At 48.4% G+C, this 138597-nt stretch overlaps 8 protein-coding genes and 1 non-coding gene across 24 annotated transcripts in view; 3 read left to right on the top strand and 6 right to left on the bottom strand.

The window, feature by feature from the left end:
• Positions 1–19962: 19962 nt before the first annotated feature.
• On the bottom strand, positions 19963–25193 carry LOC113265411 (tubulin gamma-1 chain). 2 transcript variants are annotated; one of them, XM_026512780.4, is made up of 11 exons: positions 24871–25193; positions 24446–24558; positions 24095–24262; positions 22836–22904; positions 22480–22559; positions 21911–22037; positions 21587–21673; positions 21351–21500; positions 20808–20960; positions 20556–20717; positions 19963–20367 (listed from the first exon to the last, which is right to left on the bottom strand). In XM_026512780.4, exons 1-11 carry the CDS (start codon positions 24917–24919, stop codon positions 20170–20172), a joined length of 1356 nt encoding a protein of 451 aa, XP_026368565.1. In that variant the 5' UTR covers positions 24920–25193; the 3' UTR covers positions 19963–20169. The 2 variants fall into 2 exon arrangements, with proteins under 2 accessions (XP_026368565.1, XP_057173891.1); XM_057317908.1 differs by having other exon boundaries at positions 19963–20717; positions 24871–25017.
• On the top strand, positions 25146–47262 carry RETREG3 (reticulophagy regulator family member 3). The gene is made up of 9 exons (XM_026512781.4): positions 25146–25551; positions 38132–38238; positions 39980–40010; positions 40943–41069; positions 41731–41815; positions 42614–42751; positions 43793–43875; positions 44498–44630; positions 45063–47262. Exons 1-9 carry the CDS (start codon positions 25214–25216, stop codon positions 45518–45520), a joined length of 1500 nt encoding a protein of 499 aa, XP_026368566.2. The 5' UTR covers positions 25146–25213; the 3' UTR covers positions 45521–47262.
• PSMC3IP (PSMC3 interacting protein) lies at positions 47263–52869 on the top strand. 2 transcript variants are annotated; one of them, XM_026512791.4, is made up of 8 exons: positions 47263–48603; positions 48696–48796; positions 48988–49077; positions 51059–51170; positions 51641–51786; positions 51882–51935; positions 52054–52113; positions 52197–52869. In XM_026512791.4, the coding sequence occupies exons 1-8, from the start codon at positions 48570–48572 to the stop codon at positions 52251–52253; spliced, it is 654 nt and encodes a 217-aa protein (XP_026368576.1). In that variant the 5' UTR covers positions 47263–48569; the 3' UTR covers positions 52254–52869. The 2 variants fall into 2 exon arrangements, with proteins under 2 accessions (XP_026368576.1, XP_057173892.1); XM_057317909.1 differs by lacking the exons at positions 47263–48603; positions 48696–48796; positions 48988–49077 and adding an exon at positions 49709–50649.
• On the bottom strand, positions 52489–57107 carry MLX (MAX dimerization protein MLX). 5 transcript variants are annotated; one of them, XM_026512786.4, is made up of 8 exons: positions 57002–57107; positions 56456–56492; positions 55887–55976; positions 55506–55612; positions 55145–55244; positions 54851–54950; positions 54293–54483; positions 52489–53554 (listed from the first exon to the last, which is right to left on the bottom strand). In XM_026512786.4, exons 1-8 carry the CDS (start codon positions 57041–57043, stop codon positions 53319–53321), a joined length of 903 nt encoding a protein of 300 aa, XP_026368571.2. In that variant the 5' UTR covers positions 57044–57107; the 3' UTR covers positions 52489–53318. The 5 variants fall into 5 exon arrangements, with proteins under 5 accessions (XP_026368571.2, XP_026368574.1, XP_026368572.1 ...); XM_026512789.4 differs by having other exon boundaries at positions 54282–54483; positions 57002–57106; XM_026512787.4 differs by having other exon boundaries at positions 54282–54483; positions 56840–57058.
• Positions 57108–57783: 676 nt separating this feature from the next.
• On the bottom strand, positions 57784–61965 carry COASY (Coenzyme A synthase). 5 transcript variants are annotated; one of them, XM_044389227.3, is made up of 10 exons: positions 61892–61965; positions 60740–61450; positions 59911–60125; positions 59513–59644; positions 59193–59382; positions 59046–59110; positions 58780–58864; positions 58512–58609; positions 58275–58421; positions 57784–58172 (listed from the first exon to the last, which is right to left on the bottom strand). In XM_044389227.3, the coding sequence occupies exons 2-10, from the start codon at positions 61437–61439 to the stop codon at positions 58122–58124; spliced, it is 1683 nt and encodes a 560-aa protein (XP_044245162.1). In that variant the 5' UTR covers positions 61440–61450; positions 61892–61965; the 3' UTR covers positions 57784–58121. The 5 variants fall into 5 exon arrangements, with proteins under 5 accessions (XP_044245162.1, XP_026368568.1, XP_048080868.1 ...); XM_026512783.4 differs by having other exon boundaries at positions 59046–59131; XM_048224911.2 differs by having other exon boundaries at positions 61845–61912.
• Positions 61966–66441: 4476 nt separating this feature from the next.
• HSD17B1 (hydroxysteroid 17-beta dehydrogenase 1) lies at positions 66442–68311 on the bottom strand. Of its 2 annotated transcripts, XM_026512797.4 has the most exons (6): positions 68215–68311; positions 67940–68107; positions 67643–67822; positions 67427–67520; positions 66784–66961; positions 66442–66694 (listed from the first exon to the last, which is right to left on the bottom strand). In XM_026512797.4, the coding sequence occupies exons 1-6, from the start codon at positions 68309–68311 to the stop codon at positions 66473–66475; spliced, it is 939 nt and encodes a 312-aa protein (XP_026368582.1). In that variant the 3' UTR covers positions 66442–66472. The 2 variants fall into 2 exon arrangements, with proteins under 2 accessions (XP_026368582.1, XP_026368581.1); XM_026512796.4 differs by having other exon boundaries at positions 67643–68107.
• Positions 68312–68414: 103 nt separating this feature from the next.
• NAGLU (N-acetyl-alpha-glucosaminidase) lies at positions 68415–75712 on the bottom strand. Its single transcript, XM_026512793.4, has 6 exons — positions 75273–75712; positions 73627–73774; positions 72710–72856; positions 72440–72525; positions 71216–71472; positions 68415–70291 (listed from the first exon to the last, which is right to left on the bottom strand). The coding sequence occupies exons 1-6, from the start codon at positions 75695–75697 to the stop codon at positions 69081–69083; spliced, it is 2274 nt and encodes a 757-aa protein (XP_026368578.2). The 5' UTR covers positions 75698–75712; the 3' UTR covers positions 68415–69080.
• A 7205-nt stretch (positions 75713–82917) lies between these two features.
• The window catches only part of ATP6V0A1 (ATPase H+ transporting V0 subunit a1), a 59340-nt gene continuing 3660 nt past the window's right edge, over positions 82918–138597 (bottom strand). For 2 of the 5 annotated variants that reach the window (XM_026512800.4, XM_044389230.3), the window contains exons 3-21: positions 125181–125259; positions 123164–123261; positions 122499–122627; positions 116672–116775; positions 116212–116338; positions 114303–114385; positions 113402–113495; positions 110027–110239; positions 108721–108871; positions 107682–107821; positions 107204–107361; positions 106291–106381; positions 102825–102943; positions 101928–102144; positions 101441–101548; positions 96550–96657; positions 90590–90707; positions 90108–90279; positions 82918–84466 (exon numbers count right to left, since the gene is read on the bottom strand). In XM_026512800.4, the coding sequence (XP_026368585.1) occupies positions 84373–84466; positions 90108–90279; positions 90590–90707; positions 96550–96657; positions 101441–101548; positions 101928–102144; positions 102825–102943; positions 106291–106381; positions 107204–107361; positions 107682–107821; positions 108721–108871; positions 110027–110239; positions 113402–113495; positions 114303–114385; positions 116212–116338; positions 116672–116775; positions 122499–122627; positions 123164–123261; positions 125181–125259 (2403 nt within the window). In that variant the 3' untranslated portion in view covers positions 82918–84372. Of the gene's footprint in view, positions 84467–90107; positions 90280–90589; positions 90708–96549; positions 96658–100514; positions 100590–101440; positions 101549–101927; positions 102145–102824; positions 102944–106290; positions 106382–107203; positions 107362–107681; positions 107822–108720; positions 108872–110026; positions 110240–113401; positions 113496–114302; positions 114386–116211; positions 116339–116671; positions 116776–122498; positions 122628–123163; positions 123262–125180; positions 125260–138597 lie in introns of all 5 variants that reach the window. The other 3 variants (XM_026512801.4, XM_048224872.2, XM_044389231.3) reach the window with 2 other exon arrangements.
• On the top strand, positions 130439–130542 carry LOC113265701 (U6 spliceosomal RNA). Its single transcript, XR_003320109.1, has one exon. It is a non-coding gene; the product is annotated as a U6 spliceosomal RNA (small nuclear RNA).

The raw sequence follows: 138597 nt of genomic DNA on the forward strand, positions 1-138597 counted from the left end.
GAGGGCAGAAAGGCAGCTAGAGCTGGGGCTGGGATTTTACCAGGAGGACGGCGTGAAGATCAGGGGAATATAGGAGGGATGGACCAGTTTGTCCAGAAGCTGCGTGGAAAAGGATGTGCAGCTAGGAAGGGGCTGCTTGCTTGGAGTAAAATCCATATATCAGGGGCGCCTGGGAAGCGCAGTCGTTAAGCGTCTGCCTTCGGCTCAGGGCGTGATCCCGGCGTTCTGGGATCGAGTCCCACATTGGGCTCCTCTGCTGGGAGCCTGCTTCTTCCTCTCCCACTCCCCTGCTGTGTTCCCTCTCTCGCTGGCTGTCTCTCTGTCACATAAATAAATAAAATCTTAAAAAAAAAATCCATATATCAACATTAGGAAGAAGAATGGGACAAAGGGAACAGGAATGTGGAGGTGCCAGAAGTGGTGGGGCAAGAGGGAGCCAGTCAAGTTTAAGGTTAAGTAGTTCACAGGATGGCAAGTGCTGAGGTCTGTCCATTGTGTGGGTGACTGGAGAGAAGTAGTTAGAAAGGGCATTAGAGGTGAGGAGGTCAAGTCCAGTCACGACCATCCATACGGATCTAAAAGTCATCTAGGAGGAAGGTGAAGCTTGGAGTGGAAGGTCTGGAGGACGTGAAGGAGTGATTTGAAAATAGGTAGATCATTGGAGTAAGTGGTAGAAGAATCTGATGGTGGTGGATAACGTGGGCCTCACAGGAGGAGGAGGGCCTCTCAGCAAGGCAAAATAGTAATTGTCTAAAAGTAGCAATAAGGAGATAATGGAATATCTACCCACCATGAGGTGGAGAACGGGGATCCGTGTTCCTGCTGTGTAGCCAGGACTTCAAAAACGAACTAGCTTTTATGAAAGAGGCCAGAGACAATCAGATAGTTGTGGACCAGACCTGATCTAGGACAGTGGCTTCCAATCCCACAAGATAGTCCCCTCCCATGCCCCACCCCAACCCGGAGGCATCTGCAGCCCCTCAGAGGCCTATTTGGTTTCATCACAGCGGTGGGGGTGGGGGATTCTGGCATTTGGTGCCTAGAGCTCAGACATGCGTTGTGTCCTGCAGTGTGCGGGAGAGCCCCACAGCGATGAACCGTCCTGCCCAAAATGCCCACAGTGCATCCCTTACACCTTATGGATGAGGAGGCTAGGATTCAGAGAGCCGAGATGTGTGCTTAGCTAGGGTTGGGAGCTTCTCTAGTCTTGATATTCTTTTAAGATCTGTGTGTATGTCCGAGGTCACTGTGGTAATTAATGTTGGTTGGCAAATCCAGCCGCCTCTCCCTAGTCACCTCTCAATGATGGGTCTACGGTTGCCCCAGTTCTGGCCTGTGGAAGGTAAACAGAAGTTGTGGAGTAAGACTCCTGTGGCAACTTTTTCAGAAAGGCAAGTGCAGCTGGAGGCCCCTGCCTCTTTTGCTCTGCTCCTAGTTATCTGCCTGGAACGTGGTCCGGCCGCCATCTTGTACCCAGGAGCACCAAGGCCACACATGAGTGATGCTGGGACACAAAGGTAGACAGGCCAGGTGTTCTAGGTGGCTTCCTAACAGATGCCCCAACCCTGGACTTACGAAGGGAGAAAAACAAACTATATTATTTGTGTAGCCTACTGCTAATGAAATGTTCTGTTAATTGCCGCTGAGCATACTTCTGCCTGATGGAGTCGTAGGGCCAGTGAGCAACAGCTGAGGCTAAACCCCCGTTTTCTCTCTCCCAATCTAATAGCCTTTCCTTGACAGCGGTGGTTCTCAAAGTGTGGCTTCCAGACAATCAGCCTCAGCATTGCCTGGGAACTCCTTAGAAATGCAGAATTTCTAAACTTCTAAATCAGAGACCCAACAATCTGGTTTAACAAGCCCTGCCTGCCAGTGATTCTCACGCACCCATTTGCAGAGCCACTGATCTCTAGCTGTGCTCTTCCTTGGTATCGCCGGGAGACTCGTGAAAACGCACCATCCCAGATCCCACCCCAGATGCACTGAACCTGACTCTGTATTTTCAGGAGATCCCTGGGTTATCTGTATGCACATGAAAGCCTAAGGAGCATTCCTTTGCAATATGCTTAATTGAGCCTTTTCATTTCCTTATTGAAGCCAGAGCATTGAAAAGCAACGTGACTGAGCCGGCTGAGTTCAGGCACCCAGGATCCAGCCAATACACTTCGCATGGGAAAGCCTAAACATTTTATTTATTTATTTATTTTAAAGATTTTGTTTATTTATTTGACAGAGAGAGACAGCCAGCGAGAGAGAAACACAAGCAGGGGGAGTGGGAGAGGAAGAAGCAGGCTCTCAGCAGAGGAGCCTGATGTGGGGATCGATCCCAGAACGCCGGGATCATGCCCTGAGCCGAAGGCAGACGCAAGTATCCTGTGATTACACCCTATGCGCTTCACAATTGACTTTAAACAGAAAACGTATCCCAAGTATAAATTTGAGAACATTCTTTTAGGAATTTCTCTCTCTTTGAAGATTTTATTTATTCATTTGAGACCTAGAGATACAGAGAGAGAGAGAGAGAGAGAGAGACCATGATTAGGTTAGAGGCAGAGAGAGAGGGAGAAGCCGACTCCTTGCTGAGCAGGAAATCTGACATGGGGCTCTGATCCCAGGACCCTGAGATCATGACGTGAGTGGAAGGCAGACGCTTCACCATCTGAGCCACCCCAACTTTTAGGAATCTCTTGAACGCTAAGGTAAATTTGTGGATGACACCAGTGCCTCTGTGAAAGAAATCACACAAGTCTTTTTTCGAATAATTGTCTTAATATTTTTGTGCCCATTGGAAAAAGGATGGGGCAAACTTAAAATGCTAGATTGTATGACTTTTCTGCATCCTTCTTTATAGGACTCACTGGAAATGATGTATTTCATGATGGCATTTTTCAGATTCTATGACTGTCCTTAGTTCACGGCCACGTTACCCCCATTGCCACAGCCGCCTCACCGTCGGTCATAGCTACAGTGTCGGTCATAAAATGTCTGACCCTTCGGCCCTCATTCCAGTCTACCTCAGAAACACAGTTTGCTAGGAATGCCTGCCTTAAAACGTATTCAACTTTTCAAAAAATGTTGATATTCCTTAAACTTATTTTCGGGAAAAGTTGCTTTTAGAAAGATAGGAGTGTTTCTGTCATTTCCATGATATGTTCTATTTCTTTGTGTAGAAAGAGAGGTTTTGTCTGTTCGCCATGTTGCGACCATACAACACGATATTGGTTTACGGGGGGCGGGGTGGGGGGACGGTGACAGCATGCCAGACAGGACGGGTGCGGAGATCACTTATTAATTAGGCCTTCCCAGCCTTGCCCCCACAGTATTCACACAGGAAATGATGGCGTCCGGCAGCACCCCAAGGAGAGGGAAGCCAGAGGCAGCTGGCTGCCCCAGGAGCTGCCTGAAGGCCTCTGTCCCTGACCAGCACACCTCTAGCTCGTTCAAGGTACCCAGTTTATTTCAACATTTCATTTCCAGACTGAAGAAATTGAGGCTCGTGGGTATTTTGTTTTGTTTTCAGAAACTCTATTTGCATGACCTACAAGTAATAGTATTATTGTGCGTGGTCTGTTTCCCTTTCTTTTATTGTGAAAGTTGTAATTACTTTTCTCCTTACAGTAAAGATGATTTCTGTTTAACTCATGATGCCTTTGTCTTGGTGCTTCTGTCGGATTTCCTTTTGAAGATCCTATTGTTCCAGCCATTTGTGCTTCTATGCCTTCACAGGTTTTTCCTTTTCTGATGAAATTTTAAAATATTTCCAATATGGTAAGATACAATATTTCCTATGACTGCTTTAACGTGTTGTTGTATTTTATAAGTCGATCTCTTCAAGCATTTGGGATTGAGTTATTGTTCCTTTATTTTCTAGAGCTTCCATTGTTTTTATATGTATGTTGAAATTTTTGGTCCATTTTGTCTCTACTAATGTTTATTATGCTATCAATACGTCCCTCCATCTATGCCAGGCTGGGGTATTTGGCTAATTAAAACTATTTAGGCACAGTATAACATATAGAGCTGTCGAACTACTCACTGTGTCGTAGACTTGAAACTAATGTAACACTGTGTGTGTCAACTATATTCAAATAAAAATTTTTTAAAATAAGACCATTTAGGAGGTTATTAAAAATTGACTTTTGCAAGGGGCAAAGGAAGAAGCAGACTCCCCGCTGAGCAGGGAGCCTGGCAAGGGGACTCGATCCCAGGACCCTGAGATCATGACCTGAGCCGAAATCAAGAGTCGGAATGCTTAACCAACTGAGCCACCCAAGAGCCCCTAAAAATCAATTTTCGACGTGGTTCTAGTTTGCTGGTTTCTAAGTTGGTTTGTTAAAGTAACATGACAAAGTTCTAAGAATAGTTACTTAGCAGTCTAATCGCAATTTGGAGGGTCCAGCCCTAAGTACACCTTTTAGTATTTTTTTTTTTTTTGGTTTTAAGGTTTATACACCCAATGTGCATAATCTCTACACCCAATGGGGGCTTGAACTCACAACGCTAAAATCAAGAGGTGAATGCTCTACTGACTGAGCCAGCCAGGTGCCTCTCACCTTTTAGCACTTCTTATGAATGTTTATTTTTATTTTTATTTTTTATTATATTCAGTTAGCCAACATATAGTACATCATTAGTTTTTGATGTAGTGTTCAACGATTCATTATTTACGTAGAACACAAGGTGCTCATCTCCACACGTGTCCTCCTTAATACCCATCACCCAGTTACCCCATCCCCACCCCCCTCCCTTCTGTAACCCTCAGTTTGTTTAACGGACTTCTTTTTTTTTTTTTTTAAGATTTTATTTATTTATTTGCCAGAGAGAGAGAGCCAGCGAGAGAGGGAACACAAGCAGGGGGAGTGGGAGAGAAAGAAGCAGGCTCCCAGCGGAGCAGCCTGATGTGGGGCTCAATCCCAGAATGCCGGGATCACGCCCTGAGCCAAAGGCAGATGCTTAACCATTAAGCCACCCAGGTGCCCGTTTCCCGGACTTCTTATGAATAGTTTTTGTTTGCTTGTTTCAGAGCTCCGGTTTTCTTAGTCCTGGCTTGCCTGCCCCTCTAGCTCCTCACCTCTCCAGTTTTAAGACTGGCTGTTGACCCGAGGGCCTGCAGGTCTCGGTTGATCCCTTTGTGCAAGTTCTCAGGGCAGTTCTGTGACTGTTCTGAGCATTCCCGAGTGAAAAGTCCCCTCCCTGACTTGCTTCATGGCCACCTATAAATTAGGGATAGAAGGAAGTCAGCGAGTGTGTTTTCTGGACTGATCAAGACCAAACAGGCTGAGGCAGTGCTCCCCGGTTGAATCACCCTGTCATCAAATAAGGAGCTGATGAACCAAGGAGCCCTGGAAACAACCCATGTCCACTTCCCTCTGCCATGCTCCTCCACCACTCAGAAACCACACGTGGCCTAAAGTGGTTTTCTGTTAATCACAGGCTGAAACAAAGTCATTCTCAAACTGTTCTCACGTGTCAGAATCAAAGTAATTTAAATCTTAGCTTTCCTAATCTGAGTTGACATCTGTGTGACATGTTTCCTCCTCCCTGGTGTATTTTAGAAGCGTCTGAGGGTACAGAGAAAAAGAACTTAGACTCTGGTAGCCTTTGTTTGGTTAATGCAGAGATGCCCTTTTCCTTTTTTTTAAAAGATTTTATTTTTAAGAGATCTCTACACACTATGTGGGGACTCCACCAGGTGAGTCCCCTAGATACCCCAAGGTACCTTTTTTTTTTAAGGAAGAGATCAAACTGTCTTTATTTACAGAAGATATAAGGCATGATGGTACATAGAAAATCCTAAGGAATATACAAAAAGCTACTAGAACTAATAAGTGAGTTTAGAAAGGTTACAAGATACACACAAGTCAATTGCAATTTTTTTTTAAGATTTTATTTATTTATTTGAGAGAGAAAGAGACAGGGAGAAAGGAAACACAAGCAGGGCGGTGGGAGAGGGAGAAGCAGGCTTCCTGCTAAGCAGGGAGCCCAATGCGGGGCTCGATCTCAGGACCCTGGGATCATGACCTGAGCCGAAGGCAGATGCTTAACCGACTGAACCACCCAGATGTCCCCCAAAAAACTTTTAGTTATTTTTTAATGTGGTAAAATATACATAACATAGAATTTACCATTCTAATCATTTTTAAGTGAACAGTTTGGTGAAGTAGATTCACATTGACGTACAACCATCAAGATGGCGTCTCAACACATACGATTTTTGGTCAATAGATATATATTATATATATGATGCATAGAGGAATTGAAAATGGAATGGGGAAGCTGTGTGTTTTACCTGCATTTCTACTTCAAGATAGAACAAAACGTAAGAACTGAATTTTACGTATAACTAACTTACCAGGCAGTTTGGATATGGCAGTATCAGATTCCCACTATCTTGGCAGGACAGGAAAAAACTAATAAATATTTTAATGGGAGAGGACACACTTTATTCTATGTAAAATAATAACCTCTACCTGGTTCAAACATTACAACATGAAAACATATTTATTGTAGTAAATATAGAAGATACAGGTAAGCAGAAAAAGAATAACCTAGAGGGATGGATATTATTTATATTGACCTTTTAGGAATTCATAACACTGTTCCCTTCAGTATTTGAGGGCTTAAATAATGTTAGCTGGTGCATGAGTTCATTATAAGCCACAATTCGCAGACTTTGTTCTACAGCTACTTGGGCTGACTATTGAGTTTCCAGCAAGAAGAGACCAAGAGGTTTTATTTCTGGCTTTGTTCGAAAGAAAACCTGTGAAGGGTTCATTCTATGTGTGTCTGGGTTTGGGTTTTCCCTTCCCAAATGACGTGTTTGTTTCGTCACCCGGTGAAGCGTATGTATGGCTCAGGTATACCTGATGTCTTTGCTGACCTTTGAATTGGAAGGGACTTGACTTGACCAAGTGTCGTTTACACTCCTAGGTGATCATTAGAATTGGATCGTGCCAAAGTCTGATAAAGAGAATCTGGCTCCTATTCGCTCTGAAAGAGAGGTGTTAGTGCCAAGTGGTAAAGTGCCAATGGCGAACTCCTTATCTGCACTAGTGGAGGGCTGGGGTTGCTCACATAGCCCTGGCGCGGGATATCCAAATGGCTTCTGTGTCCTTTTGGAATGCAGCACGGTCTTAGAATAACAGACTCTTTGATTAAGAAGTCCAGCTCCCTTATTTTTACAAACCCCCATGCCACTAATCAGACACAGGTGCTCCTGTCCCAGTTTTCCGCTCATACCTTGTCCGGCCTCCGTCATTGCCCTGATCATGCAACAATGAGGAGTCCTTTACATCAACACACAGACAATACAGGGAGACATTCTTCAGCACTTAGCACAGTGCCTGGAACTTACTAGCTTCTCAATAAATATTTGTGGAGGGAATGAATGATGAAACCAAGGCCCTGGGACAGGAAGTGACCTGCCTAAGATCACAAGTCTAGTTAGTAATGTTCTGAGAAGTAGGTTGTGATAACACTTTAATTACATTGCATTACTTGAAAGCACAGAGTGAAAGGCCGGAATTGGACTGGATCTTGGAATAAAACTCTGGAGTGACTGGTTATTCACAGAAGTGGAAATTCATGGGATAGTCCATAGCATCAAGAGTTGACTCTGGGGTCCATCTCAAGAGGTGTTTTTGGTACCTGAGAGTGTTGCTTTTCTTGCTAACACTCTCTCAGTTAGAGTAAGGGTACATGTTTGTGGTGAGGAAGAAGCCACCTTGGTTGTCTTTCCCATGTTTGGGAGAAAGGCTAGAATGGGGCAAGCCCCCAATCTATGGAAGGGCAGGGAGACCTCTTCCTATCCCTGGAGTCCACAGACCCTTGTTTATATTCACAGTCAGTCCTTGTTAGAAATATGTAATCATTTTTGGCAGAGGTTGGGGAAGGCTGGTGGCAACTGTGTGTGTGTGTGTGTGTGTGTGTGTGTGTGTGTGTGATGCACATTTAGTTTTGAGCCAAGATCAAGGCTGTTTGGTGGTGGTTGTTGTTATTTTTGAAGCAGAGAGGGTTGGAGTATCAGACGAGATATCGGATGAGAATGCTTGGCCTTTGAGGAGGTCACAGTGACCCCGAAAATGTAATCTGGCCAGTGGCTGGGTGGCAGTCACCATTAAATTCGGCGGAGTCCAGCCTGAAGGTGTGCTCTGGGAGATCAGCTACAGGGAGCCCTCAGGATGCTGACTCTGGCTCTTCTGAGTGATGGCTGGAGTGCATGTGTGCGTGTGCGTGCATGTGTGTGGGTGTGAGAGAGAGAGAGATGAAGGGAGAAGAAGGAAGTGTAGAGAGGGTGTAGCCCAGCAGACCCAGTAGAAGTCCTTTTCATCCACTATTCCTAGGTGACAAGGTGAGCGTCAGAGTGACCCCGCTTGCCTGGATGGCCATAGGGGAACGTGTGTAAGGCCTGGGCTGATCAGAGGGGAGTGTATTGGGGTGGGCAAGGGAGAGGCCTGTGTCAGTCTCAGACAGGAGCTGCTGCCTCAGCTAGGTGGACAGCTGAGGACAGCACCCGGACCTCACAGATGAGGCTGACCAACTAGTGTTCCCACATACTTTGCAGGCCTTTATGCCTTTGGGAAACAAGTAGGGCAGAATTAAGTTGAAGCTTTCACCCTTCTGACTACCTCTCTTTAGAAATGTCATCATTTCTTGCCATTGGGAATTGTTAGCATTGGCTTGGGGTCTGAAGGCTGGGCTTTATGAGTCAAGAATTCTGTGAAATTGTTTTCAAATCCATGTGTCTGTTTTTTCTGGGGAGGTTCATAGCAGATTCCCAAAGAGATCCATGAGTCAGCAAAGGTTAAGAACCATCGCACGCATTTATAGGGCCCTTGTCCGCACGGGAGGGATAGAAATGAATGGAGTACGACAGTGCAGTAATAATCAGTTTGGTGGCTCAGGGCCTGTGGATTAACTGCTCTTGTATCGCCCGACAACAGTAGTTATCCGGAGGCATATCCACACACATGGGTTAGAGATGGTGGTCAGAAACCTGCTGAATGAGCAGGGGACACCTGCAATACCTACAGAGAAATGAATGCTATGTGTCCAAAGGAACACCGCTGGTTGGAATGGACCAGTCACCGTGGGGAGATCCCGGAACACAACTGGACACCAGAGCAGATGGATTTTATCGTGCTGTTAGGACTGATTCGGTTTACAGTCCATAAGAGGGCCAGGTCGCAAGGATTTCCAGGGGCTACATGAGGCTTCGGTTAAGGTTGTTCCCTGGCTCTGGGTGGGGGGCCCCCTTCACTGTATTGTTTATGGTTATGTTCTAGAAGCAGAGGTAGTAGTCTGGCCTTCACAGGCCTCTAACATTATTATGTTCGTCTCCACTCATCCTTTTCATGAACCTCAGGGAACCTGGTATTTTTTCATACTATCCCTCTAAGCCAGTGCTCTCTGCGACTCATTTCCATCCTTAAGGTCTGGGCCTTCAGGATACTCAGAATAGTGCCTTTTCCAGAACCAGAATCTAACTGGGCGAGGGAAGGTTTTGGGGAGCAGTTCCCTCTAGGTTCAGGAATCCTAAGCAAGGATGGCCCGTTGCGGGAGCGGGAGTCCTCAGAGAGAAGTGCAAGTTAGGGAAAGGAAGAGGGATTGTTCTCAAGCCTTGAGCAAGATCTGGGGGTGTCTGGCCCAGTGTTTTCCTCGTTGGCCCAGCTATAGTTTGGGGGTCCCCTGAGGCTCTCTCTCACTCTTACCACCTCCTCCTGGCCATCTTTTGACAGTGGCTGTGCTCCTGGACCAAGACAAGCTGCCACAGGGTAGATTTAGAGGAACACATCCAGTTGGCAACTTAGCCTTACCCCGTGGATGACCTTCCAGCTGTGTGGGTTCTGACCGCTCCCCTGTCCCAGCTCACTCTGCAGGTCTGGCCTTGACACTGGCCTGCCTTCCGCTGAGTCTGTGTGCCCGTGCCGCTGTCTACAGATCCAGTTCATGATTCAGGACGATTACTGGATATTATAGGAAGTAAGATACTCGTTGTCACTAGTTTGTTTCCATTCAGGTGCTAATGGGATATTGTGTAATGTGTCTGTTGGGAATATTTCCAAAGGATCAAATATCAGAAATTCAGCAACATCACACCGTTTGGTTCCTTGACACCATAGCTACTCTGTGTAAGAATCTTGGGATATCTTTTCCTATGTCATGCATGAAAGGAATTGAAAAAATTCATTTCTAAAGGTGCAGAAATGACCTCTCTTCCCCCATCCCCCACCTTTCCCTTCTCTTTGGAAACTGCCTAGGGTTAAAGTCACAATATTCCTGATTTATAGGCCAATGTGGCGAACACATGAATTTACCCTGGGGTACACTATGATCTGATTGTGGGTGAGTCTTTTATTTATTTTATTTATTTTTTAAGATTTTGTTATTAAGTAATCTCTACACCCGACCTGGGTCTTGAACTTACCGTCCCAAGATCAAGAGTCACATGCTCTACAGACTGAGCCAGCCGGCTGTCCCACGTGCGGTGGGTCTTTTAATGTCTTCTTGTTAAAGGAGAGTCAGGGAAGAGAGGCGATGACCTTGACATCATTCTCTCATTTGTCCGACAAATGTTTGTTGCACAGCTCCGATGTCCTAGGACCTGTGGTAGTTATCAGGGATACAGAGATCAGAGACACTGTCCCAGCCCACAAGAAATGCGTTGGCCTTTGGGGAAGACAGGGAGGTGAACCATTAGTTGGAATATAGGGGGGTAATTACTAGGAGAGCAGGAACAGAGTGCAGGTATCCCTGAGGAATTTCATTGCATCTTCCAGGGGAAAAGCAGTAGCCCCTCACTGTTTTACTATTGTTTTCAGCCATTGTTACATTTTATCAGGAAAAAAAAAAAGATTTTCCACATAGATAAGTGAATTTCCCAGAAAACCAGGCTTATCTCTCTAGGTCCCATAACTTAAAACGTTTAAAAGTTATTTAGGGGGAGCCTGGCTGGCTTGGTTAGTAGGGCATGTGACTTTTGATATTTCAGGGTTGTGAGTTCGAGTCCCACATCAGGTGTAGAGATTACTTAAAAATAAAATCTTTAAAAAAATTTAAAAATTATTTTTGGTAGGAATATTTGTAAAATGTATTCTTTACTCCTCTCTTTTCTTCAGTGGAATATACTGAATGAAATTCAATCTTTTCTTGTTGGCTCGAGGCATGGGCATGAAGCAAAGGAGGGAGCCTTCGCTTCTGGCTAAGCTGCCCGCAGACTCCTTTGGAGGTGTTTTCACCCTTAAGCCAGATCGTCCCTTCCTTATGGCTTTTTGTCATTTTTCTGTCTCTTTTCTCCTTGTTGGGGTGATAGCCTGGGTCCTAACGTCTTTTACTTTAAAGTCTCTAGTACCCCTAGGAGCACCTGGGTGGCTCAGTTGGTTAAGCATCTGCCTTTGGCTCAGGTCATGATCTTGGGGTCCTGGGATCGAGCCCTGCATCGAGCCCTGCATTGGGCTCCCTACTTGGCAGGGCGTCTGCTTCTCCCTCTCCCTCTTCCCCTCCCTCCTGCTTAAGCTCTCTTTCTCTCTCTCTGAAATAAATAAAATCTTAAAAAAAAAAAAAGAACTCTTAAAAAAAAAGTCCCTAGTACCCCTCTCCTTTCTCCTTGCAAATTTGTGTTAGTCTAAGAATTCATACATCTAAATAGGTTAGAATTTTGTTTGAAATAAGAGTGAGTAGGGCACCTGGGTGGATCAGTTGGTTGAGTGTCTGCCTTTGGCTCAGGTTGTGATCCAGCATCCTGGGATCCAGCGCCCAGTCGAGCCCCCAGTTAAGCCCCACATTGGGCTCCCTGCTCAGCAGGGAGTGGCTTGTCCCTCTCCCTCGGCCCCTCCCACCACTCGTGCTCTCGCTCACTCTCTCAAGTAAATAAATACAGATCTTTAAAAATAAAAAAAAAAATGATAAGAGTGAGTAGACTACGAGTCAAGACTCGACAGGCTCCCGTATGGGTGAAGTGCCTAATCTCGAGTACGTGAACCTGGCTATCCAGAAGGCGCTGTTCATCGTTTTCTTTCTGCTTGGTATTTATATTCTTTTGAGGGATGTCTCTGCATTTCCACCATGTATCAGACACTAGAGATATGGCGATGAACAGGTCAGTCCTTGCCCTCAGGGAGAAAAAACAAAACCCAAACCATAAGATAACAAAGTGTGGTGACATTTATGGCAAAGAAAATAGAGGGTGCTGGTGGAACATCTATAGGGAAACCAGAACTCTTCCCTGGAAGTTACACGAAAGTGATCTGGAGGATGAGTAAGGGGCCAGCCGGATGAAGGAAGTGGAGTGAGGAGGAGAGACCCCAGAGGAGGAGACACGTGGAGAGGGCTGGGAAGTCAGAGTGTGAGTGGTTGAAGGACCTGGGGGACGCCCAACGTGGCTGGAGTGAAGGGAGCCAGGTGGAGGTGTGATGCAGAACTGGACAGGGACCAGCTCTTCTGGAGGGAGCATCTTCCAGGTGAGGGAGCACGCGTCCCGGCAGGTGTCTGAGGAACTGCTCTAGTCTCAAGATCAGTTGAAACATTGGATCCCCCAAATTCCCAAGAGATCTGAAGTTTTATTTGCCTAAGCGCTTTGAGGAAACAAAGAAATGCGTTCATTAAAAAAATTGTAAACCTATCCATCTTTGTATTTCCCGTATTTGCAGAAATTTGGTTCTGAGGTGAAAGTTGGTGTCATGTATAACTTGTGGGAATTAGACTTTTCACAAATACTTGTTTTTAAGTAATAACTCTTTTTTAGGAATAAAGAACATGATTATGTATGGAGGATGTTAAGAAAACAGAAGTTCTTTGTTGTTGTTTACCTATAGAAATAGGTTTATGAAGTTCAGGCCATGATGTATAACTGAATGTAGCATCTAATTGCTTATGTAAGAGATTATGCAACTCACTTAGGAGGCCCTAGCTGTTAAGTTAGCTACAGGGGAATCAGAGTTATACACAGACGTGAAATCGCCTTCTGACTGACTGACTTAACCTTACCATTGAACCCAAAGCAATATTTTGTTTCAACCATGTTTAAATTCTTATAAAAGGGCTAGCCTTTATATCTATGGTGGATTGTTGCACCAAGGGCCCCTAGCGAAGTCTGCTTCTCAGTGTTCATGCCCTTGTGTAGCTCCCCCGAGAATTGACTCTGGGCTTGACCATAAAGTGTGCCTTGGCCGACAGGCATGACACAAGCACAGGAGGGTAGGGTTTGCGCCCTGGGGCTTGTCCTCTTAGAACACCATCCTGGACCGCTATGCAAGGAAGCGGGTCTTGTCTGCTGGAGGTTGGGAGGTTATGAGAAGGAGAGCTGAGGCTTCCTACCCAGCACCAGTTGCCAGACACGTGAATGAAGCCAACTTGGACTTTTCACCTGTTCCAGCCATCTGCAGTGGCCCAGTGAGCCAGAAGAGACCCGCAGAAGACTTGCCCAATCAGTGCACACAATCAAGAGAAATAGTAAATCAGTGTTTTATGTCTCTATGTTCTGCAGTGAATTTTATGCAGCAATATATAACAGGAACAATGTCCTTTTACACTATCCCACGTTCACTTTAAAGGCAGGCTGAGGGTGGCTCAGTTGGTTAAGCGTCTGCCTTCAGCTCAGGTCACCATCTCCAGGTCCTGGGATCGAGCCCCATTTCAGGCTCCCAGCTCAGCAGGGAGTCTGCTTCTCCCTCCGCCTCTCCCTCCCCCCTCTGTCTCTCTCTGTCTCAAATGAATAAATAAAATCATTAAAAAATAATTTTTTAAATTTTAGATTTTATTGGAGAGAGAGAGATACAGCAATTGAGACCACGAGTGGGGGGGAGATGGAGAAAGGGCAGGGGAGAGAGAGAAGCAGACTCCCTGCTGAGCAGGAACTCTGCCGCGGGGCTTGATCCCAGGGCCCTGGGATCGTGACCTGATGCAAAGGCAGCCGCTTAACTGAGCCACCCAGGTGCCCCTTAAAAATTGTTTTTTGAGGGTACATATTTTAAAATCTATTATTTGTTGGAACTTAATGCTTGCCAGAATGCCTGAACATTCTAGAGAACACATGGAGTTATATTTGAGAGTATTAGAAAAGGAAATTACGTAACAAAAATACAATGATAAGACTAACAAACTCACGTGAAATTATGCATGTGGTGGACTGCAGACAGAAAGGGGATTGTTGTGGTCGAACGTGGCGGGAGGCCCCGGGTGTGCCCGGTCAGGAATGATCTGGGAGGGCTTTGGGGGAGGGAAGAAAGTGGGGCAGTCTGCTGAGCAGAGCTGGTCTGGGGCAGCTCAGGGCAGGGCAGGGCAGGCCACGGTGCCTGAGAACAAAATGATCAAGAGCGGGCCGCCGGCGTGGGCAGCGGCGTCTAAGAATCCACTTTTAGGAAGGAGCCGCAGGACGTAGGCTAGAGTTCTGATACCAGATTCTGCCAAATATCAGTTTGCAGAGTTAGGGAACAGGAGGGAATAGAGAGCAGGGGGTGGGGGCAGGGGTGTGGTGTTATTTTGGGTGAAAAGTCCAGAAAGGGCAGGCTGGTGGCTGAAGCTTCCCAGCTGGCCTTCAGGGGCTCCCCTTTGCTCGGAGAATAAAGTCCAAACTCTACATGGCATAAAAGGCCCTGCATGACCTGTCTGCTCTTGGACTATCAACCTGACCTTGTCTCCTGCTGCTCCTTCAAATGCGCCTTTTGGGCCTTTGCAGTTTCCAGAACCCACTGTCTTGTTTCTAGGCCTCCCGGTCCCCTCAGGTCCTTTTCCCTTTGCCTACCATGCTTTTCCCTCCGGATGTGAACACATTAACGGCTCCCCTGCATACAAGGCCCCGTTGCTTTCTCTCTGGGAAGCCTTCCGTCAGACCTGGGTTGGGCCATAACCTCTTTGCTCAGTGTTTGGCCTTCCCTCAGCCCCAGGTGGGCTCCGGTGGCCTCGTTTGCCCGTTTGCCCGTGTGAGCTTCCCCGCCCCAGCAGACAGGAAGGGGGCGGTTGAGCCGCAGAAGAGAAGTAAACGCCATCTCACGCTTCCCTGCCAGCAAGGGCCTTAGCACAGGCTAGCCCCCCTTCCGTCGCTTATGTCTCCCCTTGGAAAGCTTCCCTGAGAATTCAAGACCCTGTCAAATGATCGTTCCTCTGTGTGACTCCCACACGGGCCTCCCGAAGCCTTTCATTCTTGCTAACACTCAGTAAATATTTACTGAGCACACACTGTGTGACCCTGCTGATGTGTGCTTATCACCTTAACTGTCACTTTGCTGCGTAGGTGTCTCAGGCTGGGAATTTTTTTTTTTTTTTTTAGGATTTTATTTATTTTTATTAAACAGAGATAGAGACAGGCGCCCCAGTCGGGCTGTGAATTTCTTGACAGTCAGGACGTTCGCTTACACACCTAGGGATCCCCAGTTCCTGGAAAGGGTTCAGGCACACAGTAGGCCTTAATATATTTGGGGCGCCTGGGTGGCTCAGTCGTTAAGCGTCTGCCTTTGGCTCAGAGCGTGATCCCAGAGTCCTGGGATCGAGCCCCACATCAGGCTCCTCCATTGGGAGCCTGCTTCTTCCTCTCCCACTCCCCCTGCTTGTGTTCCCTCTCTCGCTGGCTGTCTCTCTCTCTCTGTTAAATAAATAAATAAAATCTGTTAAAAAAATAAAAATAAAAAAAAAATGAATTCATGGGGCGCCTGGATGGCTCCGTCGGTTGAGTGTGTCCGACTCTTGATCTCAGCTCAGGTCCTGATCTCAGGATCTTCAAGCCCTGCATTGGGCTCCACACTGGGTGTGGAGCCTCAAAAAATAAATATAAATACAAATAAAAAATGAATATACTTTATTATAAACGAAATTGGTTTCCAAGAAATTCCTAAATCCTTAAGGCTGGAAAGCACACTACGGTCACCTCATCCATCTCCTAGGACTTGACTGTTCCAGGCTAGTTGTCGCGCAGAATTTGCTTGACGGGGTTCGGTGAAGGGGGACTCACAGGCCATGTGGCCGCTCATTCCACCTGAAGACAGCAGCAACGGTGCGGATACTCTTCCTGCCACAGAGCTGCAACCTGCCCCTTCGTAGTTCCCTCCACCACCCTCATTCTGCTCCCTGGACGGTCACAGTAGAGGCCCTCCCCTCCCGCAGTTGACAGCCCACCATATATGTGGCAGCTAATGCATCACTTCCTAGGTTTTCTCTTTCCAGGACAGGAGAGACCATTGCCCGGCTGTGTGACCCTGACCTTCAGTGTCCTTGTTTGTAAAAATCCGGGTCAGACAGTACCTGTCTATGCAGTTGTCAAAATTAAATGAGCTCATGTATGTAAAGTGCTTAGAACAGTACTTGGTGTATATTAAATGCTCAATAATGATTTCAATATTATTTTGTATAATATTTTACCTATAGCCCTTAACATTTTACAGCTTATATTTTGAGTCATTTAACTAAGAAAACAGAATGACGGGGGTGCCTGGGTGGCACAGCGGTTAAGCGTCTGCGTTCGGCTCAGGGCGTGATCCCGGCGTTCTGGGATCGAGCCCCACGTCAGGCTCCTCCGCTATGAGCCTGCTTCTTCCTCTCCCACTCCCCCTGCTTGTGTTCCCTCTCTCGCTGGCTGTCTCTATCTCTGTCAAATAAATAAATAAAATCTTAAAAAAAAAAAAAGAAAACAGAATGACAGGGGCACCTCGGTAGGGCATAAGACTCTTGATCTCAGGGTCATGAGTTTAAGCCCCACGTTGGGTGGGCAGTTTATGTAGTTTTTTAAAAAAGCAGAATAATAAAATATATGATCATGTGCAAAAATTATATTAATATATTTAACTTATTTCATTTAAGTTAATTATATTATATATTATATTCCCTACCCCCCAAAAAATCGAAAAACCCCTTAGGTAGGGTTCGTTATGAAGCTTGATGGGCAACTTGGTCTCTATTTTTAATGAATGTTTGCTTAATTAATGAACAAAATGAACAACTGTCTAGGAGACCTTAATCCAGCCCTGATCATTCATAGATAATGCTTCAAGATTTTCTCATCGTTCTTGGTGCTGTTCCTTCATTTGGGTGACCAATGATCCCGGTTTTCTCAGGACTGAGGGAATGTGGGAAATTTAGTTAAAACCAAGTCTGAGGGGTTCTTGAGCCTCTTGGAGCTTTCGGTGCTAAAACCAGGATGAGGGGCGCCTGGGTGGCGCAGTCGTTAAGCGTCTGCCTTCGGCTCAGGGCGTGATCCCCGCGTTGCGGCATCGAGTCCCACATCGGGCTCCTCCGCTGGGAGCCTGCTTCTTCCTCTCCCACTCCCCCTGCTGTGTTCCCTCTCTCGCTGGCTGTCTCTCTGTCACATAAATAAATAAAATCTTAAAAAAAATAAAAAATAAAACCAGGATGAGCTGGTCACCCTATTCATAGTTCATATGGATTTCGGGGTTGGAGGGACGAATTGCCTACCTCTGGAGTCCATGGCCAGGGTCAGTACTCTAGCAATGCCAGAGATACGAGGAGGGCGTTTCCAGCTGGGTCTCACAGGGGTGTCAGACCTTGATTGACAAGAGCCTGCAGCTTTGCAAGAAACTTGATTTTACCAATTCACACAGCTGCGATCAGGCCCTAGGGCATTTCACTAAAACTTTAGAAATGATGGATTAGAAAACCAGAACATCAATTTAAAATGTTCCCGTTACTTTCATAGGGCAGCCCCTTACCTGCTCCGCATACGCAAGAGGAATGGAAAGTGAGCAAATGGTGGAGGTGGGCCTTCCTGGAAGGTATACTGGTGTTGGATTTGAGTTGACTCTCCACGGGAGAGCCCCTTTCTCGGGAGACGGAGCACACGGGTGGCCAGCGGAGACCCCGGATGAGGGTGAGCGGACTGACTCACCACGCCTGTCCGGGTCTGCACTGACCGTGAGCTCCCGACCCACCCTGGTGCTCTTCCCCTGTTCGCCTCATCCGGGTACACTTTCCAAAGGGACAATCCCGAGTTCCAGATTGGCTTATAGCACTCTATTTCTACCATAAAGTGCTTCCTGATACTGGCTCTCTGTCCCTGGGTCACATCACATGGGGGTTCTGGGTATAGTACCCTGAAATGGCTGATTTTCTCTTATTTGTTTAGTTGGAGAGGTGCCTGTCCTGGGCGTGAGCCGTCTCTCTCGGCAGCCACCCTCACCTCTCATCTCCCCGGGACAGTGACTTCAATGGCTTGCAGGCTCTCAGACCACAGTTTTCACCACCAGCACCACCTGCTGCCCTGATTCCCAGAGGCCCTCCTCCCTTTCCACCTGGCCTCCTAGCTGCCCTCTAGTTGACATGCTTGGGGGTTTGCCCCTCGCCAAGAACTGGGAGGCGCTGCGCTGCCCGGGGGTGATGGGTGATCTGGAAATAGCCTTGGGGGGAAGGGCCTGGCTTTGAAGCTGGATCCGAGGTGTGTGTCTGTGCTTGCAGCGCCTGGCCTGGCCCTCGCTCGCAGTGGGGAAAAGGAGGCATCTTTGCAGATCCAGCCTGGGGTACGTGACTGGAGTACTAACCACACACAACTTTTACTCTGGACTACCTGCTGTTTCCTCCCCCTGGGGCTCCACACCCTTTAACTGGGTCTGGCCAAGGAAGGCCCTGGGCTTGTGGCCACATCTGCCGGCGCTCATGACCCCCACTCAGCACCAGTCACTCCAGCAGATACCCCAGGTGATGAAAGGTTGGTCATCAGGGGCAGAGGCGATAAGGGGAGAGGAGCCGGGCAAGGTGCCCAGTGGTGCAGGGGCCAGAGGTGGAGCCGAGAAGGCACCAGGTGCACGCTGGTTTCCCCTGAAGTCACCCTCGGTACCGAGACGACAGGCGGCTGGTTGACATCGACCAGTCTGGCTCTCCTGAGTCAGCCTCCTGCGGGCCCTGGCAAGTGAAGGTGACAAGTTCAAGCTTTGACTGTGGTGGTAACAGGCTAATGGCCTCCCCGCCACCCCTCAGACAGCCCAGGGCCCAGCCTCTGACTGCCTGTTCTCTGCCCGGCCGTCCCTTTTGTTCATAAGGGCCTGGTCTAAATGTTTCTCACTGTTCATATTCAAAGCTTTATTAAAGATAAGTAGGTCCATGAAGGGAAAAAGATGTCCTCAGGTCAACAATGAACCAGGAGGAAAAAATCATAATTTGCCCAAAGTTCCTGGGTACTCTTCCTCATTTATAAAATGGGATTAATAATATCCATCACTTTGTAGCATTGAACAAAATAATGTGAAGTACCTAGGATAGTGGCCACATACATGTTTGCTATTGTCACCCAAACCTCACCTTTAGGGTGCATAAGGGCCTAAGAGGGGCCCTGACAATCCACCATGATCTAGGGACAACCTACTTTGTTTGCCCTTGTGATCCTGAAAATTTAGGTCACTACATATTTACTACTTCCTTGAAATCTTCCCACCGAAGTGGAGAGCACTGGCCCTTTAAACTGGAGATCACCTGTACACAGAATTATGGAGCCTTAGCTATGGACCCACTTTAGGGCCTGCTTATAGTCTAGGCTTTGGATTTGGTCTCCTGAGCTGGTTGTCCTGGACTCCAGCTGCCTGACCAGTGGCTTTCTCGAACTGGCTGACATACCCTGCTTACAAGATTGAAGGCACTTGGACGAACTCGATTGCTTGCCCAGGGCCTGGTGGTGGGGGTGGTGGCTGCAGGCCTGCTGCTGTGATGATTAACAGGACACTCTGATGTGGGAACATGAAACTGGTGGAATGGTCACCTGACTGGGGGGGGGGGCGGGGACCTGGGACCCAGAATGTCAGGAGAGAGTAAGGTAATATCTGTTAGCCTTTTTACCCTGGAAAGACATGTCTCACATGAGTGGACCCAACCCATGTTTTCCAAAATGAGGAAGGAGGAGGAAAAGCTAGGGGAGGCATTTGCTCAGAGTTGAAGAGGCTGGAAGTCGGGGAAGACCCTTTCATTGTGATGGAGAAAGAACAGGCATCCCCCTTCCCCACATCTACAAGCTTTAAGAGACCAGTGACTTAATTTATTATGTCCAGTGCTTTATTAAACATAAATAGTCTCATAAGAGGAGACATAAGCCTACCCCCAGGCCAATACAGAGTACATGTACATGTGTGTATTTATGAGGAAGAGATATGTGAGGTCCCTGACCGGTTCTCTGAGGGGGTGGTCAGTCAGGCAGGGCCTGGGCCAACCGGTAAGGCAGATGAGGTCCCCGTCCTGGGGTCCTCACTGCTCCTGGGCGCCCCAGGAGATGTAGTCTGGCCGCGTGGCTGCGTGGTACTCGTCGATGAGCTGCTGCACAACCTCCCTGGACGTGTCCAGCTCATCGAAGTTCTCCTTGAAGATGTCCTCCTTGCGGAACTGCTCCAGGAAGGCCTCCCGCTTCCGCAGCTTGTCGTACTGGCGACAGGTCCGCTCGAAGAGCTTGGTGTGTGCAGAAAGCAGGGGTCACAAAGAACTCGGAGCAGCAGTATGGCCCAGAGAACAGGGGAACCAAGTGTGCGCATTCCACACATTAGGAGATTCAGAAGCAGGGGCAGCAGGGATGCGGAGAGGTGAGGCCCAACCAGGGAAGGAAGTATGGGAGGACAGGTGCAAACAGTGAGCCTCACCGAGGAGATGCTGGTGTGGTTGGCCATCATGAGCCCACTGACCCTGTGCGCTGAAGGCAGGTAGGGAGACTTCCTCGACAGGGCCACCTGGATGCTGGCAGGGCCCCAGGGGATGAAGTTGGCCAGCTTCCGTTCACGGATCCTCTGCAGACTCTTGTGGACCTGGGGGGAGGGGTGCACCCAACAGTGGTGGTGGTAGCCTCTCCTCTACCCCTGTGGGTTCCGGGGGTGGCACGAAGGGGCCTCACCTACCTGGGTGGGGTCCACCTCCCCCTGGATGATGTTGAGGATGGCGATGTAGCAGTGGTTGGTCTGGCGGTCCCGGCCTGTGGACACCATCACGTTCTTGGGCTGCAGCAGCCGCCTCATGACGTCCAGGACCGTGGTCTTCCTCACGCTGGCCACCTGAGGGGACAGCGGGCCACAGGGCCCAGGCTGGCACTCAGGGCACAGTCTGATGCCTGAGCCCTATCAGACTCTGAACTCGGGCCAGTGTGGTCTCTTGGGGCGGTGTCTCGAGATTCAGGTCTACACTGAGCCTCTGCTGTGGGACCAGGAACCTCGGCCCTCCTCCGCTCAGCAAGGTCCTACCCCTGTGCAGGAGTGTCAGCAGGCCCCCAGAGCCAAGGCCCTGCGGGGAGCCAGAGGCAGAGGAGAGAGGAGACCAGGGCGGCGCGGAGTCGCACAGTCTGTGTCAGTCCCTGAGCACAGAGCCTCTGGGGGCCGCAAAGGGCAGCTCCTGGGGCAGCAGGAGGAGAGAAAGGCTAGGGCAGGGCCTGCTGGGGCTGCTCCTACCGACTGATCTGTGGTGAGCGGGGTGTAGCCCGTCATAAGGAAGTGGAGTCGAGGGGTGGGAATGAGCGAGGCGATGAGGCCGATGAGGTCGTTGTTCATGTAGCCGGGATAGCGCAGGGTGGTGGTGCTGGCTGACATGATGGTGGACACCTGGGGACAGGAGCACCGTGTCATGGGCCTTGGCCCCAGGGAGGGGTGGGGTTTCCAGCCCAGAGAGTCCAGGAGTGGGGGCTCACCAGCTGGTTGATCTGGGAGAAGGACGGGTTCTGGATGTGCAGGCGGTCTGTGGCAATCCGGTTCAGGGCTGTGTTGTCCAGCACCACCTGGGGGGGACAGAAGAAGGTGACAAATTTATGGGGACAAAAAGAACAGGAGCTCTGCCTGACCCTGGGTTCTGAAGCATAATTTCCTTGGTGCTTCATGACCAAAAAGACCCATCCAAAAGGCACTGGCAGAGGACTGAGGAACAGAAGGGCTCAAAATGGACTTTTTAAGTGCAGGAAAATGATGAAAGAAGACAGGGGTGCTGCGAGTGGAGAATGGCAGAACCCAGGACACACCACACAGTCTGCGTTCTGGGTCAGCCTCTTGAGTGTGAGCAGTGAGTTGTAGGGCTGGACCACCACATCGCTCATCTCGTCCTGGTTGGGAAACACTGAGTACGTCTGCACCAGCTTCTTGGGGTACCTGACGGGGTTAAGAGAAGAGGGTCAGGGTAAGAGACTGGAGGCTTGGCAAACATGGGGCTCGTGACAGTCAGAGAGCAGCTGAATCTAGATGGGGAAATTGGGGTGGGACACAGAATCAGTAGAGAAGGGAGATTTGACTTTTGGAAGTCTGCAACCCCAGAGGAGGAATGGCGGAGACACATCTTAGGACCTAGGGTTCTAACTCTAAACCAGTCCTACTCCTTGAACCTTCATCTCTTCATCTAGGGCCTAGATGCTAGGCTCCAGATCCAACCGCCCAGAATGTGATCAGGTTCTTGGCTATTGTAACTTCCCTTTCCTAACTACAGGAGCAAATAGAAGGGCTCTTTCACTGTTCTAGCAAATAAGAAGGCGTATCTGGAAGGCCTCCCAGTTACTTGGGAAACTAAGTCCTCCAGCCCCATGAAACACACACTTACCTGTCATTCAGCCGTTCTAAGAGGTAGGAGCCCAGGCCAGAGCCTGTCCCCCCAGCGATGGAGTGACATAGCACAAAGCCCTGCATGGGGAAGGGGCAGTCAGTGCCTAGGTATTGCATTGCAAACTGGACCCAACGTACAACTTCTTGGACTCCTATTTTCCCGAGCCCCCTCCTCCACTTCCGTCCTCCACACAATACAGCTCAGGAGACTCTGCCTTGTGTCCAGCAAAGCCCAGTGGCTTGTCCAGTGTGCAAAGGGCACATGGGTAGGTTTTATATCTAACAGGTGGCTTCTAAAGGGTGTTGTCAAGCCTTCCCTATGAGAGCTCCCATCAGCATTCCTAAGACACTCACCTCTAGACTGTCACTGCCGTCTGCCTCCCGGTCTATGATGTCGAAAATGTCCTCATGGATCTTCTCTCCCTGTACAGACACAGGGAGTGTCAGAGTGGAACAGGACCATGGGACAAGGACTCTGACCTCAGAACAGCCACCCTGAATTCTCCTTATAGAACATAAAAGGCCTTTTTTGGCGCACAGTGGCCCTGCTTTTTATTTGCACTGAGAGGCAGTAAAGCAGACATTATGAGCAGACACTACATCCACACTACCTGGGGTCATGTATTAGCTCTAGTTTTTTTTTTTTTTTTTTAAAGATTTTTTTTATTTATTTGACAGAGACAGACAGCCAGCGAGAGAGGGAACACAAGCAGGGGGAGTGGGAGAGGAAGAAACAGGCTCCCAGCAGAGGAGCCCGACGTGGGGCTCGATCCCAGAACGCCGGGATCACGCCCCGAGCCGAAGGCAGACGCTCAACGACTGCGCTACCCAGGCGCCCCTAGCTCTAGTTTTATTTAACCAAGTGACTCTGGGCAGATTACTCAGTTTCCTCATCTGTATAATGAAGGTAATAATACAACTCCTCAGTCCCTTATTTAAAATTCTTGAGGTCAGGTATGTTTTGGGATTCAAATATTTCCTGTTCTAGTAAGGTACTATGGTACATATGATGTATGTTAAGTAAAACGCCAGCTGGGTGTCTGATGTATGTTAATCAAACGTATTAATATTTGTGCAATGAAACATATGAGTAACGACAAGTTGGACAGAAACTATAAAATAGCCAGTCTCCACTGAGACTTGTTTTGTTTTTTTAAAGATTTTATTTTTAAATAATCTCTACACCCAACATGGGGCTCGAACTCACAACCCGGAGATCAAGAGTCCCTTCCTCTACTGAATGAGCCAGCCAGGCACCCAAGATTCGGTTTTGCTACTACATAAGTTATAAAGCATCTTCTGGTTTCAGAGCTTTTTGGAATCTGGAAAAGCAGTTAAGAGTCCGTGAACCTATGATACCTGCCTCTACGGCTGTTGGGGACCTTTAAATAAGTTACATGTAACGCACTTAGTACAGCCTGGCACACAGCACTAGCAAGTGCAGTCTTAACCATATTACGTAGTTGACTTAGAGAAAAGAACTCTCCTCAGCCATCTCTCTCTCTGCACTACTCATACATCCTTGATCTGGTTTCTTCTCCCTCTGGCAAGTCATACCACCTGTCCTCACACCAGGAGGGAGTTGTGGGTCCTGCCAGGGAATAGCAAACGACCTGCGAGAATCCACTGGCCCAGTTGTTGCCAGCTCCTCCTCCATGCTCCGACAGGTAGATGTTCTCTGGGTTGTAGAGCTTGGCATAGGGGGAGTTGAGGATGGAGTGGATCACCCGCGGCTCCAGGTCCAGCAGCACCGCCCTGGGGATGTAGTGCTCATCGTCGGCCTGTCAAGGGGAGTCCAGCAGAGGGGCCCAATCAGCTAAGGCCCAGTCCTCCATCCTCCCAACTCTGGCTCCTGCCTGCCCTCCGTCCTCAAGCCAGCCGCCCTGGCTCCTCTGCCCAGCAGGTTTCCCGGTAGCAGGCCCCTGCCCTTCCCTCAGCCCGCCTGGCCAAGTCGCTGGGGGCACCTGGTAGAAAAAGACGTCCTTGCGGTCAGTGCCCTCGGTGGCGAACTCCTCCACGATGCCCTCGGGGCTGATACCATGCTCGGCGCACAGCTGTTTCCAGAACTCGAACCCAACTGGGGGAGGGGGGACGGACGGGGGAGAAAGAGGATATCTGGGTCTGGGCAGATTCCAATTAGGAGCTGTGGGACTAGGTCCGAATATAGGAAGTCAAGCCTCGGGAGTCTCCCATGTCAGAGGAAAGGGCCGTATGCCAGCGACTGGGAGGGGAGGGCCCCTCAAGGCTGGGCAACTGGACACTGGGTCAGGCATGTCCCGCCTTCGGAAAACTACGATTCTGGGAAGGGCAGATGGAGTCCAGGATCACACAGCGAGATCCCACAGAATCTAAGGAACCTGACTAGTGGAGGGGCCGGAGGTTCGCTCACTCTGATTGCCGCACTGGCCCAACTGTAGGGTGATGATTTCCCTCGGCATCGCTCCTCAGGTACCGGCGTTGCAGCCGCTCCCGCCAGCCAAGCCACGGCTCGCTAGCCGCTAGCCACACGACGCAGGCGCCAAACAACCTGCTCCTCCCACGAACTTTCTCCGCTCCAATGAGAACTGAGTTCTGGCGATGGCGGGTCCTTATTCCTTTGGCTTCAGTCAAGCAGACTGCGCGTGCGCAGCTCCGGGTCGGGCTCTGCGCCTGGGCGCGGGGGACGTACTTTGGCGTAGTGTTTCCTCCTCAGGAGAGACGCAAGCTGGGGCCTGCGCGCAGGCGCACTGTGGATGGACGCGGCCTCCCCCGCCGATTCGCGCATCTGCGCAGTTGGTGTTTATTGTGACCGTCGGGCCGCGGCCCCGGATGTTGTGGCTGCCGGGGGGGAGATGGCGGAGGCAGAGGGGGCGGCCGCGGCCCCAGGCCCATCTTCAGGGCCGAGTTTCAGGGGCCGCCGCGCTATGTCAGGCTCCTGGGAGCGAGACCAGCAGGTTGAGGCGGCGCAGCGAGCCCTGGTGGAGGTGCTGGGGCCTTACGAGCCTCTGCTGAGCCGGGTGCAGGCAGCCCTGGTGTGGGAGCGGCCAGCCAGGAGCGCCCTGTGGTGCCTGGGGCTGAACGCGGCTTTCTGGTGAGAGAACTGGACCCTCAGAAACCTCCCCAGGCGCGAATTCGTCAGGTTTTTCTAGGGCTCTACCTCTCGCCTCCCCTGTTCTCTTCGCTGCATTGGCTCCTTCAGTACCTGCCTAATTTTGCCTCACCTCCTTCCACTCCATCCCGCCTGCAGGCTTTGGCACCGCAGTTCTCCCCTAGGCCTTCCAGTTATCGTCCTCGCTTTACCTGCTCCTGCAGCCTCAACCCGTACAGATGGCGGGAGCTTCTGGTAACATCTTGAGCCGCTCGCAGTGAGCGAGGGCGCCTCATTTTGGTTAGCGAAAGCTGTGTCACTTAAGGCCATCAACTTCCCGTGTCTTGTTTGCTCAAATGTAGTTTGAAGACCATCCCCCGAGCTCTGATGTTAGCAGTTGTTACTGGGGTAGATGTGTGAGGCTTGAGATGTGCAAAGGTATCCGTAGGTGGGATAAGAAAACAAGCTTGGGTGATCTGCGGTTAGCACGTGAGGTATCCTTTCTACTGCTCAAGGAAGTTTGGGAAGTCTGAGCGTCGATGAGAGCCTCCAGAGCTGCAACTTGAAAGAAAATTATAAGCTTTTGAAGAACAGTTATGAAATAGTGATAGTGAGATTTCACCCGTTTCAAAGCCGTTTACGATTGCAGCTCCTCCCTGTTCCAAGGAATTAGAGATCCAACCTTAGGCACGGTTTATAGGCAGGGAAATTGAGGATGCCTAAAAGCGTGTGTGTCTTCCTCAGCTGGAAAAATGAGACTATAAATATGCTTTAAGAGGCTGTGTGTCATGCTTTGTGAAAATGGAACTGCTGCTTCTCAGTTGGCATGACCTAAGGTGGACATAGGTCTTCCTACGATCTGCCGAGCATGCTTCGGGATTATTCATAACTAGGAAAGGATTATCCACCAGATTCCAAGGGAACTGAATGAGTATAGAGGGGGTTCTACAGCTGAATGAAATCAACCTTATTCTGAATAAATCTGAAATGGAACAAAATATGTATTTCCAAAGAAAATTTGTTTTTGCTAAAAATACTTTTTCTCCGAAAGTTCTTGGTTTTAAAACCAGTCTTTTGTCTGAAAGATTTTCAGTGAACTGGAGCGAAGCAATTTCACATTCACTGACAGGAAGACACACGGTCAGCTATTACTCTTCCCGGTTTGGAGAAGACTCAGGGTAAAGGTGTCGCAGCAGGCTCTGGCATTAGTCGCTTCCACCGACTTTAGCAAACTTGGGGATAAAGTTTTCCTACAGCGTTCTTCATTCCTTCTTGGTAGTGCTTCTTGGATCCTCAGGTACCTGCTTCCTGTCTTGTTCCTCTCTGTCGGAGACCTTTAACTGTCGCCCCTCAGTCAGGAGCGTTTTCCGAAATGATGCTCTCTTCCTTTCCCTTCCTAACCCCAGACCATCCAGGCAAAACTTCGTTTTTTTACCTACATTGAGATTGTACTTCTAGGGAGAAAACTGGTCCTCCGTAAACCAGTCGGGATCAAAGTGCGATTGGCTGTTATAGAAAAACTTCATCAGGATTTAAATGAATAATGAAACCAAGGGTGCGTTAATAGAAATGAATCAGTAGCATGTATGGTGGTGTTTCTGAGGGGACTTGTCATAATGCCTCTTGCCTGAGACACTTCTGAAGAAGAGTGTGGATTTGAGGTCTGAACATGAGCTGCGCCTACGGAGGCACATCTTTAAATGTTGCACTTAGCTTGAATTTGCTGGCCCTCAACAGGGTGTGCTGAAGTTTCCTAATATGCTATGCTTAGAATCTCACTCAGCTCCCCTTTTCTTACTCTTGGTCTCTGAAAGCCTTGTGATTGGTCTTCATCTCTGGCATTTCCTGGTACTTGCCTACTGTGTGTATCCAGAACGTGGTTACTTGTTACATTCCCAGCCTTCTGAAGGTGAAGAGCTACAGCAAAATGCAGGGCTGGCTCTTGAGACTCTTGCACTGTCTGGAGAGAGGACTCATACCCGGGAAGGCTGCAGAGGGACAGCTAAGGTAGTTTGGTATGGCAGTGCACAGGGTTGTTGTTTGAGGAAATGAGCTTCCTCGGGAGGCAGGTTGAGGTTCAAAATGAAGACTAGACAACATTCTGGTAGCATCGTATTATATGTGTGTTGACATTTCGGTTAGGAATGTCGAAGAGTATCTGTTTAGTTCTCGGACTTTATAAATGTTTAGAAAATGTATGAGGATCATTGGCTCAGGTCAGAGAGAAATTAAATCTGAACAATTTTTTCCTTACTTGTTTTGAATAATAATACATCATTAACTGAGATGTTTTATACATTTTGAGGTATTAGAGGATTGAATAGGAGTACAAAAAAATCACCAGAGTTCAGGTAGGTAGTTCTTAACTTTCAGTGATACGTATTCTCTCAGTCAAGGTTTTTCTGTGCCTGTGAGTATGCCCTCTTACATCTTAATAAACAAAAACAACAACGCAGAAGAGAGACATGTATAGTCTTGCTCTATAGTATTTCAGGGCTTTTGTTCTTTTTTCTTCTTCTTCAGTTTCCAGAGCAATTATAGCTATTATGTCAGAAATCGCCCAGTCTGTATTGCTTCTGGTCACTGATATGTTATTATCTCTAGGATAATAACAGAAATGTCAGCCCTTCCTTTCCAGTAGCTAGTGTTCTCATTAGCCTCAACCCCACCTGGAAATGAGTGCTTTGGGGGAACAATATCTGAGTCAGGGAGAGTGTATCCTCACAGGTTCAGAAAAGAACAGGTTGGAGTTACCTGCTGGTTTAACTCCGACCTAGCAGATCAGGGGAGCACCAAGGAGCCCTGGAGATGTGTGTGCATCCTAAGCCCTCGCCCTTCTGTGAAGAGCAGCACATGATTCAAGGAGGGCTAGATGACTCTGGAGCTCCTTTCCAGTTTTTAACATTCTAGGATTTTAGACAGTCCTTAAATTAGGGATATTGCTTTAGAGCAATCACAAGCTGAATCCCTGTTGAGACCTGCTTTGACAGTCACTTGTCAGAATTAACCATCCTATATTCTAGAGGATATTATGGAATCTATTGTTTCCACGGTTAAAAAAATACAGATGTTCCCTCTTCCCCCAAGACCCCCCAAATAAAAAAATGACTGAGAAGTGATTAAAGGTACAGGAGTTCTGATTTAAAAGGTTGGAATATGAGAGAAAAACAATAGGAACAGGAAATGGAAGGCAGGGCCCATTTAAGTAGAGATATTCTGTGAGAAAAATTTGCACATCCACTTGCAGTTGCAGTGTATTGAGCACGTTTCTAATGCTAGTCTTGCTGCTTTTGGTACCCAGGGAGACTCCCAAGGATGCCTTGGCTTACTTTTTTTTTTTTTTTTTTGCCTCCCTTTTGCCATCAGTTTTTATCTATCCTAATTGTAAGGTTGGGTGCTTTCTGTCCATTAACATAAGGTAGGTGTTTAGCAGCTAGCTGGTTTCGTTTCTGGTTTTGTGTAAGCAACAACGATCACTACATTATGTGGGTTGGGTTAATTTTTTTCATTCTCATTTACCAGTGACTGGCTCATTAACCAGACGGCCACAAGTGCTGCACAATAATGGGCTTTTTGTCCCTATAGGATGGGAGGCTTTGTTCTGAAGTGCCAGCGAGACAGGCTTACTCTGTAATAACAAAGGAACCCAGAAATAGTATCTTCTTTGATTGAAGATAGACATGTGCTCTTTATTTTGCTTATGATTATAGCATAAACTTTATAATAGTAAACTCTAATTTACCTTTACTAGTAAAGAGGATCCATGGTATAGTTAACCTCAAAATTGTGTAGTTTTGGACTTTCTCGTGATTTTTCTGGAAATCGGGTTTTTCAAGGAATATTTTATTTAGATGGATAATTGGATTTTAACCCCTAATTAAGGGGATGGAAAGTTTACAAAAGGACAGGGGGAAAAAGCAGAAAATAATGAATTGATGGATAGATAACATTTCACTCTCATTAGTAGTAAAAATTTTGAATGTAAATGAAATGAGTTACTAATTTCTGCTTATTAGGTCTTTTTATTTTTATTTTTTTTTTAAAGATTTTATTTATTTATTTGACAGAGAGAGACGGTGAGAGAGGGAACACAAGCAAGGGGAATGTGAGAGGGAGAAGCAGGCTCCCCGCGGAGCAGGGAGCCTGATGCGGGGCTCGATCCCAGGATCCTGGGATCATGACCTGAGCTGAAGGTAGACACTTAACAGCTGAGCCACCCAGGCGCCCCGAAAAAAATTTTTTTAAAGATTTATTTATTGTCATGGAGGGAGAGGAAGCACAAGCAGGGGGAGTGGGAAAGGGAGAAGCAGGCTCCCCACTGAGCAGGGAGCCCGAGATCATGACTTGAGCCAAAGGACCCTGAGATCATGACTTGAGCCAAAGGGAGATGCTTAACTGACTGAGCCACCCAGGTGCCCCTATTAGGTTTTTTAAAATGGTAGTATTTAATACTGGGGAAAATATGTAAAAACTGGCATATGGTTGTTAGCAACATAAGCTGCACAATCTTTCTGGAAAGTTAATTAGGCAACATGTATTAAGACACTTAAAAAGTTAGTATCTTGGGGCACCTGAGTGGCTCAGTCAGTTAAGCCACCACTCTTGATTTCGGTTCTGATCATAATCTCAGGGCCATATGATCCAGCCCCATGTTGGGATCCGTGCTGGGTGTGGAGCCTGCTTGGAATTCTCCCTCTCTGCCCCCCCCCTTAAAAAAAAGTATCTTTTCAGGGACTGGGGGGAAATGGAGAATGATTCCTAACGGGTATGGGTTTCCTTTTGGGATAATGAAAATGTTCTAAGATAATGGTGATAGTTGCACAACTCTGTGAATATATTAACAAACACTGAATTAGTTTAAAAGGGTGAGTTTTATGGTATGCATACTGTATCTCAGTAACAAAAAGTCAATGCCTTTTGACCCAGTAATTCCACTTAAAGTCGTTAATCATGAGGACAGAGATACATGCTCAGTGATACATAGTTCAGCTTTTTTATATCAAAAATTAGAGACATATTAGTTCAGTTAGGGAAAGATTTAACAGACTAATTGTATATATGTATGATATAATTTCAGAAGTTTTTCATGTTTTTCTGGTGATATAGGAAAATATACCTATGTATTGTTAAATGAAGAAAGAGGTTTTTAAACCAGATATGGCATATATATCCATGGAGTGTTTATATATGAATTTTTTTTAAATGAAGAGAATAACATCTCCTCACATTTGGGGGCATGTATGTAGATAAGGGGCCATTTTTATTTAAAAAAATTTTTTTTAATTTTTTTTTAAGATTATTTGAGAGAGCAGGGGGAGGGGCAAAGGGAAAGGAAGAGAGAATCTCAGGCAGACTCCATCCTGAGTACAGAGCCCCACTCGCGGGGCTTGATCCCACCACCCTGAGATCATGACCTGAGCTGAAACCAAGAGTTGGTTGCTCAACCAACCGAGCCACCCGCTGCCCCAAAGGGCCATTTTAAAAAATGTTTTCTTAGGGAAAATTTAAAACGTACATAAGTACATAAGTAGACAGAATAATAATATGTACCACCATGTACCCAGCTTTACAATTCTTCAGTTCAGGGCACCTGGGTGGCTCAGTCGTTAAGCATCTGCCTTCGGCTCTGGTTGTGATCCTGGGGTCCTGGGATCGAGCCCCCACATCACATCGGACTCCCTGCTCAGTGGGAAGCCTGCTTGTCCCTCTCCCCCTGCTTGTGTTCCCTCTCTTGCTGTGTCTCTCTCTGTCAAATAAATAAAATCTAAAAAAATAAAAAATAAAATTCTTCAATTCGTGGCCAATTTTGTGTCTTCTGTACCTCAGTTCTTTTTTTACCTCTTCCTTTATTGTTTTGAGGCAAATCCCAGGTGTCTTATGATGTAATCTGTAAGTATTTTAGAATGTGAATCTCTGAAAAGTAAAGACTTCAAAAAAATACCAGTGCCATTATGACATGTAAAAAATTAATGATTCTAGTCAGTGTTCAAATTTCCAATTTTTTCATAAATATTATTTGTGTTTTGGGGCACTTGGCTGGCTCAATTGGTAGAGCATATGACTTTTGATCTCAGGTTGGTGAGTTCAGGCCCCACATTGGGTGTAGAGCTTACTTTAAAAAGAAAGATTTAGATATTATTATTATTATTTTTTTAAATAGTTTGGGGGGCACCTGAGTGGCTCAGTCAAGTTAAGCTCCTGACTCAATTTCAGCTCAGATCAAGATCTCAGAGTCATGGGATGGAGCCCGAGTTGGGCTCTGTGCTGTGTTGAGCCTGCTTGGGATTCTCTCTCTCTCTCCCTCTCTCTCTCTCTTTCTCTGCCCTCCCCCCCCCCCCAAAAAAAAGAAGTGAAATAGAAAACAGAACAGTTTGTTTGGGTTAGGATCCAAATGAAGTCCATATATTGTGACTGATGATTCTGTTTTTTTACATCTCTTTTACTCTGTTGGTTCCCCTTCAGTCTTCTTTCCTCTGTCATTTGTTGGTTGAAGAAACCAGTTTGACATATAAAGTGTTCCACAGACTGGATTTTGCTGATTGCATCTCTGTGCGTATTCCCCTTGTGCTCTGTATTTCCTGTAAGTTGGTAGTGGGATCTAGAGGTTTGATGAGATTCAGGTTCAAGACATTTTTTTTTGGTAAGACTTTCATAGATGGTGTACTAATTTCATTTTTAATTTCTTTTTTTTTTTTTAAGATTTTATTTATTTATTCGACAGAGAGAGAGACAGCCAGCAAGAGAGGGAACACAAGCAGGGGGAGTGGTAGAGGAAGAAGCAGGCTTCCAGCGGAGGAGCCTGATGTGGGGCTCGATCCCGGAACGCCGGGATCACACCCTGAGCCGAAGGCAGACGCTTAACCACTGTGCCACCCAGGCGCCCCTCATTTTTAATTTCATCTGTAATTATCGCTTACATTTTCTAAACTTTCTCCAATAAACGTGGTTGCTTTTACGAACAAGAAAAAAAAATGCATCATTAAGAAAGAATAGATTGGGAGCCCACAGTGGGTAAAAGGAGTAATAGGCTGTGGGCAATCCCCAAATTGAACAATTCATATGTAATTATTCAGAATTGATTGCATTTGCAGTTGTTTTGTTAAGTTGGGGAATTTTCATGCTGAATTTAGTTGCTGAAAAATGTTTCGCATGTTGTCTTATCAAACTCACACACTGTTATATCTGCATGTGAATTTTTTGGCCTGGATGAATAGGCATTGCAGGACTACACCAGTCCAGGAGAGTCCTCCTCATTTTTCATCCATCCTTTACCTGTACCAATCTTAGAAATACTTTATCTTCAGTTATGTCTTGTCTTTTTTTTTTTTTAAGATTTTGTTTATTTGTTTATTTTCGAGAGAGAGAGCATGGGAGGGAGGGAGGGAGGGAGAAGCAGATGCCCCACTGAGCAGGGAGCCCAATGTGGGACTTGATTCGAGGACCCTGGGATCATGACCTGAGCTGAAGGCAGACACTTAACCGTCTGAGCCACCCAGGCGCCCCCAGTTATGTCTTGTGTTTGCGCATAGTTGCAGAGTTTTCTTATAGGTAGGCTTCCAGGTCACGTCTGTAAAATGATAAGCATTGATGTGACTTCTTTTCACATGGTCCATGTCTTACTCTTCTGAACTTTTTTCAAAACACACTAATCTGAGATTGATATTCCTTTTGTTTAGGGTTTTAGCATTGAGGCCTGGAAGGAAAGAAGCACACGCTTACCCATATTTTATGTTTGACGGTCAGACCTCTAAGAGAACGTTGATGCTAATTTTCTGGTTACCTTGGAGGGGTCAACTGCAGTGTATTGAGGTGATCTTTCCATTAATTAACTTTTTACCAAATGGAAGAAGCTATTTTCCCATGAAATGTTATTTTATACCACACAGAAAAACTTCTGAGGTTCCTACATTGGCTTACTCAAGAAAAAAGATAAATCTGTTCCTAAAATTAATTTATGGATGAAGATTAATCTTGTTCAAGAAGATTCAGCCTTCATGACCCAAAAAAATACAGCCTTTGTAAAACTTTTTACTGTATCACCTTTATCTGCAGGGTAAAATCTAATATGCTTGTCATAAAAGGCCCTTCATGATCTGACTTCTGCCTCTGTCCCCAAATTCATCCCCTCCTTGTGTTCCGTGTGTTTCAGTTCTATCAAAACTGCTTGTCGTTCTTTAAATATGTTACACCAGCTGGCTGTTCTCCCTGAGTGTCCTCTCTTCTTCCCCACACCCTTTTGTCCTGTTTTCTTACCATTTTTTTTTTTTAATTTTATTTTTTCAGTTATCTCTGCACCCAGCGTGGGGCCCAAACCCACAACCCGAGATCAAGATTCGCGTGCTCTACTGACTGAGCCAGCCAGGCTCCCCATTCTTACCATTTATCTTTTAAATTCCAGCTTAGATGTCCTCTTCTTTGTTATCACTACCTTGGCATGTTACATTGCAAACACAGATAGACACATAAATACTACTTGAGAGAAAGGTCCATGTCTTACTCTTTTCTGTAACTGGGCTGCTTACCTCAGGCCTCCACATAAAATGGACACTCAGTAAGTATTTGTTGGATTGAGTTGAAGCATAGGTGGGGACTATAACAGGCTACTAAAATATAAAATAGTTCAAGTCTTAGAGAAACAGCATTTTTACTGCCATTATTTTTGGAAAATCAGTCTTTCTTAGGAGAGCTTAATATCCTTTCCCTACCCCAGTTTATATTTGTGTTTGTAATTATGATCTGGGAAGTGGAGATTGCAGACAGTCTGGATTGCCTCCCCAGGGAGCCTTTTCAAGAACTCTGGAGGAAACAGTGGTCGTGCCTCCCCCTCCTGCTGCTGGGACAGAGAAGCAGCAGCACTAGGGATCAGGAAGCTCTAGGGCCCTTATCCTTGGCCTTGTTAAATTTGCTTGTTTGTTAGGATGATGAACTGGCCTTGGAGAAAAGATTAATGACCTGGGGCAGCTCTGGAGGCTTATTTTTGTAAAGCTACTTTCATTCTTTAATCTCAAGTATAATTACAGTGTCCTTTAAGTGGTGGGGTGGAAAATTGGAATAGGGTTATCATTGGTGACTAGATTTTTCAGTTCTTGTTTCTTTCCATCCTTCATTCTTTGTGTAGTTTTAAAAATTACATAACATGGATTCATGTTTATTGAAAACAAGTACAAAAATGTCTAGAAACAAAAATTAAAGTTCTTCTGCCAATCCCTGCATATGTAGATGTATTCATATATACGCACAGATAAGGCTTTTTTTTCTTCATAAGGATCATACTCTAGCATTGTTCTGTTATCTCAGGCCATTAGGTCGTGTGTTGAGAAGAGAAGAGATCATTTGTAACCAAACCTTGGTCATCCTTACTCTTATTTAATCAATTGCTGTGATAATAGCTAATAACACTTCTACGTTGTAAAATTGAATAGAACTGTTAGGCTTGTATTTTTTTCTTGTCTTTTTAGCAAGATGAAGTATGATCTTTTTATAGGCAATTAAGTATGTTGTGTCTAATACCTACAAAACAATCTGCAAGTTTTTTTACTGCTACCATTACATACAGATGAAGAAACAGGTTTTAAAGAGGTTAAGCTAATTTATTCAAGGTCACGTGACTAAGAGTGGGTGTTCAGAGAATCAGGCTCAAGCCAGTCTGACTTTAAAAACGGTGCCTTACTGCCCTGCTGAACCGTCTGTGGTGAGGGTGTTTTCCCCCATCTGTTGCAAATTAGTACTTTTGTAAAATACAATGTAAATGAGTTACTAGAAAAATTAAGTTTAAAAAGGGACAGAAAGGGGCGCCTGGGTGGCACAGCGGTTAAGCGTCTGCCTTCGGCTCAGGGCGTGATCCCGGCGTTGCGGGATCAAGCCCCATATCAGGCTCTTCCGCTATGAGCCTGCTTCTTCCTCTCCCACTCCCCCTGCTTGTGTTCCCTCTCTCTCTGGCTGTCTCTCTCTCTCTCTGTCGAATAAATAAATAAAATCTTTAAAAAATAAAAAATAAAAATAAATAAAAAGGGACAGAAAATACCCAAATGTGTTCTTAGATTCAAAATGGTCAGATTGCTATAAAAAGTTTCTAAATGTTTACCCGAATTTTTATACTGACTTCCTCACAGACTGGTAGAGTCAGCTTGTGGTCCTGCACTGACTACAGATACTGACAAGCACTGCTTTAGAGGCCGTAGGCTGGTGTAGTACACAGACTCATAGAACTAGTTCTTTTAGGGACGCCTGGCTGGCTTGGTTGGTTAAATGTCTGCCTTCAGCTCAGATCATGATTCCAGGGTCTTGGGGTCAAGTCCCAACATGGGGCTCCTTGTTCAGCAGGGAGCCTGCTTTTCCGTCTGCCTGCTGCTCCCCCTGCTTGTGAGCTCACTCTCTCTCTGACAAATAAATAAAATCTTAAAAAAAAAAAAGGACTAGTTTTTTTAATGTGTTTTTTTTTCACTTTCTGTGAGAGATTTTAAATATTAGAATTTATCAACTCATGGTCAATCTTGTTTTTTTTTGTTTTTTTTTTTTTAAGATTTTATTTTTAGGGGCGCCTGGGTGGCTCAGTTGTTTAGAGTGTCCGCCTTCGGCCCAGGGCGTGATCCCAGAGTCCTGGGATCGAGCCCCATATCGGGCTCCTCCACTGAGAGCCTGCTTCTTCCTCTCCCAATCCCCCTGTGTTCCCTCTCTCGCTGACTGTCTCTCTCTCTCTGTCGAATAAATAAAATCTTTAAATTTTAATCTTTTATTTTTATTCGACAGAGAGAGAGAGACAGCCAGCGAGAGAGAGAACACAAGCAGGGGGAGTGGGAGAGGAAGAAGCAGGCTCCCAATGGAGCAGGGAGCCCGATGTGGGGGTTGATGCGGGGCTTGATCCCAAGACCCTGGGATCATGCCCCGAGCGGAAGGCCGATGCTTAATGACTGAGCCACTAGGCGCCCCTGCCTTTTTTTTTTTTTTAAGATTTTATTGATTTATTTGGCAGTGAGAGAGAAAGCAGGAGCAGGGGGAGAAGCAGAGGCAGAGACAGGGGGGTGGGGAGAAGCAGGCTCCCTGCTGAGCAGAGAGCCTATGCAGCGCTCCATCCCAGGACCCTGAGACCATGACTTGAGCCAAAGTCAGATGCTTAACTGACTGAACCATCCAGGTGCCCCTTGTTTCATCTTCTTTCATATCCTTTCCCTTGCCAAACTATGTTATTTTGACATAAATCCCAGATATCTCATCATTTTGTTCATAAATATTTTAGTATGTATCTTTTAAAAATAGGGACTCTTTACCAACATATTTTCTATAACATTATCACACCTAAAAAATAAACAGCAATTCACTAATAGCTTCTGTATGTATTCAGATTTCCCAGATTTTTTGTAAATATCTATTTGTGGTTGATTCCTTCAAATAACTAACTTTTCCTTCATCCTACTATTGTGACATATTACATTCATTGGTTTTTATATGTTGAACTACCCTTGTATTCCTGAAATTAATCCTTTGAATATGTTGCTGAATTCAGTTTGCTAGTGTTTTACTGAGGATTTTTGCATCTATTTTCATAAGGGATGTAGGGCTATTAGTTTTCTTGTAGTGTCTTTGTCTGGCTTTGGTATCAGAGTAATGCTGGCCTCATAAAATCAATCAAAAAATGTTCCCTCTTCAATTTTTTGGAAATGTTTAAGAAATATTGGTGTTGGGGCGCCTGGATGGCTCAGCCGTTAAGCATCTGCCTTTGGTTCAGGTCATGATCCCAGGGTCCTGGGATCGAGCCCCGCATCGGGCTCCCTGCTCTGTGGGGAGCCTGCTTCTCCCTCTCATATTCCCCTTGCTTGTGTTCCCTCTCTCGCTGTCTCTGTCAAATAAATAAGTACAATAAGAAAGAAAGAAAGAAAGGAAGAAAGGAAAGGAAAGGAAAAGAAAGGAAAGGAAAAGAAAGAAAGAAAGAAAGAAAGAAAGAAAGAAAGAAAGAAAGAAAGAAAGAGAAAGAAAGAAAGAAAGAAAGAAAGAAAGAAAGAAAGAAAGAAAGAAAAGAAAGAAAAAGAAAGAAAGAAAAGAGGGAAGGAAGGAAGGAAGGAAGGAAGGAAGGAAGGAAGGAAGGAATATTGGTGTTAATTCTGAAGAACTGGCTTTTAAGATGTAGCTTCAGTGCTAACTCTCTACTGACCTTGACCGAAGCATTTTACTTTTTTGGAGCTGAGTTCCTCCGTCTGTAAAAGGATATCTAATTGAATTATATGCTTTTTAACTCATCTCTATCAGTTTGTTGCCCTACACTAGGGTCTAATTTGGTAGAAGGGTGTTTGCTTTCATCATCATAAGTTGTTATCAGGAATGAATTTCTCCCTGAAATTAATAGAATTGCAGACTTGAAGGTTGAAAGGGCCTTCAGAGGTTATTTGATTCAATCCTCTGCCTTTACAGAAGCACATTATTATCTCTGCCCCGTAGATAAAATTGCCGATACTCAGAAAATTCAAGTGATTTTCCTAAGGTGTATAACTAGGACTTAAGTCTATTTACTAGAGCCTGAGTTATACAGATGGTCCTTTCTGAAATTAGTTTAATTGGATAATCATCTTCTGTTTTTCCTTTCCTGTAGGTTCTTTGCGCTGACATCCCTTCGTCTTGTGTTTCTACTTGCATTCAGCTCAATGATCGTTGTATGTATAGATCAATGGAAGAACAAAATATGGCCTGAGATAAAAGGTGAGTTTGATAGCATTTAGAAGAATCTGAACTGGAAGTGGTCTTTCCTTTAATTTTTACCTTTAGTTTTGGGGGTTTATGAGGGAGTATATAGAACCAGGAATATCTTTTGATGTCTGAATTGTTGCTTTAGGAGACACTTGAAGGGCTGGGGCTCCATCAGTGGTTCCTTAGAGCTTCGTTCCACCCTTCCCATTGTTATTAAGCTCAGGAAATCTGTATCCACCACCTGAGATATTCTTGCCCTCATAATTGGCTGGAGGAATAAGTAGTCCTCACGTTAAAAAAAAATTATCATTGGATACTGCATCTTTCCCAAGGCAGTATCAATTTGCGTCTCAGGGATTTCTTTTAAATTGTGTATTTGCAAAGCACTAACCTAAGCATTGTGACTTATATAAAGTACTCTAAGATACGGTTCCTTTTCTCAAAGATTATACATACATAAACAAAAGGTGACTGTTACAGAACAGGACCAGAGATGTCACTGTGCAGTATGGGATCGGTACGTTTGTCATGTATTTTGGCCCTGGCTCAGGCCTTGAACGAAGCAAGAGATTTGAACAGGTGAAGAGAAAAGTGTGTTTCTGGAGGGACTAGTAGTTCGATTAGTCTGAGAAACCAGAAGCTGCAAAGCATCTCCTGAGAGCAGGGAATTAGACACTTTCACCAGAATGAAGAGGTCATTAATAAAAGGATTGCTAGGAGATAAATCTGAAAATATATTGGGATTAGCTTTTATAAGGCTTTCAAGTTAGGCCTAGAAGTTTAGACTTTATCCTATAAGTAGCGGGTGGTCAGTGAACATTTTTTTATTAGCACTATGTGCTGAAGGGATATTAAAGATTAATTTGGTAGCATTTTACAGGATCCCATGGAAGGAGTAAAAGGGGAGGGAGGGAGACCTGATAGGAAACTATGGCTGTATCTGTGTGGGAAGTAGTCAGAGAGGTATTCCTGGAAACAAACCAGGGCTGACTTGGGAGCTGGGAAGAAGGAAGACACGTGAAGACTGATAAATAGGGGGTCAGAAGAGTAAGGGATAAAAGCCAAGTGTGGGAGTTCAAAGCTAGGAGAGTAGGAGAATGGTGTTCCAGGTAGCAGAGAGAGTAGCATCTGGCAGGGGAGGCAGTTCGGGTGGGGGACGAGAGCAGGGGAAAATTGATGTCTGCTTTTGAGATGTTGATTTTGAAGTGTTGGCAGGATATTTACACCAGCGAATACATTCCCATCCTATTTTGTAAAGACTTTAAGGAATCATGTAGTTCAGTCACCAGTCTTATGGTTGGTGAATGTCAAAAGACTTGACATCATTCATTGTAGTTAGTGGGTCTCTTTTCAAAGAGAAAAGGCAGATGTCTGGGGTTGGAGTGGCTGTAACATGCCTCAGTGACCTGGTGCACATTGGTGTGTGTGAGCAACCAAGACACATTTGAGGGGTGGGATGGATCATTTTTCATGTGCACCTTGGCTCTTGGTTGTAGTAAGTAGAAGGGGCCCTGATGCTCCATTTGGATCCCCTAGCCCCCCCCCCCCCGAGAAATGAGCAGGCATCAGCCATCCTCCCCGTGTCTGCAGTTCCCTAACTCTGTCAGTATAACATGGTGTCTCCTTTTTATTGGCTATTACTATTTTCTTTCCCCCAAACCTATTAAAACTCGAGCTGTCAGACCAACAGCCTAACATTTTTATGTTTAGTTTTCCCTACCGACTAATGCTGGTGTTTGTTTTAATATTGTAGTGCCAAGACCCGACGCGTTAGACAATGAGAGGTATGGAACACTAATTAAATCCCTTTTTGTTGCTCTGATTGATTCTCTTGTTGTAATATTCTGGTTACATGTTGTTAACCCCATGTTACGGATACACAGTATGAGCTGAGAACCTAGTCTGTTCCAGATAACCATCTTAACAAATCCTGAAGTTCAGACAGCAGTATTTTGAGATGGTTGGTGTCCTGTGCTATTCACAAGAGAAGTTTCTGAAGAAGCAGCATTATTGTGCCCCATAACCTGATATGCCAGGGAGTTAGCTGCATTTTTTAGCCCTACTGTAAAAACTTAGAGGCAGCTTATTTCGTTTGTCTCCTGGCTTTTATACTGGGTCATCTAATGTGTTCTGTGACCTCTGGCTTTTTAAAAAGTTCCTGGTCAGAAAACACATTGGTTCCTGGCATCAGCAAGCCAAAGATTCCTCTTGTGTCTTACAGCTCCTGCTCTGTTTCTCAGTTCATTCATCCCATGTGTTTGATCCAAGGCGTTCCCTCTGCTGTGGTTTATTTTGCTTTTGCTGTGTTTATTTTCTCTCTGAGACACATCTACCATCGCCTCCCCTTCAGCAGCAGCAGCATCAGACTGTGCTTTACTTGTATCCCTGAATTGCAGTCACAGGGTATTGCAGTGGTCCGAGTGCAGGGAAGAGGTTTCTGAGCACAAAGTGCCTTGGAGCTGGTGGCAGGTTTATACACGTGGATTGGGCAGCTTGCTCATAGGGTGGAGTTGTCAGAACAAGTGTGCCCTCCTAATCCCTAAATTCAAGTTTCAACCTGGCAAGACAAGAAAAAAGTCCCGCTTCACCTCTAAAGCACCCAGGACTAGCCACTCCCAGCTCCAGTTGAAGCCTAGAAGCATTGGCTGCCTACACAGCAAGATGGGGGGATCCCTCAGCACCCTCCTTTCACAGCTCCCACTTCTCTCTCCTATAGCTGGGGCTTTGTGCACCCTCGGTTGCTCAGCGTGCCCGAGCTCTGCCACCACGTAGCTGAAGTCTGGGTTAGTGGGACCATTTTCATAAGGAATCTTGTGCTTTTCAAAAAGCAAAACCCAGGCAAGGTAAGTCTCTTCCCTTTTCACTTTCATTTCTGGCTTCTCAGTTCAGTTCATGCTAAACTGAAACAGTCCTTTGACTACATAGCCTCATTCAAGAAAGGAAACACTGTGATGATTGTGGAGACAAAGGGAAGTGATAGGAAGGGGCTGCTGACCAGCCACTGGGACCAAGGGAAGAGCCTGAGGACTCCTCCTCTGGGTGCCCACCTCTCAGATTGAGCATCTTCCTGCCCGGCGGGAAGGAGAGCTTGCTCGTGTGCATTCTGGGTCAGGTTAAATATGTGGTAGGTCGTTGAGTTTTTTCATTTTTTTTAGTTTTTTTTTCTTTTTCTTTTATTTTTTTTTACTTAAAAAACCCACCACCAACACTTGCTTTCAGAGAGAATTTTTGGCTAAGCCTATGCAAACCAGTTTCCCAGTGGGAAAGGTGCAGCCCTGTTGGGTTAGCCAGGGAAAAGGAGTGTGAATAGAACGGACGTCCTCCTTTTCATCCCGAACAGAGTCACCACGGGATGCCACCGTGGCTAGACACAGCTGTCATTCTGACCTGCCCACTCACAGGTCATGAAGAATCATTTCAGTCATGGCTCCACCTCATCCCCTGTCCACACCCCAGTCTCCTGCCATGTCACAGAAACTTAATCCTGTTTCCTGAATCCTCTAGTTCTGCTTGCTAAGCTGTGGGATACTGACCTTTTTGGCCGTCTTGGGCCGCTACATCCCCGGGCTCCTGCTGTCCTACTTGATACGTAAGTATGGCACGTATGCCCCCCCACCCCACCCCGCCGAGCTTCCCCTCCTCCTAGGTTTTCTAGCCACACCTAACTCTGGGTCTAGGAAGAGGACTTTTACATTTTGGTTCACCAGGAAATAACCCTTTTATATTTTCATAACTGTTTGGTGTCATGAAAATATCTTTCTTCTTGCCTATAACAGGCTCCCCACACATCCAAGTCCTTTTCTTACCAAGTCAGCTTAGGAAATTGATGACGGTCCACTAACACACATTGTATTACCAACTCTAAAGGACTGTCTGTCCCTATTTAAGAGGAAATTATTTAGAGTCAGTATATTGTGTAACAGCAGAACGTAACTTTTAGGGGTTTCTCTACTAGATTCTGCTTATCCTGGAGCACTTCTTTTTCTCCTGGAACACAATGTTTTAAATTTAGTTACTCCTATTGGCATGAACTTTGCGTGGGGCTGGAAAAACTGAGGCGTTAATGCTGTGGCCAGCTGTTCACATGATGTTGTGTCGTTCCTGAGCATTGTTACCATCCAGCCTTGTTCATGTGACACCCAGATGCAAGTGACCACACCTGGTTCTGTCCTCAGTATCTCAGCACCACACTCTACTGTGCACAGCCACGTAGGCGGCCGCAGAAGTCTCTGCCCTCCAGACCCCCCCAAGTGTTACGGGAGACTAGAATCAAGCAGAGCTATTCCCAACCAAGTGTCCGGTGAGGACACAGTAGCAGAGGGACAGTCAGGATTGTTTCATCCAGCCCCTTCTCCACTCTGCGGCTGTTTCCCACTCCTCCTCGCAGTTGTCACTGTCATGCTGTGGCCCCTTGCTGTGTACCACCGACTGTGGGATCGAGCCTATGTCCGGCTGAAGCCAGCTCTGCAGCGGCTGGACTTCAGTGTCCGTGGCTACATGATGTCCAAGCAGAGAGAGAGACAATGTAAGTGTCAAGGGGAGGCTTCCTTCCACTTGGGCACTTTGGGGAAGAGAAGGAAAAGCCTGGAGGTCTGACATAATGGGTAGGTCCCCGAAAGTGGGAGAGGTGGGATGTGGTGGGAGTGTAGGAGGGTGGTAGGTAAAGTGGTATCTTATTCCAGGCCACTCTGTGGAGGCTTACTGAGTTTTGCTTTTGCAGTTCTGGCCACTCCTAAGTTGAATAAAAGTCAGACAGTGAAGATAGAGATCTCTAGTGTTTGCTGTTTTTTATGAAGCACTTTCCGTGTGCCCAAGCGCTGTGCTGGCCGCTCTGCATGTTTGTACTTATTTTATTTTTATTTTATTAATGCATATCTTATTGAACCTTGACAACCTTGAGAAAAGAAATTGAACTTTACAATCAGTAAATAGCAACTCCCAAGCCAGGCCTCTTTTCACTACTAAAAACTGCTTTCCAGAGGTGATACTTTGATCCTGAGAAGCCAGAAGGGTACAGCCTAAGACCCTCCAACATGTGAATGACAATCGTGTGAACTCTCTCCTCCCTTCTGTGGGCTGGTCAGATTGGGGGTGTCATAAAGCCCTAGCAGTCAGAGAGCCCTGCGGCTGGTCGTCAAGGCCCAGCTCCCTCCGGCACAGCCAGCCGAATAGTGTCAGCCCTCAAAGCCTGGTTTAACCGCAGTGGGGCGTCTCCCTTTGCCCTCTCTCTGATAGCATCCACTCTCCCCTTGACATCCTGTCTTCCCCCAGCCTGTCCTGCGGGTTGTTGATCATCTGACCAGAACAAAAATGTGGAGGGGCTGGTGGGGGAGAGGCGCTGGAAGCGAGATCTTTGCTGTGTTACCAGCCTGTCCTGGCACTTAGGCTCAGCAGCCCACCCTCAGGCATTGTGTTGTGTTTTTTTTCCAGGCATTGTAATGTAGGCTTCGGGCCCTATTCAGAGGGTTCATTCTCTTTCTGTTCTGATTTTATGCTTTGAAGTCTGAGGCGGGTGGGGTTTTTCCCTGAAGCGAAGGTGTCACGGCCTTCTGCTCTTTCTGTGCAGTGCGCCGCAGAGCTCTACACCCAGAGCGCGCCTTGGACAACCACAGTGACAGTGAAGAAGAGCTTGCTGCCTTCTGTCCTCAGGTATCTCGGGTGTGGGAAGTACACCAGGGGCTAGTGTTCTTCTAGCTCCTGTAACCGTATGGCACCTCACATTTAGGCCATAGTAGGTTTTCAGGCCTATTATGGGGGCTCCAAGGCCCCACCCTCCCCTTACTCCTAAGAGCAGTGAGGAGAGAAGCTAGTGTTATATTGGGACTGTGAGCGTAGATCTCAGTTTGAGCCTGGTGACCAGCACACCCTCTTCCATGTCTCCTTTCAAACCCTATCATCATGGCAGAACTTCTGGAACTGATGTGATTGTCTTTTAAACAGCCCGGCCCACCTTATGTTGGGCAATGTGTCTTCCTGGCCGCCTGTGAAAAGTAATCTCTTGATCAGTTATTTGCTTAAGAGTAAGTGGCTGGTTGACTGCCCAGATTGCTTTCCTTCCTGCTCAAGATCGATAAGTAAGGGTGTTTTCCTTGGGGGGGGGGGCAGCCTAAAAGGGATCAAGATATTGACTAAAGTCCCCAGTCTTGTCTGGTTGCACAGCTGGCCCTAGGCTAGCCTTTAGGGCCAGCGAATTAGTAGAGCTATAACTGGGGAACTGCACCTGTTCCTAATGGCATCCTCTCTTCAGGCTTGTTGGTCTTTTCTTCCTAAGCTGGATGATTCTGCTGTTGCCAAGGAATTGGCCATCACAGACTCTGAGCACTCAGATGCTGAGGTCTCCTGTACAGACAACGGCACATTCAATCTTTCACGAGGCCAGACACCTCTAACAGAAGGCTCTGAAGGTGAGGGGAACCGTGGACACGAGTTCATAATGGCTCTGACTGTTGCTGCTCAGCTTCTCTGGGCAGAGAGGAGACTGTCCCCTCCTCTCCTGTTTTCTGAGGTGTGGACCGGGCGGCAGAGCAGCTTTGGGTGGGGGGTGAGATACGGCTGTAGCTGGGATTGCACTGCTGCTCTCCTTGAGATCCTCCCTTAGTAGCCTTGGGCTCTAGGCTGCTATGTGGCATAGGGGAGGAAGGGGAGGGAATTCTTTGGCCAGTAGAGATCTGAGCAGTGTATAACTGGAGGGGAAAGGCCGACCAGTGCTACAGGTTTTGCTTCACCCTGAGAAATTCAGGGTAGAAAAATCGGGTCACATGGGGCTGACTTTGTGGGGCTAGGGCACAGGAGTGCCAGGCTGTTGCTGTGTCTCAGACACCCCTCTATTCTCCCAGACCTAGATGGTCACAGTGATCCAGAAGAATCCTTTGCCAGAGACCTCCCAGACTTCCCTTCCATTAACGTGGATCCTGCTGGCCTGGATGATGAGGACGATACCAGCATTGGGATGCCTAGCTTGATGTACCGTTCCCCACCAGGGCATGAGGAGCTCCAGAACCCCCCTGCCAGCCAGGAGGAAGCCGTACTGCCGGAGCTCCTGCTCGGTGCCCTGCCTGCAGGGTCCAACCTCACCAGCAACCTCGCCAGCCTGGTCTCCCAGGGCGTGATCCATCTGGCCCTGTCAGGGGCCTCCCAGCCAGGCCCTTCTGGCCTGCCTCCCCGGAGAACAGCAAGAGGCTTCCTCCAGGCCCCCAATTCAGACCTGGACACTGATGCTGAGGGGGATGACTTTGAACTTCTGGACCAGTCAGAGCTGAATCAGCTGGACCCTGCCAGTTCCAGGAGCCACTGAGGTGGAGACTCCTTTTCGGGGTCACTGTGGTTTAGGTTTTTTTTCTCCCTATCCCACTTAAGGTGAAGGGGCAAGGGAAGAACCCAGGTCCCATGCACTGAATCATATATGTATGCTTGGTGGCCTGGCTGAAGCTCAGGCCTGCTGAGAGGATACTCACTCCCCTGCTACCAGCTGGACGCCCATTTCTGAGCTGTCACTGCAGTGAGAGTGCTCCCCTGAGGGAGGCTTCTCGCCATCAGAATGGTACTTTTGGGGAACAAAGTAATCAGGGGTATCGGTTCCCCTTTGAGGGGGTGCTGCTGTTTGCTTCTAGGTATGGGTGCTTGGGGGCCCTCAGTGGTAGAAGCACCCTTCCCTCCCTCCCTCCATCACCTCCTTGGAGCTCCAAGTCAGGCAGCAGCTGAAAGAGTTACATTGCCATCTTCCTCTTTTGCTAAGCCATGATCTCTGATTTGTCTTTTTCTAAGCAAGTTTTTTGGTTCTGCAGAGCAGGCCTGCTCCCTCTGCCCCAGCCCATCCTCATTTCTTGAGGCCTAACCTCCAGTGCTCCAAAACAGTGCTTGTGAAATTTAAGAAATGTGAACATGATGTGGGGGTGGGCCTCTTCGACGTTACCTTGGGCCGTGGGGTCAGCTGGCTGAGAGGGCGAGTGCCTCTGTATCTCCTGGTCTCATGGAATCTTCTGAACCTGCCTGGTTATATTTGGTGCTGCTAACCCCTGGCTCCATTTGACCATCAGCCTGAGCAACGAGCAAAGCAATACCATACCATATCCATTTCCATGTTCCCATTCCTTCCCCTGCTCCTCCTTTGGAGAAGCAATAATCGCATGGGGGATGTCAAAGTAGCACTTTACAAGTGGCTTATTGGCATTCACCCCAGGAGCCACCGGCTCTTCTTGCACCAGCTATTACTCCCTATTCAGTTCCTTTAATACTTTGATTTTCAACTGCTTCCCAACTTGGCGGGGCCTCTTTTAAGGATGAGCCCATTAGCAAGAATGTGTCTGTAGTCAGCAGAGACTTCCTTAAGGGGTATCTGTTCTACTGCCCCTAGAAAAATCATGTGAGACAAAACTAAAAATGGTCATTCTAAACCGATGCCAGCCTACAGCCTCTCTTTGCCTCCCCAGTCAGAGCTCAGGCCAAACTCTTCTGTCCTCCTGCCCTCTGCATTAACCCTTCGCTGATCCTCAGGGACCACTCCCCCAACACCCCATACCTGGGCAAGGGATGTTGGACAGAGCCCATTTTCATGTGCTGCAGGTGGGAGTGTGCAACATGTTTGCTCTTGGTTGATGGAAAAGGTAGAGGCCAGGAGTGAAAACTAGAGATGGGGAGAAGGGAGAAGAGCTAGGTGCCTGTTTCATAGTTGTGTGTGTGTGAAGGTTAGGGGTAAATGGCATCTCCCCACTTTACGGTTCTCAGACTTTGGACACCTTCTGTCTTCTCAGAGCCCCGATGTCCCACAGATGAGCTCTGATGTGAGAAACAACGGGAAGTGTGGAAGAGGAGTGGGTTTCGGTGTGTTTGCATGAGTGTGTGTAGCTTTGGGCCTTGGAAGTTGGCAAGAGGGAGGAAGGAAGGAGAGCAAAATCTTCAGAAGGTGTTTCTTGTACCTGGGGGATCCTGCTCTGAATCTCCTTAGTCCTCCACTGTGAACTGGGGTGGGGATGGGTGGGGCGGGGGGGGGGGGGGAGGAGTGGTGCTGGGGAATAAATCTTGTATGAGAACAATCTTTAAGAGATGGGTGTTGAATGGTGTCTTATCCTTGATAGTCTTCTCTTGGTAATCCGAGATGTGATTAATCTGAGGTGACAGCCTCAGAAAAGGAAGCACGGTGTGCGAGACCCACCTGTCAGTCCCTATTTGTGACCTTTGTGATGGTCAGAACAATCACCACATATGAGGCCACTTCCCCTCCCCAGGAGAGCCCAGACAGCACAACTGGCACTCTTGGCTGGCATCCAGCCTGCAGTCCCATCATTTTTAATTTTTTAAAAAAGATTTTATTTATTTGTCAGAGGGAGAAGCAGGCTCCCTGCTGAGCAAGGAGCCTGGGATCACGACCTGACCCGAAGGCAGACACCCAACCAAATGAGCCACCCAGGCGTCCCCATTTTTCTTAATATTGCTCCCTAGCGTGTGAAGACTAAGTGCGTGCTTCAAAGGCTAATGAGACGTTAGGTAACAAGGTTTTAAAAAGCACCATGCTCCTCCTCTGGGTTGAGCTGCAGGGACAGCTGCTCTTTGGCCTTCAACTGACCTCAGAAACTAGAAACACTTATTTCAGGCTTTGTCCCACTGGCCACTGTGGGCAGGAGTGGAAAACACCTGCCAGGTGCTGCCATAAGATCAACTCGGCCAACAGGAAACTTTTCTACAAGCTTTGTGGCTTAACAGTAGCCCCCTCCCAACCCTGCCTTTCCTCGGCGTCCAAACCACAGCACGTGTTGAGCGCCCCCTGCGTGCGAGGCTCGGCAAACGGCAAGTAAGGGTAGCGCCACGCTTCCAGGGCTCTCAGGCATTCTCGTGTCTCCCCAACCACCCTCCTGCTAGTACCTCTTGTTCCTATTTTACAAATGAGGTTGACCGACAAAAAGAACATTTGGGCTGTGGGATAGGACACGTTCCTGGGGGTAACTGACCCTGTGACCTTGAGCAAGTCGCTAGCCCTGCAGGAGGTGATCCTAAGCTTTCTCCCCCCTTGGAACATCGTCCCAGCTCACGGTCGAGAGCTCAGCCGCCGCTGGAAGTGGGTTTCGAAACTTCAAGGAGTGGCTCACTCCGGCCCGCGCCCGGAGCGGGAGGGTGCGGGGGGAGCGGTCCCGAGCTAGCGCCCCGCCTCCGCCGCTGAGACCCTGGGCGCCGGCGCCCGGCTCCGGGTTCGACTGCACTACGGCGCTCGGGAAGGGTCGCTTTGTGCCTCGCGAAGACTTCCCCTTCCGCCAATCACCGCTTGCGGCCCGCCCTTCTCGTCGCCGGAAGCAGCCGTTGCCCCGAGCAACTGCGACGTCCGGCTTTCCGAGTTGGCGGCGGGAAAGGCAATGAGTAAAGGCCGGGCGGAGGCCGCGGCGGGAGGTAAACGGGGCCGTGGGCGCGGGGGAGACCCAGGCGGGGGGCGGGCGAGGGATCGGTTGAGGGACTCCTACCGCTGCCCCGTCTCTTCGTAGCGCCCGGGATCCTCCTGAGGTACCTGCAGGAGCAGAACCGGCCCTACAGCGCCCAGGACGTGTTCGGGAACCTGCAGCGGGAGCACGGACTGGGCAAGGCGGTGAGGACCCTCTCCTGGGATTCCTCCCCGTGGGGCCCCTGGAATCCGTCTGGGGTGCTGCCCTCTCGAGGCAGCCATTCTAGCCTTGGGCTTCCGGAGGCTGGTCGGGCGCTTCCCGGTCTCGGGCTGAAATTCCCGCTGCCTGGACCGCGAAGCCATTTCTCTGATTGCCGCCCCCCCCCCCCCCCCAGGCGGTGGTGAAGGCGCTGGAGCAGCTGGCCCAGCAAGGCAAAATCAAAGAGAAGACGTACGGCAAGCAGAAGATCTATTTCGCGGACCAGGTGAGGAGAACCTGTGCAGATCATCGCCCGTGTGAGACCCCGACATTAGGTGAATCCATCTCTAGAATGAACTCTCTTCTGGAGAATTTGAGGCACCCCATGAAACTCACCTGTCTTACGCCATGCAAATGGCCCCAGGCTCCCTTTAAATCAAAGCGGGTTCTCCCCTTGCTGTGATCCAGACTTAATGAGACTTCCAGATTCGGGCCATGATAGATGACAGAAAATTGCTGCTGCCAAGATCCGTTCCCGCTTGGAAGTTTCTTTTTCCCAGTCATCTAGATGAGAACCACCAGCTGCCCAAGGATTCGCCCTCTGTCCCCACCCCTCACTCCCAACACAGATAACACTAATTTTGTGTCTCTGGGCCAGACCACCACCTGGATGCCTTCCAGACCTTTCTGAGTCAATATTGCTGAAGTAGAATGCCTCATCTCCTCCAAATGGGCTCCTCTTACCTGCTTCTCCCTCGGTGGAGTCACTCTTCACCCAACCCAGACACCGGGGACCCCTCGTCTCTTACCTCGTGCCCTGTTGGCTTTCCCCCTTCCTGACCCCGCCCTCTCCTCTCCCTGCGCGGCTGCTGGAGCTCAGGTGTTCCGCATCTCCCGACACCCTCCTGCCGTCCGCTGGCCTCAGACGGCTTAAACACTGCAGCCGGAATGGTCCGTGGTGCTCATCGAGGGCCGTTGCCCGAGCTCAAACTCTAGCGCTCCCTGGAACAGGGAGCCCCAGGCCGCCTGCCTCTCCTCTCCCTTCAGGTCGGCTCACCAGTACTAGACCATCTAGATGATTACTCCTGTGTCCTTCCTCTGCGTGGAGCTCTAAAGTCCCTTCTTCCTCTTCTGCCTCTGCTCCCGAACTCCTCCTCATCCTTTCGGATTCCCCTCAGGCATCACCCTCTCCAGAGACCTTCCCTGAATTCTCGAATCGCCTCTTCTTCAGGCGCTCACCTCTCTGCCGGATGCTGTACTGGGGTTGTCTTTCTACTCGTCTCCTCACTAGACTGCAGGCCCCACTTCTCACTCGTAGTCCTTCGCTCAGCAGCCCCCGCCCCAGTATCTAACATCCGGTAGACACTGAGTATTAGCTTAACTGAACCAAACCACCATCAAAGCTAATTTTCCTAAAATGGGCTTCATTATGTGATGACTCTAGGAAGATTGCCTAAGGGAGAATTTTGCAGATTTTCTTCTGTGAGGGGCCAGACCGTTAATATTTTTGCGTTTTGTCGGCCAGATGGTCTCTTGTCACAGCTGCGCAGCCCCCAGGAGCACTCGTGTCCGCCGTTGGGAGAGCAAAAGCCGCCTGAGACACGAGTGGGCGCGGCTGTGTTTCAGTCAAGTTGTTTTCCAAACCCCGGGTCTGGCGGGATCTAGCGCGCAGGCTGTAGTGTGAGGCCTGCTGCTCTGAAGGTTTGCCTTTTCTTACTATAGAGGCCACGCCGCCCAGGCTGGCGTTCCTGTTCTTCCTGACCTGCTCCCCCTCACCGCGGACAAGACCCCCACCGAGCCCCAGCACTGTCCTTGGTAGCAGCTGGTCTCATGGGACGGGCTGCTCACACTTGTACCAGTACGAGTCCCTACAGTACTGCCCCCGTGCCCCTACCTGTCCCGGTTCCTCCTGTTGTGGGAATGTGTAATTTAGGTATCCCTACCTTGGGAAGAATGTTCCTTTACTCCTTTAGCCCAGTGAGTGGTTTTACCACTGAACTGAGATCTCCGCCCTGTTCAGTATCCTGCCAGCCTCGAAGCCCCTAGAGGACAGGCATCGGGTTTTAACTTGTTTGTACCTTGTTAGTTAGGATGAGGACTAAACCGAGTGGTTTCTCACAGGACCCTCCCCTGTTCTCCCCGGCCCTCTGGAGGGTTGGGGAGCCCCACGTTCTTGTGTGTGTGATGCTGCCCCCCGCCCCCACATGTGGCTTCCCCTCCTGTGCCTCACATCAGCCCCCTTCTGTTTTTCCTCTCACCTCCGGCAGGACCAGTTTGCCATGGTGAGTGACGCTGACCTCCAAGGCCTGGATGCCCAGATCGTGGCCCTCGCTGCTAAGGTGCAGAGCTTACAGCAGAGCTGCCGCCACATGGAGGCGGGTAGGACTGGGCAGCCCCTGAAGGGGCCCCGAGGGTCAGGGTCAGGGTCAGTCTAGAGGGCGGGAAGTACGGAGTGAATGGTTTGCCAGCTGCAGTGTTGTCTTGCGGCAGTGAGTCTCTGCTGGGCTGCCTCTGGCATCGTATGAAAAGAGACGGAGACCAGCTAATGAATGGCTTTTGAATATAAGTGAGCAAGACGCGCATTGCTTTCCCTAACGCTATCAGTGAGCTGTGCCCACACTCCCTCTGTGCCTGCTGCTTTAACTGCCTGTTCAGCCTCACTTTACCACTGCTGGTAGATGGAGGAGGAAAGAAAACTAGAGTAAGCTGGTAATTCTGTAAGCCTTCATCTCTGCTGAGCGTTTCCAGAATAGGGACCTCATTTTGGACCCTGTGTGGAGTAGAGCAAGGCAGCGGCCCAGTCTCCTACCTCAGGGGTAGGAAGTGACCTCAGAGAGCTATGGTTTCAGAGCTGAAGGACTTAACCAGTGCCCTGACCACACCGGAGATGCAGAAAGAGATCCAGGACTTGAAGAAGGAATGTGCTGGCTACAGAGAGAGACTGAAGAATATAAAAGCAGCCACCAACCACGTGACTCCAGAAGAGAAAGAGCAGGTGAGGTGGGGGGCGGGCAGCAGCGGGGAGGGCGGCTTGCCCCCGGCAGCGGCTGTGGGGCCGAGCGGGCTAGAGGCGGCTGTTTCCCTGTGCAGGTGCACAGAGAGCGGCAGAAGTACTGCAGGGAGTGGAGGAAGCGGAAGAGGATGGTGAGTGTGCGCGCTCCGGGCAGGCCCTGAGAAAGGCCAGGAGAGACCACTGCCCGAGAGCATGGATCCCCCAGGCCGGGCTGCCCACCTGAAAGGGGGCGGGTTTGTTTCTTGTCAGGCGACAGAGCTGTCTGATGCAATTCTGGAAGGATACCCCAAGAGCAAGAAGCAGTTCTTTGTAAGTGGTTTCCCCTCCCGTCCTCGCTCCCCTGGGCGCTCCGTCTGGGGAGGGGGGCTCATTCCCTTGCCTCCCTGCCCCAGGAGGAAGTCGGGATAGAGACAGATGAAGATTACAACGTGAAGCTCCCAGACCCTTGAGGGCTCCTCCGGCAGGACGGGGGATGGAGAGAGACGTCCTGCACTGGCTGCCTCCTTCAGGTTGGCTTCTTTTTTTGTTCCTGCTGCTTTCTGCCTTTGGGCAGAGCCGCTGGGAGGGGGCAGGAGCCAGAGTGCGGGCACAGGAGTGAGCGAGCCCACAGCGGATGATCACGCTTTCACGGGCCACATGGCAGGTGCCCGAACTGCACGCTCCACCTTGGAACAACGCCAGAGGAAAGCACTTGGCAGTGTTTATTGTAATATAATTCGATGTAAAAATACTTAATTTGCTCTGGATAACCAATCCTCCCAGATGTCAACCCTGAGAAAGGCTACAGGGTAGAGAGAGGCGACTGTACACAGCATTCAAGGAGCCCGAGGCCTCACCCAGGACTTCGGGCTCTGCACCCCAGGAGGCCTTTAAATACCTTCTCTACCCCTTCACCCAGTCCCAAGGCCTGGGAGAAATGCAGGCAGCACGGAGATGGCAGAGACCCAGATACACCTGACGGGAAGGCTGGGAATGGTTGTGAGGCCCAGTTCATTTTCCAGAATTGTAACTTTAGCAAAATTGCACTGTTGGTGTTTAGAAAATTAAAAAAAAACTTAATACGTAGTGCTGTGTCACACTTGACTTCTCTGTGCTGCGCTCCTGCCTGTGGGGACAGAGGGGGCAGGAGCACACAGGGAGGCCGCTTCCCTCCAGCACCTGGAGCGGGGAAGGAGAGGTGATGGAGTAGCAGGCGAGGGCAGGATCCTGACAACCCTGGCCCAGGTACCTGTCACACTTCATGGCTGTGGGACTATTTCCGCGTTCCTTTCTTCCCGTCCAACTACTGCCAAAATGGCCAAACTTGGGCCAGATGTCGCCCAAGGGACCAAACCAAATGCAAATAGTAGCTTCCAGGTGTGTGTCAATCAGGAGGAAAAATTTGAGGCTTAGAAGGGGAGAGGCTGGGAGCCCTTGGGGGTGCCCAGAGCAGACCCCCCCCCAAGAGGACTTTCATGGGGAGGGGGAAAGACAGTAGGCTCGAGGTTTGTGGTCAATATAATAAATTAAAGCTTTCACAGAACAAACACCCCAGCCCCATTGAGGACGAGGGGGTGCTGAGGAACCAAACACCAGGAGCCAGCAGACCTGTGCGCAGCGGCGCAGTCCAATCTCAGGAGCCCAGTGGCTCTGTGGCCGAGTAGGAGGCTCTGGCCCGTCATTGGCTCTTCCGCAGGTTCGGCCCCAGGACCAGTCAGTACAGCTGGTTCTTCAGCTGGTGCAGGACGCCAACCACGATCTCCCGCAGCGTCTGGCAAAGGGAGACACGGGACGCTCAGGCGAGGACAGCGCGCAGGCTCGGGGACGCGAGCCTAGACCAGGTGTGCTCTTTAGAATGCAACAGAAAGAGCCCCTGGGCCACACTGTGGTCTACAGTTTACTCTGAAATGTCCCCGCAACAGGATGGGGAAAGGGATGGAGGCATGGCTGGCTGTATGGAAAAGCAAATACAAGAAATGGGAATGGCAGCATTTCGGTGGCGGGCTCATGAGTGTTCGGCTTTGCAGTATGCTTAAAGCGTTTCCAGAAAATGTCAGGAAACAAAGAAGTGAGACTCTCAGATGCAAGTCAAGCCTCAGAAGAGGCAACCAGGCCTCAGAAGGAGAAGACTCGGTGCGACAGCATTCACATGCTGCCCTGTTACAAACAACCACAAACCCCCAGGCAGACTACTTCAGTGAATTTTCCCGAATGTGCGGAGCCTCCGCTGCCGTGATGAGAGCTATGCGCTGGGCAGCTGCCCGCGGGCTGCAAAAGGCCAGAGCTAGGCTTTCGGAGCTTAAGTGCCAGATCAGTCTTGCCAAATGAAACCTTAACAGGAAAATCGGGGCTGGGAAGCAAAGAAGGAAGACACCCCCCCCAAAAAAACCTAAAAGCTGCTGCCCTCCCCTTCTGAACAAATTAGGACTTGGGCCACTTTGCCTATTGGAGGGGAGAGGACCCCCCACCCCCACCCCATGATCACTGCTACCCCGTACCTGAGGCTTACAGTGCTCCTCGATCCAGCTGAAGACACAGGCCGACAGCTCCTGGAAGCTGGCCACGGAGATGGAGGCGTTGAATGACTGGAACAGGGAGTCCATGATGCCTTGAAACACATTGAACTTGACCTGGTCAGAGACCTGGTCCTCCCCCTCATGGGGGTTGTCCTGGTGTGCCTTCACGATCTGCTCGTAGTTCCTGGAAACGAGCAGTGACAGGGCTCAGGTGCTGTCGCGCCCCGGTACCCGAGCTTCTCCCCCAGGCAGGGGCTCCTGGAGAGCTGCGGGGAGGTACTCAGCACAGCCAGGTGCTGCTTCTGGGACAGAGATGGTGACCCCTCTCTCCACCCCTCCCTTCACGAATCCCACAGGCACTTCGAGCATCTGCTGTGCGTCAGGGATGGCTGGGGTACAGAGTCCTGCCTCTAAGTGGCCACCTAAGGGAGCGAGAGTATTATCTGTCCTGAAGTATCTGATGTGGCCTCTGAACGAGAGGAAGGTATGAACTGAAGTCAGTCTGCGTCCCCTCAGAATCCCTGGCTCCCCCAGCTCAGCGTCCCCCTTACACTTTCATGATCTTTAGGGCCGTGACGTCCTTGCGTAGCATGGACACCTCCTCCTCCTGCTTTTTCTTCTCCTTGTGCAAAAACTGGATGTAGTCAATGGCTGGGGTGGGGGTGGGCACAGAGGAAGTCTCAACCGACAAGGCTGACTTTGTCTCCTCTTCCCCCCCACCCCCCGTTCCCCTAGTCTCCCATAGCCACCACGCCACCAGGGCCAGGCCGAGAGTGGGTAGAAGGCTCTGGCCTCTTCACAGCCCCACAGGCCCCAACCACTCCCAGGGCTCTCCCTGGCCATACTCTTCTGTAGAACGATGGCTTTGCTGAGCTTTTGGGAGCCAATGGAGAAGTCCTGCTGCTGGCAGGTGGGGACGATGGTCTGAAGGTCATCATAGCCTCTCTGTGGAGACAGCAAGGGAAACAAGGCTTCCTTAATTCTGAGGGATGAAGGCACACTGGCACCAAGCTTTCTCTCCGAGAACCAAGTTCCATGCTCGAAACTCAAAGGGGTGGGGGTGCTGGAAGGAGGGAAGTGTTCATGTCCAGGGACTGGATTAGCTGCCCGCAAGGATGCTTGGGGCTGCCTGATGAGGTCAGGGCAGAGTGAACCTGAACACATGGGGCCTCCTGCGCTGGCTGAGCTGCAGGCCTCCCCGGTCACCTTGATGGCATCCCTCCTCTTCTGCTCAGCCTGCGTATGTGCTCGCCGCCGCCGGTCCTTGTAGGACTCCTTGTAGGACTCCTGGTGGTAATCGCTGTCCTCGTCATCTACGCTCAAAGTTGGGGGCAGGAAGAGGTCATTTTGAGGCCCAGCGGGGCCCAGCTAACGCACCTTGCCCCAACGGGGAAGGAAAACCTGGTGCCCAGAGACAAATGGACAGAAGAACCTAATGTCCTAGATGAGGTGAGAGATGGTGAGAACCTCTGTCTAACACTAGGCCTCCAGCACCGCCACGTGGATGCCTGGAGCTTCCTGTCTAGGAAATTTACTAAAATGATGGTATATCTGAGCCCCCCCAGGTGGGGGCATGTTGCTGCCTACCTGTATTGGGGACGGAAGAGGCACTGGTGGAACCGATGCTATTAGCTCTGGACACTACACTTCCCTTTCGGGTACTTTCTACAAAAAGCCCTGGAAAAGAGAGGGTCCCAATCACTAAGGGGTAGGGCAGGGGAACACTATTAGACCCTGAGACACCTGGGGTACAATGGCTTCCTGATCCTTAAATGCTGACCTCTCCCTTTCAACCCAAAAGCCACCCATACTGGGTCATCCACTTCCTGTTGTGCCGTGCTGCAATGCTCCTGTCCCTGGTGTCCACACTGCTCCATGGGCCTGCAGTGGTTCACAAAGTGGCATCTGGGCACAATGAGGGTGAGAGTTGCTAGCTATCACTACTGTCATCACTTCCCTGCTTCAGCGCAGAGGGATCCAGGTGTACCCTTAGGCTTCCTGCCCCTGTCCTGCAGCTCCTCCCTCACTGTCTCAGGGCAGGAACTCTGTTCAGGGACAGTGGACTGTGCTCAGGTGTGGCCGGCAAGACCACGGGAATCTATCGGCTGCAGCGGGAGTGTTACCAGGGAGCTGGAGACGGTGGGGGAGGCACTCACCGGGGTCCAGGCTGTTGTCGCTGTAGGCATATTCCACCTGCGGCACCGAGCAAAGGAGAAGCTCATCAGACCTCCGTCCGGGGACCGCACCTCCTTTCACTGCGCGCGCGCACACACCCTACCCACACCCACCCCCCACGGTGCGCAGGCAATTGCAGGATCCACGCGCGCGTGTGTACACACAAACGTACACACACACCACACACATCCCCCCGGGGTGCGCAGGCGACTGCAGGGCTGCCCCGGGAGCCAACAGCGGATAGGCCATGGGAGCGCCGCCCCTCCGCAGGATCCCGTCTGCCCCCGTCCCCGCTCCAGCACCTCCCCGAGCCCCAAACCCTGACCCCTCACACTCGTGCACACACGCGTCACTTGTCTCCCCACCTTGGCACGCGCGGGGTGAGAGCTGTCTTCTCTGCAGCCCCGGGGCCCGGAGGGCGGGGGGAACTTTGGGGACTGCAAGGAATCCCCTCGTCTTGCGGCCCCCCCACGTGCACGAGCCCGACCCGCCCTCCCCTCGCCGGCGTGCGCGCCCGCGGGGCTTGCCTTGACCCAGGGGTCGTCCGGAGAGGCGCCCGGCTCCGTCATCTCCAACCCACCGAACCGGAAACCAGCCCGCGGGCGGGCCCCCAGCCGCGAGGAAGAGGCGAGGCGCATCCACGTGACCCAAACCCACCAACCCACGAACGGGAGGCGGAGGGCGGGGTGAGGGGCGCGCATGCGCAGCCCGGAAACACAGAAACCGTGGACAGGGGACACTGGCGTCGGAGCTGAGACTGATGTCGTCTCTGCCTTCCCTCGGGGTGCTGCCGCGACGTGAAGCACATTCTGCAAAATGGGTTCCCCTCAAAAGGCTCGTCCGAACAGTGTCGATAGTCGTGTACACGCGCTGTGCGGGCCCAGGCGGCTCCGGGGGACGCGTGTTCCACCCCCACCCTGCAGGCGACCCGCCCCGCGGGGTGCAGGCCTGGCCACCTGGGCCGACCCCGCAGGGCTGCCAGCTCCGTAAGGGCAGAGGCCCCGCCTGGCTTGTGGGAGGCCGGTCCTCCAACACGCAGCCAGGCATCTGGCAGGAGACCGGTGGGAGAAAGGCTTTCAGAGAGCCCGTTAGCCAAGTTATGCTACTTTACAGATAGGGAAACCGAGGAACCTAGAAAGTCTGTAGCTTCTCGCAAAGCAGACAGCTATCAGTGATAGGTCCAAGGCTGACTTCAGTCTGGCTAGCTTCAAAAGCCAAGCTCTTAACCAGTGCCCTCCCGGCTTGCAGCTCAAGGCTTCCAAAGACACCCAGAGGCATGGGGACAGGAAGCAGACACCATACAGACAGCACCTGGCAACATTCGTCTTTAATTCTGTTACACATTCCAGTGTTTGCCCTGGCCACAGTCAGCCATAGGTATCAAGACACTGTGGGCAAGAGTAGGCACAGAACGCCAGAGGCCTGCTCCCCCACGAGCCACATCCTCAGTGATGGCCAAACACCAGCAAGCAGGGTAGGCCTCCTGTGTGTCACCAGGCCCAGCCCTGCCCTCCCCAGTTTGGCTCAGAGCCCTCTAGGCCCAAGCAGGTTGAGCACTGAGGCCCCCATTCCTTCTCACTGCTGAATCTCCTGGCAGCTGCAGGGGCCACTTTGGCCCCACAGAGAACTCAGTGTCAGCCACGGGCTTTACGGCGACTGGGGCATGCGCTTCTGCAGGAGGGCCCAGGCTTTCTCCACCTTTAAGCGGGGCCAGAACGTTTGGGGGAAGAGAGCACACGGTCAGGCAGGCACTCACTGGAGACTCCTTCCCCACAACCCAGCCCTTCCCTCGGCACCAACCTGGCCCTGGGTGACATGCGGTTCCCATAACGTGCTCAGCACCACGTGGCTCTGGTCCACAAGCTGCTGCCCGCTCATCTGGCTCTGCAACCGGCTTTGTGCTGCAGCCTCACTCAGGCCATCCCTCTCCATGATGCGTCGTATAGCCTCGACACAGACAAAGCCTAGGTCAGCCCACGGGCTCAGAGCAGGCTGCGGTCTGCAGTAGGGGTGGGGAGGGAGATGGGGTCCAGATACCTCAGTCTCGGGAATGACAACGGTCCACACCTCATGCACCATGTTCTGCCAGCCGGCCTCAAGCAGCATAGCAGCATCGACCACGCACACGTGCTTTCCTGTGGGGAGGCCCCCATCACTGCTAGCAGCACACCCCACCTGCTGCTAGAGCCCAGGAGGCCTAGTCCCAAGGAAAGTTAGAAGGTCTGGCTTGGGGTGGGGAAGCTCCCAGGAGGAGAATCTGCATAACAAGTCCCCCTTGGCTGCTCCCATCATCCCTCCCACTTACCCTCGGCCATAGCCTGAGCCATCTCCTCTCGAGCCAGCTTTGCGATAACTGGCCACACAATATCCGTGAGTATCTTCAGCTGCTTCTGAGGAGGGGAACAGAGGAAGCGGACAGTTTACCTTCCCTCAGAGATGGAGCCAGCCCAAGGGAGGAGGTGGTTGGGAACAGATGAGTGGAAAGTGGCACGCTGGACCAGAGAGGTCCACTGGGTCCCAACCTCTGCGTCTGGAAGCAGCTAAGAAACCCTTGGAGAGGAGTGTGTTTACCTTGTTCCCAAACACCCGGCTGCCTAGGACCTTCCTGTTGATAATGCCATCTTTATGGAGAATATCTGGACAACAGAGACACAGGACTGGGCAAGGAGGCCAGGCCATCCCACTTCAGGCCACTTCCCAGCCCTCCCCAGGTATTACCTGTTCCAAAGGCCTCCACGACAGGCTGGTAGGCAGGACCACCTGGGGCGTAGGCCCGATGGCCCAGCTGGTCACTGTCGATGACATATGCCCCCAGGCCCTTAAGCCGCTGAGCTACTGAGCTCTTCCCGGAGCCACTGATGCCAGTCAGCCCAATCACATAGAGTTGTGCGGGGAGCTCTGGCCTCTTCTGCAGGTGGAGGAGAGGGAACCCCAGTTACTAGGGTCTTCAGACTCATGCTTGGGACTGAATTCTTCAGTCTTTACTCTCCAGCATTTCCAGCCCACCCACGATGGGAGAGAGAGGGAGGCAGACATACATATGGAGGCCGAAGCAGGGTTCCCAGCATTCGCTGGCGGAAGCTAGAGGAGCTGACTTTGTCTTCTTCATTCTCCTTGTGGCTTTGGTCCTTCAGCAGCTGGATCTGGTACAAGGCAAGCTCCTCCAGGTCCTGTGGTAAAAGAGGAGGGGTGAGGAGAGGGAGGGAGGGACAGGATGACAGTGACACCTGAGCTGCCCCTCCCCATATCCTCCCCTACGTATCCCCGAGGTAGAGCCTGTGTCCAAGGGCAAGCTGGGAACCAGTTCCTTCTTGCCTCTTCCTCACCACCCTAAACCCTCTCTTCCCTCCTCCGGAGTCGTGGTACTTCCAACAGTTCCCCACGTGGCCTTCCCCATTCCCATCCACTCCCTCTGCCAGTCTCCCTCAGGGGTTACATTCTCAAGGCGGAAGCGGTTGACGGCCATCCCCCCACGATAGGTCTCCTCGCTGACCACCAGGAACTCCAAGGAGGGGTCAGAGCCAGCGGGCCCATAGGGGTCCAGCAGGGGGATGATATCAAAAGTCAAGGAGGGCTTGATGTCCACCAGGAACTCACTCAGATGGTCCACACGTTCTGCGTAGGGTTGGAGCAGCTCAGGGAGCAACTTGCCTGGGGAAGGAGCCCAAAAGAACAGTGAGATCTTTTTGGGGGGGAGGAAAGTTTGGGAAGACTGTCCCTAAGCATCCAATCTCCAGATGGGGGTGGGTGGCAGGAAGAAAGGACTAAGCTGGGAAGTAGTCTGTGTCAGGGGAGCTACGAAGAGGGGCAGCCGGCAAGCACAGCAGTCACGGCAGGGGCCGGCCAGTGCCCAGACAACCAGCAGTGCCCGGGAGCATCAGCGTCAGATGGACAATTCCGAGAACCACCAACCACGAGTCCCCTCTTGCTGTCTCTGGCACAGCTACCTACAAGCTACTCATCCATTTATTGCCAAGGTCTCTATCTTTAGGGTTCATCACCCGGAGAACTTCTTAAAAGTACAGATTCCTTGGCTCCACATTTGGGGGAATTCTGCTTTGAGTGGTGACTAGACCACACACTGAGAAAGCTGCATTTACTCATTTAACATAATTTCCTCAGCACCAGCTGAGTGCCAGGCAGGGTGACATTTGGGCGGGTTGGAAGTAAAGGACGGCCCCACTCTTCCTCAATCATGAACTGGGGGCAAGTTTAAGGAGTTCTGAGGGTCTTCCCTGCTCTATTCCAGGGTCTCTCTCACTCACTCTTCAACAGGTCTTTGTCTGCTACTCCCACCACAAGCTGCTCCTGGGCCAGGATGCAGGCGACACTGAGCAACACCTTGTGGGCATTGTGCAGGCGGTCAAACGTGCCACCCACAGCCCCACGGTGGTAGCCACGCACTGGCTGCTTTGGAGACCTGGCCACGGGGGAGGCTGGCCTGATGGTGGAGGGTAAGGGGACATCCAGGGACTCCACAGGCAGCTCTCCGGGCCCATAATCGGGGTACAGCAGCACCGACGCCAGCTGGGGACAACAACTGTAGCAGCTGGTGGCATAACGCTCTAGCTGTTGCTTGACCGGGTTGTACTGGCTTCCATCCAGGGTCTGGAAGTCAGTCAGCACCACTTCCGGTGGGTGGGCCAGGTTCTGGACTGAACTGGGCAGGGGGGGGAGAAAGGCGCTCTTGGCTCCAATATTGGTCAGCAGGACTCTGACGTCCAGGTGCCTGTGGACGTCGGCGCCAGCGTAGAGGTGTGTGATGAAATCCAGGACCTCAAACGTGGCCTGCACGAGGCTGGACTGGGGCTGAGCTGGGCCCCCCAGGCTCATGCCCGGCTGCAGGTGTACATAGAGCGTGTGATTCACCAGCCGGGCCGCCGAGGTCAGGATGGGGGCCAGGCGAGGGGCCAGGGAGGCCAGGGGCGTCGTCAGCACCAGGAGGCCCGACCGGAATACGGCCATGCTGCCCAGGCCTGCGGACAGCCAGGGAGACGAGGCGTGGGTGACTGAGGGATTAAGCGGCTGAGGCTGAAAACTTGGGCCTTGGACCTAAGGGAGGGGACCTGGCGCAGGGACGGGGGTCTGTGCTGATCCAGAGGAAACCGGGGGAGGGCACGGGGCCTGGTACCCCGCGCCTCGGGACTATGCGCTAAGCCGCGGTTTCCATATTTCTCAGACCGAGCGGAGAAGTCGCTGAACTGAATCGAAATCCTGGGCGGGGAAACTAGGCTGGACAAGAGCCCCTGAGTCATAGGGCTGGGGATCCAGAAATCCTGGGCCCCCCTGCCAGGCTGTGCCCGAGTCTTCAGGGACTCGAAGGAGGGGACTAGAGGGAAACGCTCAGGCTCGGATCGGTCCCCTACTTACTGAGACCTCTGGGCTTAGGTTCCGCTAGCCCCGCCGCGGAGGCTTACCTGGCGGCGACCCGGAAGCACTAGTTCGTCAACTGCGGCTCCGAGCTACGGAACGGCAGAAAGGCCAAAGTCTCCGCTCGGTTCCGGATCTCGCGAGACTATGTACGGCGTGGGGTGAGCCCGGCCGAGGGGGCGGGGCCGAACTCACGGGCTGGGGAGGTGGTTGAAGGCTTCTTTCCAGGTCCCAGCCATCAGGGGTCTGGCCCGTGGGGGGCAAGGCGGACCTGAAAGCAGCGTTCTGCGGATGCCCTTTAGACCCTAAGAGAAGAGAATGGCTTCAGCCAGGTTACCCAGGAGACAGCGGCAAAGGCAGAACTAACACCTGGCTTTCCTCTTAAGAAATTACAAAGGTGGGGGTCACAGGGTGGCCCTTAAATCAGGACTCAGAGTCCCCGCAGCCCTCCTGGCCCCCTCCCCGTCCGAAGAGCCTCCTGTGGGAGGCCGCAGGACAACTCTGTCCGAATCCCCATTTCACAGTTGGGGAAGTTGAGGCCCTCTGTGTTCCAGGAACATATGAGGAAGTAATGGCAGAGGTCTTGTGGCTCGGTGGGGAGTTTTCCACATCACCCAAAACCAGTTTGAGGCAGAGAACTCTGCATGGCAGCTCAGTGAAGTTGCCAGAGGATGGTCTCCAGACAGGAGAAGAGGGGAGGAGGGTGGGAGACCTAGTGGCAAGGGGTTTACTGTGAAGCTAATGGGGCTGGAAAGGCTGGAATTGGTAGTCTCCCTGGGGAGAGGAAGCCAGGTTGCCATCAGGAGATATTTCAAGTGAGTTGTCCACAGAGATCTCGAGAGGGAGGGAAACCAATTTCCAAGATTCCAGTAATGTGCTGTGATTTATTTCCCCAAACTAAACAAATGCTTATTTTCATAATTATGTGGGTTTGTTTTGTATTTTTTTAAAGATTTTATTTATTTATTTGAGAGAGAGAGCCAGCACAAGGGGCAGGGGGGGAAGGGCAGAGGGAAAGGGAGAAGCAGGCTCCCCGCTGAGCAGGAAACCAGCTGTGGGGTTCCATCCCAGGACCCAAGGATCATGACCTGAGCCGAAGGCAGAAGCTTAACCAACTGTGCCACGCAAGTGCCCTAAAAAGGTGTCCTAAGGGGCACCTGGATGGCTCGGTCAGTAGAGCACGCAACTCTTGATCTCAAGGTTGTAAGTTCAAGCCCCACCTTGGGTGTAGAGATTACTTAAAAATAAAATCTTAACACATGTTGCAATGAGCACTGGGTGTTATACTCAAATAATGAATTGTTGAACACTACATCAAAAACTAATGATGTACTATATGTTGGCTAACTGAACATAATAAAAAATAAAATATTAAAAAATAAATAAAGAGGTGTCCCGAAGGTGTATAAGCCTTTGGCCCCACAGAGCCTGGATCTGCCCCTGGAGTGCAGGATTGGAAGAGTTATAGAGCCACGAAGGCACTGAGGCCAAGCTTCTGGCAGGAGACACCTTAGGTTGGATTTTTTTTTTTTAAGATTTTTTTATTTATTTGACAGAGTGAGAAGGAGAATAATCGGGGGGAGAAGCAGGCAGAGGGAGAAGGAGAAGCAGACTCTCCAAGAGCAGGGAGCCTAATGGGGGCTTGATCCCAGGACCCTGGGATCATGACTTGAGCCGAAGGCAGACTCTTAAGGGACTGAGCCACCTAGGCGCCCCCTTAGGTTGGATTTTAAAAGAGAGGACCCAAAATGAAGAAACAAACTGCAGAGTCTCAGGAAGCACCTTGAAACATCTGAGCACAGCCCCACACAGAGTCACTGTTGGAGGAGATCATCAAGAAAATGTGACTGCCGGTTGACTCTCAAGCTGGACCTAGGCAATTGTAGGCTCCTCGCCCCGTCCTCTGTCAGAGTATATGCTCCGCCCCCTATTCCCACAGTGGGAGCCTTGAGAGCGCAATGTTGTTGAGACCATCTGCATATTACATGTGACCGAACCTACTGAAGGCTTCTATATAAACTTTTTAAGATTCTGGTGGGTAAGTGCGGCGATCTACTTGTCTTGCGGCCACCCAGGACAAGTCTCGTATGTCAGTTCACTTGCTTATTAAACCCACCACCTACCAACTTGGAGTGGTCTGCTTCTTTCTTTCATCTTTCCTTGCCCTCTGTGTACAGGGGCCGGTTTCAGATTTCACCCAGGGAACTGCCCAGGTTGTGAACCAACAGTCGTTTTTATTTAGTAAATGTGGATTTGTGTCTCCCATGATCAGGAATGGTTCTAGGTACAACGATCACCCAGTGAACAAAACAAAGGGTCTCCCCTGGAGCTTAGATTCCTGTGTGTCTTGGGATGGGGTGGTGAAAGTTATAAATAAATGTATAACAATAAAGTCAGCAAGTCAATCTATAACACATCTAGTGATAAGTGCTATGAAGAAAAATAAAACAAAGTAAGGGGACTACAGTGGAGGGAAGGGAATGCTATTTTAGATAAGGTTGTCCAGGGAAATAGCAAAGACCTAAAGGAAGAGAAGATTCAGAGATTAGGGAAAGTGAACGGGACAGAGGAAGAGCCAGTTCAAAAGTTCTGGGGCAGAAAGCCAGTAGGGCTGAATCAGATAATGAGAAGTGGTGAGAGGTAAGGTCAGAAGGTGGGGGCCAGATCAAAGAATGTGTTGGAGGTCTTGGGGAAAAGTCTTGGATTTTACTTAGAAAACCACAGTAGATGTTTTAAGCACAGGCATGAAATAACTTTCATTTTTAAAGGACTATTCTGGCTGCTCTGTGGAAATTTTACTATTGGTGGGCACGGGTGGCATCAGGGAAACCAATTAGGAAACTACTGCAATAATCCAGATGAGGTGATGGTGCCTGCATAGACCAGGGTGATTTCCAAATCTGCTTTGAAGACTGAAGGTATTTGCTGATGAACTGGTTGAGGGAGGAGTGAGAAAGAAGAATGGAGTTGTCATATGTTGAAGTGTGGTAGACGGGCAGGAGCAGCGGGAGGGCTGGGATGGACTTGGCATTCGGACACATTAAGTTTATTAGGCGTCGAGAAGAGATGCTGAGTAGGGAGTTGGAGATGTATGTCTGGAGTTTGTAGGAAACAGTGGAGTTGGGGACACTGAAGACTTAGGTGGGGCTCATCGGGATATAAATGGTCTTCAAAGTCATGGGACTGCCTGAGACTATAAGAGTATGAATGTAACTGAGGCACCTGGCGGGCTCAGTCGGTGGAGCATGGGACTCTTGATCTCGGGGTTGTGGGTTCGAACCCCACATTGGGTGTAGAGATTACTTAAAAATAAAATCTTTAAAAAAAAAGTATGAATGTGATTTTTGGAGGGGTCACATTTTGCCTTTCTCATCATTGTGTCTGCACCCCCAGGGGTGACCTTGTGAGCACACACACACAAGCCATACACACTCACACAGGGGTGCAAAAGAGCAGCCTGGGGGAGGGGAGCTGGGCTCTGAGAGCAGGTCTCAGCAATTCATGCCACCTTGGCCCTTTCCCCTTCCTGTGGCCTTTCTGGATCCTGAAGGGACAGCAGAACCATCTGGGCCAGCAGGGCAGGAGGATAGGGATCCCCCTGGCTGAGGTCCCCTGTCCCAGGAGCAGAAGCGGCCAGCAGTCAACGGCCCAGAGAAGACCATTACCTGGAGGAAGCAGCAGGCCAAGATGCCATACCTCCCCCCCACAAAACCCCAGCAGCTTCCTCTCTAGTCCAGCTTCCCAAGTTCTCTGCAGGCCCCTGCCCACTCCAAATGGTCATTTCCTTCCCCGGCCCCATCTCCTGGCCACCTCTGTCCTTCCTCTGCCTGCAACTTCATGGCCTAGTCTGCACCTGTTCTCCACCCCTCCTCCAGCAACCTAGAGGGAGATTGGCCCCACAACTCTGCAGGCCCTTCCCCTGGCTTCAGGAAGGACAGCCCACTGGGCAGACAGCCTGGTCTGGATCCTGAGCTGAACCTCCAGGTGAGTGGCAGCTTCTGGGCTGGTGGGGATCCCTCCAGCTGAGTTTTGTCTAGGGCAGGGGCATAGAGGAGGAGGAGTGGAGCTGTATCCTTTTGACTCGCTTAGCCTTGTTTCTTCTTTACACATCTGGCTTCCACACAGGAACACGATTACAACAGTAACACCACTAGGAGTAGTAATAACAGCGGTGCCTGCTATTAAGACCTCCATCCCAGCACTTCCAGACAGTACCTCAATTAATCGTTCATACACTCCGTGACATAGGTCTTATACCCATTTTACAGATAAGAAAACAGACTCAGAGAAGATAAGGGCTTTGCCTGAGGTCCCATGACTAGTGGGGGCCAAGTCACAACCCGACTCTCCCCCTTCCCGGGCCCACTAAACTGCTGCAGACATCCCTTGGGAATCCAGGGACCACTCTCCACCCTGCCCTTCGGCGGGGCTAGCTCCTTCTTCTTTCTGAGCCTCGGTTTCCGCATAGCTATAACCGGGGCTAAGCACGATCTTTCCAGATCACCCACCCGCAGCACGCGCCACTTGTCGCCCAGGTGCGGTGCAGCCAGCAGCCTGGCTCCGTCCCCCAGAATCGCGAGACCCTGGGGCACCAAGGAGAGAGCGGCAGACAGCGGCGGGTCAAGCGTTTATTGCGGGGCGGCGGCGGGAGGAGCGCGGAGCTCGGGGCCGCCCGGGGCCGCGGCGCTCTCCTCCTCCGCGGGCTCGTCGGCGAACACCGCGCGGTGCATGGCGGCAACGTAGCTGCAGCCGCTGGGGTCGGCCAGGCGCAGGTGCGCCAGGGGCAGGAAGCTCTCGGTGCTGAAGTAGCGCAGCGCCGGGCGCGGGGCGCGCAGCGCGGCCAGGAACACCTGCAGCGGCGAGAGGAGGCGCACTGGCCGGGGCTGGCCGCTGTCCCCCGCGCGCCGTCCCTGCTTTCCGGGCCCCGCCCGGCGCCTACCTCGGTCACCTCCTCCGGGTCCTGCGCCGCCTCGCGGAAGATCCGCTCCAAATGGCGCTGGTAGCGGGAGAAGAGGTCGCGGGTCTCGGCGTCCGCGCCGTCCAGCGCCCCGCCCGGGACGCTCTCCAGCTTCTCCAGGAAGGCGGTGCGCACCGGGCCGCACTCGATGAGGCTCACGCTGCGGGCGCAGAGCGACGAGTGCGCGGGGGCGCAGCCAGCGGGCAGGACCCCAGCACCGCCGCCGGGAAGGGGGAGGCGGGCGGGACGAGGGTCTGTAAGCCCGCGACAGGCGCCGAGGTAACCAGAGCCTTTGAAAAGCGGTTTGCTGCGCGAAAACCATCCCTGCCTCTCCCCCGCCCCACAGCCATTTGGGGGTGTGAGGGAGATTTGCATCAGAATTCCAACCTGGCTGGCTCCCTTACTGTGTGGCCTTGGGCCAGTCACCTAACCTCTTCGGGGCCGGAGCTTCCCAGCGGGATGGCAGCACAGGTGCGATAACCCGTGCAGAGCCCTGGCACACCGTCAATGGGAGCCGCAGTGGGGAGGGGCCAGGGAGACCGCCTGAGAGAGGCTCCAACAGGACAGGGGGCTAGAGTTCCCAAAGTCAGGGGTCAGGGGTTCCGGGGCCGGGGCGGTAACTCACTGGACCCCGAAGGGCGGCAGCAGAACCGCCAGACTCTCACATAGACCTTCGATCGCGAACTTGCTGGCGCAGTAAACGGCGTTGAACGGCAGCCCTTCGAGGAGAGAAGAGGCTTTGGAGGCGCATCTAGGAGGGTCTCCACCCGGAGCCCACTGCAGCCCGTGGCACTGCCGCCAGGCCCCGCCCCTCCCGCTCGCCCCGCCCCATTCCACGCACCCATCAAGCCGCCCATGCTCCCGGTCACCAATACGCGTCCCGAGCGGCGGCGCTTCATGTCCGGCAGGAAGGCCTGCAGTGTCCGCACCGTCCCGGCCACGTTCACGTCCAGCACGGACCCCACGGTGCCAGCCGCATGCATCTCCAGCGGCCCGAGCAGGCCCCGCCCCGCATTACACACTGAGGGGAGAGAAGTCAGACCCTGCCTGCCTCTCTGTCCTCTTTGTGTTCCCGGGGGCATTTTGGTTTGGACACAGCGCCAGACAGGCTCCTGCACACGTGTTGTGGGGGGCTCACCCAGCACGTCCACGCGGCCCTCGGTCACGCGTGCCCGGGCAGCGGCCACAGAATCTGCGTCCCTCACATCTAGCTGCAACGTCTCCAGGGAGTCAGGAGGGCACCCTCGGGACCGGGCCGCCTCCCACAGAGGGCCCTGCGCCCCCAGGTCCCGCAGCGTGGCATACACTGGAGATTCGGAAAGAAACGGAGGATCTGAATTCCCTGCTTACCCCTACCTGGGTGCCCTTGGAGCAGGGGCTGCTCCTTTCTCTCCACCCCAGCCCCTCATATACCTTTGAAGCTCCGGGAGGGGTCGGATGCCAGACGCAGGGCCAGGTGCAGGCCAATGCCCGAGGAGCAGCCGGTGATGAGCACGACCGTGCGGTCCATGAGGCGACAAGTGGGGAGAGGCCCGGGAGTGCAGGGCTCAGGTCTCTGAGCTAGATTATCACCTGCTTTGCCCCGCCCCCGCCCTTGGGGTCCCCACCCCTTGTTGTGTCTCCAGCCTAATCTCAAGGTTGAGTCCTCCTTCGGGTCTGGGGCCTACTCTCCCCAGCCCGCTCCTGGTCAAGGCGGAGATGACGCCACTGCTTGGAATACCCCTTCTTCAGTGGCTCGTCAGAGGTAGGGCAAAGTTTTGCAACAGGAGATGTGGGCTCTCGTGTGGGCACTGAGTGCCCTGGGCACATCTTCCCCTGGGTGTGCCTCTGTCCCATAGGGACAATTATAAGTTCCAAAGTTTGCTGCTGAGGGTGTGAAAGTAAACGTTTTGGGAGGGCATTCCCGGTTCCAAGGTCGGGTGTTAGTATCAGAAATGGGGAGGCCGAAGCAAGGGCGCAGGGAAAAACAGCCTCACACTGGGTCCGTCCTCTAGCCCCGAGTCCTCCCAGGCATCACGGTAGTGACATTCTGACAGACAGGCCCAGGTGGTTCACCAGTTTATTAAGTTGTATTAAAACAGTACTTTGATCCCAAATTTGGGGTGGTGGAGGAGGGCAGCTCACCTCCGTCCCAATTTCCCAGGCCTGATCCTCCGGCGGGTCTTGAGTTCCTTTGCCCAGGCCTGAGGCCCTCCTGGGATGCCCGTCTAGCTCCAGGCCCTGGGAACCCGCCCAGGCCTGGAATTTGGGAAGACGGCCACCCAGGGGTGGTTCATGGGTCACAAGGAGCCAGCCACCAACCGGGGGTAATATTTGAGGAAGAGCTTCTTGGCCAGGTCCACAGTGTCCCCTTGGGGCTGGCTGGGATACCTCTGTGTGCTGAAGACGAAAGCCTGCTCCAGCTGGAAGGCATTCTTGTCGAACTGGTGCTGCTGGAAGGGAAGGCCCTGGGCCAGGCTCTCCACCAGCATCTCCATGAAGAGCCCCCAGCGGGGGGCGTAGTAGTCAGCCACCAGCCCGGCCAGCTGCTTGTTGGCATAGTCCAGGATGTTGCCCTCGGGCCCCCACAGGGTCAGCTGGTAGCGGCCGTTCTGCTCGTAGAAACGGGCCTCGGCCTCGCTGACGGCGGCCGCCCGGGCCTGCTCCAGCCAGCTGCCCAGCAGGAAGCGGCGGTCACTAGCCAGCACTTTGTCCAGCGCGGGCAGAAGCTCGTAGACCAGGCGGCCCGCCACCCTCAGCAGGGGGACCAGCTCCTTGTTCAGGTAGGCGGCCCTGGCCTCCTCATAGTACAGGCTGACCAGCTCCTGGGCCGCCTGGCGGGTGACGTCCAGCAGGTCGTAGCGGAAGCTGGGGCTGGCGGCCAGGGTGGGGGTGGCTGTCAGCAGCAGCCGCCAGGCCTCAAACACATCGGACCGGTTGTACCAGACGGCGGTCGCCATCTGGAGGGACGGCCTCCGGACCAGAGGGCTGCGATTGTGCCCGCTGCAGGCCTCCCCAGAGCAGTTGTAGACGCTCCTGAGAAGCAGCCGCCACGCGGCCTCTGTGTCCTTGTGGGCGACTCCGTACCGCCGGGCCGCAAAGCTGGTCACCCAGGCCTCCAAATCGGCCACTGGGTCCTTCCGCCAGCCCAGCTCCGCCATGAGGGCGTAGACCATTTCGTTCTGGCCGATGCCCTCAGGGGCCATGCCTGTGCCTGCCATAGTGGAATTGGGGAAGAGGCGGGCAGCCGCAGGACCCCGGTTCACGGCCTCCAGGGCCCCGAACAGACCGTGGTTGCCCCCAAAGTTATGCAGCATGCACCAGATAAAGGGCTGGCCGTGGAAGGAGGCCGTTCGGGTGTACACAGGCTGGCTCTCAGCAAACAGGTCCAGAACCAAGAGGCGGCCATGGGGCACTGCCCCCAGCACGGCTCTCACCTGGGCCGGCCCCCAGAACTCGGGCTGGTGCTGGAAGAGCCAGCCTTGGAGCAGCCACACAGCCTCAGGGTCCACTGTGGTTGGGGCAGGGGGAGGGAGACAGAGAAGAGGACTGATGAGAGGAGAGAGGGCAGGGGAACGTTCACCCCATTCTACGGATGAGGAAACGGAGGTCCAGAGAAGTTAAATGACTCTGTCACGGAACACTCCTTCCTCTGTAACCCCCAAACCACAGGGCACTGCATCACACACACCCTTGCCATCCCCTCCTCCTCCCGGCTGGGAGCTCTAGGCCAGTGTTGTCAAGCTTTACGAAGCATCGAAATTACCCAGAAGGCTGGTTAAAACAGATTCCCGGGCCCAAGCCCAAGTCATTCCGATTTAGGACAATGTGCAGACCTGACAGGCTCTGAGACGAGGCTGAGGCCACGGGTCCTGGATCACACTCGGACCAGTGCTCTCGAGGCAGCCTGAACCAATGGGCTCCCTTCCTGGCTGACACAGAGGCCTCCCCACCCGGCCACTGCTGACCTGACCCCTCTCTACCCCTCCCCTGCAAGCGGCAGGAAGGAGCTCTGAGTTCCTTGAGCACCAGGAAGGGCACCCACCGGCTTTGAACACAACCCCTAACCTCTGGCCCGCATTACCTGCCTCAGCTCGGAGCAGAGCCCACCTGAAAGGCTTGCAATGGCCAGCACTTAATGGCACTTACTCTGAGCCAGGCATCGTTCTGCTTATGAGGTAGCCCCATTTTACAGACGAAGCAACTGAGGCACTGGGAAGAAGATAATTTGTTGCAAGTCACACAGGCCAGGGTTTGAGCAGGCTGCCTGGCTCCAGAGCTCACCTCCCAACCGCAGTGTGGTTAACTGAGATGGGGTGTGTGTGCAAGTGCTTGGTAAACGGTCAAGTGCTCTTTTCCCACCCCACTGACCTCTGCTGCGCCCCTGTCCCTGGGGAGGGGGGGCTCCCCTTCCCAGCTCCCCCTGGCACCAAACCTGTGATCATGGCCTGGTAGACAGAGGCCGTCGCTGCGGCAAGGTAGGAAGGCTCCGAGGAGGGGGGCTGCATCTCGTTGAAAGTGTCGGCCCCGTAGATGTGATCCGTGCCAAACTCTTTGGTCAGCTCCCGCAGGAAGAGGCTCCCAATGATAGGGAATAGAGGGTCTTCCGGAGCCAGGAGGAAGGAGCAGGAGTAGGAGCAGTTGAAGTGTCCCCAGCTGCCCAGCTGGGTGATGTTGACCTGAGGGAACACCCTAGTGGGGGAGGGCGCAGGGTGGAGGGGGCGTCCAAACATTGCCTGGAGGCTGACACAGTATTCATCACCAGCCTCTCTGGCTTGACTGCAGGTCCTGGAACTCATCCCAGTCTCCCGTGCCTCCGTGCCTTTGCACAGACTGTGCCCTTGGCTGGAGTCCTTTCCTCCTCCCTCCCTGCTTATGTACCTCACCTCATCTGTAGAGCTTCTGCTCTCTCTCCCCCTCCCACCGGCTGAAACAAGCAACACTCATTTTTCTAAGATTTGGCCCAGTGCTGCCTCTGCTCTGAGCCCTGGCTGCCCCTCTTCCCCAGGCAGAAGGGGCCTAGACAGAGAAGGGGACCCACATATATTCCTGCCCACATCACTGTAGTGTGCGCCCCTGCCAACCTCTCACCCAGCAGGGGCGGAACTCAGTGCACCTTTGTCGCTGCAGCCGCAGCGCCCAGCACAGAGCCTGGGAGGACAAGCGTCTGCTGAATGTATGAACGAGGCTCTTGCTACCCAGCCGAGAGGTGAAGGAGTGGCCAGCCAGGCCAGCAGCGTGCACTAAGCCTTGTGACGGTGGTGGGAAGCAGGTGCTCATGGGCACGAAGGAGGTGCCAACAAGGCCGGGCGCCCCAGCAAGGCTCCCTGAAGGAGGGGAGGTGTCCGCTGGGCCGTGAAGAATTTTCCCAGCCATAGGAGAGGAAGGGTCAGTGGCACAGAGGAGCAGAAAGGACAGAGGACCAGCACACCTCTACGAACCACTAAATAAGAGGCACCATTTGCTAAGACTGTGCCGAGCCATATGTACAAGTGAGGAAACTGAGGCACAGAGCAGTCATGTAACCTGAGTACAACAGCAGCGCCGGCATCAAGCCCAGGCCTACATGGAGAGCTTCAGTTCTTCTTTAAATCACATGTTGCAGGGAAAAATAAATCCCCTCTCTGAGCCAAGTAGGGGGGAAAGCGGGGAACGCTACCTGGTGAGAGCCTTGGGGACGTGCCCCGCGAAGGCAGGCAACACTGGAATCATGCCGAAGGAGCGCATCCGGTCCAGGATCCGATGCTGCGAGGAGGGGAGTGGAAGGTGGTGGGCGTCGCCCTGAGGTGGGACGCCCTCACTCCCCCGGGGCACACAGAGTGCCCAAGGCCTAGTTAAGAGCCCCGAGGCTGGCCAAATACCACGCTCCTTAGCCCAGGACCACGTAGTACTGTCCAATTCTGCCCCCTCTCCTTCCCCGTCCTTTTACCTGTAGGTAAAGCTGTTTGAGGTGCCAGGAGCGGGGCAGGGGGCCACCCCAGCTGTGCAGGTTGCCCATGCGCCCCCAGGCCAGGAAGGCAGGGCCAGTGAAGTACTCATCGATCTCTGACTGGGTCAGGCCCAAGGCCAGGTACACCTGAGGAGGAGGGCGGGCCCCACACGTAAATACATAGAAATACATTCATCTCTGTTCATGAATGCGTTCACTCTACACTCATTCATCTCTTCTCTGTGCTGAGCCCCAGAGTTACGAAGACAAACGTGGCCCTTGCCAGGAGCCCACAGTCCAGGAGAGACAGACCTGTGAACAGGTGAGTTGACTCATCGGTCAGCTTTGTTGCAAGGGTGAGGTGAGGCACAAGGGGCTCTCGCCAAACGGGGAAAGGGCCTTAGAAGGCTTCACTGGACAAGGCCGGCTAGAATGATGGGTGAAGCCAGCTCTGCAGGGAGACTAAAGAGTCCACTCCCACCTCCAGCAGCCAGAGCCCTCAGGGCCCAGGCATGGAAGCCCCCAGGGCAGGGGAAAAGCCTGGAACTGAGGGGAGCTCCTGCGTGTTGAGGGCAGCAGGTCTCCACCAGCTTTGCATCTGAGAAAGGACACTGGTGGAACTTAGGAGCCAGGAGTTCTGTTCAAAGGCTCTTGGGGGGGGGGGTCATCCAAGGAGAGGGGGCAAGAGACTGCACTGGGGCCATGAATGAGGATAAAGAGGATGAGGCAGATCAAGAGCTGCTGAGGAGACAGGATCCATGGAAGCGGCAGCCTGACCAGCTGTGGCGGTGGGAGAGGGGGGAGCCTGACTCCTTAGCGTTTCTAGTGAGGTGCTGGCGTGCAGGCCCCAGCAAGTGCTCCTCTGTGTTTGCTGCGGGGAGGCAGGGACACGGGGGCGGTGGGGGGGGGGCACGCACCCGCTGCCAGATGGCCTCCTGGCCGCTCCAGGCCAGTGCCAGGTTGATGCCATTCAGTGCCATCCAGTCTAGCTCCCGCTCCCAGCGGGCCCAGTCCCACCACACGAAGGAGTAGCTGTGCGTGCACACATTCTGGTAATAGCGGTACCTGCGGGTGGAGGCGTGAGCTGCAGCATGTCCCTGGGGGCAGAGGGGACGTCCCCCAACCTCCGAGGGTCCCCTGCCCTGGAACAACCCCCCACTACAGATCTAGCCCAAAGGGGAGGAGTTGTGACCCCTCTACTGCTTCACTCCAGGACCCACCTCAGGTGGCCCGGGGACTCAGTACTGAGGCAGGAGGGAAGGGAGGCTCGGGAGACAAGGTGACCAAAGTAAAGCCATTCTGGTTTTGGGCTGACCCTTACCCTAAAAATCAGCAGGTCATAAAAAGAGTTACAAGATCCCACTCGTGGAAAACTACAAGACCCCACTCCCTCCAGTAGTAAAAGCCACAAAGGTTGGACATTCTGAAAATTGCTCCCCATGGGTAATTCCACAACCCGAATCACAACCCTAAAGCAATGGAAAAATTAAAGGTTAAACCCAAAGTTAGGGGCACCTGGGTGGTTCAGTCAGTTAAGCATCTGCCTTCGGCTCAGGTCATGATCTCAGGGTCCTAGGACTGAACCCCTCATTGGGCTCCCTGCTCAGCAGGGAGCCTGCTTCTCCCCCTCCCTCTGCCGCTCCCCCTGCTTGTGCTCTCTCAGTCACTCTCTCAAAGAAATAAAGTCTTTAAAACGCCCAAAGTTAAAAAGTAAGCCTCTCCCTATATGGATAGCTAATTTGAAAAACTTATAAAACCCTTCTCTAGAGGCAAAGGGGTGTCCTCTTCCTCATCTGGGAGGAGAGATGGCTACTTTGTGAAGTGGCACCTTTCTTACTTTCAGACTTAATAAACCTTTGTCCCTTCTCTAAATGCCTTGCTCTTAAATCTTTCCCCCAAAAGCCAAGAGCCGTCTTAGGAGGAGCCTGAGGCCCTCGAGTCCGGGGCCTCGGCCTGTCCGGATCAGTTCGGGAGCGTCCGAGGCGCCCCCAGCTGTAGCCAGGCAGCTATCTGGGAGAGCACACTGCATTTCCAGCCAACTCTGCTAGAGCCCCCTTCTGCACAGTGTTTAAGTGCTCTATGGCAACACTGGTCCCTGTCCTGGAAGGGGGGGGTCCCTCTCCCCACAGTCTAATGTGGAGACAGGTGTGTGCACACACCACCTCCCTGCGGTGGGACAAGCGCCAGAACGGAGGCTGTGAGGGGGTGGGTGTCATTCCTCGGTGGGCATTTTCCAAGAGAAGGTGGAAGGAAAGGAATAGCATTTTCTGCACCACAAATTCTACGCCCGTCACGGTGCAAATCCTCACGACCAACACTGCGTGATAGATGTTATATTTCCATTTTTCAGATGAGCCCACTGAGGCTCTGAGAGGCTAAGTGACTTATTCAAGGACACACGGCTTTTAGAGGCAGGGCGACCCTAAAGCCCGCGCTCCGCTCAGTCTCCCTGCAGCAGCTGCCGCGGGGCGGGGAGGGGCCTCTGGAGCCCTGGGGCGGGAGGTGGGAGGCGGAGGCAGGTGCAGGCGGCCGCAGGGGGCGGGGGACCCGGCGGGCCCCGTACCTGTTGGGCGTGGCCTCGGTCAGCTCCTCCGGAACGGCGGGCAGCGGCTCCGGCAGGCGCAGCTGGGAGCCGGACCAGGCCACGTGGCAGCCGCAGAAGTCGCGCAGGTAGCGGTGCAGCCCCGCGGCGGCGGCCACGCCGCTGGAGCCGAGCACCCGCACCAACGCCCCGGCGCCGCCGCCGCTCAAGCGATAGGTGTCCAGGCCGGACTCGGCCGCCAGGGCGCGCTCCACCGACACCGAGAAGGCGGCCGCCGGCCCGGGCCCCAGCAGCCGGGCCAGCAGCGCCCGCACGGCCGCCGCCTCCCGGGCCTCGTCCCCGGCCGAGCGGCCCGCGGCGGCCAGAAGCAGGAAGCCCAGGACCGCCGCCACAGCTGCTGCCTCCATGGTCCTGCGGTCTCGGGCTGACCGGGGCCCGCGGGGCATCAATTGCGACTTGACTAGGGGGCGGGACGGTCCGCGTCCAATCAGCTGTGGGCCTCAGACCACGTGGCACAGAAGCTAGCGCAAGAGCCCGCTCCCGAGAGACCGCGCTTCCGGGTCCCCGACTGGAGCCCGGAGCGTGTCTTCAGACCGCACGTGGTGCGGGAGCGCGTGACCCGTGTCTTCAAAAGCACCGGCTGTGACCCGGTGCCCTTCACAAGCGCCTTCAGGTACCGTTGTTCCTGGAGGGTGTTCACATGTGATTTACTGTTCTCCATCCAGGCAACTGTCCAACAGATACTTTTATTTGGAGTTTTATTTTGTACCAGGCACTGCCACCCTCCTCTAGGGAAAACCTGGAAACCAAATACTTACATAAATTGAAAGGAATCCGGACGCCTGGGTGGCTCAGCCGTTTAAGCAGCTGACTCTTGACTTTGGCTCAGGTCATGATCTCGGGGTTGTGAGATCCGTCCTCACATGGGGTTCAGCAGGGAGTCTGCTTGAGCTTCTCTCTCCTTCTCCCTCTGCCCCCCTCCCCGCTCACGTGCTCTGAATAAATTAATTTAGTCCTAAAAAAATTGAATCTGTTCAAAGTCCACTCCCGCCCCCCCCCAGCAAAGCTTACAGACAAAACTCACAGGTGTCTGCACTTGGCCGTAACTCTGTTTCTCTAGGTTATGGTGCCCTCCACTCTCAGCCAGTAGACCCCAACTACAAAACATACTCTTCTCTAGTCTGACCACAACCCATATCCCGGATGAGCCTGGGACAGAGCCCCTCAAAGATTCTAACATCTGCTCTACCTGGCCAAGAGTCGACCTCCCCCGCCCATACCCCCTCCCCAAGGACACAGCTGCAGCCCTCTCACATCCTTCAAAACGCCTTAAAAATACCCAGACTGACAGAAACTCAGGTGACTTCTCTTGGATGTCTGACTCCTCTCCTCCCTTGAAGAATAAACTCTGTCCTGCTTTTTCCTCTACTCTTTTTGCAATTCTTTGCCCAGGACACTGGCCACCCTAACATAAGTAAGTAAAGTTGTGATGCTGTGAAGAAATACAAAGATACCTGGCCTAAGGCTTCCAAAAGGAAGTGACATTTAATATGAATTAAATTGGGATTGACTAGGAAAGAGGGAGGAGAGAGCATTCCCGGCAGAGAAAAATGTATATACATGAAGACCATGAAAGGGTAAAGAAAGAGCTGGGCAGATTTGAGGAACTAAAAGGTCAGGAAGTTGAAGGAGAGATGGGTCATGTGAGTCTGGACTGGCCATGGTGAGGCAGGGTGGGGGGTGGGCGCAGTTAGGGGCTCTCCATTTGATCCTTAAAGGGCAGTGGAAGCAGGACAGATGGAGCCCATATCTTCATTGCACATATTGGGAAACTGAGGGCCAGAGAAAGGAAGTGACTCGGACAAGATCAGTAACCGGTAGAAGAATATGTCCAGGACTGGAACCCGGACCTCCCAACTCCCAGACCAGCGTTCTTGCCACCGTTCCCAAACGATGCCACTTTTCAGGCTGCCCGCCTGGGCGGGGTGGAGCTATGTGGTGGCATGAAGCGGTGGGCCCTTTGGGAGCACCACACGTTCTAAGAGGATTCTGGGTCCTTTTGGATACAGATGTAGCTTTTTCCAGATTGTCAGGCCTGAGTGAAACTGCTTAGAGGAAGGGGAGGGGTCAGAGGAAGAGTTGCCGGTGCAGAGAATCCAGAGCCTGAAACGAAAAGAAAACGTGGGAGTTCCCTGAGCTTGCCCGGCTCCTCTGCCCCCTGCCCAGCCACAGGCACAAACTGCAGTCCCCCTGCCTTGTTCCCAGCTCAGCGAGCAGCTCCTGTGGGAGGTGCAGCCCTGCTCCCAATCAGTTCCTGGTATCAGAAGGTTCTCACCTTTTCCCAGGGAGCAGCTCCTAGACTAGCCCAGAGAGCTGTGTCCTCCTGGGGCCATAGCCTATAGCCCCCGGGGCCTCTCTCCACTTCTCTCCAATTCCCCCTCCAAACAGCCTTTAATCTGGGTAAGACTTGTCAGACTTTCCTCCCAGGATCATTTTACCAGTGTTTCTGTTGGGGGAGTTGGGCTGGAGGTGGTCAGGCTCAGGGTGCCTCTCTGTGGGATCTGGATTCATCTAGAGTGGTGGGGGTTGCTGGAAGCAGCAAAAGATTAGGGACACCTTCCAGGGGGTTTGTAGCACATTCAAGGCCTGAGCTCATAGATGCTGGGCAGGAGCTTCCGTGGGACAAGTCACACTGTCTCTGCTCATCTTCCCCACCAGGCTGGGAACTCTTTTTTTTTTTTTTTTTAAGATTTTATTTATTTATTTGACAGAGATAGAGACAGCCAGCGAGAGAGGGAACACAAGCAGGGGGAGTGGGAGAGGAAGAAGCAGGCTCCCAGCGGAGGAGCCTGATGTGGGGCTCGATCCCATAACGCCGGGATCACGCCCTGAGCCAAAGGCAGACGCTTAACCGCTGTGCCACCCACGCCCTCCAGGCTGGGAACTCTTTGACAGTAGGGGGTGGTTGAAGAAATTAAGGTGCATCAACTGATGAAATATCAACTATTAGCTGAAAAAAAAAAAAAGGATGAGGACGATGTGTGGTGTTACTGTTCTGCAAGCTATATATGTATTTATATTATATATATATGTATTTATATTTAAAGGTCAAATTAGTGGGTATAGCAAACTCCCATTTGTGTTAAAAACAAAAACAACAACAAAAAAGGCCTTGTAAACAGTGGTTGCCTTGGGTGGGGCACTGGGACTCTCAGGGTGGGAGGAGGGCTTTTGTAATAGGGCCTTTTGTACTGTCTGATCATTTTCCCATGACACACTTTATTTTTCAGTTAACGTGTATGGAACAAGTGAGCTGGGCTCTCCGCTCTCCATCTGTCTCCTCTTTCGTTCCTGGCCAGCCTGACCTTCTGCCTATGCACCCCAGAATACCTTCAGGGTCACTTACCCCTTTCTGCCTGTCACAGCCTGTAGGATCCCACCCACCTTGCTGTGAGGAGGAACGTGTGGCTCCTTCCTTGTCTCGCCACCAGGGGACAGTCCACACCCAGGACATGCCTTGGGTCAGCTGGGGAGCTGGGAGAGCAGGCAGGTCATTGAAAATCTTGAGATCTGAGGGAAGCTCCAATGCCCCTTCCACCCAGGGCTTCTGCGGGCAAAAAAAGGGGCAGTCCTTCTCAGGCCCCCAGTGAAGGACAGGATGGAGAGTGGGGTCCTGAAAATGCTGATGGACTTGTCTCCTATTTCTGGAACACCAAGCCACCCTCTCCCACACTTGTTATAGTACCTCAAGGTGGGGCACTCCCTGGACAAGAGCACAGACTCACTCAGCAGAGGTCTGGGGTGCAGTGATTCCATAAGAAGGGGATCAGGATACATGGCATGTCCCTTAAACACAGGAGCAATGGATCCAACCTGTTCCCCGCCCATACCCCAGGGCTCCTGGTATTCCCCGTCCCCCTCCGTGGCTCAGTTCCTACTCAGTCCATCTTTAGCTGGCTGGGCTGGAGGCAGCCCAAGGCCACTAGATCCCGGAAGTTCTGCTTAGGTCTTTTCCGCTGGGCAAGGGAGGAATTTCTCCCTGTGGAAGCCCTAGGTCTCCCAGCCCCTGCCCCATTTTATTGATATATACCATAAAGTTTACCAATTTAAATGTTCAATTCAGGGGCGCCTGGGTGGCTCAGTCAGTTAAGTGTCCGCCTTCAGCTCACGTCATGATCCCAGGGTCCTGGGATGGAGCCCCACATCGAGCTCCTTGCTCAGCGGGGAGCCTGCTTCTCCCTCTGTCTGCCGTTCCCCCTGCTTGTGCCCTGTCTGTCAAATAAATAAATAAATAATCTTAAAAAAAATAAACGTTCAATTTAGCAATGTTGTTTTTAGTAAATTCAGAGTTGTGCTACTGTTCCTATAATAATTTTACATTTTCATCATTCCTCAAAAGAACCCCTATACCTATTAGCAGTCACTGCTGCCATTTTAATCCGGCCCCAGCCAACATCCAGTCCTAGACAACCGCCAACCTACTATCTGTCTCTACCAGTCTGCCCATTCTAGAAATTTCACACAAATGGAATCACACATTATAAGGTCTTGTGTCTGGGTTCTTAGCATGATGCTTTTGACGTTCATCCATGTAGTAGCACGTGTCAGTACTAGATTCCTCTTCACTGTTGACTAATACCTGTTGTATGGATGGCTGGGCCACTCTTTGCTCACCCAGTCTTCAGCTAATGGACATCTGGGTTGTTTCCATTTTGGGGCAATGACCAATACCACGATGCACACCTGTGTACAAGTTTGTATGCATTTTCCCCCCATTTTTCTTGGGTAGATGTGTAGAAGTTGAATCGTTGACTCATATTAATTCTATGTTCAACATTTTGAAGAACTGCCAGATGGCTTTCTGAAGGAGCTGCACCATTTTCCATTCTCCCCCCCCCAACTACAGTTCCAATTCTTCCACATCCTTGTCCACACTTGTATTGTCCCATTATTACTGCCTTTCATGGTGGATTTGATGTGGCAGATCCTCTTGTGGTTTTGATTTGTATTTCCCTAATGATGCTAATCATCTTTTAATGGGCTTATTGCTCATTTGTGTTCTGTTTTCTTCCTAGAAATGCCTACTCATCCTTTCATTTTTTAAATTAAAAAAATTATTTATTATTATTATTATTATTATTATTTAAAGATTTTATTTATTTATGTGACAGAGAGCCAGCCAGCGAGAGAGGGAACACAGCAGGGGAGTGGGAGAGGAAGAAGCAGGCTCCCAGGGGAGGAGCCCGATGTGGGACTTGATCCTGGAACGCCGGGATCACGCCCTGAGCCGAAGGCAGACGCTTTAATGACTGCGCTACCCAGGCGCCCCGCTTTTATTATTTTTTTAAGATTTTATTTATTTTATTCTTTTTTATAAACATTTTTTTAAAGATTTTTATTTATTTGACAGAGAGAGAGAGACAGAGTGCACAAGCAGGGGGAGGAGCAGAGGAAGAGGGAGAAGCGGACTCCCCGCTGAGCAAGGAGCTTGATGTGGGGCTCCATCCCAGGACCCTGGGATCATGACCTGAGCCAAAGGCAGACGCTTAACTGCCACTCAGGCACCCCTTAAGATTTTATTTTAAAGTAATCTCTATACCCCTGGGACTCGAACATGGGACTTGAATTCACTACCTCGAGATCAAAAGTTGCACGCTCTACTGCGCCAGGCAGTCACCCCCAATTTTACCTCTTAAATTAAGGTATTTACTTATATAATTATGACTGAATTGTAAAAGTTCTTTATATATATGCTAGATATATGTCCCTTATTAGATATGATTCGCAGCTTCTCCCAGTGTTAGAGTTTGGATTCCATCCTTTAAAGTACACAACCTGTGGGCCCCTGAGTGGCTCAGTTGTTGAACGTTTGCCTTCGTCTCAGATCACGGGCCCAGGGTCCTGGGACTGAGACCGGCATCGGGATCCTTGCTCAGTGGGGAGTCTGCTTCTCCCTCTCCCACTCCCCCTGCTTGTGTTCCCTCTCTTGCTGTCTCTGTCAAATGAATAAATAAAATCATTTAAAAAAAAAGTACAAAACCTTGTAAGACTAAGTCCCTTATCTTTTTTTTTTTTTTTTAGATTTATTTTATTTTAGAGAGAGAGGGAGTGCCTATGTGGTGGGGGCGTGAGGGGCAGAGGAAGAGGAGGAAAGGGAGAAGCGGTTTGTGTTGAGCACAGAGCCCAATGCTGGGCTGGGTCTGATGACCCTGAATTCACGACCTGAGCTGAAATCAAGTGTTGGACGCTCCACTGACTGAGCCACCTTAGGCAGCCCTAAGGCCCTTATCTTTTATCTTTTTTTTGTTGTTTAAAATTTCTTTTGGGGGGGTAGGGCAGGGGAGAGGAGAGGGAAAGAAACTCAAGCAGACTCTGCACTGAGCGCTGAGCCCGATGCCAGGCTCGCTCTCACTACCCCGAGATCAGGACCTGAGGGGAAACCAGCAGTCAGACGCTTAACTCACTGTGCCACCCAGGCGCCCCTCTTTAATCTTTTTATCGCTTTGCTTTTGGTGTTGTATCTAAAAATCATCACCTAACCTAAGCTCACAAAGACATTCTCCTAGAATTTCCCCGAGGAGTTTTAGTTTTTAACTTTTACATTTAGATCGACGGCCCACTTTGAGTTAATTTTTATATACAGCATGGGGACTGCAGTCCAAATTTGTTCTTTCGCACGTGGATACCCAGTTGTACAAATACTAGTTGTGGAAGACTGTTCTGCCCAAGCTGAACTGTCTTGGCCCCTTTGTGGAAGCTCAATTTTCCACAAAGTAAAAGTCAATCTATTTACTTCTGGACTCTCAATTCATTTCTATTCCATTGATTCCAAATATCTATTCTTATTAAACCTCCTTTTTTGAGTCAGTAGCAAAGCAGAGACTAAAGGAGCTCCTCCCCCTGAAGGCCCATCCTGGACTGCGCACGCGTGTAGAGCCAGGTGGGGGTGTGGCACTCCACGGCTTGTTCCAGGGCAGGTGGCCCGTCAGGGAGGAGAGCGCTCGAGGATAAGGAACACGAAACACCGAAACACCGAAACACCGTGTTCCTGCCCCTCCTCACCGCTCCCGGGGCAGCAGCTGTCAGCCCGCTGCTCACATTCCTGCGCAGCCCCCATCCTGGAGGCCCCAGGAGGAATGGGGAGGGAGGGCACTGAGGAAGAATGTGGGTGCCTTACATGGCAGTCAGGAGGGAGACGGCGCCCTCCCTGCCCACCCCGCCTGCTGGCTCTTCAGCAGCCTGCCGACCTCAGCACCTCACATTCTCCCACTGCCCTGATGAACCCCATAGAGAGCCTCCACTTAACACCAAGGCCAAGGGCACTGGGGCTCAAAATAGCCAGGCTACTGAGTCCTGGAAAGCACACTTGGAGAAGAGAGGCAGGTGGACAGATGCCCAGGCCTCCTCTTCCCCTGCTGTCTGGGTGGTAGGGCAGGAGAGGAAGAGGAGGACGGGTCCCCAGATCCCCTCCCCACCAGACGCAGTAGCTATGAAGCTGCTGGGCTCCAGGGAGGGGAAGGCGCCTGGGAAACTTGAGAGGTGAGAATTTCACAAACTGCCCTGCCTGCAGCTGTGGCCTCTGATCACAGGAAAGCAGACATGCTGGAAAAGGGGCAGGGGCGTGCGACACAGGGGCTGTGGGCACAAGGACAGGCAGCCTCCCTGGTAGAGTCAAACACACTTTATTCAGCACAGGAATGTGTAACAGAAGGGCCTTGGGCAGGGTTCCTGACAAAGAGCTCTGCTTCAAACCCCCGCTGTAAACAGAGCAAAGGTCATCATGTAAACCACTGGGCCCAGAGGGGAGGGGGCTCAGCACAGGGTCACACTGGCCAGCACACAGGGAAGCTGGGTGCGTGGCCCATGCCCAGGAGAGTCGTGAGCAGCTCCAAGTAACTCACTCAGAAAAGCCAGGGTGGGAGGAGGGCAGGGGCCTGGCCAATTCAGAGGATTATCTCTACCACTGGGGGCCACAGGGTTCAATTTAGCTGAAACAGCCACGGCTGCTGTGTCAACACATGATTAAAAGGCCCTAAGAGCCATAGCCCAGCATGGGGGTGACAGGAGAGGTGGCCCGTTGCGGGGAGGGGGGGGTGCTCACCATCGGCCCACAGGCAAGGCCGTGCAGCTCTCACAACCAGCGTGCTGCAGCCCTGGCCATTGCCTCCAATCCGCAAACTGTAAACGGCGCCAGCCTTCGCTGCCCAGGACCCCGCTCCCTTGACTGGGTCCCCAGTGGAAGTGGGGAGGGGCACTGGAGGGCAGAGAAGGCAGGTCTGCAGGCAGAACCACCCTGGATGACCACGGTCCTGCCCTCGAGACTCATGATTAGGGGTAGGGGAAGGTAGGTCTTGGGGTCTGCACCAGGAAAGAGCAAGTCTGAACCCTCTGCCCAGAGGGCGTACTTGTGGCAGGGCCCCCAGCATGGCCTAGAAGCATCCAGCCACAGGAGGCAGCCAGGACCTCTGTCTGGGTCACCCCGGCGCGGGTAAGGGAGGTGGTGCTGGGTACCCTGGGACCCTTGGGAGTGACAGGGAGAAGCTACACACACCGGCATAGTTGCATTCAGCTGAATTCCTGATTAACAACTGCTCTGAAGACCAGAGGGATGGGCAGAGGACAGATACCATCTTCCTGGACCCACCCCTGCTAATCCAAGAGTAGGGCATGTTAAAGAGCAACCCTACCCCCAACCAATAACTACAGTGGCAGGAAGAGGGGGCTCAAAGTCTGGGTGTGGATGGTGACGGGTCTCCTTCCGAGGGCTTCGGGCTCAAAGGTAAAATGCACTAACTTGTTTACCGATAGGGGACAGAGAAAGGGCTGTCTCTGGCTGGACGGAGGCTGGGAGGGCGGGGCCGGTGCCCAGTGGGTGTGAGTGACAGCCAGAGCCCGCTTTTCTCTAGAAAATCACTACACTACACATAAAGTTGGCGGGGGCAGGGGACCAGGGAGGGACGGGTCTATCTAAATGACTCACAGGCGGCTGGAGGAGGGGTGGCGGGGATGGCACACACGTCCTGGTACCCAGGGAGCACAACCAACAGGCGAGAGGAGCACAGCTAACCACTGTGGAGGGAGTGGGGAGGGCAGCCCGCCGGCACACAGCCCCACAAAGGAATCACTCGTCAAACTTCCCTTCCCGAATGTGCTCAAAGGAGAAGGGTAGGAACTTGAAACCGGTTCCGCTGTAGAATTTATTCTGGAACTCGACCCTGGGGAAAGGGAAAAGGAAAGTCATCATTCCATAGAATCCTTTTGGGATTTCACAGTGGGCTAGAAAGATGCTCTGACCCTCCTCCCCAAGGCCTCACTTTCCTAGCTGAGCTTGGGAAAGCAGCCCGGCCTTCTGCCACCCACCCACCAAACCCAGGCCTTGGCCTACTTCCCACAGCACACACAAATCCCCGCTTCTGAAGCCAGGGCCTGCCCTCGGCAAGGCAAGAGTGCCTGCATACCTCCTCACTGGTTTTTCCTCAGTTCTGCTCCTTCCTGCTGAGCAGAGTATGTTTACGCAAAACTCTGTCTAGCCATGTGCAACAGAAGTGCGGTTGGTTTGAGTCTCTAAGGGCAATGTAGAGACTAGATACCAGGCTCCTGGCCGGGGCGCAGGGGCTCACGGTGAACCTCTCAGGGAAGCCCCTGGGCGGCAGCGAGCTCAGCGCCAGAGACTCTGGCAAGGGCCCTTGTTTTCTAGTTTGTTTCTTTCTCACAGGAGGAAGGAGAAGGGAGGGTTGCGAGTAAAGGCTGGATGCTTTGGGGAGGAAATTCCCAGGAAGGTGAGGGGGGAGTCTTCTCCAAGTAATGGCAAAAATACTCTTCAACTACAAAAACATCTGAGAACAAATTCTTCCCCCAAGGGCTGAAAGGAAAAGCAGAGCTTCACCTCCCTTCCCAAGCAGTTCAGCATCCATGGCTGCCGGTCTCCCTGGGGCCCTTTCAGACTCCGAGGGGCAGGAAGACGGCACTCCTGGAAGCAGAGCCAGGCTGCAGGCTACGCTTCCCCCTGCATACTCCCTGGATGGCCGCCCAGCAACCAAATCACCACCAAATATGGGCAGAAAAATGCATGATTCAGAGGATAAAAAAGCCAAGGAGAGCTGCCCTGAGGAATAGTTTCCACTGGGGCTGTGTGACCCTGGGGGTGCCAGAAGCCCTGCAAGGACAGGCGGAGCTGGGGGCTGGGGCAGGCTACGGGCAATGGGCTCCTTCCTGCCTCCAAGCCCAGAGGTCTGCACACTGGAAGGACTGCCTGCATCGTGGATGGTCTGTGGTGGCACTCAGAGGTCCTCAGAGGTCCTCAAAGGCCCTGGGGTGCTGGCTGAGGACACTGCAGAGCTGCTGGCTCCACCCCCTGGGGAGAAGAGGTGAACAGAACTTTCTGTGTGGGCGTAAGAACAGGCGGCCTTCTCCTCCCAGCCCCACATTCCAGGGTCTGGGCCAAGGTCCCAAAGCCTCCCGGACTCTGGAGGGTTCCCTGGGCCAAGGGAAAATAGGACCTGGGGGAGGGGGCTTCAAACTGGTCAGTCACAGGATTCCTAACAAAAGCAATTTCAACCCGGCATCTGGACTCGTCCCCATATCCCAACCCCGAGAACGTAGAAGCTACAGCCATTCAGGCCTCTGTTGGGGGAATTCGGTGGGGATGGGGTAGGTTCCTGCTCCTCATCCACTGGCTGGGTCTGAATGTTCATGTTGACTAGGCTGTTTGCATATGGCAAGGGCCTTTCTGAACAACTGGAAAGGGTTGGACACATCCCATTTGCATTCATGCAGTGAGATGGTGGGCAAGTCACCTTAGGGTCTATAAGGGGTCCAGAACTCTGAGCCCCTGGCCGGCTAATCACACAAACAATTCAAATTCCAAACTGGACGAATGGAATAGAAGCTTCAGAAGTTTTCAGATGCCCATGGGATCACCATCCTTCTCTTGGCATTCCTCTGCATCTACCCAGGGGGCCCAGAGGGAAGGAAGGGCTACATGTGTCTGGAATGCAGGTGCATAAATTCTGCCGTATGAGCACACGGGCGGTCCCTCTGACACATGGCCTGATACCGCCTCTACCACCAGCCAGCCACTGCCTGCGGTTAGAGACTCAGGGTGGCCACCACCATGGACATCTTGGGCATCTCAGGGTCAGCCTGACTTCACGTCCCTTCTCCGCCTCGCTTACCTCAACCTCCCAGAACAAGGCTGGAAAGCAATCTCCCTATCTTGCTCCCCACCCTCTTCTCCCTCCCAACCAGGGAAATGTGTGCTTCCTGAGAAAGTACAAACATGAAGTCTTTTGCGCCGGGGCCCAGGGGGCCCTGCTCGCCGCCCTGCAAGTGCCTCTTCTTTTAGGAGCTTGCTACACCACCCAGGGACCCTCCAGGGCCCCGCCACGCCCCAAGCCACCAAAATGCACCTCTAGAATTCCACGGTTGTGAGGAGGGCCTCGGGAAGTCGGATGGGTTTCTCGGAGATCCTTTCCTTTCAGCTGCAGTACCTGACAAAGGCTCCCCAGTGACCCCGAAGGATAAACGGGAGTGCCCGGAGCGCTCACCACTGCTATGTAACAGGAAACCTTGTTTCCTTGAGTGAGGGAATGGGAAAAGAGTCCTGGGTCTTCTTCCTTTCCTGGCGGGGGGTGTGAGTGAAAAGAGGCAGTTCTTTTCTGGGCTGAGCTGCTTCTCTGGCCCTTTCTGCCACTCTCTGAACAGTCCAGGGCCTGAACGCACATCTGTCTGATGGCCCACATGTCAGGGCAATGATGGCAGCCAGGAACTACACTTCAGGTGTGCTTACTTCCGGGCCAGCCGTTCCCACAACCGTCCCGTGGTGTCCTGCTGCAGCGCCACTCCACTCCTTACAACAGTCTGGTCCCCACCTTCCCTTGGCCTTCAAGCAATCTGTGAGTGCGCAAGTGTGTGCACTGACACGTATGTGGAATCTGCTCGGTAAGAAGGGATTCGGTTCCTGGAAGTGGGCTACGGGGCAACAGTCTTCCTACTAAAGTCAGTTTGGTGTCCACAAACTGACAAACCCTATCCCTGCCTTTGCTTTCCTGAGGAAGAAAAGACAGCTAATTACAGTAGGCAAAAATAGAGAGACATGTAACTCTGATCAGAAGGAGATGGAATTAGCAGGTTGGGACAGTAGCCTGTTCACTCTCGTTTTCAAATATATCACCCACCTTCTTAGGACCCTACATGAATCTCAGATTAGTGGTTTGTTACCAGAGCAGACGTTGTTGTTCTTGTCCCCACTGAAGACATCCAGAACTTTTATAATGGGGCAGCCCTTGCATCAGGATCAGGAAACCCCAGCTGACAGCCAGGGGTAAAGTGACGGGTATGAAGACGCCCAGGCTGGACCCCAAGGAAAACAGCAGCAATATCCCACAGCCATTTTCGGTAGGACAAGCTGTCCCCAGCCTCACAAGAGGGCCACAACTCAGAATTCCTACAGTCCTGGGGGACTAGAAGGCCCAGGAATCCCTGCAGCACATCCACATTCGGCCAGGAGGGGGAGCACGAGCACCCTTTTCATTCACCCCCTTTCAGTAAGGGCAATGCTCCAAACGGGACCTCCAACAATGGATTCTGAAAGCCGGACAAAGGAGTTTCGGGTTTCTCTTCTCTGCGATACCTCCACTACCCAAACAAAGCAACCCATAAGTTTGTCTGATAAGTCCGTTCCTTGAAAACTACAGGCATTCAGATGTGCCTCCCCCAGGGGGTCTCCCCTCTCTAAACACTACAAGCAGTTTCTTTACAAGGGGACCCAGGCCAAGATACCCTCTCCACAGGGTGGCCCACTTCTAAGCGGGTGGCTGCAATCTGCCCTTGAACACAGTTTATGATGTGCCGTGACACTGTGACAGGCGCCTAGTATGTGCGTTATTTCATATTTATCACGGCAACCATGTTACGTGGATATCATCCTCTCTTCACACGAAAGAAAGTGAGGTTCAGAGAGGTACGTGCTCTCCTCAGGGTCACCCAGCCAGTAACAGAGCCAGAATTTGAACCCAGGTGGGCCTAATTCTGAAGCCTGATCTCTTGTCACTCATCAGATCCTTGGGCTCATTCACAGGGAACGTGGGAAGATACCTTCACTTGAAGGCCACAGGTATCCCTGAGGAAGAAATAATCCTTCTGGCGACAACAGAACATGGCCTCCCAAGCTGCCTCTGCTCACTCTGGAGACTAGGCCCGGACTCAGGCGACCTTCCTCCCTCTGCGGTGTGGCTGGCTCACTGCTCTGATAGTTCTGACCCAGCACCGTGACTGCTCCCCTGCCCGCCCAGGGAGGAGGCGACAGGCTCCCCACTTGGGTTGGAATTCAGGTGGGGTAGTCACTAAACCCACAAGCCCAGGGCTCAGGAGACAGAGAAGTACTAGGAAAGGAAGGAAGGAACAGTGAGTCACCACAGGCTGGTTACACAGACATTCCCTCATACCGAGTGGCTGAGGAAGTGTGCTGGGGCGAGAGTATGCTGATAAGCTGAGAACAGGGTAGCGTGCCAGCAGTCTGAGCCACGCAGCGCTCCTAGCCTCCTGGCTGGACAGTAAATAAACAACAGCTGGGTGGGGAGGAGGGCGGCGAGGCGGAGGAATGCCAGCCAGAGGACAGGTTATTTTAAAGGAGCTTTTGAGGGAAGAGTAAGTCCCAGTTATGCCCCGCCCTTCCATGCCTCCCGGTCCCCTGTCATTTAAACAGCAAACAGAGGAATCTTGAGGGGGCTCAGCATGACCAAGTCAGGAGGAAAACCAAAGATAAAGGGAACGGGGAAGAGGATCCTTTGGTTCAGGTTTAGAAATCTGATGTAACGGGACATTCCATACACTCTCTGATCTTGAGATCAATGGCACCACAGACCATCTCGTCTAGGAGTTCCTGAGGAAGGGTCAGGGAGTTTGTGACTCCCTAAATGGGTAAAACTGGGGGGTGTTTCTCAAGGGAGAGGGTCCAGAGCTTCCAGAACCACTGGGGTTTGAGACCCAAAAAGAGAGGGAGAATCACAACATAAAGGAGGAAGTGGAGACTCAAAAGAGGGAGGGCATGAAGCCAGATAAAGTACAGGACGCCTAGTTTTTAGTATGAGTATGTCCCATGTACATTTGGGACATACTTATACTAAAAAAAAGTTCATTGTTAATCTAAAATTCAAATTTCACTGGGTGTCCTGTAATTTTATTTGCTAAATCTGGTAACTGTACCTTGAGGTCACAGGGTCACTGCCTGGACCAGACCCCACCTCTCCCACGCCCTGGGGCTGAGCTAGCTCTCTCCAGGCAGAGCCATTAAAAGCCACAAACTACTTTAACAAAAACAAACAAATCCAAACCTGCCCTTGTGAAGAAGCTGCTTCAGGGTACTGAGCTACACACTATGGAACCAGGAACCCCCTTATCTGCATGGAGCTGCCATGGCTCCTGCCCAAACACACCAGCACAATGACAGAACAAGGGGGACAAAACTGGGGTACAGTGCGCTCTAGCACCTTCCTGGACTGCAAATCTATTCCAGAGTTGCTTCCATTGCTCTGAAGATAGGAGAAAGTTTATGCCAGAGCAAAAAAAAAAACCCCAAATACCAACCACCTCAGCAAGTCTTTTAAGCCATAATCAAGAGCAGTGAAGAAGGCTGAAGGCAGGGAGAGGGAATCTGACAACACCCACCAGAGAATTCTCCCTTGGGGGCTCTGAAAAGTGAGCTGTGCTTTTCTGTGGACATTTCCTGAAGCTCACTCCTAATGCAGGTCCTTGGGCATAACGATGTGAATGAAAGCAGACACTTCCTAATGTCTCTGGATTCTGTACAAGAATAAAGCTGCCCTCCCCCAGCCCCCCGAACTCGGTGCCGCTCACCAGTGTAACCGCAGTGCGTGGAGGAAGGCCGAGAGGCCCTCCATGATCAGGAGGATGGCCACGGTCAGGGTGGCAAAGGCGGCGAAAATGAAGAATAGTGCCAAACCTCCTGCCAAGCTCTTCACGCTGAGGCCGATGTGGATCACCATGGTCCAGAGCACCTCAGACAGCTCTGGGGAATGCAGAGACAGGACATCGGTTCAGTCTGGCAAGAGGTGCTGTGGGCCTTCCACCTTGCTCTGCCGCCCCTCACCTGAAGTGTTTGCTGCACCCCGGCTTCCCGCAGCCTTAGGGGGACTACTGCACATAGTTAACCTGGCAAAAGCACTGGTCTTCCCATTTGCACATCTTTCTCCCGGGATTCAGGAGTCTGCATAATTCCAGAACCTTGATGGTATAGCCCCTCTACTTAAGCCCACATCCTCAACAGTGCCCAGAGGAAGGGAAAAGCATAAGTTTCAACCTGAGTGAACTACACTCACGTGCATGAGCGAGGCTGAGGGCCCAGAGCCGCAGGTAGGAGGCGGTGTTAGAGATGCAGCCCAGGCAGTACTCGATGGTGTGGATGGCCTGGTGGACCATGGTGTCCCCAAAGTCAAACTGTCATGGGAGGAAACCAGAGAGAAGAGATCAGGCCGGGAGGGGACGCACAGATGGTGCTGTGGCCACTTGGTGCTTCGGGCCTGGGCCTGAGCGCCAGCACTAACGGCTACACAGGCGGGCCAGGAACCCCCAACGTTGAACTCAGGTGGTGATTTCAGCTACGCCATCCCCAGAAATCCTGCCTGGCTTAGCCCCCAACTGGGACACACCATTTCTCTTAATACACTACATTTTAATGACCTCCATCTTAATGAGATGATTCTCAACACATTTGTTTTTTCTTCCCGCTAGGCTATAAGCTCGAGAGTGGAATGTATGCCGAGTTAAGAGCTCTCAAAGGGACTGTCTGCACGCGGGACTCCCAGGGCCCTGCTGCTGGGCCTCCTCCAGCTGACTTCCTCCCTACAGTGCCCGAAGGAAGCGCCCTGCTCTGACTCAGGAGAGCAGCATCGCTCCCCCCACCCTGGCCATGCTTCAGGTGAGAAGCTACCAGGCCAGAAGCTGCCGAGGCAAGACTAAGCCTCTACAGCCGCTTCACTTATTATTCTTACAACCTGTTGGGAGCAAGATAACCTTCTTTTTCTTTTGTGGCTTCTGAGACGATGACACAGGGAAATGCTGACAAGAGTTTTCCAAAACCCTCCAGTTCACGGAGACCACACGCAACGTCTATTGTTTTCTGTTTCTGTTTTTCTCACGCTCCCTTTCTCCCAGCTTGCCTTTCCACGTCAAGAATGTTTCCAGAAGAAAGGGGCAGAGCTAGAACAAGCTTGCAGGCGCTCACCCCCCCCCCCCCAAGCACCGCTAGGCAAGAATTCGGGCCCGCTCTGGCGCACGCCGGGCCTCTTCACCCCCCCCCCACCAGGTGGAGCAATCACCGCCGCCCAAGAACAGGAGGCGGGGCCTTCCCGGGCTCCTCCCACACAGGCCACCCGGAACCCGGAGACTGGAACCCCGAAGCAGCACGGGGCCTCCCGCCTGCCCTGCCTTCAGGTCAGAGTCTGTTTTTCACCAGTTTCTTTCAAGACTCACATGACTCCACTCCCAAAGGACGCCAGCAATGTCTTGGGAAATTGCATGAGGGCAGGACGGGAGAAGGAGCTGAATGGTAAAGCGCTGACAGCCCAGGCCTCCGGGGTGCGGCCAGGAGGGAGAGGGGCCAGCTCAACATGCCATCTTTGGGCGACTGCCTCAGTCTCCCTCACCTGACCATCTACACTCTGGGTACTTCTGGGCTTTTCTTCTGCAACAGGCGCTTCAAGCCTCCTAGTTACCCTAAAAACTAGGGTAATCCTCGTTACCTCAATCCCAACAACGCTGCTAAGAGCTCTTTCCCACCAGTGCTGGCTGTCACCCCAGGGCCTGCGCTCAGAGGATGGAAAGGTCCCGGCTCCCAGGAGCACTGGTCTCTGCTGCTAAGAGCTCCACGAAAGCAGGGACTGCTGGGTTTCCTATAGAACCAGACCCTTCTCAGCATCTACCCAGGGTTCCCTAGAGAAATGGAAAACACAGAGGAAGCCTCCCTTCCGGGCATTACCCACACTCTCTGCACTTTCTCTTCTTCCCAGCTTCCTGCTTTGTAACCTCGGGCAAGTTTTCATCTCTATATAATGGGGGGAGACTATGGTGGGTGAGGCTTTAGTGAGAAAGGCAGCCAAGCACTTAGGAGCCTGTCGCTGCCTCAGGAGTCAGCTGTGACTGGGGAGGGATGCTGCAGACTCCATCTACCCTCTCCTCCAGGTGCGCCGCCCATCCCCTCCTCACCTCCTGCGCCCTGCCCTCCACCCTCTCTGCTCCACAAACACAACTTTCTGGGCACCCGCTCCCTTGCCTCCCAGGTGTGAGGTCTAGCACATTCTGTGGCCAGACTGAGGTGTCTCCCACTGTCGCCTTTTCCTCCTCCCTCCTGAGACACTCGTCTGCCCTCGGTTTTCCTCCTACCTCCTTGGATGCTCCTTCCCAGTCTCCGTCTTGGTTCTTCCTTAAATGCTGGAGGTCCAGCCTCAGCTCTTACACCTCTCCGGCAGCACGGCCGCTGAGGGCTTGGACGGCCACCCATAGGCCGTGTGTGTCCTACCCAGATGGACACCTTCATTTCCGTGTTGCCTGTTTCCAACTAGCCGTGCTACATCTCCTAGTGCGCCACAGGCACTTCAAACTCAGTGCCGCTCAAACTCATTAATCGTTCTCCTCTGACCCCACCAGTCCCTACGTCTACTCTACGTCCTATGTCTAACAGAGCGTCATCACTAGGGCCCCAGGCACCCAAGCCTGGCAGTCAATCCTGAATCCTCACTCTCACTGCCTACATTAAGGCCCTGGGACCTCCAGCTCTAATTTCCTTGATCTCATTATCCGTCCCTTCCTTTCCAAATCCCTGCCAATGCTTCACTTCACTTCAGGCCTCCCGATTCTTTCATGACTTGTATCGGACTCACTGGTCATGCCTCCAGACTGTGACCCCTCCCCAATCCAATATCCCCTAAAACACCCCCACCAGAGCATTTCAGCAACGCACATATGCTGTGACACTTCCGGCTTCCCCACCCTCTGACCGGCTCTTTGCTATCCAAACACTCCGCGTGGAGTTTCTGAAACTCCAGGCTCCCCTCTCACCGCTCTCCAACTCCTGGCCCTGAGCTCCAGCCAAGCCGTGTACCTGTTTATCCCCAATACGTGATGGGCCCACATGCCTGTGTCTTTCTGGTAACTATACACACTGACGCGTCTGCATTCCCACCCAGCTCCCACAGACTCCTGCTTGACCGGACTAAGTTAGCAACAATCTCCTTAGGGAATCACTTCCTGGTCTCCTCTTCTCCACCCCCACCCCAGTGCTTGTCAGATGTCCTCTTTCTGTGTTCCCATAGCATCGTGGGCACACCTAATCACACCATCTGTCACCCAGGCTGTTTCCTCAATTTGGCTGGGAGTTCCTTGAAGGCAAGGGCTATGTTTTTCTTCTTGCAGTTTCTGTAGCACCAGAGTGCTTGGCATATAGAGGGTGAATGAATGAATGGGTGAGATAAAAGAATTAATGGATGGATGGGTGGGTGGGATGAGTGAAAAGATGGATGATTGGGTGGGTGGGATGGACAGATGGACAGATGGGTGGGCGGGATGGACGGATGGGTGAGATGAATGAATGGGTGGGATGAACAGATGGGTGAGTGGGATGACTCAATGGATGGATGGGTGAGGGGGATGAATGAATACATGGATGGATGGAATGAGTACGTGGATGGATGGGTGGGATGATCACACCGGGTGGGATGACACAGTAGGGAGAGGTGCCACTGACCCTTGCTGAATGGTTACAGCCTTTAAAGATTTCCCTTTTAAAAATCAACTAGCCTGGCCCTGGTTTGTAACTGGGCTGAGTGCTCCCCTGCTTCCACCAGGCTGGAATAATGGCCTGCATGGGGCAAATAGGTTTTCACAGCCAAGCAAAAAGGGGAAGTTCTAGAAGTAGGCTGGACTTAAAAAAAAAATTTTTTTTTGTTTGATATCTTTAGATAATTCTAACAGTTAATTTAAATCTGGCTGTGGAGAACTAGACTGTACATGTGCCTGATAAAGATAAAATGTCACATTATTTAGGAAGCCACGGGAAGCTGAACCCTTGAGGGAGCTGAGGGGCCAGAGACTAGGGAGGCTGAATTACAGTGCATCTTATGTGGATGTCTAAAGCCCCTGGGACATGGCTTACAGATGAGGACCATTCTGATGGTGACCATGGCACTGGGGGCTCAACTAGGAAGACACTTAGAAAGAGCAGTGTTGTTGGAGGCTGTGTTACTGGGAGAGGGCTGGGCTCCTCACTAACACGGAACACACTCCCAGCCAGCCCTTCCAGGCAGCTCAACCAGTGACTATGCGCAGATGAGCAGCTCACAGGAACACAGAGGCTCCCGGATGCCAGCAAAAGAGCCTCTCCAGCCTTCAGGAAGACCGAGCACGGTCTGTTTTTACACAGAACAGCAAAGGTTTTCCTGTTCCCATCCCACTGCCCCTTTAGAGAGGACCAGGAGAGACAGGAAAGGGAAGGTATTTTAGAGAAAAGTTTTGGGGGAAGATGCAAACAGTGCAGCAAGGCCTTTAAAAAACCTAATTTAAAATTCGTGTATTGCTAAATGAATTACTGCTGAGCTAGAAGGCCTTCTATTCCAAATGTGGCCTGAATAGCCAACTTTGTTTCTATTACCTGGTATAATATGCAGATGGGATTGTTTTTTCTGGGATACATCGGAGAGGCAAAGCCTCCTTTTTGAAAGCTGTCTACCTCCCACCTGGGTCATAGGGAGGTAGAGCTGACCCCCAAGTGAGGGTCCAGCAATTCTCACTTTAAGCATCATCAAGCTGATGAGGACAGTAGGAAGAGGTTGGTTGCATCTCAGACAGGGAGGAAGGGTGAGCTTTACTCACAAGCTCTCAGAGGAGCAAGGAGGAAACAGCTACTCCCAGCGGCAGAGCGACCATACCATACATAACACCACAGGAGAGGAAGGCAAAGACCAACAGGATTTAACCCCCAAGGTGGTCACTTCAAGAATGCCAAAGCAGACATTACTTGTAGCTCCTTTCAAAGCCATTCTCAGAGGTATTAGATCAGCAAAGTCAATGAAACAAAGACAGAGGTGACCGACATGAGATGCAGTTAATGGAGATGAGCTTTTTCAGAACACAGGTTCACGAACTGGTTAGAAATGGCCAGTGAATGCGGGATGCGCGGGTGTCACGTGTGGGCCCCGGTTGCAGCAGGGTCAGCAGAGTGATCACAAGGATGGGAAGAGAAGCCCCAGATAAACATGAAGGCAAAGCCAGCTTGTTTCTTACCACTTCATCCTCGGTAGGCTTGTAAACACAAATTTACACTTAGTGGAAGCCATGCCACACACGGTCACAAGTCACGAGCACAAGGTTACTGACTGTTTCTTGGGGAAAACCGTTAATATTAAATGGGCCTCATGTGCTGGAGGCAGACCTCCTCAGGATACACGGAAAGCAAACCCAGTGGGATTTAGAGCATTAAGATACATCGTTTTTAAAGACACCCAACCCTTAACAAGTTCTTTTTAAAGATGGCGTACACATAGGGGAAGTGGTCAGTCAGACTGAAAAGTTCAGTCACCTAGGTCCCCAACTCCTCTTCTATTTGCTTCAAAAAGAACATAAAGAGAAAAAAAAAAGAATATAATGAATAGATGACATTCCAAAGTTCATTTCAGAAGCTCTGTGGTGTGAGTGTGGTCAGACAAGGAGACTGGATTTTAAAAACCAGCTTGGAGGTTGTTTAAGGCAAAGTCTAATCTGGCCTTACTACTTCTCACTCTCCCTGTAAAAAGTAGGCAAATAACATTTTTAAAAAGCTCAAATAATGCATGTGCAACAGGAGCACATTAGTAGGACAAGACTTTAAAAGTACCCGTGGCTACAGTTCCAACTGGAACCATCCCTGGAAGGGGCAAGGGATGAAGCTGCTACCCTAAGGGGGCTGTGTCTCCAGTAACAAGAGCGGGGAAGCCTGGGCCTACTCTGCCCTCGGGCCCCAGGAGCACAGTCAGTCACTGAGACTGGCACGCAGAGTACTGCGGGCAACTCAGAATTCAGCGGGTTCGGACAAGGGAACACAACCGTCGTGGGCTCTGCAGGGGGCACCGGGCATTCACAGCAGGTCCGCTGCAAAAAGCTGTGGTGCCCGAAGAGGCCCAGAAGGCAGGCTGATCACTAGTATTAGTGTTTTCATCTTTCAAGAAGACTGGAGGGAGGCCACTTCCGCACACAAGACGGGGGCTGACCCACAGGAGAAGGAGAGGAAGCCCACGCCACTGGCTCTTACCTCTTCTGCGTCCTCTGAATGGGTGGAGAGCTGGTCATGCTGAATAATCTCAGCATCCTCCTCTGTCGGTCCGTTGCCCACCCTGATCCCACCAAAGTTGAGAGTTCCCTACACAGATGAACAGAAAGAGTAGAATTTGCCTGGGCTTTAATGTGACATTCTGTGGGGTGGGGAAGGGTGATAGTTAGTACATACAAACCTCAGAAAAGCATATGTTCTAACAACAAAATCAAAACCCGCTGATCCAACAGCTAAGTAAAAACGAACCACTGTCCCCGTCCCAACCACCACCGGCCCAGCCCCAGCCCCAGCCGCATTTCCCACCTCATTCTCATCAGCCCTGCCTGCCACACCAGGACGCACCGACCTGGCCTCGGTCAAGGCTAGCTGAGATGCCTGCTTGAATGAAAGCTTTATATGAACAGACTCTTACAACGACTGTAGCTCTATCTGTAAAGCTGTCAGGGGTCTAAGTTTTTCTAGAACTAAAGATCAGACTTTCTAAGAGGGAGGGGAGCCAAATGACATGGTGACTATAACCTGATCGGATAAGCTTTCAACTGGAACCCAAGAGTTCCAGCAAACTCTCCCAGAAGCGGACAGGGTCTCTGCCCAGAAACAAAGGACTTCCTAGATCAGGGAAGGGAAAAAAGCTTAATGTACATCAGCCCGTGGCTACAGAATACAGAATTAAAAAAAAGAAAAAGAAAAGGCTCCTTTCCTTCAGTGGAGGATTCTGGAGTGTTAGTTAGAACAACTCTTTTACAGGCATGTGGGCAGATGCTGATTGGGTGTTGCTTCTTCCCGTTTCCCACGCATTGCGTTCAGCAGGCTCCCCAGAACCAGAATTTCTAAGTCAACCTGACTTGGAAAAGCTTGGGTTTATTAAGGCAAAAGGACTCTTTGAATGCAAAAACCAGGCAGAACTGGGGTGAAGTCAGACAAATGGCAATGAGTGCTAACCTGCCAGTGGGGAAAAGGAGCTAAAGAAACAGCCCCTAGACCCACTTCTTCCAGGTTCTGATCAGGGAGCCCAAAGGAGGCAAGGGTTCAAAAACTGCTCTCCTGCAAAACGGCCTTCTGGGCAGCAGCACGATGTGCCAACAGGTTTGGTCAACTGACCTGGGGTCCCTACTCACAGCTTCACCTCTTGAGGTGCCCGTTTTACCACAGCTTACAGACCACCAGAACTCAGTGTCCGGGCAAAGTCTCTCTCCTTGTAGCAGGGGTTCTCCCGTGCTGGTCAGAAAACCAGCTGCATCAGAATCACCTTTAAATTAAATACAGATTCTCAAATGCTACCTCCAGAAACTGTACACTTAGGTCTGGAGTGGGGCCTGGGAAATCTATGTTTAAAAAAACATTTCCCCAAGTACAAACTGTATCATCATTTTTACTGTCTATCAAAATTGAAAATGCAAGCACAGACAAAAAATGCATGTACCCTTTGAGACTCAGCAGTCCCACTGCTGGGAACATCTATGTTTATGAAATTTTATCAAGGTACATGGACAGCGATGTTCCCTGCATTCATATTTGTAATAGCAAAGAACTGGGAACAACCAACACATCCATCAACGAGAGTGATTACACAATTTTAGCATATCCAACAAAATGTTCTATGGAATTAGACAACTAGATAACTATAAAAGAGTGAACAATCTCCCAGGATACACTAAAAAATTTAAAACCTAATAAATCAAGGGGCAGAAGAGTGCCACAGTTTAAAACACAATTCCTAGTATGTTTTAAACACATACATATACATGTACAAACATATATACATATTTATATTAATGGATAAAAGATAAATGCAGAAAAAATTTGGAAGCAAAATTGTCCCTGCCTTTGAGCAGGAGAAGGGGTCTGGGGAGAGGGGGACTTTCTGTACTATTTGCACTCTCTAACCTACTGTTTTATTTTTTCTAACCTGTTGCTTTAATTTCACTTTTTTTTGTGTTTTTGTTTTAGTAGGGCTTGAACTCATGACCCTGAGATCAAGAACTGAGCTGAGATCAAGAGCCAGATGCTTAACCAACTGAGCCTCCCAGGTGCCCCCTAATTTTACTTTTTAATGTCAGTAGGGGATTGCCTAGGTCATGGAATTAAGGGCCATCTTTATTACTTCTTCTTTCATTATAATACCCTAAGAAACAAACAAATTTAAAGTTTGCCAGGTGATTCTGATGTGTAGTCAGATTCGGGAAGCCCTGAGACCCTGGGCACCTGCAGGAGGTCATGCGAACTTTACACCTGACAACCCTCAGAAGGTGGACTGCAAGGACAACAAAGGTCACTGGGGACAGGAGAGGACCCCAGTGTACCTGACAGGGGTTACAGAGTCCAGGCAGCCTTCAGGCTTTAAGGCTCCCAAAACTGAAGGTCATTTCTGAAGCTTTTCCCAACCAGCAGACAGTAAGAGGCAGACAGGTGAACCACCTCCCCCGGCAGACACTAACAAGTGTCCCTTCACGACACAGGACATGAGAGTTATGGGAAGAGGGGATGAGACATATACATCAGCAGAAAAAAGAAAAGAAAAAAGTAAACCGTGACACACCATTTATAAACAACCAAGAGGACAGAGAAGAGAACACAGATCAGTGATCGTATCCTCAAGAGCTTAGGGTCAAGAATCCAGGGCCCTTGTTGTAAAATGACCATCCTGATGCCTTCAGGCTGCTCTCTAGAACCAGATATTTCGCTAAAGAACTAGTGGGGCGAAGAACACCCCGTGAATGTGCAGCTTTCCAGACTGGGGACATTTAGTTTGGATAGTGTCACGGAAGAGGATGCCAGAGTTAAAAGCATCAAGACTGATGCCTCAGAAGCACATCATAAATATGCTAAGACCAGCAGAAAGAAGAGCACTGGGAAAGTGTGTCCATACATGGATGGTATGTGCTTTGTGGGCTTAAAAAAAAAAAAAAAATTCTCATAGGAAAGGCGACAGTAAGTCCCTATTTGAACATAATTTCAAGCAGCAACATTAAATTATCTTCTGATCCAAAATGTCAGCCCTTTGAGACTCGTTCTAGAAGGATTACAGCAGGTTTCTAAGTTTAAAATGATCAGAAACACCTAATGAAGGAAATGGTTATCCATCTAAATATTTCATTTTCTTTTAAAGGAGTATGTTGCCACTAGATCACACTAGTAACATATGTGATCACTGCTGGTGAGATTTTAAACATCTTATTGATTACCTAGAATAGACTAGGCTAAGTTGATAATCAACACATTAAAAGAGTTTGGTTAAGAGATGTTTTTAAGGACAAATACTGAAATGCTTAACATTCAAAGTGCTGTTGCTGAATCATGAGTTGGTATTTAGAGAAGGAAAGATCCAAACAGATGACTTTGCTTACTGCCTCAGATGCAGAGAGCGCATGAGACCCGTGGCAGGTTGGAGGTCTCAGTGGAGCAGCTGAGGATAGGAGGGCCTCTGAGTCTCTCACAAAAGAGTGGACGTGTATACGGTCCCACTGGCAGAAGAGTAAGTCAGAGCTAAAATGGACCCAATGTTCACGCGTTCCTCCAAAGCAGAAGTTTAAAGAGCAGGGAAATTAATTCAAGAATCACAGAAATGTTCTTGCTCCACACTGAAAAATCATCTAATACATGGTTATAAAAGACAGACATGAAACTGGAATGAGTCCAAGAGTTGCCATCTTGGATTAAGATGATGGAATTCTGAGAGGGTACAACAGTCACTTTGCTTCCACAGACATGACTGTACTTACAGTTTTTAATAGAAACTTAGTAGACCAATGGCAAAAGATGACATTAGAATCTATTCATAAGAGGTGGAAATCTTTTCTGTCATCGTCTCAGTGAGTAACAAGGACGTACTTCCCAAGAGCACACATGTCCCATGCTCTCAATATAATTGAAAAGAATTCTGCTGCACTGTTTGCCACCTCTTTACACAAAATGTGATGGTTTGTCAGTTTTAATTCACTCACTGTTGCAGCCGCTGCTGCCTCTAGTCCCTGCTGGCTCGGGGTTGGGCTGACTGGGGCCTCCACAGGCTGCCCTTCCTGATAGTGAATGGAAGAGAAGAGGAAGGGAGAAAGAAACAAAAGAGGGAGGGAGTGAGGGGGGGAGACGAATGGAGGGTCCATGGAAGGATGAAGATGGTCAGAAAAGGGAGAAGGAGGGTCTTGTAACTCAGCTGCTCTCCAACAGGAATAATAATCTAACAGCCGTATGAGAGTCATGCAATAAGATCTTTTGGGCTTTACCAGGTAGTATAATAAGTAAGCATTATTGCATAGCCAGAAATGAAAATTTGGCAACTTAAGTGTGTGTGTGTGTGTGTGTGTGTGTGTGTGTGTGTGTGTAGAATTCATAAGCGCACATACGTTAAGTAAACACAAGTGTATGTGCTGCTTTTTAAAAAGAAAAAAAAAAATCAATGTTCTTTAAACCAAACCTTTTTTCCGGATGTCTTGGTTGGTGAAAGTATCATGGTCTCATTTTAAAAGAAAATGTCTGAGCGTCAGCCCTGTGGTTGCCCAGGCAAACCACATGAGTGGGTTCACCTACCTGCAGCTCTTGCAGCCTTGATTTGGCTGACGCTGCATCTAGGCAGGCCCAGACCTGGATTATGCTGAGCACAGCACGAGCAAAGCACGACCGGGAAGGTAAAAACTTATGACCTGTTTCTTCTACCTGAGCTACTCAAAGCTGAATCCAGACGTTCGAACAGCAAAAACATGTGTTTTTTGTTTTTTAAATTTCAGCAGGTCCAGTGCTCATGCTGGGTTATGACACAAGTACATTTTAATAGTACATAGACATGTGCATGATTCATTATATCTGAGGAGGAATTGCCTTGATCGTAAGGGAAAAAAAATCTAGTAACTTTCAGCAATAAAAATACACCCACCAAATGCTTCCTCCTCAAATATTGATGGCGAAGGACCAGTGGTTTAAATAGGAGCATCCAAGGTACACAGAGTAGCGCAACGACTACCAGGAAACACTGAATTCCTTTCTACAAAGTAAGGACAAGGTGCATCACATTAATCAAACACGCAGTTTCCAACTGCAGCCCAAATCTCCCCCCAAACAGTACTTTCTTACTGATCTAGGAATAACACAACCTAGCTTCTCAAAATAATTAGCAGATGTTGTGGCAAAGCCCAGGAATTGTCTCATAGGATCAGAGTTGTAAATTCTACCCTTTGTGGATACAGGAATTACATTAGATCCTCTGAAGCTAAGGAGGATGGGCTGAATTTAGGTCTGGATGTACAGGCTGAAAACTAATACCACAGAAAGAGATTTTTAAAGGCTTTTCCAGAGCCACAGAAATATCTGGCTTCCTCATCTAGGGTAACCACCTAAGACAGTCCAGCTCTGGGTTGACGCACCTGCCCAGAATACAGCATCGAATTACTAGAGTCCCCGTAGGAAAAGAGAAACATGTTTATAAAATGGATCAGAAGGCTTGGCGCTTTCTCAGATGTATTGGCATTATAGGCTGTCCACTTGTAAAATATGAGGATAACCAAGTAGCCAAACAAAGAGGTCATGAAGATTATTTCAGGAATAAATCCAAAGTAGATATTCAGGGGCTTCTTGAAATAGCTAAAAAGGAAGAGAGGAAAAAAAAAAATGTTAAAAGTGAACAGACCCAGGGATGCCTGGCCGGCTCAGTCAGTGGAGAATCGGACTCTTGATCTTGGGGTCGTGTATTCAGGTCCCATGTTTGGCATAGAGCTGACTTAAAAAAAAAAAATGGTGAGCAGACCCAGGGTCACCCCTACACCAAATGGAGTACTTACTAGATTTCCTACCTACAGCTCCCTCAATTCTGTCTTTACCACTTTAAGAAGCAACAGCCAGGAGCGCTGGAGGCCAACAGAGACAAAGCAGCATTAACCATGACTTCTGAACTTTTGGACCTTGAACAGCTTGGTACCACCCCCACCCATCTTTTCCCACGAGAAAGAGACTGGAAAATACAGTACATTCTGGGACCACAGTTCATAATTTTATGTGAGTTACACATAAAAGAAAAAAGTAACTCACTCATTTTGATGAAAATGACATAAGGTTTTTTAAAGATCTTTACTGCAGTTGTGAATTGTTAAGGGACTAATATTAATTAAGCCTCATTTAAGAATATGAGATTGTTATAAAAGCACTTCTTTAACATAGAACGGGGTTCTGAGTTACTAATCCCTCCCCAAAGATGTCATGATTTCTTTAGGCAAAAGCATTATCTAAGCTATGCACGTTCTTGTGACATAAACACAGCAACTCACGTGTGGTTGAAGAGGCTCAAGGTGACTCCAAACATCATGTGGATGATGCCTAGGATAACAGACGTCTTCATTTTAAAGGAGTTGAGAAAGGTCAGTTTGTTGGTAGCAATGTTCCAGATCTGTCACAACCCAAGGAAACAAAAAGGCATTACAGAGTTTGTGAATAGGATATTATTATTCACCTATATATTTTTTAAGTAAGCTCTACACCCAATGTGGGGCTAGAACTCCTAACGCTGAGATCAAGAGTTGTGTGCTCTACGAGCTGAGTGAGCCAGGCGCTACTATTCATCTGTTTTTTTAAAGCTTTTTTTTAATTATGGAAAATTCTAAATATAGACTTAAGTAGAGAGGACAGTGTAACAAACTCGCATTTACCTATGACCCAGGTGAACAATTACCTATTGACTCAAGGTCAATCTTATTTTATCATACAGACAACCTACTCCCCACCTCTGTATTATTTGGAAGCAAAGTCCAGATATCATGTATTTTACCCGTAAATATTTCAGACTCTTTTTTTTTTTCTTCTTTTGAGAGAGAGAGAGTGCCCACATGCTGGGGACGGGGAGGCGAGGGTGGGGAGAAGGGGCGAGGGAGAGAGAGAATTTTTTTTAAAGATTTTATTTATTTGAGAGAGAGAATGTGAGAGAGAGCACAAGCAGGGGAGAGGACAGAGGCAAAGGAGAAGCAGACTCCCGGCTGAGCAGGGAGCCGAAGGCAGGACTTGATCCAAGGACCCCAGGATCACGACCTGAGCCGAAGGCAGATACTTAACTAAGCTACACAGGCGCCCGAGAGAGAGAATCTTAAAGCAGGCTCCACACCCAGCATGGACATGAGACTCAATCTCATGATCCTCAGGTCATGACCTGACCTGAAATCAAGAGCAGGACACTTAACTGCCTGAGCCACGCAGGTGCCACACCCCCCTTCCTTGGGTAAGGACTAATTTTTTTTAAAAAAGATTTTATTTATTTGACAGAGAGAGACAGTACACAAGCAGGGAGAACGGCAGGCGGAGGGAGAAGCAGACTCCCCACCAAGCAGAGAGCCTGACATGGGGCTTGATCCCAGGACCCTGGGATCATGACCTGAGCTGAAGGCAGGCACTTAACCAATTGACCCACCCAGGCGCCGCAGGACTAATTTTTTTTTAAAAACATGACCACAATACTCTTATCACTCCCCAAAGCATTAACAACCGTTCTTTAATATCATGAGACATATAATCAGTATTTAAACTTCCCTAATTGTGCCCCAATTGTTAAAAAAATGATTCATTTATTCAAAGTAGAGTCCAAATCAGGTCTCTACGTTGACACAGCTCTTAAATATCTAATCTATAAATTCTCCCTCTACTCTCCTTTTTTATTCCTTACAAAATATTTGAAGAAGCTGGGACATTTATTTTGTAGATGTTCCCACAGTCATTGTTTTGCTGATCATATCCCCACGGTGCTATCGTTCCATCTATTTTTATTTTTTTTAATTTTATTTATATATTTATTTGGAAAATAAGAATCTATTTGAAATGGGAAAAAGGTAAAAAAAGGAAGGAAAGAAGGAAGGAAGGAAGGAAGGAATGAAGGAAGGAAGGAAGGAAGGAAGGATTTTAGCCTGAAGGATAAATGAGTCATGAGGAAACACCTGGAGCTCAATACATTCTTTTCCCCAGCGTTGGAGTTTCACAGTTCTGTGGGATCCATAAGCTTGTCATTCACCTGTTCTTCCAGTCTGTCTTCTGGGGGAGTTCCATCTATTTTTAAATATTAATTGCCTTAAGCTTTGTCACCTAGGGCTTTGACATCTGTACTGTTTTCCACAGTTCCTCTGCCTCTGCTTGACCATCAGATCACGTTTCCTAAGTCAATGCCTCTGACACAGTCACTGCCTTGTGCCCAAACTTACGACGCACCCCTATCGTCTTCTTTCGGATAAAGTGCAAACTCAGTAGCAGGATAAGCCAGATCTTCCACCAGCGAGCCTGGCATCATTTTTTCTGAACCGGTTTCCCTGTGAGGAGCTCATCCTTGGTGACTTCTAACCTGAAAACTTGTGGCTGGTTCTCTCTCAGCCCATCTCCCCCGAAATTCAGTTCTATGGCTCCAACTGCCTAATGGACATTTACACCTGTGCGTCCAACAGGCACTTCAAACTCAACACCTAAGCATCACATGAGATGTACGCAAGACAACAAAACAAAACAAAACACAAAAAACTTTCTGTTAAGTACAGAATACTATATAACGTTACCTAATATTATTATTAGACTCTAAGCTACTTGAAGGCAGGAGGTACAACTTAAATAATGTGTTCCCCCAGCAAGCACGATGCCTGCACACAACAGGGATTCAATAAACATTTGTTAAATGCATATGTGAAATGTTACTCAACCTCTCCAAGCCGTGGTCTCCGTATCTGTATGGTAGGGGTAGCAGTACTTCCCTGTTAGAACTGTTGGAGTGGAATCAGATGTGCCGAGGGCAGAGTACAGTGCCTGGCCTACAGGGACCATTGCAGTAACATTTGCTTTTATAAGAATCAAAACGAGTAACCCCACCTCTATGCTTTTGCACACACTTCTCCTCATCTGTAACAATCTGAAATATTTTTTAAAGGCCAAATTAATGCCCATTTAAGAAACCTTGATCTTTCTGGCCCACAAGGATCTGTTTTCCTCTGGAACTCTGTACTCCTTCCTGTCTAATGCTCATTCTTCTACTCCTCCCCCATTCCCCTTTCAGCACACAACACAAAAGATTGGATCACACTTTGTTTGCCCAAAGTTTTTTTGTTTTTTTGTTTTTTAATTCTGGGAAAAGTTTCTGTAAGTATGTAAGGATAAAAATGGAAATCTAAAAATCCATAGGAAAGAACTGCTTCTGCTTTGTTAAAATATCTGCTAAAAATAAAAACCAAACTAAGTTAAACAGAAATAAACTGGGAAGGAATTTTAGAAGTCAATCTTCCCAGGGTCAAAATTATTACGCACCTCTGAAATAAGCAGCACAGGAAAAATTATTCGGCTCCCCAAGGCCCTTGGCTTTCTTATGGTTTGGAAGTACTCTAGACAGATACACAAAGGCTTTCCAAAAATACTTCAACTGAAAACCAAATAACTATCTTCAATTCAATTCTCTCACTTCAGGGTTACAGTTTAAAAATCTGGTGTTAGGGGCACCTGGGTGGCTCAGCTGGTTGGGCATCTGACTCTTGGTTTTGGCTCGGGTCATGATCTCAGGGTCATGGGATCAAGCCTTGTAACGGGCTCTGCGCTCAGCACGGAGTCTGCCTGGGACTCTTTCCCTTTTCCTCTTCTTGCCCTCTGCCTCCCCCCCCACACACACATGTGCACTCTCTCTCTCTCTCACTCTCTCTCAAATAAGTAAGTAAATAACTAAATAAATAAAATCTTTAAAAAATATATCTGGTATTAGACATAATAGGAAAGAAGTGCTCTTACTGGATCGATGCCAAAAGGGTATGGTCCACCAAAAACTCCACGGACAGATGGGTTCAACTGCAGAACAGGGTTCCCCCGAAGCGTCTCATCCCTACCACGTTAGGAGAAAAGTTCCATTTATTTTTATCAAGAGAGGGAAACTGCTGGGGTCCAAAACTGATCCTAAAAGAAACTACTACAGCTGTCTTGTCTCTTCAATAAAAGAGGAGGGACTAGCATCTGAGAATGAGGAGGGATCAGAAATAACAAAAGGGGGGCGCCTGGGTGGCACAGTGGTTGGGTGTCTGCCTTCGGCTCAGGGCGTGATCCCGGCGTTCTGGGATCGAGCCCCGCGTCGGGCTTCTCTGCTGGGAGCCTGCTTCTTCCTCTCCCACTCCCCCTGCTTGTGTTCCCTCTCTCGCTGGCTGTCTCTATCTCTGTCGAATAAATAAATAAAATCTTAAAAAAAAAAAAAAAAAGAAATAACAAAAGGCCACAACAAACAAACACACCTATCCAACTAAGTAGGGAATTTGGGGGAATCTGCTTTTAATTTACAAAAAGAAACAATGTACCTAAATTTATAGTTCCAGTTTCTTTCTTTCTTTTTCCTAAGTAGGCTCCACACCTAGTGTGGACCCCAATATAGGGCTTGAACTTACGACCTCAAGATCAAGACCTGAGCTGAGATCAACAGTCAGATGCCTAACTGACTGGGCCACCCAGGCACCCCAGGCACTCAGTTTCTTGGTAGTGCTGAAGGAATCACAAACACTTGCCAGGCTGGGGCATTAATAAGAGGGGACATGCATTCTTCTGAAACAGAGACGCTGTCTGCCACTTCCTAAAGAAGTATAAGTTTACCTCTTGTCTGGAAAATCAGAGCTGAACAGGAAAGGAATAACCTTTGACTTTGAGCTTCTTTGCAACTTACGTCCAATTATACAAAGTGAACATCGGCCGTACGCTCCAGGATGACCCAAAGATATTAAGAGACTTGGAAAAGCAATCATTGTAGATGAGGCCAGTGTAGATGGAAAACACACCCATCAGCAGAATAATGTACCGGCCGCTGAATACAGTGCTAAACATCTGGGAACCGGAAGAAAGAAGTCAGTGAAACACACTCCCTGTGGCTCGTGCTGTGACAACATTATTGAGAATTTTTGACCCTTCTTCTCACATTAATTTACTCCACCCACCCCAGGTCAGAGAGCTTAAAGGCCAAAAGACAATGCTAACAAGAAATTACTTTCACAGCACATGACCACTTTAGAGTTAAAATGAACATTGAAACAGCCTCTATAACTTCTCTATAAATTCATGGATAAAAGACTTCCGGATCATAATTTTATAATGAATGCTTGAGAAATTACAAAGTTTCAGTCCAACGCAGATGAAGCAAACATTACCTCATTCTCATTCTTCTGAGAGAGGATCCGGCTCTCCCTCAATACCATCCATACGGCAAAAAGGGTCATCAAAATACCATGGCCAAAGTCCCCAAACATCACAGCAAACAGGAAAGGGAAAGTGATGATGGTATAGGGAGCTATGAAGAAAGCAGAGGAAAAAAGTACAGAAAACCGCAACCACCAGCAGCAGATCACATTCCTCCTCATCCTCTAAGATTAGTACAAGGGCACCCATTCCCTAGCTGTTGGTCAGATGGACTCCCAGAGAAAACCTTCCATGGCAGGATCTGGGCGTCCTCACAAAGCAGCTGGGATGAGATCAGGGCTACCGCTAGCATTTTAAACAGAGAACACAGGAAGTGAAAGTTTTGTCTCTAGCCCCGGCAAGAGTGTGGTTTGTTCTTTGATTCCTTTCCTCTAAACCCCGGAACACTGCTCCTTTGATCGGCCAGCTTTCTTCTCTTGGGCAGCAACCATTTCTCAGCTGAATAAAGCTCGCAGGTTGAGTGGGAGAAAGCCCAGAACCCACAGCAAAGCCAGTCCTGGGGAAGACTCCAGCTAAAAACAAATTCTCAGACTCGATTTAATAATTAACTCTCCTGTTTTTGCTTTGTGAAATCTGCTTTGTGTCTAAAATGGTCAAAAATTGCTATATTTTCTCTGTCTAACCTGGAATAGGGAAGCCATTTAAAAATATCTAACATCTCAGAAAAAAAACTTTTTGCTTAAAGCACTTCCTACAAATGGTATGCTAGAGAAAGCCAGGTGTTTCACAGTTGTGAGGGCACACAAAAGAATCCAACCCGCTGAGCTCACGCCTATAAAACCACCTCTTAGAACAGTGCCACCCAGCAATAAACCTCCCTCCCTGTGTCAAAATGGGCACCTCCTAGAAGGAATCACTACAGCTGAGGTCTTGACAACATCGTTAGTTTTATGCCAGTTACTCAAGAACATTTGAAGGGAGGCATTAGAAGAAACAAACAAACAAACAAAAAATAAAACCTCTAGAGGGAGAAGATTCAAGCTTTTTCACCTGGATTGATCTCTCGATAAGTTCCAATTCCGTAAGCATCAACTATGTTCTGAAAGCCATATGTGAACTTGTTCGTTTTGTTATAGGTTGGCGGTGTCTGATTTGTTTGCATCCTGTTCAGAATAGAGGGCACAGTGGAACCACTGTGTTCCTGGGAAACATTAAACACATATGTCAAAATTAGATAATCCTAATTGTGGTGGTTACACAGATATATATATATATTTATTAAAACTCATCAGACTACACATATAAAATGGGTGCATTTTATTTTATGTAAATTGTATCTCGATCTTGCCCAGTCTTTGGAGAAATTGGAACTAGGTATAAAATCTACAATGAAAGATTTAAATTAAATGTTGGAAAGAATATCCTTATGTGAGAAAATTCAAATCTAAAATGTGCAACCAAAGAAAACATGAAACTTCCTTGTCTGGAGACATCCTCATCTGCCTTTCTAAGAGTATCGTTGTTCTCTCCTTTAATGGAGAAAACAGCATTATCTTCTCAAACTCTAACTACTAGACAGGACTGCTAGGTGATCTCTCAGAAGCAGTCTGATGGGGGTGCCTGGATGGCTCAGTCAGTTAAGCGTCCGTCTTCTGCTTATGTCATGATCTTGGGGTCCTGGGATTGAGCCCTTCACTGGGCTCCCTGCTCAGCAGGGTCTGCTTCTCCCTCTCCTTCTGCCCCTTCCTCCCCTCCATCCACTTGTGCTCTCCCACCCTCCCTCTCAAATAAATAAATAAAATCTTAAAAAAAAAAAACAAAACCAACCAGTCTGAGGGGCAGAGAGAATGGACAAAGAAACTGATGTTCTGGTCAGGAGCTATTCTGAAGAATCATGGGTATATGACCAAGTCATTTGGTCTTTATTTTTTTATTTATTTTTTTTACTATTTATTTTGAGAGAGAGAGCGTGCATGCACACATGAGTGGGGGGAGGGGCAGAGGGAGAGGGAGAGGGAGAGAATCCCAAGCAGACTCCATGCTGAGCATGGAGCCCGATGTGGGGCTGGATCTCACGACCCTGAGATCATGACTTGAGCCAAAATCAAGAGTCAGACATGCAACCGGCTAAGGACTGAGGCACCCAGGTGCCCCGTCATTTCATCTTTTTTGAACTGCAGTTTCCACACTTGGAAAACAAGGGTATACAAGATGTATTGTTAGGATGCGAGAGGAGTACAAGATAAGTACATCCAGGAACTCTGAAAGTAAAAATGCCATAAGAATGTAATCAATTAATGTTACTATGGATGGGAACCTCTCTTCCTGGCTGCACTCCCAGTTGTGGGGGACTCACCGTGCCCCTTCTGAGTGCAAACTGGATGGAGTCGAGGTCGGTGACGGGGCACCAGACCTCTGCGATCAGGCACTTCTGGGTCACGTCGATGTTGCACAGGTTCAGGGTGTGGTAGATGGCCTTCATCTTGCGCACCTTGATGAACCAGACACGGATGTTCTTAGCAGCTGCCTGCAGGACCCTCTGGCGGTGGTCCTCTGTTTGATTGAGAACCTTGTGGGAGAGAAAGGAACAAGGAGAGATCCTTCGACACCAGGCTGAGGTCTCAGGATATGAATGACAAAGAGGCACGGCTTTGTGAGAAGGGCTGCTAGGGATTTATTCTTCTTCTGACTAGAATGGCTTTTTTGGGAGGGTGGGGAGCAAATTACAAGAAATTAGAGCTTTAGTTACGTTCATTTTCATTTGGCTTCAAGCTGAAGAGAAACCTGAGGAAATCGTTTTTAGTTTCTCTCTATTTATCTTCCCACCAAATCCACAGCTCACCTGGATCATTAAAGAGCAATGGCTTTCCACGTAGAATCTGTAACTCAGACTCAAAGAAGTCCGCATCATAGGGCTGGGAATTGACAAAATCCACACTTAAAAACAGTAAGCTGCAAAATGCCCTGGACATAAGCCAGCATCAGGGAATGATGGGAAAGAGGCAGTGGTGAATACCGTCTGCCTATGCCAAGAGACTCCATGCCAGGGAACAAGGGACAGGAGACATGATGGGGTCAGAAGGACTCAAGGCCTTAGAGGAGATTTAGACTGCCACATACCACTGTTATCATGGGGCAGATAAGGCTTTATCTTTCTGTCAGGCTTCGGCGGGGGGGGGGGGGGGGGGGGGGGGGGGGGACGACGAGACGGGGGTGCTGATCCTTTGGAAACCAGGACATATTGCCCTCACAGGAATCAGGCACCAAGACTGGAGTGGGAGGTAGGGGCAGGGACACTTCACACTCTACCGTCTTGTTTATCACCATTTAAGATTTCAACAGCAGGAGAGCGGCTAAGCCAATCGGCCCACCACTCGCACTTCTGCATGAAAATTGACCTTAAATCTCCACCTTTCTTTAAAATGTACAATGCTCCATCGTACCTGGCTCATCAAGTCAATTCAGAAAAAAGTAGTAACTACTTTCTGGGGCACTAGGTGGTGACTTCCACAGAGCTTTATATTTATTTATTTATTTATTTAAGGAGGAGGAAGGTTTTATTTTATTTTTAATTTTTTTATTTATTTGGGGGCGCCTGGGTGGCGCAGTCGTTGAGCATCTGCCTTCGGCTCAGGACGTGGTCCCGGCATTCTAGGATCGAGTCCCACATCAGGCTCCTCCACTGGGAGCCTGCTTCTTCCTCTCCCACTCCCCCTGCTTGTATTCCCTCTCTCGCTGGCTGTCTCTCTCTGTCAAATAAATAAATAAAATCTTAAAAAAAAAAAAACACAAGATTTTTATTTATTTGACAGAGAGACACAGCGAGAGAGGGAACACAAGCAGGGGGAGTGGGGGAGGGAGAAGCAGGCTTCCCACTGAGCAGGGAGCCCGATGCAATGCGGGGCTCCATAGAGGGTTTAAAAAAAAAAAAAAAAAAAAAAAAGCATACTAGAGAAACTCTTGTATCACTTGAGAAGGAACAAAGTTATTTTCTCTCCTTCTGGCTGTTGACAATTTTACAACTACTATTCAAACTTCTAGAAGGATGCTGGATAAACCTGTAAGCAATGCCCTATCTACTTTTCTCTTTCCCCATCCCCCACCCCCACATCTCACTCCTTGATACTCAATCCCTTTTATTATTATTATTTTATTATTATTTTAAAAGATTTTATTTTTAAGTAATCTCCACACCCAACATGGGGCTCGAACTCACAGCCCTGAGATCGAGTTGCATGCTCTACCAACTAAGCCAGCCAGGCACCCCTCAATTCCTTTTTAAAGTTTCAGTTCATACGGCTGGGTATTTCAAAGATCAAATTCTGACCATGTTGCCCATGCCTTTTAAAAATCTACGCGTAAGTCTTGGAGGGGATAAGATAGCCCTAGAACCCAGACCAGGCTAATTGGCCTATCACCTACCAGCAGTTCTAAAAAACTCTCTTCCCTTGGTTAAACAGGTAAGTGTATCTCAAAGGAGCTAGAAATAGGTCAAGTTGGTGGGTCACAGACAATGGGAGTTGGAGGGAAAGATGACAAAGCGAGTTAAAATGGGAGTTACAACATGTCTGACAATTTTGCCCCTGCTGGAAAGAACTGTCTTTGAGATTAAGTACAGTGGGCCCCCTTATCTGTAGGGGACACCACCCAAGACCCCCAGTGGGTGCCTGAAACCGTGAATACTGCCTAACTATATATAGTGTGTTTTTTTCTATACACACATACCTATGATGTTTAATTTAAAAATTATGCAAAGAGATTAACAATAATAGAATAGAATAATTATAACAATATGCTATAATAAAAGTCATGGGAATGTGGTCTCTCTCTCTCTAAATATCATATTGTACCGTATTCACCCTTCTTGTGAGGATGGGAGAAGGTACAATGTCTACGTGAGAAGATGAAGTGAGGTGAATGATGTAGGCATGTGACGTAGGCTACTACTAACCTTCTGACCTCGTCAGGGGGAGGATCATGTTTCAGACCCAGAGTTTACTGTGGGTACCTGAAACCTCAGAAGGCAAAATCGCAGATAAGGGGGGGTGGGCACTACTGTATGTTTTAATGTTTCAAGAGGGCAATCGTCACATCCTTTCAACAGGGAACAAAGCTCCAACTGGCCACGCTTTCCTTCCATGTACGCCTCAATCATGACTCCATCCTTAGGACCTCATGACAACCATGGAGCGTATAAACCACACTGGTGAGGTGGTAAAAATCTAACGCAGTCTCTTCTTGGGTACCAGACTTACAGTAGGACTCTCTGGCTAGACCATGTGGTTAAGACCTGAGGTGACCAGAAGTTAAACACCAAGCTGTTAAAAGCAGCTGCCTCTGGAAGGACAGAGTATGTGAGAGACGGCAGAACTGACTCGATGCGTACTTCTGTATTACTTGATTTTTTTTCTCAACTAAGTATACTTTTTTTTTACTCATAAAAAATACCTCAGACTCATGAGGGAAACTGAATACTCGAAGCAACAACAATTTCAGATGTATAGCATTCCTGTCGCGTTTGAGGATGATTAACGCTGTTATGCTATTTTTAACAGTCATTCCCTGAAACTTTTCTCCAGCTCCCAAGGGCACAAGTTACCCATGGACACTTCTTATTTTGGCATCCTGGCGGCTGTGGGTGCCAAATAAACTGTTAGTGTTTCAAGGAAGGAGAACGGTCTTCGATTATAGTATTTCACACACACAAAAATTCCCTCCAGCCCTCTGGTACCATTTGGAGATCGTCAATCCTGGTATTAACTCCAGAAGCCATTTCCTTCCTCTCCTGTGGTGTCTCAGGACAGGGATAGAGTGAGGCCCGGAACCTGGAACACACAGACACAGCCTGATGAACACGGAAGTTTCTTTTTTTTTTTTTAAAGATTTTATTTATTTATGTGACAGAGAGACAGCCAGGGAGAGAGGGAACACAGCAGGGGGAGTGGGAGAGGAAGAAGCAGGCTCATAGCGGAGGAGCCCGATGTGGGGCTCGATCCCGGAACGCCAGGATCACGCCCTGAGCCGAAGGCGGACGCTTAACGACTGCGCTACCCAGGCGCCCCGAACACGGAAGTTTCTTAACCTCAGAAAGTAAGCTTAATGTACCAGAAGGACCAAAACAGGATTAGCTCAGACTCGTGCGCTGATCATTAACAAATATGAAGTGTCCTATAGATGGAGCAATAACATTTGAACTATTTGACATTCTCTGCAGCTACTGAATTCCCTTAGATTAAAATTTTAAAAACTCAGGAATACAAATCATATTGTAAATTACTAGAGAAAAATGGCACGGATAAGAGACTTTATGGGCAGAATTTCAGAAAAGTGTGCGGGCACAGTGCCTATGGCACACTGCTGGGTATATAAACCCATTGTCCTGGAACAATGAAGCATTTATAAACCATGAGTCCTAATTACTTTTTTCCAAAGAAAGGAAATTATGGTTTTGACAGTACTTTTAAAAATGAACTTAGGTCATTTTTAATTGTTTAAAATAGCCCTAATATCATTAAAAGATATATGCGCTGTGTCAAAGTAGACTAAAAGCGTTATTGTTTCGCTATTCTATACTCTGAGGCTTAAGAGTCAGGCAGCCTGGCTACACCCTCAGGGAGGCACAATTCTCTTACCCTTCACAGATCTTCTTGACTCTGTTTTTCAGCTGATCGCCTTGGAAGAAAATGATGAATACGGACTTGTGCACGTAGTCACCCTGGGCCCCAAACCCAAAACAGAGAATTCAGACTCCTGGCCTGGAAGAAAATTTCTTAAATACCCAACTGTCTTGGTGATACTGGAACAACGGGAGTCTTTGAAGGATATGGCAACCCTGCACTTGAATTATCATCCTCCATCCATTTAAGCTCTGCTCCAAGAACATTTGCCCTGTAGTCTCTCATTCACAAAAAAAACCCTTCTGTATTTGTTTTTAAGCTCAACCCTGAGCTGAACACAGACGCTAAGATGATTCTCCTTGTAGCTCCATAGAGCCCTTTTTACCAATTCAACTTCAAACCTCACACTGCCTGAGTAAGGATGGAGGAGAGGAAAGGAAGCCATTCCCATTTGTTCCATGCTTAGAAGTTCCCAGATAAAGGGGACTGAGGAACTATAAGGAAGAGAGGGTTTGGGGAAGAATGCTGATGTGGAATCTCATGCTTCATGCTAAGTTTGATCTAAGGGACAGGGAGGAGGGCTATTCCAAATACCAAGTTCACATGTGAAATCTGACACAAGGACTACAGGGAAAGATAAAAAAAAAAATAAGCCTAACTGGTGTTAACCATCCTCTGGTTGCCTGTATTTTCTCATATTCCTAGAGTTTTTATAATAAAAAACAAACTAACTTTAGAAGGATAAAAGGAAATGAGGAGTGAAGAAAATGGGGCAAAGAGTCTTAAATCCCTAAATTCTCCAGAACGGAGAATAAACTGGAGCACATACATTCCTGTGCTGCCGCTCTGCTGTCGCTATCCAGACCCCTTCCCTTAATTTGTTGATAAAAGAATGTTTCTGTTGCCCAGAAACCTGGCTGAATATTCCTGAGAAGAGCTCCACATTAGGAGTCACTGCAGACTGCGATGTCCCCACAACGCGAGGACAGCCTTCGGTGAATCTGCACAACTGCTCCTCTCGGGGCTCACTGAACCCTAAGTGCCCCACGCTCCTGTTCAGGAGGATAAAAGGATAAAAGCCTCAGATACCCAGACCATTTCAGCTGCATGACCCAACCACTCTGAGAAGTCTCACAATCCAATCTCTCTTCGTGGAGCAAAAGATACTAATTTAAGAAAATCCAAAAGATAATTTTCAACAGAAAATCCAAGTCCAGGCTTCCAAATATTACCAATACAAAAGTAAAGTAAATTTCTTTGCAGAACATTTCATGTTCCTTGCGTGTGATCCCTGAAATCAGGATTCACCACACTTAGCGTAGGCTGATGTTAAGAGCTCCGTCCCATTATGCCAAATGCCAAGATGTTTAGCCAGTCCTACTTTGCAAAGAACTGGGTAGGGAAGATCCTCCGATCTTGCACAATATAGTATTTTTAAACTAAGTTTCTAAATCTCCCAACAAACAAGTAGACAAAGAACCTTACCAACTAAAAATTTCATCAACTTATAAAGCTCATAGTTAAGAGGAACTCTCTCTTCTTACACATTGATATTACCAAACTTGGAACCAGATGTCATGCTCTAATCTTCATAGAAAGTTAATTTTCTTTTGGCCTCTGAGAAGTAACAGAAAGTATATAAAGCTGAAGTTTAAAATAAAGGGGAAAAACATATTTATAGTCCAAATAATACCGACATAGGTGGGGCTCGAAAATGTCTATGCATCTGTCAGTATAAATCATCGGTACTCAGAGGATGGAAGCTGAGAGGTAAGGAGTAGTACTTCCTATTCGCAGATCAAGGCGGGGGGAAACATAAGGGCTCCTCTGCGGGAGGGTCAGATTTAGGTGGTACCATGCAGTGTTACTGCTCTGAGCTCCCTTTACAAGACCTACTCCACAGGACGCAATTTCCTTGTCTTACAGTCACAGGATCCTCCAGGGGATTCTCGATTTCAGCCTGTCGCAGGAACACATTCCCCCGGCACACCCGCCAAAGCATGCGCTCAAAAGTAGGGATGCGTTCCCGGTTAATCACACCAGCCACGAAGCTGTGGGGAGAAGAGGCAGATGGGGAACTCTATTCCACGCCATGGGATGGAAGGCTTTAAGACAAAGAAAGGAAGTGAGGGGAGGGGGGCAAACAGGACAAACGCAAGGCTATGCAGTGTTATGTCGAGGGCTCCCAAAGTCTTCTTCCCAGAACCAGGAGAGGGCTGACAGAAGAGCTCAGGAACTGAATCCAAAGTGACGTAGGAACACCTCTCAAGAGGCTCGGAAGAAAACACTTCCTGGAAACAAGTGAATGCCCAGCTTCACTACTCTTTTGATAGCAAAATTGAATGTGGCCCCACCGAGTTACAGAGGGCTGAAGGAGTACTTACCCAAGTCTTAGAGGTGTGCCTCTTCCCATCTCACTTGGCTCCAAGAGGGACGAGGACTCTTCCAACAAGTCTGGATCCGCCATCTGCTGATGATGCAATTCAGCCTGAATTCACAAATCAATTAATATCTAATGAAAATAGTTAGTGGCATGCAGGGAACGAGGAACCAGGAGATAAGTTCAGAAAATAAAGAAGGAAAAGAAGAAAACCACCAAAAGAGACGACATACCCACAAAAATAGGGGAAGAAAACAAAGGAAAGAAACAAGAGGAAAAGAAAGCTTAACTGTCCCAGTAAAGCATCTGGGGAAATGGTTTTTGAAATAAAGAATAAAGGGGAAAAAAAACCACTAAATAATGGTGACAATGTATAAATCTGTTACTTGGTGGAAACCATTTTTTCTGTGTTTCCCTGAATGAGCCATGAAAGTACCAGGAAATACCTGTGCGTGTGGATGGAAGCTGAAATGTTTCTCCGTTTTCAGCAAAACCAAAGCAACTCTGAAGATACTCTCAACATCACATTTCCAGGCAGCTACAGACTAGAATTTTCACTGGGTGGGAATGTGAAAGATGGAGACTCTCTTTCCAAGGAAGAAAGCAAGGCACCGCCACCGTCGTGAGCACAGCGTGATAGGGAGAAAAGTGGAAGGGGCGTTTCCACATGTCTGGGTTTCCATGCTCTTCAAAATTCAGAACATGACAGCTTTCAGCATGGCCACTGTATAAAATGCCCCAAGCCATGGGATTTAGAGTATTTCCTTCTCCAAAAGGAGAAGCAGCACAGCAGCTGGGCAGGCCAGGGACTCCACTGCATCAACAAAGGGAAGGAGAAGTGAAAGCCTATCTGAATGTCCTAGTTTCTGACCAGGAATCTAGGAATATTAAAAAGTTCATGTTAGGCCATATAGTTAAGGGTCACTGAGAACAAAGTGGAAGCCAATAATCTCAATCAAGTGAAGATAACGTAACCGATAATAAACCAATATAGAGTATGTTGGCTCGTTTAATGGTTCAGATTTAAAATGATTTCCACCATGACAGTTTATACAATGAAATGAAGGAGGAGAGGGACCTTCTCAGATGGAAGTCTATACTTCCTAGACTCTCTCTATCCAAAACATCCTACCACCTTTTATTCTTATCAGGAAGGAGAAGCTGCTCTAAAAAAAGGCCAATCAACTTCTCTGCCACCTGATCTCCCCAACTTTAATATCCACACACTGCTTGTTTGACCAAAGACTAGAAATAAGCCAGAATAATCTTCCTTCTCAAAAGCAAAACTAAACAAAAAAATCAGGAGAATTTTTCTCTATCATTTTCATTCCAAACACCAATTCGATTCTCTTCCTGTTAACCTTATGATCAAAAAATGTCACAAGGGAACCTCACTTGATAAGTGATAGGACCATAAAGGTAAAGTCAAGGGGTGTGGGGGAGGGCTTTAGGATTGAGTATAAACCAGAGGATAAAAACCAAATGATAAGGCTGAAAGCCTAAAAAAAAACAGAAAGAAATTTCTGGGGACGTGAATTCTAAAAGTTGATGCAAGATCAACATTCAACCTTCCCTCCACCTCCTCCCCACCCCCCAAAAAAAAGAAAAGAAAGAAAAGGAAGGGCAGGCCCTGAGTACGTCAGAGGGCAGACAAATACTGTCATGAGATGTGAAAAAGTTTAAGAAGAGATAATGGGGGCAATAGGTTTCCACTTGCTATCGAATGGAAGTTTAGGGGGCTTTTTTTGGTTTCTTCTTAATATCAGATCAGCTGATTGCAAGCCACAGGCAACACATTTTAAGGATCTAGATGACTACCTCATTTCAACTTGTTCTTGGGATGTCCCTTGGCAAAAGCCCGCGAAACTGACTGCTCGCCACAAGACTTCTGCCTACTTCCCCGCAGGGTTCACAAGACCTGCTTTCAGTAAAGCCAAAAGATGAGGCACAGTGCAAACATCTGTGCCCTACAGGGGACAACTGCTGGAGCAGCAAAGAGAGCTGAAGAGCTAGACTACGCTGTCGTCTACTGCTGGCCTGGGACTCAGGGGGCGTAAAACCTCAACAGAATTAAAATGAAAAGAAAACTCGCACTAATAGTCTAATTAATAATTTCACTACTTCGTACTTCAGAATCCTACATTTTAGAGAGGGAAGTCAAACATTTTTAAGTAAAATAACTGTGCCTCATGGGGAACTAGGAGGGCCAGAACTGCTCACTGAGGGCCTTTAAGACAATCTCTGAAACCGCATCGTGGGGTATCTGAATCCTATTCTGGGTTTCCGAATAGCAGTAACAACACTGCCCGTGTGCGTCTGAATTACTCGCTGTGCTCTCCGGTTCACCTTTCCCCCAGTCGGAACACTAAGACCAGATGCCCTGAAAGAGGAAGCAGCAGAATCTCAGCAGCACCCTGTCGACAGCACACCCAGGTCAAGCTGCGTTAATTACCAAGAGCAAACGCTTTTACTTCCAGCTACGTTGAGAGAGAAATCACATTTCGTCACTTAAGGTATTCGCCCAAGCCCCAGAGGAGATGGCAGATGGGAAAGAAAAGTAAAGAAAAGCAGATGGATGGAAGACTCAGAAGGAAAGGAAGGCAGGGACCTGCATGCCATTAACCATTACTTTTCCAGTCTTCTTTACGCTCTCATATGTTAGGGTGCTTATGGTAAAAGATGCAGAGAATTCTCTCCAGCTCTTACAGTTCTTCATAAGCAAGAAGACTGAGAAAAGGATAATCATTAACAAGTCATTTTAAATGCTCTGGATAAGAAATGGCTAAGTCGAATTTGTAATCATCTTAAATCATAAGAATGTTCAATTTATGTTTACTCTTCCCCTTCCAGACATCCTGCCAATCATGACCGCTATGCCTAAAGATGGAAAGAATCATTTCCTGATTTAGCCATTTTCTGCTAACTCATTATTATAAATTATTGATCATGTTCACCAAATTATATAAAAAAGAAGGGTCTGAACTGGTCGTGTTTCAGGCCATTTGCAAACACTAATTTCAGGCATGGAAGACGATCTCGTGAAAAAAATCACGTTTCCGAGATTTGAGGGTCCCAAGTTTATCTTTTGCATTATGTAAAGTGCGCACTCACGAGCACAGATGCACTTACTCTGTGAGGTCTCATTTCCTATCAAGGCAGTGACACGCGAGGCTGCTGTCTGGCAAGAGCAGGGCAAGGGCCATTGAAAGGGACCTGGCGGAGCCTATGAGCTAGCGGCAGGCCTCCGCAAGGCATGGACTCTGCACTCGGAGTAGAAAGGCAGAGTAGCTCTTGTCAGAAGACTCCCCGCGCTACGGTGAGGGTGCTAGGAACAAGACAGACTGATGACAAAAGCAGCCAAAGAATCTCTCACAGCCAAGGCCTCACGCTCAAAAGTACTTCGAGATTATTACCAAAAAAAAAAAAAAAAATATTTTGCCTGAGTAAGGGGCAAAACAATCCATTGTGGATTGGGCATGAAGGTCATGAAGACTTCCAGCCTGCCTTCTCAGCATGGGTGTTTCTATGTTTCGATTTATTAATCATAAAGAAAATTCCTAAATCCAGAACTTACGATTTTAAAACTGTGATCATCTTTCCAAGTGATTTATTTTGTTTTTAGTACCTTGTTTTTAGTAACAAGTATTGTTTAAAAACAATTCAAGTAACTGCTGCCCATAAGGGAGTCCATTTGCCAGTCTTTATTCAGATTTTCTCTCAGAATGAACTAGACAAGGAAGCCTATTCCATTCCTTAAACTCAGGAGGTTATGAAAGACATTTGCATACACTTCAGCAACATCCCAGTCATAAACAAAGACTATATCAAAAGGGGAAAGGGGGGGGAGGGCAAAAGCATTAAGCCCCAAGTGATGCTCAAAGTACCTGAGTTTTGATTCTGAGGCCAGTTGAAACTGGATCTGTGGGCAGCAGCTTGGACACATTTAGAAAAGCACACATCTGTGGGCATATGGAGGGACTGTGTTCTGGCATGTTTCCTGATATGACTAAGCGATGCATTCCTTGACCATGTCTTACTCATCTTGTGCCTCACGCAGAGTAGGTGCTCATTAAATGCTCAGTGAATTAATGAATATAAATACAATAACAGTTTAGGCAGTGCACAACGGGAATTCCAGATTACTTGTTCATTAAAACCATATGGCAAAAGTGGCCATGCCTGTTGCAAAAGACCTGGAACACTTGGAAAGAGTTAATCACACTGTCCCACACCCTCTAATGCAATGAGATATCGGGGACTGGTGAAAGAAGTTTCTGTCAGTCTCAAAATTCTCCACTCAGTGAGCAAGCTGAATATTCACACCAAACCTCTCTTGATACATAGCCAGATTCTGATTCTTGGGATGATCTCGCAATTAAATTCTTATGAGCTTTTCCCTGGTCCCTTGCCCCAACAGATTTTTTTAATTAGCATGGCTTGTCTGAGTCAGTCCCTAGTTACTGAGGAATGTATCACATCTTCAGCTGACTTTCTGGAGCCCAGTGTTTCACAAACTAGTGCGCCTCAGAGTCACCTTGTGAAAACAGATCACTGGGCCCCCCCTCAGAGTTTCTGATTCCCTGAGTCTGGAGGGAGGACTAGTAATGTCCATTCTGACAAGTTCCCAGGTGAGGCTCATGCTGCTAGTTACAGAGCCCGGGCTCCAGTCTAGAGGGCTAGAGAGTTGGTCTTTTCTTAAAAGACAGATATTAAAAGTAGAACTGAGAATACATCACCTGGGGCACCTGGGTGGCTCAGTGGGTTAGGCATCTGCCTTCAGTTCAGGTCATGACCCCGGGGCCCCCCAGGGAGCCTGTTTCTCCCTCTCCCCACTGCTCATGCGCTCTCTCGCTCTCTCAAATAAATAAATAAATAAAATCTTAAAAACAGAGACAGAGAATATATCACGTGCTAACTAAAACGGGCCTTCTATTTTCAAAAAGCTTTGTCAAATTTTGTTGTTGTTGTTGAGCCAAGGAAATAAAGAATTTTATGGAAGGCACACCGAACAGTGGCTGGACCAATAGCTGAAGTGTCTGATATTGCTAATCTGGTGGCAAAGACACCTTACTGTAAAAAAGAGAGTTACTGATATCTTAGGCCACCAATAAAGCAAGTCCAAGCTGAAAGCTAAGACTCCTTTCCAGGGGTAATTAGGAGAAGGAAGCCTTTTGAAAACCTTGCTCCCATGCCTTTCCATGGGCTCACCTCAGCAAACTGTCATGTGCAACCTACATTTTTAACCCAGGAACTGATTTACATTTTTCCCTATAAAGTAGTGCAATTGAGTTTCCGTGAAAATCCAGGAATTTCAAAAACAGGCATCCTACCAATATTTCCATACAACATAAAGAGAAACTCTTGAAAAATTAAAATGTGACGTGCTATGTGGATAGTTACAAATGTGCTCATGATTGATAAGCAAACATAGAGAATAAAATAAAAATAAAAATTTGACGATAAAAGATTAAAACTTCGTTATAATTTCACGTAGGACCAAATCTGTCTTGTTGCTTTAACTTTTACCTGAAGCCTTTACTTACCTTAAAATATAATGTAAAAATTTCGGTTATGTTTACACAACTACTTTAGGGTTCCCTTCCCCATCTTGTGATGAAAAATTGCAGAAAATGCAAAAATATACAAAACCATGACTGGCTGTGTACTGCATGAAAAATGGAACAAAATCTGACATTTCTTCAACTAAAACGGTGCAAAAATGGTATTGCTTTCAAACTAGCAAATTAAAATAATTTCTGGAATAACAACATGGCCCACTTGCGCAGGTGTAATATCAGCTGCTCAAATACTAAAAGAAACAATAGTCTGACCTCATCGAAAAACTGCTGAGTTTTGCGAAGTATAAATTTTAATTCAGTCAGTTCCAGGAAATTTCTCTTCAGAGCTTCCTGGTTTGTGTTGATTTCCTTCAGTTCATTTTCAATCTTCTCAAAATTGGCCTACAGGGGAAAAAAAAAATCAGACTATTAACTTAAACTAAGTTCAATATGCTTGTTCTGAAAGACAGATGAATTCATCCATCCCACAGAACTCCTGCCACCCTCATGGTTCAAACACATTTTATATCTACCCGGCAAATGTCATTTTACCGGGGCAATTTTGTTTATGAAAATTTTTTGTTTAACATCATCTGTCTTTAGAAGTTCTATTACACACGTGGTTGAATTTCTCAGGGGACTTTGGATAGATAAAATATTGAAAAGTCTGCTGCTTATTCATTTAGTCTATGAGATTAATAAATTACTAGATAAGGTGACATTAATCTAATAAGGTTTCAATAAGGCAATAAACGTTTATTTGGTGGCGAGTGAAATTGTTCAAGATAGTGCTCTATGGTAAGTCTCCACAAGAAACTCACAACAAGAGACAATGCGGACAATTGTAGCAAGAATTCCTCTACTCTCCATCCACACAGGAAAATAATTTCTGCATTTAAGTAGAAAGAAACGTATCTGGCTTCCTTAGAATTGTTTACCTCTAAGTCAATCATGTCCCGGGGGAAGGGCACCTCTGGGTTTTCACCAGTGTCCATAATTGGGATATTAGCTTTTCTTATCTCTTTCTCAACAAATCCTAAAATGACAGAATCAAAACATTCAGGTATAGCACAGGCCTGGAATTGCCAATAGCTGAGGAAAAAAATAGGAGCGGTAACCTGGCTAAAAAGAGCTTTGTTCTATAAAGATACTTTCACATAAAAGCAGCACAACGTGTAAATCCTTTTTCCTCCACGTTCCTCTTTTTCCACTGCACGCTCTCTAAATCACAGACACACCAAAGAGGATTATCATCCCACGACCATCTTCTTTCCCTCTTCTGATCTTAAAACCTCATCTACTTCAGTTCTCCACCATGTGCGACTACTAGTCCAGAGTACGATGGTTCTGTTTGTAGATATTGTTGTAGAGCGGAGCTACAGAAAAGCACAATTCAATAGAATATTTGACATTTAGCACACTAGTGAGACAATTCCAGATCAAAAAGGTTTCATAAAATTTGAAAAACGGATCAGTTTTAACAAAACAAAAAAACAAAAAGTGTGACATGGAGTAAGGCCCCAAAAAACCAGAAGACAAAAGTGACAACTAGTGACTTTTTTAGAGCAGAGACCAAATTCGCCAATCAGCTAACTGAAAGCTGGCATAGCAAGATCATTGGTTTGGGGGTCAGAGAGAACAACTGGGGTTCAAATACTGATTCCAGCATAACTGCTTCTGTTCTTGGGCAAGTCACTTAACCTCTCTGATCTTTGGTTTCTTTTTTCTTTTCTTTCTTTCTTTCCTTCCTTCCTCCCCACCTCTTTCTACAGTAATCTCTACCAACGTGGGGCTCAAACTCATGACCCAGAGATCAAGAGTTGGATGCTCTACCAACTGAGCCAGCCAGGCACCCCAACTTCCTCATTTATTAAATGAGGTAATACCCACCTGAAGGAATACTGTGAGGAATGAATGAAATTAAGTATATGAACACCCCAACTCTCAACAGGACCCTAATAAATGTGTTAGTTTCTTCCTTCATAAAAATGTCAAATTAGGGGTACCTGGGTGGCTCAGTCATTAAGCGTCTGCCTTCGACTCAGGTCATGATCCCAGGGTCCTGGGATCGAGTCCCACATTGGACTCCTTGCTCAGCCAGGAGACTGCTTCTCCCTCTCCTTCTGCCTTTCCCCCTGCTTGTGCTCTCTCTGTCTCTCTCTTAAATGAATAAATAAAATCTTTAAAAATAAATAAATAAAATATTTAATAAATTAAAATAAAATAAGATGATGGTCTGTGGCCTATCTCTCAGAAGTCTATAATGCGGGGGCGCCTGGGTGGCGCAGTCGTTAAGCGTCTGCCTTCGGCTCAGGGCGTGATCCCAGAGTTCTGGGATCTTCCGCTGGGAGCCTGCTTCTTCCTCTCCCACTCCCCCTGCTTGTGTTCCCTCTCTTGCTGGCTGTCTCTCTCTGTCAAATAAATAAATAAAATCTTGAAAAAAAAAAAAAGTCCATAATGCGGTACTGCTATAAAACCCTTTCCACAGAAAAATAACCAATATGTTCAGTTTGCAGCCTTGTCATCTCAGACAAGGTTTTCATTAAACACCACCTAGCCCCAATACCACAAAATCTACTTGTACACGGGGCACCTGGGTGGCACAGCGGTTAAGCGTCTGCCTTCAGCTCAGGGCGTGATCCCGGCGTTATGGGATCAAGCCCCACATCAGGCTCCTCTGCTGTGAGCCTGCTTCTTCCTCTCCCACTCCCCCTGCTTGTGTTCCCTTTCTCGCTGGCCGTCTCTCTCTGTCAAATAAATAAATAAATAAAATCTTAAAAAAAAAAAAAAATCTACTTGTACACAAGAAGTTCATCTTAATACCAGGATCATAAGACTATTCTTCCTTTCTTTTTCTCCTGCAGTATTTTCTTCTTTTGTTAAGAGGACTAGTGTCTCTAATTTAAGACAAATTACTCATTATAGGAACATCATACGGAACCAAAATGTACATACGAAGCTTTCGATCCATTTCTTCACATCTTCTAACTTCATTCACAAATTTCCGCTGGAAAACATTCACATCTGGATTTAACTGCAAAATAAGAACACAATACCACATATTTAAATACTGTATCTACTTTCTGTTTCACAAGTGACACCCTGCAAAGTGAAAATCTAATATTTTGTTTCGGTGTCTGATGCAACACTAACAATAACGGCCCTACTGATCTACATAACCTGCTTCGGGGCCAATCACACCAACTGAAGGTAAAAACCCCTCCCTCACTGTAGCACCATATTGCTGGAATGGAGGCAAATTAGATAAAAGAGTATGGTACAAAATGGTCTCCCCAGGCCAATGTCTCAGTGAGCTCCCCCAGCCAAAAATTTGAGCAACGGATGTAATAGAAGCTTTGCCAGGTTTTCCTTCTCTTCCTTCCCATCAGAAGACACAGAAGGCAAACTTCTCTTATTCTTCCGTCCCAGGATCTTCACTTCCTAGGGGACAGGCTGGTTTATTCATTCATACATCACAAGTAATTTTCAAAGCAATGTGACAGATATTCTGGGAAATACAAACAAAAATAAAACAAGTTCCTACTTACTAAGAAGCCTGCAATCTAATAAAGAAAAAGGATGAACACAATCAATAAGATACCTTGTGATAAATTCCATAAAAGTAATACAGGTAAGGGGCGCCTGGGTGGCTCAGCTGGTTAAGCGTCTGACTCTTGGTTTCGTCTCACATCGTGATCAGGTCAGGCTCTGCACTTAGCGTGGAGTCTGCTTAAGAGTCTCTCACCCTAGGCCATGGCTTGGTTAAACGTTTGCCTTCAGCTCAGGTCATGATCTCAGGGTCCTGGGATCGAGCCCTGTTGAACTCACTGCCCAGTGGGGTGTCTGCTTCTCCCTCTCCCTCTGCACCCCCCACCACTTGTGCTTCTCTCTCCCTGTCTCAAATAAATAAAACCTTTAAATAAAAAAAATAAAGGAGTTAAAAAAAAGATTTTCTCACCCCTTTCCCTTTGCCTCTCCCCCCCACACATGCGCACTCTCTCTAAAATAAATAAATAAAACGAAATTTAAAAAGGTGCTTAAAAGTAATACAAAAAATTTTTTTAAAAAGTAAAGAACTATAGCTACTCACTCAACATTTATAGAGCAACAACTATGCGCCAGGCACTATATTAGGCATCGGTATAAATACAAAAGGATATGTCCAAGCTTTGAGGAACCATCAGACCCACGGATGAGACAGACACAAACTAATAAATACAATTTATTGTGATAAACGCTATTTTAAAAAAGTAAATATTGTCACCTTCTTATACAATTAAAACATATACCTACCTACCTCATGACTAAGCATTCCACTATTAGGTATTTGCTTAAAAGAAATGAAAACATGTCTACAGAGACTTGTACAAGAATGTTTACAACAGCTTTATTCACAATAGCCACAAACTGGCAATGTTCCAAATATCCAACAACAGGAGAACAGATAAAGACATTGTAGCATATTCATGCAACGGAATACTACTCTGCAATAAGAAGAATCAACTATAGATACACATAAAAACAGACACATCTTAGCATTAGCTTGAGTTAAAGAAGTCAGACATAAGGCTTTGTATCATTCTATTTACATAAAGTTCAAGAACAGACAAAACTATTCTATGATGGTAGAAATCAAAATAGTAGAGAATGACCAGAAGTAGGCACAAGATACCTTTCTGGGCTGATGGAAATATTCTATATCTTGACCGGGGTGGTGTTGGTAAAGGTTTTAAAAATTTACTCTTCATTCATACATACAAGAGTACAAAACTGTACTCTTAAGGTCTATGCATTCCAGTGAATATAAATTTTACATCCATAAAAAATGTGGGGGAAAAAAGAAGGAAAGAAAATGGGAAAAGAATGAAAGAATGAAAGAAAGAAATGAACATATGCAGGAATAACTATGAGAAAAAAATGAGTAAGTGGACAAAAATGTACAAAGGAAACACCTGAGCTGGGACTCTGGGGATGAGGCAGAGTTCACCAAGCAGAAATAGGCAGAATGAAGCAGAAAGACCATGACAAGTGACTCAGAGACATAAATAAATCATATATTCAGAGAAGGGGAAAAATTGTTCCATAGGCAGAATGGAATCAAATAATCTGATTTTTATTTTTTAAATATTTTATTTATTTATTTGACAGAGAGAGAGACAGCCAGCAAGAGAGGGAACACAAGCAGGGGGAGTGGGAGAGGAAAAAGCAGGCTCCCATGGGAAGAGCCTGACGTGGGGCTCGATCCCAGAACTCCAGGATCACGCCCTGAGCCCAAGGCAGACGCTTAACGACTGAGCCACCCAGGTGCTCCCAAATAATCTGATTTTAAAAAACATTTTTGAAGATTTACTTTTTTGAATAATACTGCATATGAAGAATAAATTGTAAGAGGAATAGACTGATAATGGAGAAACTAGGAAGGACATTATTGGTACTATATTTATTAGAGAGAATCTAAGGCAAAAAGCATTATCAGAGATTACAAGAATCACTACAAACAATTTCCAGGGAGATGCAACAATCCTAAACTTGGATGTCTCTAATAAAATGTTTGTTTTTTTCACCGAGAGGCAGTATCTTGACCTTCCATTCAGAAATTTCCACTTCAATAAACATGAAACTGAAGCGAAAGTAGCCACAAGACTCTTGATAACTTTACTGGTTTCATTATCTGTAGGCAAAGCTGAACTGCAGCCAGTGTCAGGTAAGGCGTCCCAAAATACTTGGGAAAGGCATCCTCAAAATATTTCCGAAAGAAATTAACAGAACCACAAGGAGACACTGACAACCCTATGTAGTGGAAAATTTTAAATACAATTTTAAATTATTGATACATTGAGTCTACCAAATATTAGTAAGGACAGAGAAAATGTGAACAACCTAATTAATAAGCTTAACCTAAAATACACACACACACACACACACACACACACACACACACACATTTTTTATCCCAGCATCCACCAGTTCTCTCTTTAAGAATTCATTATGAAAACTGACCACAAAATAGGTCATACAGCAAATCTCAGTGAAGAACGGGTACTATACAGGAAATGCTCTACAACAATGCAATTAAGTTAGAAATCAATATCAAGGGGCGCCTGGGTGGCTCAGCCGGTTAACATCCAACTCTTGGTTTCAACTCAGTTCATGATCTCAGGGTTGTGAAACCGAGCCCCATCTGTCTCCTTGCTCAGAAAGGAGTCTGTTTGAAGATTCTCTCCCTCTGCCCCTTCCCTCACTAGCACACGCAGACTCAATCTCTCACTCTCTCTCAAATAAATAAATAAATAAATAAATAAATAAATAAATATCTTTAAAAAAAAAAAGAAAGAAAAGAAATCATTATCAAAAAGACAACCTAAGGTGGCTTAGGTGGCACAGGTGGTTAAGTGTCCAACTTCTGGTTTCAGCTCAAGTCATGATCTCAAGGATCATGAGATCAAGACCCACATGGGGCTCTGCACTGCTTAAGACTCTCTCCCAGGGCGTCAGGGTGGCTTAATCGGTTGAGTGTCCGACTCTTGATTTCGGCTTGGCTCAGGTCGTGATCTTGGGGTCATGGGATCAAGCCCCGCACTGGGCTCCACACTCAGCACAGAGTCTCCTTGGGATTCTCTCTCTTCCCCTACCCCTCGCCCACTCTCTCACTCTCTCTCTCTCTAAAATAAATAAATAAAATATTTTTTTAAAAAGGCTCTGTCTCCCTATCCCTCTGGCCCTACCCCTTGGCTCTGTGCATGCACTCTCTCTAAACACATTAAAAAAAAAAAAAAAAAAAAAAAAAAAAAAAACCACACCTAAACTACATATTTGGAAATGCTAAAATAGTCCTAAATAATTCATGGCTCAAAGAAGAAACCATAATGAAATTCTTAAGGGTGCCTGCATGGCTCAGTCCTTAAGTGTCCAACTCTTGGTTTCAGCTCAGCTCATGATCTTAAGGCTTTGAGACTGAGCCCCATGTGTGCGCTCAACACGGAGTCTGCTTCAGATTCTTCCTCCCTCTCCCCCCAACTATGCTCCTCTCCCTGCTCATGCTCTCTCTCTAAAATAAATAAATAAACAAGATCTTTAAAATAAAAAAAAAGAGAGAGAAAATCTTGAAAAAAAGAAATTCTTAAAATATTTGGAATGGAATGATAATGAAAATGTAAAGACCAGGGGCGCCTGGCTGGCTCAGTAGGTAGAGCACATGACTCTTGATCTTGAGGTCATGAGTTTGAGCCCCACATTTGTCGTGGAGCCTACTTAAAAAAAAATCTTTTTAAATGTAAAGATCAAACTTTGTGGGATACAGCTAATGTACTATTTATTTATTTATTTATTTTTTTTTAAAGATTTTATTTATTTATTCGACAGAGATACAGACAGCCAGAGAGAGAGGGAACACAAGCAGGGGGAGTGGGAGAGGAAGAAGCAGGCTCACAGCGGAAGAGCCTGACGTGGGGCTCGATCCCAGAACGCCGGGATCACGCCCTGAGCCGAAGGCAGACGCTTAACCGCTGTGCCACCCAGGCGCCCCTAATGTACTATTTAAAAGGAAACTCAGGGGCACCTGGGTAGCACAGTCGGTTAAGCATTCGACTCTTGGTTTCAGCTCAGGCTGTGATCTCAGGGTCGTGAGACTGAGTCCTGTGTTGGGCTCCACACTCAGCATGAAGTCTGCTTGAAACTCTCTCTCCCTCTGTCCCTCTTTCCTGCCCTCTCTAAAATAAACAAATCTTAAAAAAAAAAAAAAGGATATTTATAATCATAAATGCATGTAATAGAAAAGACTAAAAATGATTATACTAAGCGTTCAAGAAGTGAGAACAAGGTAACAGGAGGCAGAAAACAACAAAGAGCAGAAATGAAGGAAAGTCCCAGAGAAGATGTACCAAACCAAAAGCTGTTTTTTGGTGTTATTACATTTTAAAATTTTATTATTTACTTATAAGCTGGTTATTTAAAAAGACAAAATAGGGGTGCCTGGGTGGCTCAGTTGGTTAAGTGTCTGCCTTTGGCTCAGGTCATGATCTCGGGGTCCTGGGATCAAGCCCTGTGTCAGGCTCCCTGCTCAGCAGAAAAAAAATAAAAAATTAAATTAAATTTAAAAATAAATAAAATAAAATAAAAATAAAAAATAAAAAGACAAAACAGACAAAATGTTATAAGACTGAGAGAAGGCATAAATAAATATAAGAATTTAAAAAGGCAACTATAGTGCTTGCTTTGGCAGTGCATATGCTAAAAAAAAATTGGAACGATACAGAGAAGATTAGCATGGCTCCTGCACATGGATGAAGCACAAATTCATGAAGTGTTCTGTATAACAAAAAAATAAATAGGCAACTATAGATGGAGATTTTTAAAAATACTAAAATGAGCATTATGCCAAAAACTTCTCAGAAAGTTCAGATTAAAACAATTTTCTGGAAAAATATAACTTATCAAAACTGACAAGAAAGAAAAAAAACCAGAATAAGTCTATAATCAGTAAAGAAATTTCAAAATATATCCATCTAAAAATATCAGGCCTAAATCCATCAAAATTCTAGAGAAGAAGATGGGCAGCAAACTTTTCAACCTCAGCTGCAGGAACTTCTGGCTAGACACGTCTCCAAAGGCAAGGGAAACAAAGGCAGAAATGAACTATTGGGACTGAATCAAGATAAAAAGCTTCTGCACAGCAGAGGAAACAGTCAACAAAACCAAAAGACACTGACAGAATGGGAGAAGATATTTGCAAATGACATATCAGATAAAGGGCTAGTATCCAAAATCTATAAAGGACTTAATCAAACTCAATACCCAAAGAACAAATAATCCAATTAAGAAATGGGCAGAAGACATGAACAGACACTTCTCCAAAGAAAACATCCAAATGGCCAACAGACACAAGAAAAAATGCTCCAAATCACTAGGCATCAGGGAAATACAAATCAAAACCACAATGAGATACCACCTCACACCAGTAAGAATAGCTAAAATTAACAAGTCAGGAAACAGACGTTGGCGAGGATGCGGAGAAAGGGGAACCCTCCTACAGTACTGGGAATGCAAGCTGGTGCAGCCACTGTGGAAAACAGTGTGGAGGTTCCTCAAAAAGTTGAAAATAGAGCTACCCTATGACCCAGTAGTTGCACTATGTAGTGATCTGAAGGGGTATCTGCACCCCAATGTTTATAGCAGCAATGTCCACAACAGCCAAACTATGGAAAGAGCCCAGATGTCCATCGACAGATGAATGGATAAAGATGTGGTATATATGTGTGTACAAACACACACACACACACACACACACACACACACACTGAAATATTACACAGCCATCAAAAAATTGAAATCTTGCCATTTGCAACAAAGTGGATGGAACTAGAGGGTATTATGCTAAGCGAAATAAGTCAACAGAGAAAGACAATTATCATATGAGCTCACTGATAAATGGAATTTAAGAAACAAAACAGAGGGTCATAGGAGAAAAGAGGAAAAAATAAAGCAAAATGAAACCAGAGAGGGAGACAAACCACAAGAGACTCTTAATCATAGAAAACAAACTGAGGGTTGCTGGAGGGGAGGTAGGTGGAGGGATGGGGTAACTGGGTGATAAACATTAGGGAGGGCATGTGATTCAATGAGCACTGGGTATTATGTAAGACTGATGAATCACAGACCTGTACCTCTGAAACCAATAATACATTATACATTAACAAAGAAAGAAGAAAGAAAGAAAGAAAGAAAGAAAGAAAGAAAGAAAGAAAGAAAGAAAGAAAGAAAGAAAGAAAAAAATATCAGGCATAGAGGCGCCTGGCTGGCTCAGTCGGTGGAACGTGCTACTCTTGATCTTGTTGTGAGTTCACATCTCATGTTAGGCATAGAGCTTACTTAAAAATAGTAATAATAATAAAGAAATAAGAACATCAGGCCTGGAACTTTCATAGATAGTTTCTGCTAATCTTTCAAAGACTAGATAAGCCCAAATCTTTGAAAAATTGTCCCAAAGAGGAAAACTGAAGGAATACTCCTGAACTAATAAGTAAGACTGGCCAGTATAAACTTGATACCAGATAAGAATATTTTGAGAAAGGACAATACAAGCCAATATGTTATCGATACAGTAGTCACCCGTTATTCGCAGTTTTAGTTATCTGCAGCCAACTGTAGTCTGGAAGCAAGTGATCCACCTTCTGACATACAGTCAAAAAGTCAATAGTAGCCTAACGCTGTGCCACCACACCTACGTCATTCGCCTCACCGAATGTCCTTACGTAGGCATTTATCCTCTCACATCCTCACAAGAAGGGAGAGTACAGTACAGTAAGATATTTTGAGAGCGACCACATTCATATAACAACTTTCATTACAGTATACTGCTATAATTTTTATATTTTATTATTGTGTTAATCTCTTACTGTGCCTAATTTATTAACTAAACTGTATCATAGGTATATATGTATAGCAAAAAAACAATACATATATATACATAGGGTTTAGTACTATCTGTGATTTTGGGCACCCACGGTGGGTCTTGGAACGTATCCTCCATGGATAAGGAGAGGGACTACTGTATAAGTGAAAAAAATACTAAAACAGTATTAGGAAACTGACCCTCCAAATTCTTTTGAAATATGCCTCATGACCAAGTTGTTTACCCAGGCTTGCAAGGATGTTTTACATTTAAAAAAAACAAAAACTATACAAATGGCCAATAAGTATATGAAAAGACGCTCTACATAATTGGCCATGAGGAAAATGCAAATCAAAACCACTAAGAGATACAACTTCATAGCCATTAGGATGCCTATAATAAAATTTTTAATTTTTTTTTCAGATTTCATTTATTTATTTGAGAGTGAGAGAACACATGCAAGGGGGGCGGTGAGGAACAGAGGAAGAGGAAAAGGGAGAAGCAGACAGCCCGCTGAGCGGGGGGCCCGATGTGGGGCTCGATCCCAGGGCCCTGAGATGATGACCTGAGCCAAAGGCAGATGCTTAACGGACTGAGCCACCCAGGCACCCCTATAATAAAATTTTTTAAATGAAAAATAACAAGTGTTGGTGAGGATGGGAAGAAACGGGAACCCTCGTACATTGCTGGTGGAATGTAAAGGGGTGTGGCTGCTGTGAAAAGCAGTCTGGAGGTTCCTCAAAAAATTAAACACAGAATTACCATATGACCCAGTAATTCCACCTGTACATAAACACCCAAAAGAAATAAGAACTCAAATATTTGTACACAAAATGCTTACAGCAGCATTACTAACAAGAGCCAAAAAGCAGAAACCCAAATATGTTCATCAATTGATAAATGAATAAACAAACAGCAGTATATATGTATGATGGAATATCATTCAGCCATAAAAAGGAATGAAATCCTAACATAAGCTACCATGTCGATGAACCCGGAAAACAATATGCTAAATGAAAGAATCAAGACACAATAGGCAACATATCATATGATCCCAATTATGTTTAATATCCACAATAGGGAAATCCATAGAGATAGATTAAGTAGTTGGCCAGGACATGAGGAGCGACTGCTAATGGGTACAGGGCTTCTTTTGAGGGTAATGAAATGTTCTGGAATTAGACAGTGGTGACGGTTGCACAACCCTGCGAATACACTAAAAAACAATGAATTGTACACTGTGAAATGGTGACTTTTTTGGCCTATCTCAATTAAAAAGAACATAGGCAGTAGAGTCAGACAGCCCAGGGGTACAGATCTGTGTGTCCTGGGTAGCTATTTTCATCTATGTCATAGGTACCTAGTGTGGAAAATGACAATGTTAAGTTCCACCCTTCAAAAGTGGGTTCTACTTCTAAGGGGTGCTGCGAGGAATGCCTACAATAATGTAAAAAGCTCAACATGCATCGATCAAAAAAATGCAAACTGTCCTTGCAATTTTAAGTGTTAGACAGTAAGGGACTGAACAGTAGAGAAGAAGTTATGTCAAAGAGAAGAGTGGATGAGGGAAGAGATGAGTCACAGAAGATTTTGAGTGGGGAAAATGTCTTATTCAATTGTCTCTGTAAAACCCAGAGTGTTATCTTTTGCAGAGAATATAGATAACAACTCTATAGCTCTCCTTATATCCGAAACTGAAATTCATTTTAATATGTTACACATTTTCACAGGAAAAATAGATACAAAAAAAAGGTACAGATACAAACTGCAACATGGATGAATCTTGAAAACATGCCAGATTAAAGAAGCCAATCACAAAAGACATATTATTTGATTCTATTGACATGAAATGTTCAGAATAAGCAAATCCATAGAAATAGAAAGCAGATTAGTGGCTGTCAGGGGGTGGAAGGGGGAGGGGGACTGGGAGGAAATGGGCAATGACTGTTAATGGGTTCAGGGTTTCCTGTCAGGGTAATAAAGATTCTAAAACTGACGGTGGTGATGGTTGTATAACTCTGTGAATATACTAAAAACCATTGCATTATATACTTTGAATGGACAAATTATACGGTATGTGAACTGTATCTCAGTAATACTGTTTAAAAAAGACAATAGGAAAAAAATCTGGATATGTAATGTACCAAATTAATAGATTAAAGGAAAAAAACATAACCTCAATAAATGAAGAAAAGGCATCCCATGAAATTCAACAATCATTTGTGGCAATAAAATCAGAAATCGAGGGGCGCCTAGGTGGCTCAGTCGTTAAGCGTCTGCCTTTGGCTCAGGGCGTGATCCCGGCGTTCTGGGATCGAGCCCCGCATCAGGCTCCTCGGCCGGGAGACTGCTTCTTCCTCTCTCACTCCTCCTGCTTGTGTTCCCTCTCTCACTGGCTGTCTCTCTCTGTCATATAAATAAATAAAATCTTTAAAAAAAAAAATCAGAAATTGAAAGGAATCTGAATAATTTAATAGAATTTTCCAAAAACTTAAGAGTAAACATCTTACTTAAATTGTCAAATACTGGGGCGCCTGGCTGGCTCAGCTGCAAGAGCACGTGACTCTTGATCTTGGGGTCGCTGAGTTGAAGCCCCACATTGGGTGTAGAGATTCCTTAAATAAATAAGTAAACTTAAAAAACTTAATAAAAATTAATTTGTGGGGGCGCCTGGGTGGCCTTCGGCTCAGGGCATGATCCCGGAGTCCTGGGATTGAGCCCCACATCAGGCTTCTCTGCTGGGAGCCTGCTTCTTCCTCTCCCACTCCCCCTGCTTGTGTTCCCTCTCTCGCTGGCTGTCTCTCTCTGTCAAATAAATAAATAAAATCTTAAAAAAAAAATTAATTTGTGAAATACTAAAAAGATTCCCCTTAAAGTCAGGAGCATAGATAAGGATGCCATCTGACAGATACATAGCCTTACTTCCTTATTAACAACAATCCCAATTTTCTTCAAGGCAGTGACTGCTCAGTTGAAAAACCACTTTCCCCAGACTCCCCTGCAGCTAGACTATGCCATAATTCTGGTCAACAAAAATTAGGAAAGTCTCCTGAGGATTTCTGAGAAGGTTTTTTTTGTTTGTTTGTTTTTTTTTTAAATAAGTACTTTTCCTTCTTTCCTGCACTTACTTCTTCTTGCCTAGAATATGGACATAATACCTGAAGCTTTGGTGGTCATCAACGAGGACAAAAGCCAAATGCTCAAAGATGGCAAAAAAGAGATATAGAGGGCGCCTGGGGGGGTTCAGTTGGTTAGGCGTCTGCCTTCAACTCAGATCATGATCTCAGGGTCTTGGAATCAAGCCCACATCGGGCTCCCCAATCAGTGGGGAGTCTGCTTCTCCCTCTCTTTCTGCTCGCTCTCACTCTCTCTCTCTCAAATAAATAAATAGAATCATTAAAAAAAAAAAAAAAGGTGGTTCGCCTATCCCACCCTGCTTTAAAAAAAGAGAGAGAGAGATAAAATGATCTTAAGACACTGATGATAGCGTGAAGCTGGGCTTCCTGTTTCACAAGAAAAGTACACCCCTATCACTGGGTTTTCAGTTACATACAGCTGAACATAATCCTAACCAGTATTAGTTTGCTGTTACTCTTCTTCAACATGTTAGTAAAAGCCCTAATGTATATGGTAAAATAAGAAAAAAAAAAGGAATAAGAACTTGAAAGGAAAAAACAGTCTACTCTCCAATGGTGAAGTAAAAAGGATTATATCAAATGTAGCAAAATGTGAACAACTGGTGAATCTACATCAGAGTATTCAGCCTTGAAATTCTTCAAAATAAGTATTTAGGGCAAAGAATACTGATGAGCAAAAAAGAACAATGAATTCTGTGTGACAACATATACCATAAACAAAGGGAAAAGACAAGCCAAGTTATCAGTAAAGGATTAGAAAAAGATTAGCTTCCAGAATACGTGACGAACTTTTACACATTCTACAAGTCAGTAAGTAAGACAAGCAACCCAACAGAAAAACAAGCAGATGATACGGACAACACATTCATGGGAAATGAAACCCGTTATGTCCATTAAACAGATACAAAGATACCCAGTGTACTCATCAAGAAAACCCCAATAAAAACAAAAAATATAGCACTTCACACCCATCATATCGCCAAATTCATTAAGCTTGACACACAGGTACTAACACAATTATAAAGCGACAGGGAACTCTCAACCAGCAACAGAAGTTTGGGCAGGTATGACACTGTCAAGTACACTCTGACCACCCCTAATAGTTAAAGACGCGCACCATACTCAGCAACGCCCTTCTTAGTTATAATCCCTGCGGCGGCAGCAAGTCCGGGAGATCGATACTCTTTACTCAGTAACACTAGGATATCATTTGCCTTTTTCATCCTCACTGTCTCATGAGTGTTCAGTGAAGTCTTCCAGAGGCTCATGCTATAGGTCACCGCCAGATGACTGCAGAAGCAGATATGAGAACTCAGTTGTCTTCTATTAATTCAGACATTCAAGAGATTTTCACAAATGTAAAAGCAATGCCACTCTTCTATTTTTTGTTTGTTTTGGAAAATATAGTTATTTTTCATAAAAATGTTATTTATGATAACACACAGGTTTATTATTGTGATTTTTTTAATAAATAAGTATTTTAAGCATATCTCAGTTTTAATTTCCAATACAATAAATATTGATATAACTCACATAAAAGCTCACATTGCTATAACTCACACAAAAGCTCTTTGGGGTCCTCAACCATGTTTTCAGAGTGTAAAGAGGCCCTTAGACCAAAAAGTTTGAGAACCGCTGCCCTGGAGAAACTATCACACGTGTATACCAGGAGACATATACAAGAATCTTCCTTGCAACACTGTAATAGCAAAGAACTGTTCACCATCAGAAGGAAAAACAATAGACTGTGTATAAAATAACTATATAGCCATTTAAAGAAATGAACTAGGGCGCCTGGATGGCTCAGTTGGTTAAGTGGTAAGCATCTGCCTTAGGCTCAGGTTGTGATCCTGGGGTGCTGGTATCAAGTCCTGAATCGGGCTCCCTCTTCCTCTGCCTCTGCTTCTGTGTCTCATGAATAAATAAATAAAATCTTAAAAAAAAAAATAAATAAATAAATAATGAAAAAATGAGCTAGCGCTACCTGTAAGACACGGCCAAATTTCACAAATAATGAATTTAAAAGACACGGTGCTGGAGGATATATACAATGTACATGCATATAGTTTTAAAATATGCAAAATCTTACTAGTATATATGATTATTTAGTGATACATATATACACAGAAAAAGTAAAAAAAACACGTGGGAATGATAAAAGTAAAAACTGGGGCACATGGCTGGCTTAGTAGGTAGAGCATGTGACTCTTGGTCTCGGGTTCGTGAGTTCAAGCCCCATGTTGGACACAGAGCTTACTTTAAAAAAAAAAAAAAAGCAAATATCATTGCAGAGGTTACCTTTGGGGAGATGGGGAGAGAAATTGCACAGAGGAAGGATACGCAGAAGTCTTCTATTATATGTGGAATGTTAGTAGAAACACAGGTATTCATTATATTATTCCCTATAATTTTTTGTATGATTGCAATACATCACAGTAAAGATTAAGAATGCTAAATAGATACAATGGGTATTAGGAGGGAGAAGACACCATAGGACCAAATGAAGGACTGCAAATTAAGGGTGACTTAGGTTTGTAGTTCTAGAGAACTGGAAGAATATCGATGCCTTAGTTCTAATTTAGGAAGTCAGGATGAAGAAATAGTTTGGGAACAGGTAAGGTGGTGGGATTTAGACATGCTACCAGGAGAAGCAGAGATGATAAAATTCCTAGAGAATTGTAAATCTAAGGATTGTGTTTGGGAGCTGTCAGGGCCAGAGATACAGATTTGGGACTCACTGAATAAAGATGGAAGATCTGAGAATAGATGAGATCATCAAAAAAGGTGATAAAGGGAGATGAGGGTATGGAGAAGCTTATTCAGAGAGAGCAGAGGAGAGAGCTTG

This window comes from Ursus arctos, unplaced genomic scaffold (assembly GCF_023065955.2).
Source record: "Ursus arctos isolate Adak ecotype North America unplaced genomic scaffold, UrsArc2.0 scaffold_24, whole genome shotgun sequence".
Classification (NCBI taxonomy): domain Eukaryota; kingdom Metazoa; phylum Chordata; class Mammalia; order Carnivora; family Ursidae; genus Ursus; species Ursus arctos.

Coding starts and splice junctions, on each gene's coding strand:
- HSD17B1 (XM_026512796.4), bottom strand. CDS start 68,311: ATGGACCGCACGGTCGTGCTCATCACCGGCTGCTCCTCGGGCATTGGC. Junction 67,521..67,642: donor GAGCATGGGCGGCTTGATGG/GTGCGTGGAATG, acceptor CTCTCCTCGAAG/GGCTGCCGTTCAACGCCGTT. Junction 66,695..66,783: donor ACCCGGAGGAGGTGACCGAG/GTAGGCGCCGGG, acceptor TCGCCGCTGCAG/GTGTTCCTGGCCGCGCTGCG.
- MLX (XM_026512786.4), bottom strand. CDS start 57,043: ATGACGGAGCCGGGCGCCTCTCCGGACGACCCCTGGGTCAAG. Junction 55,245..55,505: donor AGAGGAGGGATGCCATCAAG/GTGACCGGGGAG, acceptor CTGTCTCCACAG/AGAGGCTATGATGACCTTCA. Junction 53,555..54,292: donor CAGCTGGATCGAGGAGCACT/GTAAGCCTCAGG, acceptor TCCCTTTGCCAG/ACGCTGCGGGAGATCGTGGT.
- COASY (XM_026512783.4), bottom strand. CDS start 61,439: ATGGCCGTATTCCGGTCGGGCCTCCTGGTGCTGACGACGCCCCTGGCC. Junction 59,383..59,512: donor CCCTGCTTCGGCCTCCATAT/GTATGTCTGCCT, acceptor CTCCACCTGCAG/AAGAGGCCAGAGCTCCCCGC. Junction 58,422..58,511: donor TTGTCATTCCCGAGACTGAG/GTATCTGGACCC, acceptor GTCTGTGTCGAG/GCTATACGACGCATCATGGA.
- PSMC3IP (XM_026512791.4), top strand. CDS start 48,570: ATGAGTAAAGGCCGGGCGGAGGCCGCGGCGGGAG. Junction 48,797..48,987: donor AGCACGGACTGGGCAAGGCG/GTGAGGACCCTC, acceptor CCCCCCCCCCAG/GCGGTGGTGAAGGCGCTGGA. Junction 51,171..51,640: donor CTGCCGCCACATGGAGGCGG/GTAGGACTGGGC, acceptor CTATGGTTTCAG/AGCTGAAGGACTTAACCAGT.
- NAGLU (XM_026512793.4), bottom strand. CDS start 75,697: ATGCCCCGCGGGCCCCGGTCAGCCCGAGACCGCAGGACCATGGAGGCA. Junction 72,857..73,626: donor AGGAGGCCATCTGGCAGCGG/GTGCGTGCCCCC, acceptor CCTCCTCCTCAG/GTGTACCTGGCCTTGGGCCT. Junction 72,526..72,709: donor TCAAACAGCTTTACCTACAG/GTAAAAGGACGG, acceptor CCCTCCTCGCAG/CATCGGATCCTGGACCGGAT.
- LOC113265411 (XM_057317908.1), bottom strand. CDS start 24,919: ATGCCGAGGGAAATCATCACCCTACAGTTGGGCCAGTGCGGCAATCAG. Junction 22,560..22,835: donor ACGGCAGTGACAGTCTAGAG/GTGAGTGTCTTA, acceptor TTCCCCATGCAG/GGCTTTGTGCTATGTCACTC. Junction 20,961..21,350: donor CGCTCACCACAGATCAGTCG/GTAGGAGCAGCC, acceptor CTGTCCCCTCAG/GTGGCCAGCGTGAGGAAGAC.
- RETREG3 (XM_026512781.4), top strand. CDS start 25,214: ATGGACGCGGCCTCCCCCGCCGATTCGCGCATCTGCGCAGTTGGTGTT. Junction 25,552..38,131: donor GGGCTGAACGCGGCTTTCTG/GTGAGAGAACTG, acceptor CCTTTCCTGTAG/GTTCTTTGCGCTGACATCCC. Junction 44,631..45,062: donor TCTAACAGAAGGCTCTGAAG/GTGAGGGGAACC, acceptor CTATTCTCCCAG/ACCTAGATGGTCACAGTGAT.